Source organism: Desmodus rotundus, chromosome 7, assembly GCF_022682495.2.
Source record: "Desmodus rotundus isolate HL8 chromosome 7, HLdesRot8A.1, whole genome shotgun sequence".
NCBI lineage: Eukaryota > Metazoa > Chordata > Mammalia > Chiroptera > Phyllostomidae > Desmodus > Desmodus rotundus.
The window spans coordinates 94,413,465-94,548,659 of record NC_071393.1 but is presented as its reverse complement, the minus strand read 5'-3'; the positions used below and the strand labels follow the sequence as shown (position 1 = coordinate 94,548,659).

At 44.9% G+C, this 135,195-nt stretch overlaps 4 protein-coding genes and 1 pseudogene across 6 annotated transcripts; 4 read left to right on the top strand and 1 right to left on the bottom strand.

Annotated features, from left to right (window-relative positions):
- Positions 1–21,734: 21,734 nt before the first annotated feature.
- Positions 21,735–35,624, top strand: CILP (cartilage intermediate layer protein). Its single transcript, XM_024567742.4, has 9 exons — positions 21,735–22,323; positions 23,789–23,962; positions 25,865–25,957; positions 26,392–26,661; positions 27,824–28,003; positions 28,406–28,720; positions 29,723–29,831; positions 30,507–30,664; positions 32,518–35,624. The coding sequence occupies exons 2-9, from the start codon at positions 23,872–23,874 to the stop codon at positions 34,884–34,886; spliced, it is 3,585 nt and encodes a 1,194-aa protein (XP_024423510.2). The 5' UTR covers positions 21,735–22,323; positions 23,789–23,871; the 3' UTR covers positions 34,887–35,624.
- Positions 35,625–47,804: 12,180 nt separating this feature from the next.
- CLPX (caseinolytic mitochondrial matrix peptidase chaperone subunit X) lies at positions 47,805–80,365 on the top strand. The gene is made up of 14 exons (XM_024567520.3): positions 47,805–48,053; positions 54,967–55,127; positions 56,278–56,395; positions 62,351–62,505; positions 64,139–64,298; positions 65,709–65,750; positions 69,459–69,635; positions 69,994–70,158; positions 71,029–71,117; positions 72,099–72,263; positions 75,339–75,638; positions 77,284–77,376; positions 78,603–78,709; positions 79,911–80,365. Exons 1-14 carry the CDS (start codon positions 47,975–47,977, stop codon positions 79,999–80,001), a joined length of 1,902 nt encoding a protein of 633 aa, XP_024423288.2. The 5' UTR covers positions 47,805–47,974; the 3' UTR covers positions 80,002–80,365.
- A 5,716-nt stretch (positions 80,366–86,081) lies between these two features.
- Positions 86,082–98,906, top strand: PDCD7 (programmed cell death 7). The gene is made up of 5 exons (XM_053928798.1): positions 86,082–86,984; positions 89,998–90,136; positions 95,322–95,558; positions 95,790–95,877; positions 97,756–98,906. The coding sequence occupies exons 1-5, from the start codon at positions 86,127–86,129 to the stop codon at positions 97,877–97,879; spliced, it is 1,446 nt and encodes a 481-aa protein (XP_053784773.1). The 5' UTR covers positions 86,082–86,126; the 3' UTR covers positions 97,880–98,906.
- Positions 98,907–101,475: 2,569 nt separating this feature from the next.
- UBAP1L (ubiquitin associated protein 1 like) lies at positions 101,476–120,811 on the top strand. 3 transcript variants are annotated; one of them, XM_053929151.2, is made up of 7 exons: positions 101,505–101,529; positions 104,841–104,930; positions 106,069–106,352; positions 112,314–112,871; positions 115,029–115,235; positions 118,680–118,781; positions 119,691–120,811. In XM_053929151.2, exons 3-7 carry the CDS (start codon positions 106,233–106,235, stop codon positions 119,823–119,825), a joined length of 1,122 nt encoding a protein of 373 aa, XP_053785126.1. In that variant the 5' UTR covers positions 101,505–101,529; positions 104,841–104,930; positions 106,069–106,232; the 3' UTR covers positions 119,826–120,811. The 3 variants fall into 3 exon arrangements, with proteins under 3 accessions (XP_024423301.2, XP_045058095.2, XP_053785126.1); XM_024567533.4 differs by lacking the exon at positions 104,841–104,930 and having other exon boundaries at positions 101,476–101,529; positions 106,232–106,352; XM_045202160.3 differs by lacking the exon at positions 104,841–104,930 and having other exon boundaries at positions 101,489–101,529.
- On the bottom strand, positions 103,966–104,102 carry LOC112312157 (U2 spliceosomal RNA; annotated as a pseudogene).
- Positions 120,812–135,195: the final 14,384 nt, after the last annotated feature.

The following is a 135,195-nucleotide window of genomic DNA, read 5'->3' as shown; positions in this document are numbered from 1 at the left end:
GTATTTGCCCACGAGAAATAGCAGCATAAGTCCACACGAACACTTTTACGGAAATGTTTATACAGCTTTATATATAATAGCTATAAAATGACCATCATCAGGTGAATAGTTAAACAAATCGTGGTCCATCCATACAATGGAATAATACTCAACAATAAAACAAAATTAATCACTGATATAGTGATTAACATGGATGAATCTTAAAATTATTGATCCATATAAAAAGGAGTACATACAGCCTTGGCCAGGTGCCTCAGTTGCTTAGAGCATCGTCCCGATATGCCAAGGTTGTAGGTTCGATCTCCCATCAGGGCACATATGAGAAGCAACCAGCCCTGGCTGGTGTGGCTCAGTGGATTGAATGCCAACCTGCGAATCAAAGGGTCGCTGGTTCAATTCCCAGTCAGGGCACATGCCTGGGTTGCAGGCCAGGCCCCCAGTGGGGGGTGTATGAGAGGCAACCACACATTGATGTTTCTCTCTCTCTCTCAAAATAAATAAATAACATCTTTTAAAAAACCAAAAAAGAAGCAACCAATGAATAAGTATAACAACAAATCGATGTCTCGCTCTCGCAAAAAAAAATTAACAAAATTTTTAAAAGAGTACATGCTGTATTATTCCACTTATATAAAATTCTGAAAATGCAAACCAGTCTACAGTGACAGAAAGCAGATCAGTGGTTGCCTGGGGGTGGGAGGTTGGGAGGCAGGGTTGGATTGCAAAGAAGCACTAGGAAATGTTTTGGAGTGATAGATAGGTTCCTTATTTTTATTGTACTGGTGATTTCATGGGTGTACACACATGTCAAAACTTACTCATTATACACTTTAATATGTCAATTATATCTCAATAAAGTTGTTCGAAAACCTGAAGCCTGATCTAATTTTTCTAAACTCACTCTGGCAGCTGTGAGCAGCTGGGAGTCATCAGGAAGCTGGTCAGTCATCTGGGTGAGAGGCGCTGGTGGCAGTGGTGACAGTGGAAATGAAGTGGAGAGATTGAAGAAATACTTTAAGACCTAAACAACAAGACTTGCTAGCATTTGTGTGTTAGGCATGAGGGAAATGGGAAAATCTAGGATGGCTACATATTTCTGACTTGAGCTCTTGAGTGGCTAGGGATGCCTGGCCAGGAAGATTTGGGGGTGCGGGTGGGGGTGGGGGTAGAACCAGAGGCCTCTTTTCATCTACCTGTGATGGTGGCTGGGCTCACAGAAAGGGTCTGGAGGGAGACAAAATTTGGAGGGTGTTAGCAAATAAATGGCATTTTATAATCAAATGAATGGGTGAGGTCACATAAGGGGAGGGGATAGAAAAAGAAGAGGTCTGAGAACTCAGCCTGGGGTATTCCATCGCTGAGAGGTCCCCTGAAGTAGCCAGTAGAGCTCGTCGGGAAGGAACGACTGGAGAAGTGCCCAACTGTATTAATTTCCCAGGGCTGCTGTAACAAATTACCATGAATTCAGTGGCTTAAAACAGACAGAAGTTTACTCTTGCACAGTCTGGAGGCCAGAAGGTCAGAATCAGATCATTGGCCTGAAATCAAGGTGTCACTGGGGCCGCACTCTAGGGAACGGCGTGTTCCTTGACTGTTCCAGCTTCTGGCGGCTGTTGGCATTCCTTGACTTGCAGCCACATCACGTTTGTCACCGAGATCACATTACTTCCTCCTCTTCTGTCCTTATCAGATCTTCCTCTGTCTCACTCTTATAAGGACATTTGTCATAGGTTTGGGGTCCACCCAGATGATCCAGGATGATTTCCTCATCTTGAGATTCTTAATTACATTCACAAAGACCTTTCCCCCCCAAATAAAGTCACACTCACAGGTTTTGGGGATTAGGATGTAGGCATATGTTTTTGGGGGCCCACAGTTCAAGCCGCTACACCCAATGACTGATAGACTGAAGGAATGACTAACTGAATAATTCAAGATGGCAGGACTTCCTGTGCCTGGAAGGAGGGACTGAGGAGGTCAGATACAGGTTGCAGGAGCCTAGTCGGGAGGTAAAGGACCTGGGCTGCTGCTGGCCTGAGCATGTGAGTGGGAGAGTCTCATGGAGAGGGGGAGTGCTACAGACAGGAATCTCCCAGCCCTCACCGTCCTGACTCAGCACCTGGCAGAGGCCGTCTACACAGCTGCCAGAGTGATCCTTACAATGCAGATCTATCGATACCGCTCTCCAGTGAGTGACCCTTAAACAGCTTCCCACAGCTTTTAGGCCAAAGACGGATAGCCAGATATCCTCACCGAGCCTACAAACCTGGGGGCCAGGCCCCAGCCCACCGCTGCAGTCTCCTCTCACACCTGCTGTCTGCGTCCAGAAACACTGACTGCCTCTCGGGCCACCTTCCTTCTGCCCTGCGGCCATGGCCTGTCGTTCCCTTCTCCTGGGAGCCTCTCTTATTCAACCTGCTTCACAGAGTTAGCAACTGCTAATGCTTCAGCTCTCAAACCAGATGTCTCTTCCTGAGGGAGTTCTTCCTTGGGCCCCTGGTCCAGGTCATACAAATGTGTAATATACTTTCTCATGGCTCCCTTCCCTCATCTTCCATAGCGCTCTTTGTAATAGTGCTTTATTCATATTTATCTCTACCGTTGGGCCATAAGTGCCACAAGGGCAGGGTTTGTATGACTCACCACTCTGTCCCAAGTGCCTTGTTAAGTGCTTGGCACCCAGAAGGGGTATGTGGTGGTTTTGAAGCATGTCTGCAAAAACATGTCTTTCCATCAAGAGAGAGAGTTTAATTGATTTTCCTTTAAATATGGGCTGGTCTAATTACTTGCATCTAGTTAACAGAATGTGGCAGAAATGATGCTGTCTGGGCCATAAAAGCTAATATGGCGTCCTCTTGGCCTGCTCTCTTTTTGGATGCTCCCTTTCAGAACCCAGATGCCATGCTGTCAGGACGCCCAGGCCACATAGAGAGGCCACATGTAGGTGTTTTAGCCAAAAGCCCCACTGAAAACGTAGCCTACAGCCAGCATCGGCTGCCAGACGCGCACCGAGGAAAGCTTTGCGATGATTCCAGCCTCGGCTGCCACCTGACTGCAACCACATGGGAGACCCAGAGGGAGAATTACCTCGCTGAGCCCAGTCACTCCTAGAACTTTGGGAGATAAAAATAAAATTGTTATTATTATATAAGCCGCTAAGTTTTGGCGTGATTTGTTATGTAACAGGAGATAGCTAGAACAGAGTCCAGTAAATACTTACTGCATGAATTAACGCGGAGAGCGCTGCTTGAAGGATACTGCCTGAGCTTTCGCCCTGTGCAGGGTTTAGCTGGCAACTCTCAGTTTCTCCGTCCCCAAGAGGTCCTGGAGATCCTGGGAACTCAAAGGCCTGTATTCCCCATACCCAGCCAAGGGGAGATAGAGGCTCCCCTTGGCTCTGGGTAGAGGCCATGGTGAGGCCAGCAAAAGTTGGCTCTGGCAGGAACCTCAGAGAGCATTCGTGTCCTTGGAGGTTCTTAAACTCCCGTTTGGTTTCAGGGTAGCAAAACCGTACATTTTCTCTGTGTGGACGTGCCTGTTTGTGGGGAGAGGATCTCCAGGGTCTAATTTTTCAGATTTTTAAAAGGTCTGTGTCCCCAAAGTGGTAAGAACTACTGATCTAGCTTAACTCTCAATTTCTACGTTAAGAAACTGAGGACACCGTTTTCAGGTAACAAGGTGGACTGGGCACCCTAAAGAAGCCCCCTTCTGAAATCAGTTCTGGATAAAAGAAATTTTTAAAAAATGCACTGCTGTGCGGGCAAGAAAGTGAGGAATACTCAGGCCCCATCACTCGAGAATCCAGAGAGGAAAGTTGAGCAATGAAGTTGACTTTTGCCTGGAGCACACTTTTATTTTATTTTATTTAAGAGACTATATAGCCTGTCCAACAGATTATTCAATGTACAGTGTGATGCTACTAACTAGAAGCACAGTGTTGTCTAGCAGATATCTAGAACTTTTTTTATCTTGCACAATGGAAGCTTTATCATTTTTTTAACTCGGTAAACTTGAACTTGAAGATTTATGGTCCTGTTGGGGTGGGGTGATTTGAGAGAAAGCAGTGGTGTGCTAGTAATTGCCTCTCCAACAGAGCAATGCACCCTGTTTTTAGTGTTTGCTGATTTCCACGGCGTAAATACTCCACCGTGGCCAATTTTAAGCTATTAATGGTGTTAAGAACTGGTATGCAAAATTCCTGGATATTTGCTTCTTTTGAGCTGATAAGAGCGAGTTCCAGCACTATTGAGAGAAACCCACGGCCCCTTTAAGGTGGGAAGGCTAACAGAACCTTCCCTACATAAGACTGGGACTTCAGTTAATGGATGCTAACGGTAGGTATAAGCAACACCACCTTCCCAATAGACTGAGAAGAAAAACGTCTACCTTAATTTCCCTATTCTCAGGAGAAAATGAAACATCCCCTGCAAATATGTAATGAGAAGCCATACCTAAGTGGACTTGAAGCCCAAATTCTTACTACTTAAGTGGTCTAAAATATTGAAGTCAAACATAAAGAGTGCCCAGTCTGGTGATGCTGTGGCAAATCAGATACAAACCTTCCTGGGAAACCCCACCTTTACCCAAAGCCTGGAGAATTCCCGCAAAGTTCCAAGAAGTGAGTAGCTTGCAGTTGAAAATCACAGAACATTCCTGGGAACCACATGCAGTGGAAAAAAATCATCATGGACTTCAGATGTTGGAATTATCAGACACATCATTGAAAATAACTGTTTAAAATGCCCAAAATAGAGAAGCTTGAACATCTGAGCAGGGAACAAGAGACTGAAGAATGATCAAGTGTATGTGAACAAGAAAGAATAAGAATGTCCCTCTAGAAATTCAAAGAATCGTAACTAAATCTACAAATTCAATGGTTGTGTTTGATAGAAGATTAGACACAATTGACTACATCAGACAGAATAACACTGAAACTGGAAGACAGACCCGAAGAAATTCTCTGAAATATAAGATATATAAAAATATGGAAAAGGTGAAAGAATAATTAAAAGACGTGGAAGTGAGAGTGAGAAGGTCCAAGATGCACATGTCCTTCTGGAAAGGGTCCAGAAGGACAGAAGAGAGACTATGGGACAGACGGAATATCGGGGCTGGTGGCTGAGACTCACCCAGCTATCCACCGATCTAGATGTACATTCACGAATCTCAATAAATCCCCCCAAAATGAATTTAAAAACCTGCAAGCAGATACATCACGGTGGAAATGCAGGATACCAAAGACAGAGGCAGTATTAAGGACAGGCTGCTTTCAGAGTAGTGACAATTAGACTAAAACAGCTGATTTCTGAACAGCTGAAAGTCAGTGGAATTGTATCTTCAATGTGCTGAGAAAAATGACTCTCAACCAAGGATTCTAAAACCAGTGAAAGGATATTTTAATAATAAGAAAAAGTAATGACACACGGGATGAACAAAAACTGTACCCGCCGCAGGCAGAAAGAAAGTGACCCCAGGCAGGAGGGACGAGAGATGAGAAGCAACGTAAAGCAGACAAAGGGTGCGTGTGTGAGTCAACCAGGACAAGTGCTGTGAACAATGTCTCTCAAAGATACAGGGTAAAAATCAAACACGTGCAAGCAGTAATATATAAGGGAGGAGAGGGGAAATTAGAATTAGCTCTAAGGTCCTTGTTTTATTTACCAAAAAATTAAAGATATTGATTAAATTTAGACTTAGACAAATAAAATATGCATATTAAAATTTCTAGTGTAACCACTTAAAATAGCAAAAAAAAAAAAAGGCATAATTTGCAAACTCACAAGGGAGAAAAATCTGATAAGAAAAGTAATTGAGAAAGCAAGAAAGAATAGAAAGAGAAATCTAGAAAAGTGTGGGGAGAATACAAAATAAGAGGTGGAGATACATACACATGTATACGCATGTACACACAGTAACCGTTTTACAGGGATATGTTTACGGCCCATCTCCCCTCTATGGGGTAAGTTCATCGAGAGAGAGAGACTGTGCTTCATTCTTTTCTGAACACCCAGCACCTAGCTCAGGGCCCAATACGTATTAGAAACTAAAAATATTTGAGGGGTGATTGTGTGAATACAGGTAATCTGTGATAAAGGCAAGGAGGGTTTAAGGCAGATTTTTCTGGATTCAAAACCTATGCATTTTCGACCTTAGATATCAGGGGGTAGAGGCAGACTTGTTGAGACTGAGTTTTTTTCCTCAGCTCAGTAGTTCCCTGTCTCCTCTGGTCTTGCTGGGAATATAGGTGCTTCTGTGGAGGCCACAGCCTGGCCCAAGGGGCCGAGATCCTCCCTGTGCCCACACTGCATGTGCCCTCTTTTTGGTGTGCCCCCAGCTGGAAAAAAAGAACCTGGGCAGAGTGGTGTTCCCTGACGTGGGGCTGTGGCCTCTGTTCTTCCTGGATGCCCTCTGGTGGGGCCGACTCTGGAGCTCTGCTGTCCTCTCCTCCTTCCTGCCTTTGGAGGTGGGCCCCATACCACATTTCCTGTACCTCGCTCCCTCTGGCCAGGAGCCTGGGGCACAGCCCGTGAGTAAATCCCAGAAGAACTGTGTCTCCGGTGAGCTCCCGTTTCAGCCACAGCTCCCCTGAGGAAAACCAGCCACCTCCCGTGGCCAAAGTCTCCCACGGGGGCTCTAGTCCCCCAGCCCGCCCCCGTTCACTGCCCTGTTGAGGAAGCTCAGACCTGGTGGGCTCTGGCCTCCCCTGGGGGCCTGGACTTCGGTGGAAGCTCCCCAGGTAGGGGCTGGGCTGCCCCCCCTGGGGAGAACCTGTCCTCTCCTCTTTTGTCCAAGACCTGCTAACTCTGGGCAGTGGCCCTGGGGGTGGACACCATTGTCACTGGGAGGGACCATGTGCTCTTCACTCTCTTTCCCCAGGCGCCTGGCTCTCCAGCTGTTTTCTTCCTCTGGGCTGTGGAACCTCCTGCAGGTGCTCTCTCCTCAGGATGAAGAAAGCATATGCCACCCTTCCAACCAGGCCCCCAAACAGCCTCCCTCAGCCTGCACCGGGCAACTGGCTCTCTCCTCGGTTAATTCTCTGGTGACCGCTGCCCTTTCTGCCAACAGGGAGTGAGGGGGTGACGGGGACAGGGTGGCCTCGACCCCCAGTCCCACTCTCAGGGCTCAGGGCCTGTGTCTGGGCTGGGGAGACTGTCACTCAGCCACAAGGCTGGGTCCCTCTGGGTAGGCTCTGGCCTGCCCAGCAGAAGTGTCACCAGGGCAGGTTTGCTGGGTCCTGGCCTGGGACAGGGTGGCAGCTCAGAGGCATCTGTCTGTGGGAGGGCGGCTTGGAAATTCTCAAGTCACAGAGCTCACCTGCCTTTTCTAAGTGCTTTCCCTCCACCCCTGCCAGTGGGTTTCAGGCATCTGTGGGGTCATGTTTTCTGGAAAATGGGTGGTGTGCTGCCTTAGCTCATCAAACCAGCAGCTGGCACCTGTCAGAAGTCCCCCTTAGAAAGTGCCTTCCTACCAGAGCAAGTGGTTCTCAGCCATGGCTGTGAGTGAGAATCACTTGTGAGCTTTCAAAAACACCAGGTCCAGGCTGCAGCCTGCACCAATGAAGTCGGCACCTCTGGGGGCGCACACATAGGGGTGAGTCTCAAATCTCCCCAGGGGACCCCAAAGGACAGCATTCGAGCCTCACATGGACCTTGAAAGACAAGTGCTATCGCTATCCCCATTGTACAGGCAGGGACATTGGGGCTGAGAGAGGTAAAGACACTTGGCCAAGGTCAGAGGACAAGTGGAAGGGGTGGGACTGGAGTCCTAGATGGAGCGAGCAGGCAGCTCCTGCTTGCCCTGGGTCAAGGCTTTGATGGAACCACGAGACCTTGGGCTGGCTGGGGAGCTAGTGTCCTCTGGCCGTGAAGACATTTCTGCCACCTCTTTCCCTTCAGCACTGGGCTGGGGCTCTTCCAAGCCCAGAACACGTGAGTCACGCCCACTCACCCAGCTCCTGGTGCCTCTCACTGGAAAGGCGTGTCCTTTGGTCAGGAGAAGGATGCATTCTTGAGGTGAAATGTTGTATAACAGCCAGGAATGGAAAATATTAAAAGCCCATGGGCGCCAGGAAGGTTCGAGCCAGGGCCAGGAAGTTTAGAGAAGAGGAGTAAAGCTCCCCGCAGTGGGGGCCCGTAGGCTGTAGGATCAGCCAGGAGCCCACGCCTTTCACCCCAGGCTGCTTCCATGTTCAGGGTCAGAGCAAGCCTCGCCTGGGCCACAGGGAGGTCTCAAGGTTGTGACTCCAAGGGAAAAGCCCCATGGGTGTATTAGGTTTAGTTTACCCTGCATTCCAGAGGGGGTGGTGGGCATAGTGGGGTGGGGCCATTGGAGCCGGGACATCTTACTGGGAGTACCTGAGGCTAGGCCAGCCCAGACCACACACAGGTTCCAGATGGTCTGGGTGCTGGGTGCTGAGAGAGTGAGACATGGTCCCTGTCCTCTAGGAGTTTCCCTGGAGACATAGGGTGGGCAGGAAAACAGACAATGTCAGCAGAATGTGATAAACGCTCTTCAGAAGGAGTGCACAGGGCGCAGGTCTTATAGAAGCCATTAGAGGCACAATTAGCTCGGTCCAGGGCAACAAGGAAGGGATCCTGGAGGAGGTGGTCCCTGCTGAGTCTTGCTACAAATTGATATGTGCGAGGGGCCCAAAGCTGTCACATGGGTACAGCTTTGAGCACATTCTGGGTGCAGGCCCTTAGGAATGTATCTCTGTGTGTTTGGAAAAAAGACACAGAGACACAAGCACATGGACTCGTCCTCCCCATAGGGGCTCCTGCCATCTCTCCCTTTCCTACTGCCCATCACAAACACATTTAGGCACAAACTTGTAGTCACAACTACACACAAGCACACGTGCTGAGACAGTGTGCAAGACAGTGCTGAGTGTACCAGAAATCATCTTGGGGAGAGAGCTGTTCCTATAAGAGAAAGGTTTAATAGGAACTGGGAGTGGATGATAAGGCTCCTTCCTGGCGGCTGGGAATCTGCAGGGACAGGGTTTTGGAGGCTGGGGACACTGCTCTGCTGAACACAGGGGAAAGGGTCTGGAGGGAGGTGTAAGGAGCCACGGTGGAAGAGGAAGAGGAAGGAGCTTTAGAGGCCATCTAATCCTCTCATTTCACTGTGGAGGAAACTGAGGTCCAGAGCAGGAAGGTGAAATGCCTAAAGTTACATTGCACTTGGGGGTCAGAGCTAAGTGTGGGCATATGCACGTCACAACACACCAGATCAGGCTTGCACACTCCCACACAGCTGTTCACCCTACACACACACACAGAGGCACACACCGCCCCTCCACAGTTGCAGGTGCTGTCCAATGGGTTAGCGTCGTGGACACTCTGGGAGGTTCCGATCCCTCATTAAGCTGGAGCAGTAGGGTCAAGCCTGTCTGCCCATCCCGCCTCCACTCCAGCCCTCATGAATCATATGGCCCATAGCGGGAAATAGAGCATTTGGGACCCTGGAGTCATGCTGTCTATGGGTCTGCTTGGAGCATTCCCCGGAGGCTTCCTCCAGCAGATCAGGAGGTTCACCCCAGAACTGACTCAGAGCTGCCCCGGCGTCAGGGCTGGGCCTGCATCCTCAAGGGAGTATGTCTAGTGTCTCAGGGCAGAGCCAAAGGGCTCCCAGACCCAGAAGTGGGACTGCAGTCCCCTAGTTTCATCTTAGTGAGATGCCAGGGAGCCTACTGGAGCGTACAGAGGAGCCTACACGTGGAACGGAAGACCTGGGCTCCACCCTGGCTGTACCCCTCCCTCCATTAATGGACTTGGATAAGACCCTTCCCCTCCTTGAGATCTATGAATTATGTTGAGCCAGGTACACGGTCTTCACACTTCAGGAGCTCAAGTGAGGGAAGACACAGCATTTACAGGTAGAGCAAAGAGCTCTTCAACTCAGGCTGGAGCCAAGTGGTAAATGGGGAAGCTGGCACTGGGCAGTTCGGAAGGAAGATATACCATATTTTGCTGTGTATAATGTGTACTTTTTTTACCCAAATTTTTGAGGGAAAAATAAGGATGTGCATTGTACATGGGTAGTACTAACTCTATCTATACAAATGTTTTAATTCTTTATTTATACTTATGCATTAAAAGTGTAGCTCTAGAAAGCAATGATATCTGTATTTCAAAAATAAATGCTAAAATTCCTTTATACTACCAAAAACAAATATCTAAATACAAATAAATAATTGAATTTAAAAATTATGTTGGCAACCCTCATGGTACCACCGCACCCCAGGTCCCCTTCTAGCTCTGCCCACAGAGGACCCACAGCCCCTTACTTGGGGAAGCAAGACTACCATGGTGTTTGGCCAGGAGTGGCCATCAGTTGGCTCAAGCTGAGCATCTGACCTAAACCCAGTCCATTCATAGGCTGGCTGGTGACTGGTGAAGGGCTTCATGGGAAAGGCTCCACCCAAAAGGGGTAGAGGTGGGAACTAGCTGAACCAATCAGGATGGTTCCTGCTAGGATTTGAACTAAGAAAACACAGATGATAGACCTGTCAGGCACAAGAGGCAAAGGGAGCTCCTAGGTAGAGCAAAGGCAAACCACCAGGAGAAATACCAGGTGGCCTGTGAGAGAGGGACATGTCCAAGAGTTGCCCAGCCCCGGCTCCTGACTTGACTATCTTTACAACAACCCTTCTTTTTTTTCTCAGAATTGCCCGAGAGTTATCATATTTCTTCCCTGAAGTACATAACTGGTTAAAGAGCCCCCTTTGTCTCCCTGGTATCCCAGAGAGCCACCAACTCTCTCCACCATCCTGTACAAGAGGCCGCTGTGAGAAAATGAAAAGATCAGAGGACCAGAAATTAGGAGACCCGACCTGGGTTTGAGCCTGAATCAGGTTCCTAAGCTTCCCCCAAGAGCCAGGTCTTGGCAGAAGTCTCATACATCTTGCACAGTGTGCTTATCTTCACTGGTTAGGGTCAGGCTAAAATGAAAATCCACAGAAACTTTGGCAGGTGAAAGCAGCCAGAAATGTAAAGGCAGCTGATGTCTTCCCAGGGCATCTCCCTCTGTTTGATCAAGGCTGCTTAGCTGAGCATAGAGGAGCCTCTGGGGAGATGAGCGAGTCATAGGAGGGGCAGTTCTGGACCCAGGATTGTCTCCCAGCTGTCTTCTCCTGCTGCAGGTCTCAGCAGACTCAAGTCTGAGTCCTGGGGAGAGCAGAGGAGGTTTAAGCAAAAGCTGTGAGAGATATTTCATGGACAAGTCTGTGTCTTGTTTGGGCGTAAGCAGTCCTGCTTTGGGATCAGGTAAGAGAGACGTTCATTCCTGCTATGCTACTGACTTTAGTGCATCAAGAAAGCTCTCGGGTTCTTGTGCCAATGCCTCAAACAGCCAACAGTGTTAAAAAAAAAAAAAAAAAAAAGCAAAACCAAAAACAGGGGTGGTCAGCCTTTCTAAGCAACAGTCCTGGAGCAAGTGGGCGTCCACATGCAGGAGAAATGAAACTTGGCCCGCATGCCGCACTACCTGCAGAGAACTAAGTTAAACATGAACTATGGACCTAGAGGTAGAGCCTAAAACTGAACATATGCTAGAGAAAACATAGGGGAAAATCTTTGTGATTATGAATTAGGCAAACATTTCTTAGGTCCAACACCAAAAGCATAATCCATACAATAAAAACACTGTGAAATTCAACTCTATCAAAATTAAGAACTGCTCTTCAAAAGACACTGTTAAGAAAATGGAAAACAAGCTACAGACTGGGAAAAAATATTTTCAAAACACATATCTGGTAAAGAACTTGTCTCCAGAATATATAAAGTACACTCAAAGCTTAACAATAAGAGAACAACTCGCTTACAAAGTAGGCAAAATATTTGCATAGACATTTCAGCGAAGAAGGTAACCGCATGGCAAATACCATGGAAAGATGCTCAACATCACTGGTCACTATAGAAATGCAAATTAAAACCAAGCCACGGTCATACTACGCATCCATTAGAAGGGCTAAAAACAAACAAAAATCAAATATAAACCTTTGGCAGTATCAAGGTTTGATGAGAATGCTGAGCAACTGGAAATCTTAAACACTGCTGGTGGGAATAGAAATGGTACAATCACTCTGGAAACAGTTTGGCAGTTCCTTATAAAATTAACACACAAACCATTAACCCCAATCCTAGGTATTTACCCAAAATAAATTAAAAACATGTTTACACAAAAATCTGTGCACAAATATTTATTTTTTAAAAGATTTTATTGATTTATTTTTGGATAGGGGGAAGGGAAGGAGAAAGAGAGGGAGAGAAACATCAATGTGTGGTTGCCTCTCACTCACCCCTTACTGGGGACCTGACCCAAAACCCAGGCATGTGCCCTGACTGGGAATTGAACAGGTGACCCTTTGGTTTGCAGGCCAGTGCTCAATCCACTGAGCCACACCAGCCAGGGCTGTGCACAAATATTTATAGCTAAGATGTAATTGCTAAACAATTGGAGACAACCCGCATGTCCTTCAACTGGTGAATGGATAGGTAAACTGTGGTATAGCCACCCAAAGGAGTACTACTTGGCAATGAAAAAGGAACAAGCTGTTGACATATTCAACAACATGGATGAGTACATTAAGTGGAAGAAAGCAGAATTAAAAGGCTCATATCAGCCCTGGCTGGTATGGCTCAGTGGATTGAACGCCAGACTGCTAAGCAAAGAGTCACAGATTCGATTCCCAGTCAGGGCACATGCCTGGGTTGCAGACCAGGTCCCCAGCAGGGGGCGCATGAGAGGCAACCAAACATTGATGTTTCCCTCTCTTTCTCCCTCCCTTCCTCTCTCTCTAAAAATAAATAAATAAAAATTTTTAAAAGGCTCATATCAAAGAATTCCATTTATATATCATTCTTGTAAAGTCAAAACTACAGGGAAAGAAAACAGATCTGTGGTAGTGAGCAACTAGGAATAGAGAGAGTTGATAAAAAGGGAACTTCTGAGATGATGGAAATATTTTATATCTTGATTATGTGGTAGTTACATGATTGTTGACATTTGTCAAAAATCATTGAACTGTACACTCAAGAGGGTAAATTTTACAGTATGAAAATTATACTTCAATTTTTTTAAATGGGGGGTGGTGAAATTAAAATTTTTTCTTTTCTGTCGTTGCCTTCCTCGTCACCACCCAGCATCCTGTCACCAAAGTTATGTTTTCCTGGGGAAAATGCCCTGGTCCAGACTCTCTGAACATTGCTTTGCTTCTGGAACAAAAGGCCAACCCACTAAGAAGGGTGTCTGTGGGCCCACATATCTGTCTCCCTTTGTCCCACCTTGCCTGGTAAGCCTGCTCACTAAGGCCATTCTTCTTTTTTTAAATTATAGTTTATTAATTTTGCTATTACAATTGAACTGGTTTTTCCCCCTTTGCTTCACTCTACCTAGCACCCCCCACTCTCTCAGGCAATCCCTACACCATTGTTCATACCCATGGGTCATGAGTGTAAGTTCTTTGGCTACTCCATTTCCTATACCGTACTTTACATCCCCTTGGCTATTCTGTAACTACCTATTTGTACATCCTAATCCCCACACCTCTTCACCCGTTCTTCCCCACCCCCCACCCATCTGGCAACCATCGAAATGTTCTCTGTATCCGTGATTCTGTCTCTGTTCTTGTTTGCTTAGTTTGTTTTTTAGATTCAGTTGTTGATAGGTATGCATTTTTTGCCATTTTACTGTTCGTAGTTTTGATCTTCTTTTTCTTAAATAACTCCCTTTAACATTTCATATAATAATGGTTTGGTGATGATGAACTCCTTTAGTTTTTTTCTTGCCTGGGAAGCTCTTTATCTGCCCTTCGATTTTAAATGATAGTTTTGTTGAGGTACAGTAATCTTGGCTGTAGGTCCCTACTTTTCATGACTTCAAATATTTCTTGCCAGTCCCTTCTAGACTGCAAAGGTTTTTTTAGAGAAATCAGCTGACAGTCTTATGGGAACACCCCTGTAGATAACTGCTATTCTCTTGCTGCTCTTAAGAGTCTCTCTTTAGCCCTGGCTGGTGTGGTTTAGTAGATTGAGTGCTGGCCTGTGAACCAAAGGGTTACCAGTTCGATTCCCAATCAGGGCACATGCTTGGGTTGCAGGCAGGGTGCCCAGTAGGGGGCATGCAAGAGGCAACCACACATCACTCTTTCTCTCCCTCTCTTCCTCTCTTCCTTCCCCTTTCTCTAGAAATAAATAAATACAATCTTTAAAAAAAAGATTCTCTATTTATTTTAAACTTTGGCATTTTAATTATGATGTGTCTTGGAGTGGGCTTCTTTGCATCCATCTTGTTTGGGATTCTCTGCACTTCCTGGTCTTGGATGTCTATTTTCTTCACCAAATTAGGGAAGTTTTCTTTCACTATTTTTTCAGAGTGCTAATTTCTTGCTCTTTCTCTTCTCCTTCTGGCACTCCTATGATATGAATGTTGGACCTATTGAAGTTGTCCCAAAGTCTGCTTATACTATCCTCATTTTTTAAATTCTTTTTACTTCTTGTTCTGATCAGTTGTTTTTTCTTCCTTATGTTCCAAATAATTGATTTGATTCTCAGCTTCATCCACTCTACTGTTGTTTCCCTGTAAATTGTTTGTATTTTAATTAGTGTATTTTTCATTTCTGACTGGATCTTTTTTATGCTGCTGAGGTCCTCACTAAGTTCCTTGAGCTTCCTCATAATCAGTGTTTTGAACTCTGCTTCTGATAGATTGCTTATCTCCGTTTTGTTCAGTTCTTTTTCTGGAGTTTTGATCTGCTCTTTCATTTGGGCCATGTCTCTTTGTCTCCTCGTTTTGGCAGCCTCCCTGCTTTTGTTTCTATGTATAAGGTAGAGCTGCTTTGACTCTGTGTCTTGGTAGTGTGTCCTAATGTAGTAGGTGTCCTGTAGGATCAGTGGCACAGCCTCCCTTATCACCCAAGCTGTGCCTTTCCTGTGGGCTGAGTACACCCTCCTCTTGTAGTTGAGCCTTGGTTGCTGTTGGCAGATCAATGGGAGGGATTTACCCAGGCCAGTCAGCTACGAGGATTGGCTGTGACCACTTACCACCAACCTCTGCCCTCCATGTAGGATCAGCTGTGCAGGGGCAGGCTGGTGGTGCTCCAATGTGGTCTATAGCTGTCTACTGGGTGCACTGGCTGTGAGGTTTCCTGAGTCATGCAGGTCAAGGTCAGCACTACCTGTGTTTTTCCCTCGGCCACCCTGCCTGAGCTATAAAGCAATCTGAGATGGCTGCTACTTGTGCTGGGCTTGGAGATTCCCAGGCAAAGCTGAGGTGTGAATCTAAACTGGTTGCTGCTAGTGCCAGGCCTGGGGCTCACTGAAGCCAGCTGTTGCTTGTTTGAGAGGATTTAGGAGGTTGTGAAACAGTAACCAAGACCAGCCATTTGTATGGAAAAGCAGCTTTGATGGGCCCATAAATTGGGTGGGCTAGAGTCTAGCAGGATCTCCAGGGCAGGTCAAACTGTGTTAACCAGGTTGTTGGAGTCTCAGATATGGCACCAGCTTGCAGGCTCTGTGGGGGGAGGTTTTAGCAAAGGGACAATGGCCTCTGCTTGCCTTGATGCCTGACACTTTAGTGTCTCCCTGAATACCATTGGTGCCTTTTAAGCTGCTATTCTGGTCCTGGAACTCAGAGGGAGTGAGTCTGTGTGTGGGTTCTTTAAGAGGAACCGGTTGGGGCTCCAGAATTTTCTTCCATAGATTCAGTCATCACTGGTTTTTTGCAGCCAGAAGTTGTGGGGACTTATCTTCCCGGCATTGGAACCCTGAGCTGGGTGGCCTGGTGTGGGTCTGGGACTCCTCGCTCCCACGATACCCGTCCTGAATTTTCATCCAGCACATGTGGGTGTGGAACCAGCCTGTTCCTCATCTGCGCCCTTCCTACCAATCTGGATGGGTGTGGTTTCTTTAATTCCACTAGTTGTTAGACTTCCATTCAACTCAATTTCTGACAGTTCTGAGTGATGGTTGTTTTATATTTTAATTGTAATTTTGATATGGTTGTGTGAAGAGGCCAGCCATGTCTGTTTATGCCGCCATCTTGACCAGAAGTAGCCACTAAGGCCATTTTAACCTGCTTTTCCCCTTGTCTGCCCACTCCCCCTGGCCATGGGAGTCCCAAATCCTTTATGGCCCTGGTGCTGTGTGGATGAAAGATTCTGCCTCAAAAGAGGGAGGCTCCTGACACTCAGCTTTCCACACCTCTAGCCCCTGAGACAGCTGCATGTCCAGATACATACAGCCAGAGAGGACATCTATTTAGCATCTGTATCACCTCATCCCTGAGTAAGGCCACCCCTGTCATTGTCGAAAGCTCTTCTGGGCTCCCATAATCTTGGTCAGAGCTGAAGCCCTACCACACCCAGAGCCACCGGGGCCTCTCGGGGAGTCATGAAAAGAGGCCTTAAGTCACAGGAAGCAATCTGGGAGATGTGTGGGGGTCAGCTGGATGAACAACTGGGGCAAAATGTCGCATGGGTATGACTAGTTAGGGGAGGAAAGTGTGAACACTCTTGAGATGACACCCTCATAAGCGAGCACCCCTAATCCTAGACAAACTCATGAATGTGGATGTTTCAGAAGTACAGAGGGCACTGTGGGGACACTATGGTGTCCATATATAGCATATGAACTCACTGGTTCGTGCTGTCAACACTAAAATGTCAGTGGGCGTGAGCTAACTACTGGGTTGGCCAAAAAGTTAGTTTAGTTTTTTTCCATAAAATAAAAGACACATTTTTCATTTTCACCAATAACTTTATTGATTTGGTTATTTTGAGTATGTCGGCTATCTCCTGCTATTGACTTCTAGTCAATAGTGGGTAGAGGCCAGGGGTGCTGCTAAATGACTTCCAATGCATAAGGCAGCCCCACAGCAAAGAATTATTTGGCCAAAATGTCAATAGTGCCAAGAAACTTCACAAACCACTTTTGACACATTTGATCAGTCAGCACCTTCTCCATACACTGCATAAATATTTTTTTCCATTTCAGTTGCATTTTTACCTTTCTTGAAATAATAAAGCATAATAGGCCAAAAGTATTTGTGTTTTCTTCCATCTCCAATATTAAAATGGCTGCACAAATATTGACCAATTTTGATGTTTTTTTAAAATGCATGCCGATATGACAGCTGTCACAATCCAATATGACAACATTGTTTCAAATGAAGTTAAAGACAACTAAGCGCTACTAGAGCCATCATTTAGAAAAAACTAAATGAACTTTTTGGCCAACCCAATGTAAAGTGTGCGACAATAAGACAATGAGCACACCATGGCAAGCTGGGTGTACATCGTGGTGACAGAGAGGGAACCCCATAGTCAGTGGGAAGACACTGGGCCCTCTGGGGGCGCTGAGTGCGTTGTGATGAGCGTGGTAAACAGTAGAGACACTGCGTGTGCACTGAAGGTTGTAACTGTGACTGTGGCGACAGTGGGGTAGCCTCTCTTTAAGCTCAAGGAGCATTCTGCGATAACCCCAGTAAGCACGTTACATAAGGCAGAGGGCTCTACGGACGTATTTTGGGATATCCACCAGACCCATGGCCCATTCTCGGGGAATCTGCTTCCACCTCCAATCTGCACGGAGTAAGCACACCCAGGGTGCTGACCTGCAGGCTGCAGTATGCGCTGTGTGGCGTGCATGGTCCTGAAGGGTTCTTCCTTTGTCTTCCATTTTCTAAGCTGGAGTTGTTATTATGGTTCAGTTTGCTCAGCTCTTCTGGGGCATGTTGACGTAGGTACGAGGTGGGGAGAGTCATACATGGGTGGGTTTACGACAGAACAAAGCGAGGGTGAGCTCTGGGGCTGACAGCTATTAAAGTGGACTCTTGATATCAAGACTCAGCTCCTGATATCAAGGTCAGTAGTGAGACATTTCGGATTGACTCCTATTGGGAAAGGGGTGCTGTGTTTGGGGTTGTGTTTTTAGTGGGTACATGCCACTTTTTATGTCCCAGCATCCATTACTCCTAGTCCTGGTGACTGCACCGCAATTTCCCTTGGGGAAAACCAGTCCATGTGATCCCAGCGTGGCGGTCTGCCCCTGACTCCAGACCTGGACTGATCAGCACTCCACACCCGTGGCTATAGGGGCTGGGTCAGGGGTGAGCCTTTCCCAGGAACAAATGAGGGAGAGACGCTCTTTCCACTGGAGATTTAAGATGTGCTAGGAGGGAGCTTCTGGAAATAATATTGCAAGGGAACAGCCTCTGTTGCAGTCACTGTTGCTCTGTAACAAACTACCCCAAATTGTAGTGGCTTAAATGACAATCATTTTATTATACCCCATGAGTTCTGTAGGTCAGTGTACCATGTAGGGCTGGACAGGGCAATTCTGCTTTTTGTGACATCGATTGAGGCCACTCGATGGCACTCATCTGGTGGATGAGCCGGTCTGGTCTGGAGGGTCCAAGACTGTCACACTCTCATGTTTAGTGCCTTGGTGGTGCAGGCTGAAAGGCTGGACCCAGCGGGACCACACACCAGCCCACTGACACCAGTCCTCTCCGGTATGGTGGTCTCAGGGTGGTTAGACCTTCTTACATGCCAGCTGGCTTTCCCCAGGGCAAATGTCTCAAGAGAGCCGAATGGAAGCTGCATGACCTTTTCTGACCTAGTTTTAGAGGTCCACCTCCTTCTTGATTACAAACAAGTCATAGGGCAGCTCAGATTCAAGGGGAGGGAAATGAGATTCTACCTCTTTTTAAAAAGTTGCCCTGGCTGGTGTGGCTCAGTGGATTTAATGCCAGCCTGCAAACCAAAAGGTTGCCGGTTCGATTTCCAGTCAGGACACGCGCCTGGGTTGCGTGATGGCTAGGTCCCCAGTTGAGGGCGTGCAAGAGGCAACATCTCTCGCATATCGATATTTCTCTCCCTCTCTTTCTCCCTCCTTTCCCCTTTCTCTGAAAATAAATTTTAAAAATGTTTTAAAAAGTTGTTATAAGAGTTGATATGAACCAAACCGATGACATATGCCAGGGAGCAAATCTAAAATTCTCCCTAGATTCTACCTCTTGATGGTGGAAGAGTGCAGTCTCATTGCACAAGACCGTGTGCAGTGGAAGCTGTCACTGCAGCCGTCTTTGGAAAATACAGCCTGCTACAGCCTCCTTGAGAATGGAGCGATCTCAGAGAAAGCAGTTGAGAAATGGAAAGAGAACAGTCCTTATGACATCTGAACCTGGATCTGATTTTTTCCCTAGATTTCAGTTATGAGAACCAACAGATTCTTCCTCCGCTTCAGCCAATCTGAGTTGTGTTTTTGTCGTTTGCAACTGGAAGAGCTTTTCCTCTTAGTGCCCATACCAGTTATCTACTGCAGCACAACCAACCCTGCGAAAACTCAGCGGCTTACAACAATGATCCGGTTGGCTGTGCCATTCCTCTGCCGGTCTTACCTGGGCTCACTCATGCAAGTGCTGGAATGGACAGTTCAGGATGGCTCAGTCACATACCTGGCTGTTGGCTGGGGGCCTCGTTCTTCTCCGTGTGGTCTCTCGTGTTCCAGTAGGATAGACTGACTTCCTCCTTCCCTGTGTGATGGGCTCAGGCCAGTGTTCCAAGAGAGTAAAAAAGGTGGCCAGGTTTCTTGAAGCCTAAACTCCAGAAGTTGTATGGGGTCACTTCTCTCATACTCTTTTGTTCAAAACAAGTGACAAAACCAGCCCAGGTCAAAAGAGTGTGTAAATAGACTCCACCTCATAATGGGAGAGTTGCTGAGAACTTGTGACCGTATCTAACCCGCCACAGTAGGGCAGCTAGCTGGGGCATGTAGATGGGAACACCTGCAGAATCAGCGTGTGGGCAGGAAGCGGGGGGCGTGCCAGACAGACAGAGCCGGGCTCTCCTAGGCATGTTTTCACTGAGAATCATACAGGTGGAGGGTGATTTGCCTGGTGGCCCCTCTGTCAACATGAGACTGCTTGTTCCCAGGGTCAACTTGGAGTTGAAGACTTACTGTGTCTGGGGGGCTTCACCTCCGTGAGCCTCAGTGTTCCTGTGTAAAATGGGTGTGATCGCCCCTGCCGCGCAGTTCAGTTGTGAGGCTCAGCATGAGATAACCACCACGAAGGTGCTGAGCAAATCACAGAGCGCCGCGCACATGTAACCGAACACCATCCTCTGAGACCTGAGAGGGAATAAGCAAGGTGGGCTTGGGCGGTCAGAGAGGGTGGGAGGGAGGAGACTGAGTGGGGCTTTGAAAGATGGGAAGATTCACACTGCTGGGGAGGAGGGGCTGTATTTCAAATTAGGAAGCTGGGGAATAAAACTATAAAGGCACAGAGGTGGAACAGTGACAGACTGTACCTGGGACAAGGAGGAGAGTAACGCCAGAGGGGCATCTCTCCCACTACCCTGGACTCCAGGTCTCTGGGCTTCTCAGGTACTGGATCCAGCAGACCTTGATGGTCACTCAGAGCTTCAGTCAAGTGCCCCAGTCCCCAGGGATCATTGGTGGCCTGTCCCTAGCCAGGCCTGCAAAGCCTCCCCAGGCCTCAAGGGGGCGATGATGAGAGCATGGGAGAGGTGATCAGACAACATCTTAGAGACAGCATCTTTCTCTGGAGCCACCAGCATCAGGTCAGACCCCTCCCAGTGTTCCCAAGCTCCTTTCCCCTCAGGAGTGTGAGAACCCTTGGCCATATGCTTAGGTCACAGGTGGCCTGGCTACACTGGGCTCCAAGCCCCCTCCCAATCCCCTGGACAAGGGGGGGAGTGATTGATGGGTTTCCAATGTGTTCCAGGCAGAGGCTTGGAGCTGCTTCAGACTAGCCTGGACTGCAGAAGCCCCAGATAGCCATTTATGGCTGGGGTTGACCCATCCAGGTCAGGCGCTGAACTGTCTAGACCTGTGGCTACCTCCCAAGCCCTGTCTGTCTGTCGGTCTATCCTGGGGTTCTGGCTGAGGAAAGCAGCAGCCTGTCCCTCCAAGGAGTCCTTGGGTGAGGGGTTAGGGGTAGACTCAGATTTCCCCAATCTAGTTCTGCGCAGCGCACAGCTCAGGTCCACTTAGGGGCAGGAAAGGATCCTTGTGGCCTCCCAGTGCTCAGCCTAGAGCCTGCCCCAAACAGGAGCTCAGTGAGGGGGTATGGAAGGAGAGAGCGGACACTGGAGTGGGGGCAAGGCCACAGGGGCCAGGCCTCTATCTCCAGGCCCAGACATGAGGCAGGAAGCCCAGCCTAAGCTGGGTGAGCCTGGAACATGAGGCAGCCCCTGGCAGCTTGTGTATACCCCTCCCCATCTTCTGCCACCAGCAGGGACTCTCTCCTTGTGTGTGGCCCATGACCCAGCAGCATCAATAACACCTGGGTGCTTTTAGAAATGCAAAGTCTCAGGCCTCACCTCAGACCTACTGAATGAGAAACTTTGGGGGTGGGGCACAGCAATCTGTGTTTTAAGAAGCCTTCCAAGGCATTCTGACAAATGCTAAAATTGCAGAACCATTGCCTGAGACAACAGGCAAACTCATGCTGAGGGGGAGGCAGGTGAAGTCCTGAGGTACAGGCAGCTGCTCATGCCACCTTTGTGTAAGGTGGGCTGTTCACGTGCTGATGTGCACCCTTATCCAGAGTCAGACATGTGCTCCCAGACCAGCACAGGGTCTCCCAGAGTTCACATGCAGGGGATCTGGGGGTCTAATGCACACAGACAGGCAGGCACCCAGACGGAAGGGGATAGGGTCAGGGAAGAGCTGTTCTCACCAGGTGACATCCTGTGCCTGCAATTCCTTTGTTCCTTGTTCCTTCTGAGGATCTTTGAGTGCGACCTCAGAGGCCCAAGAAGCTGAGTGGTTGTCCAATTCCAACCCGGCACACCCAGCTGAAAGGTCAAGTGGCCTGTGTGTCTAAGAGAGTTTGAAGTATGTGATAAAACCAACAAAGTCCTTTCTCTGTGTGAGTGGGCCACAGCCAGGGGAATGTGGGGGATCAGCAAGCAAAGCCATGAAATCCTGCCCAGATGTACAATTCCCCTTGGCCCCTTCCCAGGGCTGCTCCCAGTGCCCACCCCAGCTCCCCACCCAGCGCTCTGCTCTGGCCTGTGGAGCCCCAGGCCACTGTCCACTTGGCCAGTGACCAGGCCCTGCGGCATCTCCCCCTAAGGATCTGGAAGTGAAATCCTAGCCTCTGAGAGCTGCCTGGGATGTGGGGAGGGGAGAGAGAGGCTGAGCTTCCTCATGCTCAGATCTGGTTTCCCGGCCGCTTCCCGTGGCGCACTGCCACAGCCTGAGCCACCAGCTGTGCTATATAAGGCCCAGAGGCTGGACTGCTGAAGAGACGAAGACTTGGACCCCCCAGCTGAGGAGTCCTGCTCAGGACACGGTGAGCCCCACTCCCCTTCTCCTCACCCCATCCCTGCACCCCACTGTCCGGCTCAGCTATTCCTGCCCTCCCCTGACCACCCCTCAGCTCCCCTAGAGAAGAACCCCTTTTCTACTTTGGAGGTCTCTCTCTTCCCCCATTGGCCCAAAGTCCTCTCCATTCCCTCTCTGAGGTCAGGGGCCCTCAAATGACCCCAGCCAGGATCTTTGTACCTCTGGGTGCCCTGCTTCTTTCCTGCGGCCAGCCGGTCTGCTTGGTCTGCGAGTTCTGAGGACTGTAGTAGGATGGGGAGCCTAACCAGCAGAGCATATGCTGAGGAAACTTCCGCGGGCTGCCAGATGGGAAATGGTTTTTCCATAAGGTGCCTCAGGCCACCTTGGCCTCCCAGACGGTTCCAGAGCAGCCTGAGACTGAATGCCACCCAGGCCCACGGAGCGCTCTGCTCCCCGCTCAGAGCCTGGAGCTTGGGGTAAGACATGTAAGAGCTGGAGACCTTGGGGACACCCGTGCCTCTGTTCCCTGGGTTGAGAAACAGCTGGTGATGGGAAGCAGGCTTAGAGCTAGATGGTCAAAAATATGAGATTGGTTTATTCTTCCCCTGGGTTAGCTAAGTACTTTCGAATCTTTTTTCCAGAAAGGAGAAATCTCCCCCCTTCCCACCATATCCTGGACTTTGGAGGTTGAAGGGAACCGCTTTTGAATCGCTAAGAACTGGTCAGATTCTGGGTTGACCAAAGCTCTGGGGAGAGAGAAGAATGAGCAGGAGCCCGGGCCACGCGCCGCGGGTCCCTGTCCTCATTGCCAGGCTGCTTTCCTCTTCCCATCCAGCAGGTAGTGGGGAGCCTGGAGCCTCACAGCGCACCCCCCTGTTTTCCTTCAGTGGGATCCTGGCTGTGTAACCCCTGCCAGACCCCACATAAGCAGGCCGGAAATGCGTTCCAGCTGTAGCCTGTGCACATCTGGGAATGTGTTCATGGAGGTAGCATGTCTGAAGCCTCTGTGCCCTCCAGCTTGCCTGCCCTGTGAGAGGCCACGGAAGCTGGGGTTGGGGCTTCACAGACTTAATATGTAGCCCCTTTGTGCAAGGTGTGAGCCCCACAAAAGGGTGGCAAAACATGCCCCCATACCCAGGCCTTGGAAGTGATTAATGAGTCACCCAGAGGTTATTGGGAGTGAGCCCAGGCCCCTCCTCCCTGGCAAGGAACTTACTCTCCTTTGTGCCCCATCTCGATGTGGGGCCCTAGCACCTGGGCCCAAGGTGTGAATCCAGGTCTGCCTCATCTGCACCCAGGTTCTGAACCTCTGCACCCTCCCAGCTGCCTGCCTTTGCAACTTCGTCAGGTGTCACCTTCTACAAGACTTCCTTCTGTCCACCCTTCCGCCTTGATAGGTCAAGATATCATTCTGCTGAAGCCATAAAAGGTGACCCAGAAATGTGGAGCCTGACAGGCTTATTTCTTTGCAGGTCATTGGATCTGAGAAGCTTCCTAGGGGACCACGTTCCAGGGACGACCTGCCTCTGTGAAGCACCCTTACCCACCTTCTGTCATGTTCCCCACAGGGCCTGGGGGGAAGATGGTGGGAACCAAGGCCTGGGTGTTCTTCTTCTTCCTGGTCCTGAAGGTCATCTCTGTGTTGGGTACAGGCTAAGTATCTGCTCTCTCCCAAATCCCCAACCTGACATAGTGAGACATGGTGAAGTCGTGTCTGCTTTGGGACTCAGCTACGCATATGCCTCAAGATCTGAGACTGGGTTATAGACGTATTCAAATTGTATGTCCTGCTTGTTTCCCCAAAGGCTTTGAGCTGGTTCCCAATGTTAAAACTCACAGGACAGAATCTTTTAAATGAGAAGAACGAGCTGTCACTTAGAGAGAGGAAAAAAGATAAGAGGGTTCCCACTCCTGTATGATAAATTTAGCTCTGAGCCTCCTGGCAGCCAAAGCAAAAGGAAATCGCAAGGGATCACTGAGTTCTCAAAAGCAGGTTTGGAGTTCAATCTGGTTTTAGTTTCATGAAAATTCTTTTGGCCTAAAGCTCAATTTCATTTAGACCCTGAAGCCAAATTTCACAGACACTAGAACCCCTTCTGGTCTCCTTGTCCTCTAACCCCATCTTCTGGTGACACAGTTCTCAAAGGAAGAGGTAGAATTTGCTTAATGGACTCTCTAAGGCTTCTAAGTAACAGAGCTCCCAGAACTACCCTGTATACTCTCTCCATCTCCCCTTTCTCTCCTGGTTTCTAACCACATACTCAAGTAAAGGAAAAGAAATTGCCAAACCCTTCTTTCAAAGCTGCACGCCCTGCAGGCTTTGCGACCACAGATGCAGGAACAAAGGCTGACCCGGTGTCTTGCCAAACCCTGTGTGCCCACTTCCTGCCTTGCTCTTTTCATCCCGACAGCTGCTGCCTGGGTGGAGGATTAAAATTTAACCATCGAGGGGAAATCAGAATCATTTGATTAAAAGAACTCCTATCACCCCAATTAAACAGGATGGAGAATTCTGATCTGGCTCCTCACATGGGAGTTCATTGCCTTTCAAAGCTTTTTCAGCCCTCTGCTCTCCTGACCCCTTCCCATTCTGGAGCTCCAACCCAGCATCAGGTGGGATGGGGCTGGGAGCTGCCTTGCACCCTTCCTCAGGCAGGCCCGCCGTCCTGGGGTCAGAAAATTGAGGACTACTACCCCAAGTAGGTCAAAAAAACCCTTTGGGGGGAGGGTGGACTCCCAAAGCCAAACTTTGCCAAGGGAAGGGAAGTGGACATCTATTGCCCAGGCAATGAGCTAATAGGAGTTGCTAACACTTATTCGGCAAGCACTATGGGCTAGGCTTTTTTCTAAGTGGATTTTATGAATGAGCTTATCTAATCCCCACAGTCCTCTGAGGCAGGAACTATTATTGCCTTCAATGTATGACGAGGGAACAGGGGTCAGATGAGTTAAGTATCTGTCCCAAGGTCACACAGTTAGGAAGCGGCAGAGTCTCTGGGTCTCATGCTCTCAAGCTTCGTATACTTTAGAGATGTTCACCTGGGTGACCTCCCGGACTCCTCATGCCAGCCTGGTCACCCTGTGAGGTGGGAATTAATGTCTCCCTCTTACAGGCGAGGAAAGCAAGGCTCCGTTCTGGGAGGACAGGCCCAGAGCCTGATGTAGGAGCTCCGGCCCACTGGCTGCTCCACATCATCTGAAGTTCCATTTCTAGAACAAGAGCAAAAAGGGAACAACCATTTGTTGAGCATATACTACATGCCAGCTCCCTTTCCACTCATTACCGCCCTGAATATGCCAAGGGCCCTATGATGTAGTGATTATTAATGCAGCCCTATTTTATGGGGAAACAGATTTGGAAGGATAAAGCTCTTACGAGGGTTCACAGGCAGTAAGTGGCAGAGTGGGGATTTGAACACATGTCCTGTGCTTATGCTCTATCCACCACATCACACTGCTTCCCTATGTCTTGAGAGGCTAGTAGCAGGACGCTGCTGGGCCCTGGTCACTAACATCTCTGGTCTCTCACTTCTCCTCCTGGCCCTCAGGGAGGCAGATGATGCTTACCCAGTCTGTGAGAAGAGTTCAACCTGGGAGGAGGACCCTCCACACCTTTGCCAAGCCTTTGAATCCCCTGGAGAGTGAGTTGTGGCTGGAACTGGGAGAGGTCACCAGGGGGGTGTTGACTGAGCTTGGGCACGATGTCAGGGTTGCATGCAAATCCACTTTTACGAAGCATTTGGGCTACATTTTTGTCCAGGCAGAGTGACCTAGTACTAGGACACTCCAGAATCATGAAGCTGCTTTATGTGTTTTGGGAATGCTATAGGACTTGCCGGGGCCAGAGCAAGAGCATAGGCTGGTGAGGAGGGAGGGGGGAGATGAGGATGGAGAGGATGCATGCAGAAGAGCAGGAGATTGGACACATGCTGGAGAGACAGATGAGACAGGCCCTGAGATCCATGGAGGGGCCTGGGTGGAAGCATGAATGATAGCACGGATGATGCCCAAGGGAGCTGGAGCTTACCTGGGGCTCCAGGGCCTGTCTCCGCCCCAACCTGGCTCTATCTCTCAGGTCCTGGTGAGTGGACAACGTGGTTCAACATTGACCACCCAGGTGGGCAGGGTGACTATGAGCGGCTGGATGCCATTCGCTTCTACTATGGGGACCGTGTGTGCCCTCGACCCCTGCACCTGGAGGCTCGGACCACTGACTGGATACCTGCAGGCAGCACTGGCCAGGTGGTCCATGGTAATCCCCGTGAGGGCTTCTGGTGCCACAACAAGGAGCAGCGGCCCGGCCAGAACTGCTCCAATTATACTGTGCGCTTCCTCTGCCCACCAGGTGAGCCTGAACAGTCCCCACCCCCCACATGCCTCTGGCCGTGGGAACTCTGGATACCACACATATGTGCGGTTTGGCTCCCTATTAACAACCCATTAGTGTTATGAGAGCTGTCATCTTCCCAACTGTGGTCTGTGTTTCTGGGTGCTCTTTCTTCAATCCATTTCACTGGGTGCATGTGGCACGGAGGTGAAGACCACAGACCCCGGAACTGTGCTGCTTGGTCCCAGCCCTGGGCCTGCCAGCTGAACTGCATTTCTTCGGCAGATCTTCTGAAGCTCTCTGAGCCTCAGGTTTCTCCCACGGAGAACAGGGGTAATGCCGGCCCATCTTCGTAGGGGTTCTTTATGAGGATTCAATAAGATAATGAATACAGAGGGCTTTCCCCAGGGGAATGTTCACTAAGTATTAGTTTCCATTGAGTTCCTGTGTGCCAGACCCTGTGCTAGGTAGGTATCTACATCATTCAGACCTTACGATTGACCTGTGAGGAATCTCTATCTTGACAAGTCACTCCAGGTTCAGAGAGGTTAGGTAACTTCTCACAGTTACACAGCAGCAAGTGGAGAGCTTTGGTTTGAACCCATGTCTGTGTTTGCAGAGTCCAAAAGTTTTTGCTCTTTACATCTTCCCTGCCACACTGGATAAGACAGAGCCGCTCACTGCTCTTGGGGTTCCGCCGGTGCACACAGCCTGACCCCGCAGGCCCAGGCAGCAGTGACAGTTGTCTGGAGAGTAGGGGCTGAGGCCCCCATTCTTGCACACAGGCCTCTTACCAGAGGCGAGGAGGGTAGACAGAAGGGGGCTTGATGTCTGAATCACTAACGTCCCAGGCCCTGATGGCCATTTCCACACTGGTGGAGAGGGAAGATGGTGCCAGCCCTGCACAGCCTGGGACAGCATATCAAAGTCCCAGTGCTTGGCCAAGGAGTCCCTCCACCTGGAGCCCATGTGGTGTCTTTGTGCAAATTAGAGACAACCTTCCCTCAAGACGCTTGCCTTCCATCTGTTGGAAAAATCATTGCAGTACATATACATGTTGGTGACATCTACAATGTAAACACAGGCCCTGCTGTCTGAGAAAAACCAGCCTCAGGGTCAGATTTCCTGACACAGCCGCCTCAGGAGGGAAGTCAGACTGTCTACTGATTCTGCTTTGCAGGATCCTTGCGCCGAGACACAGACCGCATCTGGAGCTCGTGGTCTCCCTGGAGCAAGTGCTCTGCTGCCTGTGGTCACACTGGGGTCCAGACCCGAACACGCACCTGCTTGGCAGACACAGTGTCACTGTGTGGTGAGGCCGCTGAGGAGGGCCGGCTCTGTGTGGAGGAGACCTGTATAGGTACGACTCCCGCTCCTGGCACTGGGCTCGGTGTGGGGCGGAGGCTGAAGCAGCCTAGAATAGGTTAGAGGGGCAGACTGAGATGGATTCATTCATTCATACAGTCACCGAGTATTAACTGGGCAGCTATTATGTGCTCTGAGGGAGGGATATAGAGGATAAGCTGGGAGCACAGAGCAGGGTCTATTATCATAGCTTAGGGGAATCAAAGAGGACTTCCTAGAGGAGATATCCTGAGCTAAGTCTTGAAGGATGGGCAGGAATTAGTCATGCTGGCTAACAAGAAAGGGTAGCAAAGGCCTACAGAGGAGGGGAAGCATATATGAGTCCACAGGCTGAAATGTGGCTGAAGGAGGGCCAGAATCCAGATTAGCCTTCCTGATGTGGCCCCGTCTTCCGCAGCCTGTGACCTGACCTGCCCCATGGGCCAGGTGAATGCTGACTGTGATGCCTGCATGTGCCAGGACTTCGTGCTGCATGGAGCTGTCTCCCTCCCTGGGGGTGCCCCAGCCGCAGGGGCCACTGTCTACCTGCTGACCAAGACGCTTAAGCCACTGACCCGGACGGACAGTAGTGGGAGATTCCGAGTTCCTGGCTTGTGCCCAGATGGCAAAACCACCCTGAAGATCACAAAGGCCAAGTTTGTTCCCATCAAGCTCACCATGCCCAAGACTAGCATGAAGTCAACCACCATCAACTCGGAGTTCACAAGGGCAGGTACTTAAGTTCTCTGGGATAGGGCTGGACTTTTACATAAAGGGATTACAGTGCTAAGAGCTGGTTTCCTGGTTTGCTCAGAGTAAAATTCAAAATCCTTACCGTGACCCACAAGGTCCTACATCATTTGCTCCCCCTTACTTCTCTTGCTCTCTTCTTCCATTATCCTCCCGTCTGCCCCTACTGAGTCACTCTACTCCAGCTACAATGTCCTCCTATCTGTTCCTCAGACACACATGCACACTGCTGCCTCAGGGCCTTTGCACTTGCTGAATACTCCCTCAAATGGGTTTTCCCTGGGCCACCTTATCTAAAATAGTCATTACATCCCTGACTGGCGTGACTCAGTTGGTTGGGCAACAGCCCACAAAGCGAAAGATCATCGGTTTGATTCCTGGTCAGGGTACATGCCTGGGTTGCAGGTTCGGTCCCCAGTCAGGGCATGTATAAGAGGCAACCGATAGATGTTTCTCTCCCTCTCTTCCTCCCTCCCTCCCTCTCTCTCTAAAAATAAATAAGTAAATAAAATCTTTTGAAAAAGATTTTTAAAAATAAAATAAAATAGTCATTACAATACAGCGTGAGGTTTGGAGGTCAGAAAGAGAGAGAGAGAGGATGCTAGGGGGAGGGGTGGTTTCAGAAATGGTACAGAATGGCCAGAAAATTCTGCTGGAGGCAGCAGAACAGGAATGTTGCACTATTTAGTCCAGCTTACTCTGTCCCAATGGCAGCGCTTGGGAATCCTGGCTGGCGCAAGATCCCCTTCCTTCTCCATTGCTTCACCTAGATGCTGTTTGACAGGCCATGGGAGCAGGTCGTAGGCTGAGGAGGTAGAAGAGGTGGACTTTATTCTGAATCAGCACCCTAATTAGGACCTTTAGAGAGGGGCAGGTGGGGTGTGGGGTGGGGTATATGTGAAATCATACAATTTAACTCTTGTGGCTCTGGAGAATCTGTCACAAAGGAAAAACCCAAAACACCGTTTCTCCTCTTCTGTCCCAGAGACTCCCTACATCGTGAAGAACCCCGTGACAAAAGCACGGAGAGCAGGGCAGAGCGTGGCCCTGTGCTGTAAGGCCACGGGGAAGCCCAGCCCAGACAAGTACTTCTGGTGAGCATCCTGCCAGCTACGCTGCCCGATTCTCCTCTAGGCAACCAGAGCTTTTTTGCATTCAGTCTGGTCCTATGAATCATAACACCAACCAACAGAATCAAGTGACAAGGAAGGCCCTAGTGCAGAGCCCAGAAGTTGGCACTTTTAAGTGGGGGCCAGCAGGGCCGAGGCCGCCAGGACAACCAGCAAGCCCTGCTGTGGTCCTCTCGAAACCAGGGCCCACAATGAACAGCTCTGGCCTCTGGGTCTTGACTTGCGTATCCTCAGAACACAGGACAAGAGTCCTCAGCCCTGCCTCCCTGACAAAGGCAAACAAGGGCAGAGTCTCCAGTGGCTGTGAGTCCTTTACCCTTCACCAACATTTTACAGCCATTGTCTCGTTTCACCCTCCCCACGATTCTGTGATGTCAGCTCGGAATCACTGCTCCCATTTTATTGAGCAGGAAGCCGAAGCTAAGTAAGGTGAGATGATTTGTCCCAGGATCCACAGCTGGTGAGTTGGATGGGGGCTGAGACTCAGTCAAGTCCCTTGACTCCCAGGCTAGTCAGTGCCCTTGCAAGAGCTACGTCAAAGGTGGTGTTGGCATCTGCAGGGACCCATCCAACACCCGTCTCTCTGGCTGACTGCCCCTGGCACGGCCCCCTCAGGCTGCACACCTCCGTCCCTTGCAGGTACCACAACAACACGCTGCTGGATTCCTCCCTCTACAAGTATGAGAGCAAGCTAACACTGAAGAACCTGCAGCGGGATCAGGCTGGAGAGTACTTCTGCAAAGCCCAGAGCGATGCTGGGGCCGCAAAATCTCAGGTCGCCAAGCTGATTGTCATAGGTAAGCCTGTCAGGGCCTGTGGGGAGCCCCTACTGAAGCACTGGGGAGCACTCCAGTGGGCATAACTGGGCAGTAAAAACCCCAGCGTGTCTGTGCTGTGTGCGGTGCTGTGTCCTCTGGGACACAAAGATGTCACAGCCCCCAATCCTACTCTCACGGAGCTGCCACCTCAGGAGAGGCGAAGAATTGCAAATTAGAGACAAGTAAAGGTAGACCAATGCAGCTAAAACAGGAGATAAGAGGCTGTGGACTCTGTAGGTGAGAGACAGGGACCCTCCAGGTAGGAGTGACCACAGGTGGCTGCTTCAGGGAGCCACCTGTGGTCATATTTCGGCTGGGGCTTAAATGGTGGTGCTTAGCTTTGGCTGCCCAGTGGGATCACCTGGTTGGTTTCAAAAAATACTGATGCCTGGATCTTACCCCCAGAGAGTTTGATTTTATTGGCTTGGGATGTGGTCTGAGTGCGCGCAGTTTCAAAGCTCCCGCAGGTGATTCTAATTTGCAGTCACAGTTGTAAACCCCTAGCCTTAAGGAGTGGTGGGAGACTGTGAGTATGGCGGTGAGAGAGTTCCAGGCCACGGGGCCAGCGTGAGCACAGGTCCACAAGCGGGCAACTGAGGGGCTATACGGGAAAGGGTGACCTGATCAGAGCTGGCTTCGAGAAGTGAGCTGGTGGGGGGAAGACTTGAGGCCAAAACCAATCAGGAACCTGTCCTTGGAAAGTGAGGGAGAAGGACAATAGCCTAGTAATTGGCCTAAACAAAACCAAACAAAAGGCAGAGAAAGAGAAAATTTATTGGAAGGATTCTGGAACATTTTAGAGACTCCAAGAAAGTTGAGCAACAGACCTCAAAACACGGGACGGTCGGGCCTTGGCAACAGCGGAGCCCCGTCAGCTGTGGTCCCAGCCCGTGACACCAATGCTCCCCATTTGTCCCAGTTATTTTTAATACTTTCCATTTTTAACACTTTAAATTTAAGAAATATTTTTCTATTCTGAAGTTGAATTTATAGATAATAAGTTAACTACATGCAATTGCCAAGTATGTAGGCACACAGCCCAAACTATACCATAAAGGAGAAATAAAAAGAAAATACTTTTAATACAAAATAGTATGTATTTCCAAATGTAAGGGCTCTGGCATAGTTGCACGAGAATGCTAACCAAGAGGGCAGACACGCGCACTTGAACTAGGTCACTGTGAACGTGACCGCTGCAGATACTGATGGATGCCGGGCTGTCATTTTGGTGGTTCACATTCCTCGGGTAAGGTTGGAGGTATGTGACTTTTTCTGAGACAAGGCACAATTCTTGGTATTTTTCCAAGCTAAACAAAGCACAATCTTCACTTGACTTTTATGGTAGTTGCATTTTTGAAAAATTTAATGTTATCGTAAAGCCATGTAAAAAAAATCTAGGCTGTGATCATTTTAACCAGATTTGCCACCTACATGAATGTCTGGTGGGATATGTGAACGTCACGCAGGACACAGAAAAATTCTTTATGCAGAAAAGTGCCAGGCTTTGCAGGTCTCAGGGCAGCAGTGCCCCTGCCCGCCATGTGCGGTAGCACTCCCGGTGCGGGCGGTAACTCCACACACACTCACAGGTTTCCAGGACGCCTTCAGTAAGAGCCGTTACTCTGGTGGTCTCAGCAACCAACCCTGTTTCTCCCTGGGTCCAAGGGGTTAGCGATGGCTGCTCCATCTTCCTCAGAGGAGTTTGGTGAGAACCAGGATCATGGATATGCAAATACCTGAAAACCATAACGCAGTGCACAGAGGTGAGGTTAAAGTGCCCTTTGTGTGGGAGGCGAACTGACATTTAGTAGCCACACCATTTCCCTCCACAGGCCCTGATGAAACTCCATGCAACCCGATCCCTGAGAGCTACCTCATCCGGTTGCCCCACGATTGCTTCCAGAATGACACCAACTCCTTCTATTATGATGTGGGCCGCTGCCCTGTCAAGACCTGTGCAGGGCAGCAGGATAATGGGATCAGGTGCCAGGATGCTGTGGAGAACTGCTGTGGCATCTCCAAAACAGAGGAGAGGGAGATCCAGTGCAGCGGGTACACGCTGCCCACCAAGGTGGCCAAGGAGTGTAACTGCCAGCGGTGTACAGAGACGCGGAGTATCGTGCGGGGCCGCGTCAGTGCTGCCGACAATGGGGAGCCCATGCGCTTTGGCCACGTGTACATGGGGAGCAACCGTGTGAGCATGACTGGCTACAAGGGCACTTTCACCCTCCACGTGCCCCAGGACACTGAGAGGCTGGTGCTCACGTTTGTGGACAGGCTGCAGAAGTTTGTCAACACCACCAAAGTGCTGCCCTTCAACAAGAAGGGGAGTGCGGTGTTCCATGAGATCAAATTGCTTCGGCGGAAAGAGCCCATCACCTTGGAGGCCATGGAGACCAACATTATCCCCCTGGGGGAGGTACAGGGTGAAGACCCTGTGGCTGAGCTGGAGATCCCATCCAAGAGTTTCTACAAGCAGAACGGGGAGCCCTATATGGGAAAAGTAAAGGCCAGTGTGACTTTCCTGGATCCCCGCGATATTTCCACAGCCACAGCTGCTCAGAGTGACCTGAACTTCATCGATGATGAAGGAGACACCTTCCCCCTTCGGACGTACGGCATGTTTTCGGTGGACTTCAGAAACGAGGCCACCTCCGAGCCACTTAATGTTGGCAAGGTGAAGGTTCACCTTGACTCGACCCAGGTCAAGATGCCAGAGCATGTGCCCACAATGAAACTCTGGTCACTCAACCCAGCCACAGGGCTGTGGGAAGAGGAAGGTGACTTCAAATTTGAAAACCAAAGGCGGAGAAAAAGGGAAGAGAGAACCTTTCTGGTTGGCAACATGGAGATCCGAGAGAGGAGGCTTTTTAACCTCGATGTCCCTGAAAGCAGGAGGTGCTTTATCAAGGTGAGGGCCTACCGGAGTGAGAGGTTCTTGCCCAGCGAGCAGATCCAGGGAGTCGTCATCTCTGTGATCAACCTGGAGCCCAGGACCGGCTTCTCATCCAACCCCAGGGCCTGGGGCCGCTTCGACAGTGTCCTCACAGGCCCCAACGGGGCCTGTCTGCCTGCCTTCTGCGATGACCGGTTCCCTGATGCCTACTCTGCCTATGTCTTGGCAAGCCTGTCAGGAGAAGAACTGGAAGCAGTGGCATCTTCTCCTAAATTCAACCCAAATGCAATTGGTGTCCCTCAGCCCTACCTCAACAAGCTCAAGTACCGTCGGACAGACCACGAGGACCCACGGGTTAAGAAGACAGCTTTCCAGATTAGCATGGCCAAGCCGAGGCCCAACTCAGCTGAGGAGAGCAATGGGCCCATCTATGCCTTTGAGAACCTCCAGGCATGTGAGGAGGCACCGCCCAGTGCAGCCCACTTCCGGTTCTACCAGATCGAGGGGGACCGGTATGACTACAACACTGTCCCCTTCAATGAGGATGACCCCATGAGCTGGACTGAAGACTACCTGGCATGGTGGCCCAAGCCAATGGAGTTCAGGGCCTGCTATATCAAGGTGAAGATCTTGGGGCCAGTGGAGGTGAATGTGCGGTCCCGCAACATGGGGGGCACCCACCGGCAGACTGTAGGGAAGCTGTATGGAATCAGGGATGTGAAAAGCACACGGGACAGGGATCAGTCCAATGTCTCATCTGCTTGTTTGGAGTTCAAATGCAGTGGGATGCTCTATGACCAGGAACGTGTGGACCGCACACTAGTGAAGATCATCCCCCAAGGTAGCTGCCATCGAGCCAGTGTCAACTCCATGCTGCATGAGTACCTGGTCAACCACCTGCCCCTGGCAGTCAACAATGACACCAGTGAATACACCATGCTGGCACCCCTGGATCCTCTGGGCCACAACTATGGCATCTACACTGTCACTGACCAGGACCCTCGTGTAGCCAAGGAGATCGCGCTCGGCCGGTGCTTTGATGGCACATCCGATGGCTCCTCCAGAGTCATGAAGAGCAATGTGGGAGTGGCCCTCACCTTTAACTGCATAGAGAGGCAGGTGGGCCGCCAGAGTGCCTTCCAGTACCTCCAAAGCACCCCAGTCCAGTCCCCTGGCCTCAGCACTGCCAGAGGAAGAGTGCCCTCCAGGAGGCAGCAGCGGGCAAGTAGGGGTGGCCAGCGCCGGCCTGGAGGGGTGGCCTCACTGAGGTTTCCTGGAGTTGCTCAGCAGCCTCTGAACAACTAAGTCTTTGTGGTACTTCTCTTCTCCCCCCACCTCTCGTGACAGCCGTTGTGAGACTGAGGCACAAGCTGCCACTCGGTTAATTTAAGCACATCTGTTCTGGTGCAGTTTGCTTGTTTTTGTTTCTTCATGTCTTTACTTACTGACTTCGTCCCGTGATATGATTGGCACATACCCCCAAATGGCAAAATAAAGCCCCTTGATCTTTTTTTTTAAAGAATCACGGAACACCAGAAATCGGCCATTGGCAAACTTTGTGACTTTGTTCTTCATTTAGTGCCGTCAGTGGCAATGCCCTTCCTTTTCTGTTTGCATGGTTTCGCCCACCTTTATGATAATGATAATCTGATGTTGAAGGTCAAATAACCAATATAAAGCGTACTTCCTGGTCTTGCTCCACAGCACGTAAGCAAGGTCTTCGTCTCAGTTCATACATGTAAGTATGTATGTTCATACATGTAAGTGGTGGTGAAATAAAGGAATAAACGCCCATATTTTTACTTGAAATGTAAATAAGTTATTTCTTTGCTGAATCTGGTACTCTAGTGCACATTTAATGTTAAGCTACTGAATACAGGGTAATTATAGTTCTCTACCACGTCTGGAAAGAACATCTTGTATCCACAAGTGCTCCAGGTTGCTCATTAGATTAGCATGCTTCCCTTTACATTTGTTTCTGTTCTTACTGGAAGCCCAGTGCAGCCCAGAGCAGATGTCAATAAATGCACATTTTGTACTTGATTTTGAGACCGCTGTCTGTCTTTTAACCATTGAAGTGAGCCAGCTGCTCAGGGAGACATGGGGGACTCTGGAAAACGATCACAGGGTGGCGTGAGCTGCTGCCTGCTGTAAGTGATGGGGCTGGGGAATTAGACACACACTCCACAGTCGAGTTTGTTCTCATGGATCATATTTTCCACTTGCAGAGAACAGCAGAGATTCCTGGAGTTGTGAGCATGTTCTGGGCTCCTGAGTAAAGCTAAACACATGTCCCAATTTTTCTTTCTTTCCTTTTTTCCAATACTGGGGAGCTTATACAATGGCTTGGCCCAAGGTCTGGTAAGCTAGCCAAGTGGTCCTTTGGCAACCCCCCACAGCCTGCTGCCTTCTCCAGCTGGCTGGCTGACCTCACTCAGAAATGATGGGTTTTTTTTTTCTCCCAACCTGTTCTAAGACACCCTGCTTCTCCAGACACCAGATCTCTATCATGTGCAACAGCCCCTGATAATCAGAGGCTGGTGGGTGGTGCCAGAGTGATCTTGGCGGCATCAACAGTCAAGCGGTGGGAGTGTGGGATTGAGAGAGCCGCACTGCCTGACCCTCTCCCAACCCCTCCAGGATCTGTCAGGAGCCAGGCCATGGGATTGGGAGAGGATATAATTTATAATCAGGACAAAAAGCTTTCCTTGATCCCTTGGCTGGCCTAGTGCAGCTCCTTTGGCCACCTCTGGCCTGCACCAGATTTGTGCTCTTGGCTCAGCATTGGCCCAGCTCCCAGGAGTTTGGTTCATAATTAATTATAAATTTCTCTGGCTGAGCACCCCTTCCCCATGACCTCCAGGAAAGTGAGCACACGTAGGGCTGGGGTCTAGTGGCCTTGTGATTGCTTCTTGACTCGCTTCCACCCTACACTTTCTGGGGAGCAGCTCTCACTGACTGCTTTGAGGTGGGGCTTGACTGCCCCTGCTGAGGGGTCATTGTTTGGCTATCTGCAGCCCAGATGCCTTACTGCTCCAGGAGCGAGTGTGTGTTGCTTCAGCCTGACCACTCCGGTTCCTTCCCACTCACCAAGTGGGGCGCTGGGAAAGGTGAGCTGGCTGGGCTCTCACCCCATGCCCTTCCCTTTCTGTTCTCCATTGAGGGTCTGAATAAATGGACTCCAAGCCGGTGGCAGCTGGTACCTGACTTTTTATTTCACTCATCAAACATTTATTGAGTGTTTATTCTATGCCAAGCCATGTGTGCAAGTAGACTGGACTTTATCAGTATATAGAATATACCATACATAGTGGCAACCACCATTTGGGGTGGTAGTCAGAGGAGGCTTCTTGGAGGAGGTGACATCTAATTTGTGGTTTGAATAATAGCTAGGAGCTGAAGGCATGGCTGTCAGGAGCAAGGAGCACAGGCAGAAACAGCTTGCAGGATGAGAGGGAATGGCAGGTACCTCCCTTTCAGACAAGGATACACTGTTGAGCTCATGACGTCTAATTTCTAAGCATCTTTCTTCCAGACAGATGGGCTTGCTACCTGTTAGCTGTGTGACTTTGGTCATGTCAGTTTCCCTGGACCTCATTTTCCTCACTTATAAATTAAGGAGTTGGTTGTACACCTAAAACTAATATAATGTTATATGTCAATTATATCTCGATAGATACATAGGTTTTTTTTTAATGAGGGAGTTGGTCTAGATTAGAATCTGAACCATCTCTCAAGTCCTTTCCATGGCTTTCAGTGGGGCTAAGAGCACAGTTCCAAGGATGCCTTTGCTTCACCAAACCACAGATGATTCACCGGGTGTTCCCTTCCCCTGTGGAGACTGCATGCTGGATGGACAAAACGTTCATTTCAGAAAAGCCCTGGGGTTTTGGTCTCAGCCTGCTGCATACTGGCTGACCACCCTGTTACTGAGAGTTAACTGTCTGAGGAAGGACACCAGAGGACAGGGAGGAAGGGCACGGGCAGAAAGATAGAAGAGCCACTCAGGCTGCTTCTGCTTCCAACCAAGGCAGCTTTCCAGGCAGAATGCTCTCTGTAGTTTGGAGAGCTCTAGCAAAGAAGATGATAGAGGAAAATGTCAGTGAGATGTCAGGACAAGAACAGTCTTGAAAGATTGAGAAAACAGACAAGCCAAGTTGGAGGCAGTGCAGGGATAGGTGGAGTTTCCAGCACAGGGATTGGCTGGAGCCAAGGAGTGGAGGTGGGACTGCACACTGGAAGGCTTTTGTTTACACCATGGTGCCAGCAGACTTCAGGAAAGACTTGAACCAGGAACTGCAAAGCCATTAGAATCCAGGCCATCACTCTCTCTGGTTCTGATTCTCTTATTCTCTCACACTCATCGGTTTTTGCTCTCTCTCAGTCTCTAACTCAGTCATGCTCCACCTGCTCTATTCCTCAGATTGACTCTCTGACTCGTTTCTCTTTCTAGGTCTCTCTCTCTCTCTGGTCAGTCTCTTCTCTCTGCACGAACCCTTAATTTTTCTTTGTGGATCAGCTTTCTCTACTCCCCTAGGTTCATAGAAGAGGTGGCTATTTCCTTAAACCAAGGAGCCCCGTCCTAAGACCAGATTCCCTGGAGAGACCATCTGATTGGCTCAGTTTGAACTGGGTCTCCACCTCTAGTCTGTTCTGCTGTGGCAATAGTCAAGGGTGGGGCATAACGGAATCCTAATAGCCATGGTTGCTGGGGAAGTGGGGCAGTTCTTAGAGAAAGGGAATCCTAGTGATTTGGGGAGACACCCCAAATGGTGACTACTTCAGGAGACAGTGAGCAGATCATTGTCCTTACTGGGAGTTTAGGGTTTTTCATTTCCAAACATCAGGGGATTTCAAATACATCAAATGAGACCTGTGGGGTACCTATTCTCGGAAATCTGAAGTCTCACTTCATGACTTAGTACTTGGTTTTTGTAGTTTCCTTGTAAGATTAAGAAAAAAAAAAAGTGTTCCCTAATCATTCGGTGCAGGTTTCTATATTAACCATTAACTCAAACTTGTTAATTATTCAGTTCAGTAAATAAGGAGTGTGTTGAAATTGTCCACTAGATGATAGATGCACTTGTCAATTTCTCCCTGTGATTCCTCAATTTGGCTTTATATATTTTGAGGTTAATGGATGCCTATTATGTATTGAATTTTCGTGCCTTCTTGTGAGTGGAATCTTGTTATACAGGCTGGGGCAAAAATAGGTTTACAATGGTTTGTATGGAAAATAATGCAATAATTAATAAATAATAAAAGAATATGGGGGGGAGCTCCAGCTGCAGGGCTCCCCCAGCTGCCACAGATGAAAACAAGACTACCAAGACATGATCTGCTTGGGGAGGAAAGGTAGCCAATCTTTCAAAGGAGAAGGGCCAGGAGCCTTTTCCTCAGTGGGCTTTTATTGGGTTTAATTTGCATAGGAATACAGGGCCTATAGGTAAAGCTCATCAGTCATTGTCAGGCAGTAATGACCAAACAATAGATAACATTCAAAGATCTCTGAAGGTTTATTTTGAGTCAGGGTCAGATAGCTAAAGGGCCATAAAACTTTGGGGAACAAACTCATTTAATGCTTGGACCCTTATCATTTAAATTGAGGGTATTAGCAAAGTAGGTTTCATGCATTCTTTCTTACGATTGCCCTGGGGAACCCACCCTTTCCAGCACAGGGCCGCACCCACCTCTGGCATTGTTTCAGGCACAGGGATTGTGTCTTAAGTCAGGGAAGGGAAGTAAGGCAGCCAAGAGATGAGGAGACTTCTTGCAGACAGAATGAGGACTCAGGCTATGTCAAAGCCAAGGGGTGAGGGTCCATCATCCCCTTTTTCTATAGCCCCCCAAGTCCTTCCCTGAGGGCCCCTTTGAGACCATGCCTGTCTTAGGTCGTCCTTCCTTTGAGGAATCTTACCCATCCTTGGCTAACCAGCTATCCACCCGGGGCCAAGCAGGGTGAGGTGAAAGGGGGCAGAGGTGGTGCCCCTACAAGGAAGATAAGCTTTGTCTCCTTAATGGTTTATGGTCCCAAGGTATTTTTACTCAGCCTTAGCCGTGGGGGGTTACAGCTTCTGAAACCAGGCAGGGCGGTTGCCAACAACAATAAACTGTTTTGCATACTCATAACTGTAAACCTACTTTTGCCCCACCCTGTATAATTATGTAATTTTTCCCATAATTTTTTTCTGTGTTAAAGCCTATTTTGTATAATAATATATTTCCCAACAGTCTTTTGGTTAGTATTTGCTCAGTACACCTTTGAAAATCTTTTTACCTTCAACTTTACGTCTTTGTTTTGTTAGTTTATTTTGTTCATTAGATTCCACATATAAGTGAAATCATGTAGTAACCCTGAAAAACTACCAAATAGTTTTCCACAGCAGCTGCCCCATTTTACATTCCCATCAGCACTGTATGAGGGTTCTAATTTCTCCATGTCCTTGCCAGAACTTGGCATTTCTGCTATTTTATTAAGATTTCATTTTTAGAAAGGGGGAAGGGAGGGAGAAGACAGGGAGAAAAACATCTTTGTGTGAGAGAAACAGTTGCCTCTTACACACCCCAACTGAGGACCAGCCTGCAACCCAGGCATGTACCCTGAATGGGAATCAAACCAGCAATCCTTTGGCTCGCAGGTGGCACTCAATCCACTGAGCCACACCAGACAGGGACATTTCTACTCTTTTCCATTACAGCTGTTGAGTGAATGTAAAGTGGTATCTCGTGGTTTTGATTTGCATTTCACTTATGGCTAATAATGTTGAGCATCTTTTCATATACTTATTCATATCATTTGCATATCTTTTTTGGAGAAATGTCTATTCAAATCCTTTTCCATTGTCTTAACTTAACACAGTCTGCTATAACACACAAAATTTTTTATTTTGATGAAGTCTAAATTATGTATTCATTTATTTTTGGCTGCTTATGCTTTTGGTATCTTACCTAAGGAAACATTGCCTGCATTATCTTCTAAGAGCTTTATAGTTTTAGCATTTACATTTAGACCTTTGGTGCATCTGAGTTAAATTATGTGCCTGAGAAAGAACAACAGTGACAAAAACCACCTGGTCATATTTGATAGCCTCTCATTGCTTGCTCATTTTCAAAACAATTCCTGGGTTAATTTTTGATTCTTTAAAACATTTCTATTATACATTTTCATTCTATGTAGTAATGTAAGAGTTTGCATGCTTGTTCTTGAAGAATTTTCTTCTCATGAGTCCAACAATGCAATAAAAACTGTATGTCATGCAAGAGGACCTAATACTGAGTTCTGCAGAGTATAGTGCAGTGGTTAAATGCATGACTCTAGAACAACTCCCTGAGTCTAAATATTTGCTCTTTTACTTATTGGCCATGCAATCTTGGGCAAGTTATTTACCTCTGTGCACTTTAGTTTCCTTGACTAAACTTGAGAGAATAATATGTACCTCGTGGGACTGCTATGAGGATCAGTTAAACATACATATGAACGCAGTATATGTTAGGTACTGGCATACAGTAACCTCTCTCTATATAACCTCGCAGTTATTACTGTGTACCATGCTGCTGGAAATGGAAAAGACTGAACATTCATGTAAATTTAATAAGGCAATGCTTCATTATTTGTAGTAGAAGAAACTGAGTTGTTCTACAGAAGTAGTTTTCCAGAAAATGCAATTTTATTCCCTATATTTAAGCTCTAAAACGTTTTAACTTTTATTTTGATCTGTTTCGGATAGAAATCTTTATCATGAAGTATCTAGTCTATCTTTTATAAAACACAAGTAACATAATTCAATTTTTCCTGGATGTATTAGGAATACCAATTATTATGGTGGTACAGTCAAATGGCAACCGGGGCTGAAGCAACATATAAACAATTTGACCAATCCCAAGGACTTTAGACACTCTTCTTGCTGAGTTCTTACATCCCTTTTCCTGTTTCCCCCTTTCATCGTCAGGCTCTCAGACAACTTTGGCTGTGGTTCTAGCATTTCTCTCATTTCTAATTTACTCACTTGTAGGGTGGGGATCTACATGACCAAAACAATGTTAAAAATGGGTAAATAGACTCCGTGAGATTCTGAAGGCCTGGGTATGAGCAACATGAACTTTGATGTGCCAACTTTGCAACATCCATTTTGGTGACTCAACCCTTTTCTCCTCACTTCCTAATTATTGCCTAATTTACAAAGGGGTACTACTTTACACACACAGCCCAGTGGGTGCACGTGTGAGAGTAAATATTGCTTGCTAGGAACAAATTATTACAGTTGTTACTGAAGTGAATATCACTTTTGTTATTTAATATTACAGCTAAGGCAAGCTAATTGCAAATTGAAAAAGACATAAACCAAGGTTCCATGTCCTCTCTCTTTCATCTCTTTTTCAGTTTTTCATTAGAAATCAAGGAAGGTCCTTACAATGCTAAGGTACAATGAGTAGGGTGAAGTTATCAACAAGCTGGCTAAGAATCACAACTAAAAATAAAAGTTTTATAGGCCTAAAAGGAAATCCAAAAATTACACATTTCACAGTAGAAAAAGCTCTTTATTATTTATGAAGCACTATGTACTATGGATCAAATAATTACTTATTCTTCACATTAACCCTAGGAGAACACCCAATTTATAGTTGAAAAAACAGGCTTATGAACTGATTTGCCAGAAGTCACGCAGCTGGTGAGTGACCCAGCTGGGATCCACACACCAGTCATGCTACCACTGCCCTTTAGAAACAAGCATTTCCTAGCCCTGACTTCAAGATTCGATACACGGAAGTTTCCAAATATTAGCTTCGAGAACACTTCCCCTCCCCACCCCTCCATTCACAGGGAAGCCACGGTGAGTTAATGCCATCTGCTGGCCATCTCCCTGATCATCAGGATGCAGAACTGTCCTCTGATTGAGGACAAGGGGGGTCTTGTGCTATCTGAAGTCACCACCAGCCCCCAAGGACAGGCCCAGGAGGATGATGAGTGTCCTGCAGTAGACCCCTTGGTCTCCCTACAATACCAAGGCTGAGCTGTGACTACCTGAGGGAGAAAGTGGTGGCAACTAGAAGAAACCTAAAAAAGAGACTTTTAGAAATACTCTACTACCAAAGTGGAAATTCATGTTATTCATTTCTGCAAATACACCTTAGCACCTCCTGATTCTAGTATTCTACTAGTAAAAAACAGATTCCTGAGCCCGCTCCAGACTATTTTATCAGAACCTTTAGTGGAGCGGCCTATGTATATGACAAGGTCTGCCTGGCAAAGTCCAGCCATTGTTAATAAAATGAGAATGGTTTGCATCACATCCATGTAGCCTGGCAGCCAAGGAGAGTGGACTGGAATGCGCATGTGTGAACAATGACATCACTGTACTAGCCAGCGAGGGTGGTAGATACCACTTTGAGTGAGCATGTGTACTGTGTGGCTGTCGCATTCAAAATGGTTGAGTGAGTAGAGCAACGAATCTGCATCAGATTTTGTGTTAAGTTTGGACATTCCTCCATGGGAACTACTTGGATGATTCAGAGGCTGCAGCTATGGGCACCTGGTGATTGGCAGCTTCAGCACAACACCCACTCACTCACCATGTCTACTGCAGTTTCTGACAAAACATCGAATCATCCAGGTGACTCAGCCCCCCTACAGCCCAGATTTGGTTCCATGTGACTTGACTTTTCCCAAACCTGAAATCACCTTTGAAAGGGAAGAGATTTCAGATTGTCAGAGAGGTTCAGGAATATATGATGGGGCAGTTGATGGCAATCGGGAGAACTGTGTGAGGTCCCAAGGTGCCTACTTTGAAGGGGACTGAGTTGTCATTGTTCTATGTACAGTGTTTCTTGTACATTGCATCTTCTTCAATAAATGTCTCTATTTTTCATATTACATGGCTGGATACCTTTTGGACGGACCTTGTTATTTTAACAAACTGAGGTCATTCTTAAGGAAGGATGGGGGGTGGGGAAGGGGGGGGGGTCACTGCCTTAGTGGAATGGCAGCTTTTTAGCCCTTGATGTGAGATATTTATGGGTAGGAAGATTCTACATATCCTTGAACATCCTACCAGCTTTTGGAGGAGGACATAGGGAAGTAATGAAAACAGTAGTGATTAGGGTATGAGCCCTGGTTCTGACATGACCTTGGAAAAGTCACTTAAACCCCATGTCTTGTTTTCTCAGCTGCAAAACTGGAATGCAGATAATACAAAACATTTGCTGTGAGAATCAGATGAGAATAGAGTAAAAGTACTCTATATAGTCCTATACAGTGTTGTATTATTTTGAGTCTCATACTATTTGTAGATATAAGCCCTTTTTTAGTCCTTATCTTTTAAAATGTAAGTGTGGAGTTCCTGTGTATGCAGAATCAATATCCGCTTATCTGAAGGATCAGTGTTCAGCGGTGAAAAAGAAATGCCTTTATTCAGAAGATAGTGATTCCCAACAGAACGATGGCTCTTTGGGAGGCTGTACCAGAATCTCTGGTGGGGAAGGTAAGATTTTTATGTTCATCAGAAAGAGTCTTAGGCTAAAAAGGAAAAGATTGAGAAACAGTTTTAAAATCAGGAGGCTTGGGCTTTATTTCTCTTTCTATTTCTGACTCATTATATGAACTTGGTCAAGTTCCTGCTTTTTTATATGCTGTTTCCTCATCCGAAAATCCAGTGCTAAACTGGATGACTCCCTGACTCTAACCTATAAAATATTTTTTTCTTAGCAACTCATAATGTTCACAGCCCCGAGAGATAGAATCAAGTATAGAAGGACAAAAAGACTTTTGCATAAAATGGAGACATGTAAAGTTATGCGTCTGCAGCTATGTTGTTCATGAAAGGTAAGTAACTCAGGACAAGGAGTCAGGTCCTGGAAACTATTTGAGCTGGAAAACTACAACTGACTTTCTTATTTTAAGCACCATTAACCTGTCAGAACAGAAATGAAAGTAGGTGTGATGTGAAAGTATTTTGTTTCAAAGAGCTGATAAGATGTGACTACAGGTATTTGCCATCACTTCTTTGACAGAGGAACCTGGCCTGAGGGTATCCGTGAAACACCAAGTGAGAGAGAAGGGTCCTGGGGTGCACCTGCCCAGAGGCCAAGCTCTGCTCCATCTCATTGCTACCTGGCTATGCCCTGGGGCCAGGACACTGTCCCAACGTGTGAATTTCAGGTCAGGAGATGTACACTGTAAAATGGAACATACTCCTTTACGTTTGAACCCTTTCCAATACAAATGTTACTTTCTTTGAACTTGACACCTGTCTGTGCTCCAATACCAAAGGTTAAGTCTTGGTACATCCCCATGGTGCAAGTTCCCCAATTTGAACACAACTATAAGACTTACATCAACAAAGAGCCTAGAGCAAAGTTGGTGGCCCAACCCATGCCTGCGGGGTGCTGAACCTCATAATCCAGATATTCTGACCCACGGAGCACAGTTTTGGGGTAATGCATTGAAATGACCAAAATCATGTTGCCTGTATGATGCAATCAACACCAGTCTGATGCCACAGCCCCACATGACCCTTGTTCACATTATTGAGAAAAAGTTAAATAGTTGTGTACAGCTTCCCTTGTTTTGTACTTTCTAGGGCAAAGTCTACACTATGCTAATCAGGAGTCTCTGGGGATTCCTTTTGGGTCACTCAGTCAGTTAGATGAACTATTGTATACATTTGTGGAATTTGTGTCTATTAACACACACTTCTTTGTCAATTATAATTTGTTCTTTACACGGAGGATTTTTCTGAAAATATCATCCCAGGCTTCTGCTAAACAAAAGTATTGTTGCAAAATAAGTACTTCATGAAGTACTTTTTAATTTCTACTGAATATTCAGTTCAAGTATGTAATAAAAATACCTGCTTTCAAAAAGCTCATAGTTCATTTGGGATACAGGCCAAACACTGAAAACATCAGCCCATAAATAAAGTGAAATGCTCAGTTGTCCTGGGAATAACATAAGGATACATTACATAACAATATAAGGATATTCCTATGTCATCATGCCAGTGGCATATACATATTTTTTTACTTACTGTCTTATATTTCCCCACTAGGATGGAAGCTTCATGAGGGCATTATATTTTGGCTCAATGTTATTTCCTCAGGGCCCAGCATATAACTGGGGCTCAATAAATAGTTTTTGACTGAATGAATGAGAAGTCAAGATTTTAGAATAGCCCTGGCCAGTAGTTGGTTGGAACATCAATCCATACTCTGAAAGATTGCGGGTTTCAACCCCAGTCAGGGCACATACCTAGGTTTCAGGTTCAATCGCCAGTTGGGGCACATATGGGATGCAACCAATTGATGTTTTTCTGTCTCTCTCTCTTCCTTCCTCTATCTCTAAAAGCAAGCATATCCTTGGGTGAGGATTAAAAAAAAAAGATCAGAATAGACAGAGAAGGGAAAGCTCCATGAGTGCCCCCAGATGAGCCTTGACTTCACCAAGCTTTTATTCAGCTTGCTTTATAGCAACCTATATATTTCAGCAAACAACTTCTTTATTTATATAATAAGAAGGAAATGTGCATATAATTGAAATCAAAGGTAGGGTGGGATGAATATTTACATTGGCTGTTAGGGTCCATGTCACCTGCTCAGGTCACTGCTGAAAGGAGAGGTTTGTCCTGGAATCAATGGTTTTGAAACATTGTTTTAAAGCAGAAGAACTCAATTTTCAAACAAAACCCCAATACCTGAAACATAAAAGAAGAGCTGCTGTTTAATTTTGGAGTGGCATGGAGGAGGGGACAGGGGAGGTCCACCCTCTTAGTCCCTTCACCCCCACCACAGAGCTACGGCTTCTGATAGATTCTAAGAACACAATTTGAAAACACTGTATTGAGAAAGCTTTAGAGCCTCTCATTTCTCAAAGTTCTATTAATGGAGGCAGCTGAGGAAGACATGGGCTCTGTTCTGGTGTCTGCCATTTTAAACTGAGGAAGTACCAGCAATCAGCTTTCCCAGGGAGAAAAAAAAAAAATACACACACCGCCTGCACCAAGGCCAATGCCCCTTCTCATCACCAGACCCATGGAATTAGAAGCCACATTTCTCTGATCCAAGACTGACAAAGGCTACCCTGGCTGGTTTAGCTCAGTGGATTGAGCATGGGCCCGCGAACCAAAAGGTCGCTGGTTCAATTCTCAGTCAGGGCACATGCCTGGGTTGCCAGCCAGGTCCCCAGTGAGGGGTGTACGAGAGGCACCCACACATTGATGTTTCTCTCCCTCTCTCCTTCCCTGCCCCCTCTCTAAAAATAAATACAATCTTAAAAACAAAAAAAGACTAATGATGACCTAGTCTTGACTCTAGCTTGCCTAACTCCCTCCCCCCTCCCCCCAGTGCAGAACTAGAAGCATCCAAGCTCACCTGGTCATTTCTCTGGTCTTCTTAATCAGAATTTTAAAACTCAATACTCAGTCTGGCACCAACTCAGATGGGAAAAGGTCCTGACTAATTTTTCACCATCCTCCACCTTGTACAGGAGCATCTGCTTTAGCTGTCCAGAGAGGAAGCAGTCATGCAGAGGACTCAATGGGTAACGGAAAAGTTAATGAAGGAACGATTTACCAGGGTGTGGTCAAGGTTTAGGGAACGGAAAAAGGATTGATTGTAAAGCAGCCAGGGACTAGCAACCGCTGCCAAGTTATCGCCACTGGCTTGAAAACACAGCTGTCATCCAACAGTTGTTGCTACGGGGACTAGGTAAAAATACCATTTCCATGTTACAACTGACGAAACTAAGGCAAATGAGGAGCACACGATGTGGAGTCCCGAAGGAATGCATTTAATTGCGTCTAGCGGAGCGGTTAAGCCGCCGGCTCCACTTTCATCTTGCCTGACACCAACCGAAAATGACCAGAACGTCTTTACTGCGACCGGTTGGGACTACAACTCTCGGCGGGGACCTCCCTGTGCTTATCTTACACTTTTCAACACTAGGAAAAGGAGCTTCCGGAAGAATTGCATCTCGGGACATGTAGTTCCCGCGTTGGGGCCAGCCACCGTAGTGCTCATTGGCCCCTAGGTCTCCGCCCCCTTCTCCTCTCCACTCGTCGGTGTCTCACGTACAAACACGCAGCAGGTGCCGACGCCCCCCTCCTCCTAGACCTAGGACGCATGCGCGCGCACGCTCCCCGCGCCCAGTAGGCGGGTGTTGAGGGCGGGGTTGGGGGTGGGGGAGAGGAGAGGAGGGGGAGTGGAGTGGTTAGTTAGAGTAATGAAACGGCACTGGGCCTCTAGGAACACGAAGGCCTGGCACTCAGGCGGGTGAACTCTGCCCTGGGCCTAGGGTTGGCGAGCGAGTCCGGACCCTGGGCAGCGCACCCTGCCAGTAGGAGTTGGGCCACTGAGACTCGGAGGACAGTAGGGGCAGAAGCCCCGGCCTAGGCCCCGCGGAGATGTCCGGGTGCGGCGCTTGTAGTTGCGGGGCTGTCGCTGCGCGGCTCATCACTTCTTCGCTCGCCTCCGCGCAGAGAGGTAACGAAGTAGTACCTCGCCTGAGCCTCGGGGCCAGGAGTGTGGCGGCCGGCGGTGGGGACCCCGGGGAGAGCCAGAGGCCTACCCCGCCACGAGTATGTGAGGGATGCGCGGCGCTTCGCCTGGCATCACCCCCCCCCCTTGCCCCTTGGACGGGGGCTCTGCCAAGTCCTGAAAAGCTGTTTCTCACTTTTGAAGTAAAACCCAGTGCTCCCCCGCCTGCGCACTTTTAGGGCTCCGGACTTTAGGGCCGGGATGTGGCCACTTCGCAGAAACTCTGAAAAAGCACAAAATGTTCCTCCTTTCGTTAAAAATGTCCCCGGGCCCTACTCAGATCTCCTCCAGAGACTGCCCTTCCTTTTCCGGAGCGCGAGCGGGTTCCCCTGGGGCCTGTGGGGAGCTCAGATAAGGGCTCCGGTGAGGGGCTGCCACTGTCGGGGCCTCGCGGGGCGCCGAGCCCAGTCCCGGACGCAGGCCGCGCGCGGCCGCCCGCGTTGCTGTCGTGCGGCCGCTGACGCCGGGACACAAACAGGTCTCAGAATACTTCCCGGCGCCCGGAAACCTTCCCGAGCCCGCAGCCCGCATCGAAGCAGGGAGATTGGGGAGATTCTCTTAGAAATTGTTTTAAGTACTGAGTTGTCGCAGGTGGTGTTTTTCCAACTTGAGAGTCCCAGATAGTTTCTTAAGGGTGGCGCTTGTTTACCTGTCCTTTCTGTTTGTCAGGAGCCGTGAAAATGGCACTCCAGCCAGGAGGTTCCGGAAAACAAACCATTTTTTCTCTTCCCCAAATCTGATTTTTAGGCTGCGAAGCTAGATCCAGTTATAACTGTCTTCTAGACAGATTCGTTTTATTTTGGTTTGTCAGTTTTGACTCTTGGATAAATAAAAAAGGCCCCTTTTCCTTAATTTTAGGTTAATTATGAATTTTTTATTGTTTAATGTACATTTTCCGACAGTTTGTTTCACGGAGGAATTAAATGAAAATGTGGGCAGAAACACTTTAAAAAAAATGATACATAAATGTAAAGGAGTGACTTTAGCCCCAAGACCTTGTTAACCTGGACAAGTAGATCTCCCGACGCCAGGAATTTGAGTTGCAGACACTTGAAAGTGACAGATGTTTAGTTGAGGGCCAACTGCGTGGCAGGTTCTGTTTTGGTGCTGGAGATAGAGTGGTGAACAAGTCGTCACCTTCAAGTTTAAATTTAGTAGAGTTGACAATAATATTGTTTCTGGGAGTGAATAAAGTATGTGTGCAAGATCATTATAAAATTTAATATTTTTACATGACAAACAGCAAAGTGGTTTTCACATTGTTTTAAGACTTTTCCCAAGATTTAATTACATAAAATGTTTATTTTCTATAATAGAAACTCTAAAAGTCTACAAAAATATAGAGCTATTTTTTTAAGGATATAAAAAACTCAGGAGGATTATTTTTATTTACGATTCCTGGAAAGAGGAAGAAAGGCAAAAGATAGAAAAATGAGAATTGAACTTTATCTAGTTTATTATTTTCATACACCGTAAAGAATTTCAACATTGTGGGGGAAGGGATGGCTGGAGGTGGAAGAGGGTGTGTGGGGGATAAATGGTGATGGAAAAAAATAATAAAAGTAATGAAAGAATTTACTAACAACATTAGTAAAAACAAAAGAAGATCAAAATAGTCTAACAAGAAATTGTAAAGTGAATTCAGAATAAAAGGGGATATTTCAGAGCTCCTCTGAAGTATAATGTTATACTTTATTTCCATTGGTCTGTCATATTAAACTTTAAAAATTTTGTATGTAGTTTGAAAAATTACTTGGTAAATTGTCATACTAGACTGGATCTATTTTCTTTTCCTGGTGGGCTATGTATTCCGAATTTAATGTGTTTTTCCTCATTAGCTTCTTTGAATATGAAACCTGTAGCAGAATAGAAATTAAAAAAGAAATTTTTGCCCAAGTTGCTGGTATTTTTCAATATTAATGTATATTTTAAAAATGTACTTTCTATATGTAACATTTGTTTTCTAAATATGTGTGTGCAGAAGTGCTTGATTCCAAATGACAGTATTTGGTCTGAATTGGGCTGTGTGAATTGAGGGATCAGGTGCTTTCTGTCTTTATCTTTCTTAAGGTGTCACCCCATGAGGATGTAGCAATGTGAAGTCGTCCCTAATCTTTATGAAAGTTACATGCTGTGCCTAGACTTTAATTTTAGTTCTCTCTTTCTCTGCAGTTAAATTCAGTACAATTTAAATAAGGCAAAGAGAAATAATAAAGCATCTTTATTGCAAACTATTTTTTTAATCAGCATTTCTCTTTTCTTGTCGTATTCATCTTCAGAGCAGCAGACTAGCCTTAGTGAAAACCCATAAAACATGTTCAAGCTTGAAGAAAGCTATCATAGGAGTGATGTTATTTTTCTTTATTAAGAAGTATTCCACATTCATGAAACAATAACCTGGGCATAAAATGAAATTTTGAGGCTAATAAAAGCAATAAGCATCTACTAAGTTGCTGGTTTTATTTTTGAGTTTTGAGTTTTTCCCCAATTTGTGTTAGAGGTTAGAGGCCAAGTGTTTAAGCGAGCATTTACCTTGATTTGCCATTTCATCGATTGTTACACACTCACATATTGTCACTGTAAATAATTTAACAGTTTTCATTAGTTCTTTCACTCTGTTTCTAAAATATAAATTAAAGATTGGTGTATCTTTTAAACTGAATCATTTGTATGTTTTTGGAGAATGCTTAATTCAAGATTGAATATAGGCAGTCAAATATATAAAAGTTGAGTAACTCTCCTAATTTTTAATAGCCTCCAAATAAGTGTACCTTATTCTAATGTTTCTTTTTAAAAACAGTTGCTCTTAAGGTCAGAAAGCTTTATCTGTAAGACAGAAGTTTTGTAAGCAGTTTAGCTTTTAACTGTCTCCTGTCATTGCTGCCAACTAGTCTTTCGAAATACACTTGAGAGAAATAATTCCCTTTTCAGCTTTTAGGGTTTTTTCATTTGGGGTTTTTAGGGTTTTTTTCATTGAAAGGAGTATAGGAATAGAATGCAGAGGTTCTGTGAACTTTATTTCACTAAACTTGATGTGAAATAGCAGTATTTCCTTCAATTCTGAACGTATAGAACAAACCACAGTAGTAGCAGTATTTATGAATTTGTCACCAGTCAAAATCACAAATGTTTTTATGTCACAGTACAGTTGCCTGTATCTCAAAATATTGTTTATACTTTTCATACCTTTGAAATCATGGTAGTTATTAAAAGAGCTGTTAGATCTTATTTAACTTTGTTAGTAAAAGAGAATATTTTAAAAATACTTTGATAACTAGTATAATTGGATTTCTTATGTATTTTATTCTTTACATTTAAAAACATTCTGACAAGGCAGCTTCACCAGACTGCCTAAGGGGTTCATGGCACAGAAAGTTAAAAATTCCTGATTAGTTTGCTGCAGTGATTTCGGTAAAGATTTACTGAGTGATGAGTGACTGGTTATTTAAATTGTTTAGTACAGTGGTTTAAAAAGTGTGGTCCCCAGACCAGCAGCATCAGCATCACCTGGGAACTTGTTAGAAATCAGATCTAAGAAATCGAAGACTCTAGGGGTGGGCCCAGCGATCTGTGCCTTAACAAGCCCTCTCCGTGATTCTGAGGCATGCTCAAGTTTGAGAGCCACAGGTTACTTATGGCATCTTGTTGGTATAGCCCATAGATTATAGAAAGTTAAAACAGCACTACAGTACCATACCATTAGGACCAGCAAAGAAGTTCTTAAATTTAGAAGTTTAAATGACACAAACATGTTTTTCAGGTAGTATTTTCTGTGGTGACTGTATGATTTGCATTCATATGTTAACTTGACAAGTTATTTAAGGGGAAGGACTTATTTTTCTTTCTGTTCAAATAGTCTTTAAAAGGATTATGTTTGTAATTTTTATTTCTCTTAAATTCCCGAAGATAACTTCCTTTCAGCTTATTTGCTAATGATATTAGATATTATAAATTGTTTACACTATTTAAAAAGATATATTTCATTGTAAATGGGAAATAATATACCGTTTGTGATAATACAGGGTTATTTTGTTCCAAACATCCAGGTTCAAATAGCCTCACATAATTTTGTTATAATTGTAGTTTTCTTTGTGAATACATTGTAATGGCCTAATTAAAAAGTTATACTTGTTATATAGATTATAATTTTATTTTGCTACCTTTCTTATGAACGTTTTCAAACACACACAAAATAGAACAATGAACCACCAGATAACTCACCCAGCCTCAATGTTCATACCTGTCTGCATTCATGATTTCGTCTGTCCCTCTCCCCCAATAATTTTTTTTGACTTGCTTTTTTATATTGTCATAGTCTTTAAATCATATTATGTTCTTGGAAAAACATTAATATTTAGCTTAAAATTTATGAACTATTGCCCTGGCTGGTGTGGCTCAGTGAATTGAGTGCCAGCCTGTGAACGAAGGGGTCACCAATTGGATTCCCAGTCAGGGCACATGCCTGGGTTGCAGGCCAGGTCCCCCGTTGGGAGCGTACGGGAGAAACCACACACTGATGTTTCTCTCCTCTTTCTTCCTCCCTTCCCCTCTCCCTAAAGAATAAAACATTTAAAAAAAAAAAACAATAAAAAATGTATGAACTACCATAACTGTCTAATGAGAGAATAATGGCTATTGTCATTTACTGCAAAAAATGGAAATGCTATGCTTGAGAAAATTTGAAATGTATTTTGAAAACGTTACTTAAAATCATAAAATGTAGTTATTTTCCCCCCTAAATATTCAGGCTTAATAGTGTTAAGCAAAATTTTACAGTTTATGGGTTAGGGACTGGGGTGTCCTAAATCTTAAACCTTTTTTGCTATTTTTTGTAAATTTATATAGAGATGAGACGATTTGGTTCTTATTCGTATCTTTTCTGAGAAGTTTGGTGGTTTCATTTTTGTACTTTGTGGAACAGGTGATGGCCTAGGGCAGCGATTTTCAATCTTTTCATCTCGGGGCACACACAAACTAAATTACTAAAATTCTGTGGCACACCAAAAAATGTTTTTTGCTGATCTGACAAAAAGTAAGTATAATTTTGATTGATTTATTAAAAAGAAAGTAATTACCTACCCTTTTTGCTCCAAAGTGACCTTTTAAAAAGTCAGATGCTTATTCTTGTATATAAGGATTTCTGGTACCAAGAGTTAATCAATCAGATGCAACCTTATTATGCAACATGACCAATAAGGTGCAATTATATGGCTTATATATTTATGGTTCAAGATGGCATTCATACCAGACTGCTATTGTGTTGGCTGTTGTCATTTTTTAAATTTGACAGTCTAAGGGAGAAGAGGTCAGTGCCCCTGACTAAATATTCAGATAACTGCTTTTTTTTCTTTTTTGGTGTTGCATGTTTTTAAAATTCTTTTGGCATACTGGTTGAAAATTGCTGACCTCGGGTAATAAATAACTAAAGAAACTAGTTGTTCTAATATTATACACTGTTGGAAAGTTGAAATTAATAAAACCAGTTATAATTAAGCCATTGTTTTTGACTTGTTTGAAGGAGATCAATTTAAACCAGTTTTTGCCTTTAGATGCAATACATACCTATGTGCATGCTCTCTTAAAAGTTTTAACAGGTGTAGAAATAAAAATTTAAAGCCTGAGTTGAGAATTTTGCAGGGAATAAAATGAAGGCAAAAACCAGTTTCTTAAATTATTTAAATATTAACATTAACACACACACCCCTTTTGTTGCTTACCTTATTACCTTACCTTATTGCTGTTAAGAAACAGCACTCTGGTAAACTGGTGGGAAACTTTTTTCCTGGTGATTCATTAATGTTCATTAGCTTATGCAAGGTTCTGAGTATCCTTTAGTATTGAAATCTATGGAATTTTGCTTTACCTAGAACCATTCAATTTTCTTGTGTAGAAAACACTTTTAAAGACTGGCTTGGTAAATGCCGCCTTACTGTATGCAGTATGGCTCTTTTGCCATTGACTATAATTTATTTTGGGGTTTATTTTGTATTTATAGAAGAAAAACCAGTGGTCAGCAAACAGTGACCCCATGTACTAAATCTAGTCATATCTATTGGCTTACATATTATTTACATTTACTTTCCTGTTGGAGGCAGAGTAGTTGGGACTGCGACTGCATGGCCCACCAAGCTGAAAATGTTTACTACTCTGGTCATTTACAGAAAAAGTTCACCAAATAATAACCTATATTCTTTAAAGGAATTTTAACTTTATATTAGAAGGTTAAAAATCTTTGAAAGCAGAATGGTGGATGGTGGTTACACAGTATTTACCGAATTATATTCTTTCTGTAGGATTGAAATCATTAAAACGTGTGTTAAAACATTTAACGTATGTTAAAATGTGTGTTTTAACGAACAGCACATTAACTTTTTAAAGAACATTTGATGTTTCTTTCTACTGTTGTGGATATTACCCCAGTATACCAAAGAGACAGATAAGGATTCATGTCAATTGCTTATTCTCATTGGTAGAAATAATATAAGAATATAGGACATAAAAAGTCTTTTCCCCCTACAAATGAGGCCGATATTGAATTACTTATCTCAAACTTTGAAAGAGTCACTCATTGTTACGACCTTGATGATCTTTCCTCACTTCCAAAGGACAGGTCTTGGAAGAAAAAAACACCATTATTGACCTGGAGTCTGTCCAAGGCCCAAATCTGACCCGTTTTTGAGCGGGCTTTGCCTCTGATGGTGTCACTATTTTCTTTACCAATTTGTGCTACTACTATGAGAATTACAGCTTTTTCAGTCTCTTTTATGCTCTTTTTTTAAGGAATTTTTGTTTCCAGGGGATTTATTGAAAGAATGTTAATATTTGATGTATGGACTAATACATTTTATCATATTTTCAGGTATTTCTTGTGGTCGTGTACATATACTCGTTTTAGGAAGGCTTGGGACCTTTGAAACTCAGATTCTACGAAGAGTTCCTTTTAGAACCTTTACAGAAACACCAGCATACTTAGCCTCAAAAGATGGGATAAGTAAAGATGGCTCTGGAGATGGAAATAAGGTATTTTATCTTTATTGGCATTTGTACACATACTTGAGTTCCCTCCTTTAAACAATTAAATGTAATAATAGTACTCAGTATCCCACTGGTTTATATATTTTCCATGGGAAATGTGAAATATGTGAAATCTGGAGAATTTTGTATAGTTTTATTTTGTGTTTCAGTTTGAACTATAAAATAGGTTTATAAGCATTACACTTAGTAAGCCGTAATTAAAATTTTTAATACCCCAGCCCTGGCCAGGTGGTTCATTTGTTTGGAGTGTCGTCCCGTATACCAGAGGATTGCCCTGGTCAGGGCACGCACCTAGGTTGCAGGTTCGATCCCCAGTTGGGGAGTGGATGGGAGGCAACTGATTGATATTTTTCTCTCACACTGATGTTTCTCTTTCTCTCTCTAAAATCAATAAATACACCCTTGGGCAAGGATTTAAAAAAAAAAACATAACATCCTGAAGTGGTAAAGAAGCTTAAATAACCCATGCAGTCAGTCTATAGGGTTGAATTTTAGGAATAGCCATCATTTCCTCCTTTCACACAACTTTTATAACTCATAATATACTTAGGGTAAACCCCACTAAATCCTCTACTTAAAAATCTTGGATATCTCTGCGACAATGCCGGGCTACTCTGTAGCTAGCAAGTAGATGATCGGTGGTTGTATTGGGTCAGTGAATTATTATCAGGTTTTTTTATTATGTGAATTTGACTGACGTTTGAGTTAATATGTGAGACAAATGCTTGGTGCCCTCATATTCAGACTTAATCCTAACAGTGACTTCCTGAAGTAGGTGATAACTTCATTTTAGAGATGAAAAAAGTTAGATTCAAGAAAGTTTAGAATTGCTACTTGCCATGATAATGACTCCCAATTCAGTTTTATTGAAATGTAGTTTTTTACTTACAGTAATTTTTTCCCCCTAGTTCTTACTGAGTCATTGAAAGAAAACTATTTATTATACATGCTGGCACGTACCTACATGTGCCACCAATAGTAGAGATATAAATTATATGAATAATTCCATTCCAGAAATTGTAAAAATTAGAAGATTAATTATAAACTATATTGTTTCTACTTAAATTTACATATGAAGTGGTTGCCTGAAAGTAATAATTGACACTCTGTTTTTTTCCTTCTCTATAAACATTAGAAATCAGTGAGTGAGGGAAGCAGTAAAAAATCGGGCTCTGGGAATTCTGGGAAAGGTGGAAACCAGCTGCGTTGTCCTAAATGTGGCGACTTGTGCACACACGTAGAGACCTTTGTGTGTAAGTATTACTTCTGTTGTTCTTTTTCTCTACTTGTCCTATAAATTGTTAACTGCATAGAAATATATAAATTATGTAAACCAGGATTATTTTCTTCCTGAACATACATGATTCTCTCTTATGTTCACCAGATACTAAAGTTCCCCAGGACTGGTAATATTTTGCACTGTGGTATAAGAGATAATTTAAGAAAACTACTTGCTTCTTTATTTTGCTTATGTGTGTTTATTTTAAATTTGGGTTTTATGAATTTTTTTAATTTTACCTTTTTATGGTCTTTTAGTTCAGTTTGTATAGTAATCTGTGAAAGAATTCAAATTTATTGAATGAAAGGCTTTGCTTATGATTTACAGAGTAATCGAAAAATAAGTTGTTGAAGGGGTAGCATTTAGTGAATTAAATAATACAGTTCTGGGGTGGGGAGAATCTGTAATTGATTGTCATTTGATTGAAAAGGAAACTGTATTAGGTTACCATGCAGATTTTTATAACAATCAAATGTAGAAAAATACAAGAGAGTAAAGTTCTATGTGATCCCAACAGAGTACCCTTTCCTTAATGTAAGAGAACCAAATATTTTTAGAAGCTAAAGCTATTAAGTTTACAGAAGTGCAGAACGGTAAAGAAAAAGTCTTTATTTTTAAGAAAAAAAGTACATTTTTTCATTTTTCTATTCTTGGCATAAATTTTCACTCTTTACAGTGGGACCAAAACCTCCTGAACCCCTTTCAGTGTTGTCCAGATCTCAAACTTCCTCTATTTCTGGGTAAAAAATTGGTGCACAAATGAGCTGTGCAGTTTGGTCACCCTTTTTTACTTCAAACTTTGCCAAAATTAAATAGTATAACAACAATATTTTCTCTATAATCTTTATTGGGGGGGGCTCCGCCCTCAGGCCCCCTGCCTCCTCACACCACAGATGAGAATAATTCCACCAAGACATGATCTGCTTGGGGAGGAAAGGTGGCTAATCTCTCAAAGGAGAAGGGCCAGGAGCCTTTTCCTCAGTGGGCTTTTATTGGGTTAATTTGCATAGGAATACAGAACACACACACACACACACACACACACAAAGCTCAATCATTGTCAGGCAATAGTGATTAAGCAATAGATAACATTCAGAGAACTGTGAGGGCTTATTTAGAGTCAGGGTCAGATAGCTAAAGGGCCATAAAACTTTGGGGAACAAACTCCATGCATGGACCCTTATCAGAAAATTGAGGGCATTCTTAGCAAAGCAGGTTTCACAGGATTTTATGTATTCTTTCTTAGGCCTGATTGCCCTAGGGAACCCGCCCTTTCAGGCTCAGGGCCATACCCACCTCCGGCATTGTTTCAGGCTTAAGTTAGGGAGGGGAAGTAAGGCAGCCAAGAGATGAGGAGACTTCTTGCTGACAGAATGAGGACTCAGGCTATGTCAAAGCTGAGGGACGAGGGTCCATCACCCCATTTTTCTGTTGCCCCCCAAGTCCTTCCCTGAGGGCCCCTTCAAGACCATGCCTGTCTTAGGTCGTCCCTCCTTTGAGGAATCTTACCCATCATTGGCTAACCAGTCATCACTTGGGGCTAGGCAGGGTGAAGTGAAAGGGGACAGAGGCAATGCCCCTGCCAGGGAGATAAGTTTTGTCTCCTAACTGACTTATGGTTCTGAGGTCTTTTTACTCAGCCTTAGCCATGAGGGGTTACAGTTTCTGAAACCAGGCAGGGCGGTTCCCAACAATTTATGATGCCAGCTCCTACATCTATGAAGTGTTTCGCATCCATGCCAGAACATGGAGCTACTCTTCCATAGCACCGAGAAGGAAGAACTATCTGAAAACCCTTGTCAGTTTCCACAAGGGTTTTCTCCACAGGTGGTACTGTATAATCGCAGGTGCTGTACAGGTCATAGACTGCTGCCCATGCAGACCCCTTGATTGAGGCAGTGGCATGCTCCAAGAGCCCAGCAAAGCCTCTTGCTGGGGCAGATGGCAGGTATCTTCAGGGCACAGCATGGCAGAGCAGAATGGGATTGGGGAGTGGGGGTGGGGGAGAGCAGAGGGAATGAGAGATCACAGGGTCAAATTTGTGAGTTTTCAAGCATGTGACCATTAAGCTGTAGGGAAACCAGGGATTATTTATTCTGTGTTTATTTTTTTAAAGATTTTATTTATTTGTATTTTTTAGAGAAAGGGGAAGGGAGGGAGGGAGAGAAACATTGATGTGCAAGATATACATCCATTGGTTGCTTCTCACGGGCTCACACTGGGGACCTGACCTGAAACTCAGGCATGTACCCCGACGGGGAATCGAACCAGCAACCCTTTGGTTTACAGGCCAGCACTCAATCCACTGAGCCACACCAGCCAGGGCTGACAGTTTTATTTTTATCAGGACAGAGAATATCCTCATTTTTATCAGCGAAGAAGCTGAAAATGAGCAAGTTTAAGTTACTTGTCTAAGGTCACACAGAGCAGTGAAGAATTGCTATTCAGAAGTCCCTATCCCATACATTTCTACCAACTAGAATTCATTAGGGGTAAACTAGGTTCTCTTGAGATAAAGTTTATTTTTCTTTTATGCAGTGTTTTCAAAACCTGCCAAGTCACTGCAGTGTTGTTTAACAGTGATTAAGTGAACACTGAGGGTGATTGTTAACCATAGATTCCCTCCTTTCCTAGAGATTGAGATTCTGTAGATGTTGGGTAGGATTCTAGAATATGCAAATATAACAGTGCGACCAAGTGTGGAAAACACTATACACTAATCAACTCAGTTGTGAGGTGGTGTGTTTCCTTTGGGAGTTCCAGTGGAGGAGGGGCTGTGGAAGGAAAGAGTAAAAGAAGAGTATGTACTTACACATAACTCAGGAGGCACACATCTGTGGAGTCAGACACTGCCAGGCTCAGAAAGTTCACAGATGTCCCTGTCCTCTGGATCTTTACTACTGAGGAGTAACAGGCCCCGCAGTGAGACTGGGCCCTCCTCCTCTGGTTTTGTTGCTGCATAATGAAAGTCTTTTCAGAATGCATCCCTTTTGAATGCAGTGGATTTTCTGTGTCTACTCACTGAAAATTAGGTCATCCTAGTTCTAAAGTGTTTTGTTTGATTTCAGGTTATTCATTTTTTTTGAATCGATATTTACTTAGTTATTAGTTCATAAACATCTTTTTATGTGCTTTTGGTCATTTATAGTTCTTTTGTGAATGACCTGTTTAGGTAATTGTCTACTTTTTTGTCATTTTTAATTATTTTTAATTACCTGAGGAATATGTGTATATATTCCCCTTTATGAAAAAGTAGAGCATTACAGATAGAACTAAAGATATATTTCTGTAGTATATCTTCATCAAACAAAACTTTTTAAAAGCATAAATGGTATTATTCATATTGTTCATGTTGTTGCAAATTGCTTTTTTCCTTCCATCTCATCATGTTGAGAGCTATGCATGTTAATGCATATAGGTCTAGTCCTTAACTGTTTTTTTTTAAACGTTCTTTAAATAGTGTACAGCAGGAGTCAGCAAACTTTTGCTATAAAAGGTCAAACGGTATATATTTTAGGGTTTGTGGGCCGTATGGTCTCTATTGTAGCTATTCTCATTTGTCACTGTAGTGCAAAAGCAGCCACAGACAGTGTGAGTGAGTGAGGATGGCTGTGTTTCAGTACAACTTTGTATATGGACATTGAATTTCATATAACTTTCATTGTCATTTTTTCCAAGATGTAAAAACTATTTTTAGTTCATGAACCTTGCTGTACAGTCAATCTTACAAGTATATTTGTAATAATTTTTATGTTTTCTTATAGTGGTATTACTCTTGCTTAATTTTGTTGAAATACTGTTTTTGTAGATACCATTATGAGTATATAGAAAATCATCAGAAATTGAAATAAGAATAATATCTAAGGAAGTTTTGATTATAATGACTAAGATATACTATTCTTTAGCCAATTAAAAAAATAACTTGTCAAACATGAATAGTCTCCCCATGTTAAGTTAGAGCCTTTAGTTTTATTTTTATCTATATAATAGTTTTTGAAGCCTTACTGCACTTACATGTCTCATAGGGCAGGAATTAAACTTTCCTGCAGTGGTTTGGAGATTTTATGTTAGACCCTGAAACTTGTTTAAAATCATGAAAAACATTCATTTAAACAAATCTCCTAGAAAAGCTTTTACTAAGGTATTCTTGTTGGCATACTATACAAGCTTGCTTATTGGGAGCAGTATTCTGTATATAAAGGAATATAGGATACTTGTAATAATCATTTAGAGAAAAGAGGCTTAAAAAAAATAAAGAGGGTTATTTGTCCCCTCTAACTTAACACAATTAGATTTTTGCTTTTAATTTTTAGGAGTAAAAATATGCATTGCAATGCTTTTGTTTTTTTAAATTTTTATTTTATTTTTTTAAGATTTTATTTATTTTTAGAGAGGGGAAAGGAAGGGAGAAAGAGAGGGAGAGAAACATCAAAGTGTGGTTGCCTCTCACATGCCCCCTCCTGGGGACCTGGCCTGTAACCCAGGCATGTGCCCTGACTGGGAATTGAACAGGAGACCCTTTGGTTCCCAGTCCAGCGCTCGATCCACTGAGCTAGCTACACCAGCCACGTCAATGCTTTTCTTTTTAATAGCATTTTGAGAAATAAATTTTATCTTTGAACTTGGGTATATGTTGAATACGTTTCAATGTAAAATTGTATTGCAAATATTCAAGTAGAATTTAGCAACCTTTCAACAGTAAGCAAAGAGTGATGTGGTTTGTTCGTATTTAATCTCTTTCCCTTTGACCTAATTTCCTTAGAAAAATATTTTGTTTGTGTGTTCTCGGGCCAGATTTTCTTGTCCTACAGCCTGAACTAAATCAGGCTTCTCTGCCCTTTAATCCTTGCCCTGTTTACCATCACTAACAATTGTAATCTGGTGCATCATAAAATAAAGGCATTGACTCTTTTCCATTGATGGGAAATGGTGACAATGTATTTGGGCTTGGGGTAATTGAAGGTACTTGGAATAGCTTGATATTTTCTTTAGGTAAGTAGTCCCTAGTTTATTTTTTAAAAGATTTTATTTATTTATTTTTAGAGAGAGGGGAAGGGAGGGAGAAAGAGAGGGAAAGAAACATCAATGTATGGTTGCCTCTAGTGCGCTCCCCACTGGGGACCTGACCTGGCCTGCAACTCAGGCATATGCCTTGACTGGGAATTGAATTGGCAACCCTTTGGCTTGCAGGCCAGTGCTCAATCCACTGAGCCATACCAGCTGGGCAAGAAATCATTATTACCCTCACTTTTAACTGCCCTTGTGTAGTTTTCAAAAGCTGTATGATTATCTTTAAGTAAATATGGCTATGTTGTTACTTTGTTAGTTTCTTGGTGGTTTTTAGGTCAAAGAAATAGAAATTAGTAGAAGTATTAAAGATGAAAGTAAGGAAGGTATGAAATAATTTTATCTTTTTACCAAGTTAAGGTTTTATGAAATGCTCATAAGTTTGAAAAGAATCTAAAGAATATACTATTTTATATTTTTAGGGATTAAAATAGATTTCTCTCTTTCAACTTCTGTGTATGCTTAAAATTGCTTGTAATAAAATGTTGGGAAAATAGATTAATGTACTTGTATTTAACCTTTTTACATATTTCAATAAACAGTTATGTAATATTCTTATCATGGTAGTTTTAAAAATTAACTTCAGTGCTTGGGAAGTTGAAAGACTTTCAATCTTTTCTCTTAATGAGTTACAACATGAAATGAAAGAACCCAGTGGAAGTGAAGAAAATATAGCTTGTTGAACTCATCTGTCTTTATCATCTGTCTTTGATGTACACTAGGCTGTTTGTTGCGGCTAGTGGAGTGAGCTACAGGCCTACTTTTTGTAAAGTACATAGTTTGCATTTGCAGTGAGTCTCTGAGGTGAAATACTATTTGAATTATTTATTTTTTCTTTGCTGACCTTTCTTTTCTTTTACAGCATCCACCCGTTTTGTGAAGTGTGAAAAATGTCATCATTTTTTTGTTGTACTATCTGAAGCTGACTCAAAGAAGAGCATAATTAAAGAACCTGAATCAGCAGCAGAAGCTGTGAAATTGGCATTCCAACAGAAACCACCTCCTCCCCCCAAGAAGGTATGAAGTCTTACAGGCGTTTTATCTAGAAAATATTTCACTGCTTTCCCTCTCTGCAGTTTATAATGGACCCTAATATTAGTATCTAAACATATATTGTAAGTAATTAATATGTACTATATGTGGCTAAATTGTTTTTGGTATTTGATACTTGGAATTTAGGTATAGAGTCCATTGCTTTTTTTTCCCCATGTAATGATTACTATATTCAGTAGCAATGAAAGGAGGCTGGATGATTGTTAAAATAGCATTACTACTAAATTAATCTAAAATGATAACCTTAAAATAGAGCAACTATGGATTTATTTTTGTTAGTTTGAGCACCTAAATAACATCAGCCTGCAATCCCTGCCCCTCCCCATTAATTTAGTTTACTTTATGGTAAAACAGCCTCAGGCTAACAATGTAAGTGAGTAAGTTTTTCAAGGCCAGGCTACCAGCACTCTCCTCTATAGTACTGTGGCCTTTGTGGTATGGGCTCTTTCCAGGAGTTTCAGACAGATGTGATTTGGCTGTATGAAACACAACAATTTACAAGCAGCCCCAATGGGTGGGTGCTTGGTGTGCACTCTCTGAGAACAGGGAGCTCCTGGGTGGTGCACCCTGAGTTCTGGCCATGTTTCACATGTTTGTACTCTTTGATTATTTCTCACCCTCTGCCTCAGTGTAGCTTCCTTCTGCTCTGCTTAGATACCTCTCTTCATCCAACTGTGCTGTGCAGATAATTCATGAGTGTAATTTGTGAGAAAGGAAGATTTTTTTTAAACCATAATAAAATGCATATGGTCAAGAACTAAAGAATTTGTAGTGTAAAAATAAATAATGTAATAGAAAATACAGCGATTAAGTCTTCAGCAATTTGTGTAGACTTTAGACATCCAAGTCAAAATTCTAGAAAATAATTAGGCAATTTAACTATTTTCCAGAGTTGGTGAATATCAACAGTTAATTTCTATTTACTGAAAGCTGAAGGAATTTACCCCAGGTTCCAAGCTGCTAGCAATATCCAAGTATTGAATGGAGCTTTAGTTTCTTCTAAGAATAAAGCTTTTATATTGCCATGTAGGTAAATAAGTACCTTTAAAGTTAATATCTGAGAAAAAAGCTAAATGTCTGCGATAATTAAAATACATAGATACTGGTAGTATAATGGCTTTTGATTATACAATGCCTATTTTTGAAAAGGGTAATTTTATAATACATTGTCTTTGTGAAGAATATTATTCATATGATTGACAAAGGTGTAGAAAGGATTAATTTTAGTGAATTACATTAATGATGATACCTTTAGACTCCCGTGGCATTTATAGGTATTCTAAGTGTTTTTAATGTTAACTTTTAAAAATTAGCATCAATGGCGTTGTTTATAGAATTGGAACTAGCACTAGTAGCACTAGAAGAGGACAGTGATACTTTGTTAGGCTAGAGAACCAAATACATTGTGTTTTTGTACATTTAGGGTTTGGGGCCTTGAATCATTGCTATATAATGTATCATGCCCTTGGCATTTTGTTTTTGGTGAGTCTTTGTTCACATTTAAAACTGGAACCAAATATGTTTAGTATATAACTTTTTAATGTATATGTTTTTATGATAGCTGATATTAAATTATTCATACCTAATTATTTTTCAGATTTATAACTACCTCGACAAGTATGTTGTTGGCCAGTCATTTGCTAAGAAGGTGCTTTCAGTTGCTGTGTACAATCATTATAAGAGAATATATAATAATATCCCAGCTAACCTGAGGCAGCAAGCAGAGGTTGAGAAGCAGACATCATTAACACCTAGAGGTTAGTGTTTTGATAATTGTCCAAAATTATTGGAGATTACTATGCCTAGAAGTAATCTTTATTGCAACTCCTTGCTTTTGCCTTAAAGTACTTTTAGCATAGTACAGCATTTTTCAAAGTGCAGGTCACGTCTCTTTAGTGAATTATGAAATGATTTTGGTAGGTTTCCAACAGCATTTTTTTAAAAAGTTAATAGATATGAATAGAAAATACCAGAGTACATTAACTGTAGTTAAGTATCATTTCGTAAAACTTGCTTTTAGTTGTATGTATATGGGTTCCGAGTCACAGAGGTAAAGGTATTTCTTACCAAGGGTCTCAGTGAAAAATGTTTGAGAGTCCCTGGGGTAGAGATTGAGACATCATCTTTAAATTAGAGACCTCTCCACAGCCAGCCCCCCATGGCCCTCTCAGTGCAGTGCTCTGCAGGACCCTGAGTGCTCTTGTGCGTTCAGGACCCAGAATTTCATCTGAGTCGTCTGTATGGACAGGTAATTCCTGCAGAACACGGATACCACTCTTTCCCTCTTTCCTTTGGGCCCCAGCTGCAGTGCTCAAGGTTAGGGGCAAATTTGTAAGTGATTCAAAGTATCAATATAATTGCTATTGATGTTAGATTCTAACGTACCAATACACTATGTAATCTCAACTTACTGTGGACAATAATGTGTGTTATATTAATAGAATGTATAAAAAAATCGAGTAGAGTAAAATGTAAATTTTTAAAGTTCTGTTGTTGCTGTTGGCCATGGAGCCGTGATTTCTTACTTAGGCCTATAGCTGTCATTCTACAACTTGAGGCAGTTCTGCTAAATACTTACATTTATAAAACTACTTTTGATTACTTTGAACAGCTACTAAATATATAACTGGCTCAATGAAGACACTTGTTCACTTGTTAAACTTACTGCAAAGTAGTTATGTAGCAGTATCAGTTACTCTATTTTTAGAAAGTATAAGTCATAATAACTAATGGAAGACTTGGAACCTTCATTTTAATAAGGTCCAAATAGCACTGCTTAGTCATAGAGCAAAATGATTTTTTTCTGATTTCTTCAGTCAACAAATTAATAATTAAGCTGTTCTAGTTCTAGAAAAACAAATGGTAATGTGGTTTATAGTATGAGGGGTTTAAACTCTTATTGAAGACTTAAATTATTACTATTCTTAAAATAGATACCACCTTTGTTTTGACAACTGTGAATATTAGCAACTGGATAGCCATCATTAATTAATTATATTTGGGTGTTTTTAATATGGAAAGGATGCAACATATGATTCTTTCATAATGTTTTGAAAAGCTAAAAAAGTTAATGAACACATTCTTTAAGTATATGAAGAGACAAGAACTGGGATACTCCTTGTTTGTTCCCCTAAACAAATATATAATATTTTCATCCTCTTTCATAGAGTTAGAAATAAGAAGACGGGAGGATGAGTACAGATTTACAAGTAAGTGACCTCTCCTCAGGTCCTTCTCCGTGATCATTCTTCCTTTTGAGATCTACCTCAGCAAAGTGTGTCAGCAGTAGTAAGGTGGACGTGTATTTGCTTGTGTATTACCAAGAAGGATGTTGTATATTATCTAAATGTGTTTATCATACATCGTATATGTAATTTTGGAACAGTTTTTCATAATTTGTGTAGTTCGTATATGTTAGGTTATTTCAGATATTTAATTTTACTTTTTCTGTTGTGGTATTTTGTAAAGCATAATGTAGAGAGATAAAAAGTATTATATATAGTTTTTCTCTTTAAACATAGACCTACGTATTAACAGGAGTTGTGTTTGTAAAAATTTATACCTTGCCATTTTATATCTTTTTTTCTTTTTGCCTTACAATTAGAGTTGGTCTGAATAATTATTAAGTGGTGGAAATTTTGAGGGAGACACACTGTCTTCCAGCAACTCTTTGCCAGAAACCACAATTTATTTTTTGGTGTATGTGAAGCTTAGTGTAACCTTGTAAATTATGAATAAGTTCCAGCTCAGTGTTTCCAGCCCGGGATTGCCCCTCTGAGCATCAGGTCTGACGGAGCGTGTGGAAGGGCCTGATGCATCCAGGGTAGTGTTCATTCTGGTGTCTTGTGCCCCTTCTTTTGGAGGTGGAATAATTGCTGCACAGAGGGTGAAGGCTACAGGAGCATCATAAAAAGAGTTATGTGGCCCTGTGTTTCAGTAATTAAAATAACAAGTACAAGTAAACAATAAACCAGTTTGATATTTTTCATTTATAATTTGATACTTTTATTTTGCCTTTGAACCAAACAGTATTATATATCTACTGTTTGAAGTGTACTCTCTCTCTATATATAGAAAGTGCCATGAGAACATAACCAGTTTACCAACTCTGGCATGAGATTTATTATATGTAATAAAATTGTATTATCTCTAGTTATTTTTAAATTGTATGAAAATAATAATTATACCATGCATGATAAAATTAAGAAACAAGTAAGTGCAGTAGAATTAGATTACATATAAGAATGTAAGATGTAAATACTATACTTTAACTGCTTGTATAATAAATATTTTCTAATCTAAAGATATAATCAAATATGCTGTCAGTATTATAGTCATAAATTTAGGCAGATCACTTGTGAAACTAGTAGTAAGGTCTACAATGAATATTTTGAAAAAATATGAGTTACATGTACTGATTTAATATAATTTAAAGGTTAACAAGTGATAGTATTTACAAACTTAGGTAAAAGCTATTTATAATTATATGTATTGATTGACTTAGAAATTAATACTTTGAAAGCTTAAATAGAATTTATTATTATATATAGTTTAGTCTGATTGTAAGTTAAGGCATTAGGCCACATATATAATCAAAATATTCTTGAAAGTTCTTTTGGAAATCACATGTCAGAGACCAACATACCACATAGTAAAACTGATGGCTGACAGTAGAAGTACCCCACGCCATAAAAATTTACGATCTGTATTTGGAATAAAGAGATAGGCAGTTGGGACTGGGACATTTCTCAGGTCGTATCCAGGAGCTTGTCCATTTCCTTGCACCAAAAGAATACCCACTAAAAAAAAAAAAGACTGATGTTGTTTTTTTTTTCTTTCATCATTGGAACATATGTTTTCTTAAGTGGAGCACCAGCTAAAATATTGGGTTGGCCAAGAAGTCCATATGTTTTTTTCTGTAAAATAAAAGACATATTTTTCATTTTCACTAATAACTTTATTGATTTGGATATTTTGAGTATGTTGGCTATTTCTCATGTGATGGAATGTTGATTGTTATCAATTAATGTCTCAATTTGATCACTATCAACTTCAACTGGTCTACCCGACTGTGGAGCATCATCCAGTGAAAAATCTCCAGCACGAAACTTAACAAACCACTTTTGACACGTTACATCAATCACAGCACCTCCTCTATACACTGCACAAATCCTTTCTTGCATTTCAGTTGCATTATTACCTCTCTTGAAATAATAAAGCATAATATGCCGAATACATGTATTTTCCTTCATCTTCAATATTAAAATGGCTACACAAAAAATCACCAGTTTCGATAAATTTTTCATAAAATGCACACTGATAGGACCGCTGTCACAATAGAGTCTAACAAAATTGTTTCAAATGAAGTTAGAGACAACCAAGAGGTACTAAAGTCATCTTACGGAAAAAACAAATGAACTTTTTGGCAAATCAATAGCTGGTTTGCATTTAAGGGCTACATTATAGAAATACTTAAACACTAACGAAATAACAATGCTAGTAGCGAATTCTTCTATGACACTTATAAAAGAATCTGCTAGACACTGTTGTGTTTTATATATATTAACTCACTTAATCTTCCCAACACCTGTAAGGCAGAGAAACTTTATTTTCACCCTCATTTTATAGATGACAAAACTGAAGCACAGAAATTTTAAGTAATTTGCCCAGGTCTATACAGCTGATGAGTTTCATGTAGCTAACCACTGCGCTAGCCTGCCTGTTCATAGCCCTGCTCATTGTAAAGAGTTGCTCATGCAGTGAGACAGGCAGAGACAGAGACTAAGAGAACAAGAGAGTTATCTCAAGTTTTCTGCGGCATATTTTAATGAAATGCAATGATGAACCTCATCTGTTTTGTACTATTTAAATTATTCCTTTTTTAACTTAAATCACTGAGTAAGTTAAATACATACATCATGTGACTGTAGTTACTGGTCTGGACAATTGAAAATACTGTTGGGATTCTTTCCTTCAGCCAAGGGAGAGTGAGAATAAAATTTTATTTTGTTTTTGTTCTAGGCATCTGCTGATAAACTGATAGTTCACCGGCAATATCAATCCCATCTAGTTAAGCATTGTATCTTTAATTAAGGGACTAAAAAGATCCAATGAAAATCCTATAAAATCAGATTCAGATAGCGCCAGGGGACAGTGAGTCTTACTATACTTGGTTTCTCTGGTAGACTCACAGAATCACTCGTAGATGGGGAAGAGACTGTGGAGGTCATAAGTCTCAGTATTTTCACTTTGTAGTAAGGAAGCAGGCCAAGTAAAGTTACATGACTTGACATGGTCCTATGACTACACAGCAGCAGAACTGAGGCTAGAACCAAGTTCTTTATTTCTCAGGTCAATGTTTTTGTCTTTCTCTATAGCCATGCTTCTTTTCATTTGTACTAAAAAATATATATACCTTTGTTTCTCTTTCAAAGTGCCTCCAAATCAATTGCATTTTGTTCTTATACCTTCCAGCCATGTGTTTGAATTGGATAGGACAGGAATTATTACCTTTTATAGATTAGGAAACAGCTTTACCTGACTTGCCCCAAATCATATAGCTGTTTAGAGACAAAACAAGGATAAAAACCAGAGCCTTCTGAGTCCTGCCATTATTCTTTTTTCCATTATACTGCCTTTCCTTAAGTGAAAAGGCATCCTTCATACAGGTTTACATAAATAGGGAGTGGAGGATAAATAGAATCTATTTCCTTTACTTGAGTTTTCCTGAAAAACTGTTTTCTGTAAATTTGTTACTAGATAATTGGAAATTTTCTTTCTTTTTAGGTAAGACAGATTGTCAAAATATTTGAATTTTTCTAAATAAGTGATTGGTTTTAGATATATGGTTTATTTAATGGGCATATTTTCAAGTAAAATATAACAACGCTCTAGTAATTCCTGTGGCACTTTTTCAGAATTGCTTCAGATTGCTGGGATCAGTCCACACGGTAATGCTTTAGGGGCATCAGTGCAGCAACAGGTAAACCAACAAATGCCTCAGGAAAAAAGAGGAGGTGAAGTCTTGGATTCTTCCCATGATGACATAAAACTCGAAAAGAGTAATATTTTGCTGCTTGGACCAACTGGGTCAGGTAAATAACTTCCTGAAGAAATTTACTACTCATTTAAAAAACAGAAGATAAATAGTTTTGTAACCTGTGTTTTGTGATTGGGAGATCCTGGATCTTGAGAAGAAAATCCAAGGCCAATTGTATGCATGCGTTATCAGGATTTCTGCATGGGCTTCAAGCTGGATTTGCGGCATTGATACTGCCCTTTAGGCCAATTTCTAACAGCAGGGATAATAAAAAATAATATACCATTAGATCTGAATAAAAGTGGAGAAATGATGTCACAGTGATTTTTAATTATATACTATTCAAATTTATTTTGCATTTTTGTAGAGAATTTGTGTGTCAACATATTTTTAGTTACTGTTTCTGTTTGTAGGTAAAACTCTGCTGGCACAAACTCTAGCTAAATGCCTTGATGTCCCTTTTGCAATCTGTGACTGTACGACTTTGACTCAGGCTGGATATGTAGGTGAAGATATTGAATCTGTGATTGCCAAACTGCTCCAAGATGCTAATTATAATGTAGAAAAGGCACAACAAGGTATGTTTTCAGCATAGCTTGCTTGTCTGTCCCTCAGTAGGCTACTGAGGAAGCAATCTAATATTAAGAGCTAATATTATTTTGAATCGAGGAGTCAAATTCTGTAATTATATAAAAGTAGCCATGTTAAACAATTTCTAGTATACTAAGGACCACTAAGTTTGCTTTGCCTTACTGTCACTAGATGATTACTTAGGTGAAAACTAAATTACTAATCTATTAGATCCTTGATACTGTCATTGTATTTGCTGTTCTGACTCTCCTCTGGACTCCTAATGCTGGGGTGGGGAGGAGAAGGGGGCAAGGACAAGAGCAAGGGCAGGAGAGTACAGAATGAATCTAGAAACAGATGAGCCTATTGACCTATGGGATGTCATAGATACTGCATTTCTCCTTTCCCCATCTATCAGCTGTCCTTACTTACATGAAGAGCTTGCACTTCTGTCCAAAATCCTTCAAGACATATTTTAAAACAGTATAGTTGGGAAAGAGACAAAGTTTTGCTAGTATCAGCACTGCATGTACCTCCTGTTTTGAACACTATACCTCTATAAGACTCCTAGCCTAGAATCAAGAACCAGAAAACATTAGTGGAGTAAATAACTAACTATTGTCAGACAGAATTGATTATCATACCCAAGTGATATTGTATAAAATAAATTATAAAACATATGCACAAAATGATGAATGGGAGAGTGTGCAGTGTTTTGGGTTTTTTTTTTTTTTTTTAATCACATTAAGCCATTGAATATGTTAAGTGTGAAAGATCAAATAACTTGGCTCTCTGGCTACCTAGTCTTTTAAAGCTGAGGTTATCTATCTTGTGTGTATCTTTTTCATATTATAAATAAATTCCTCCTTAAATTATAGGAATTGTCTTTCTGGATGAAGTAGATAAGATTGGCAGTGTGCCAGGCATTCATCAGTTACGGGATGTAGGTGGAGAAGGCGTTCAGCAAGTAAGCAGTTGAATATTTTGTTCAAGCCCACTAAAAGGAAGGGAATACATCAGCCTCCCAATATTGTACGTTTGGTTTCATATTTAATTAGATTCTGTTTGTTTATTTTTCCCATCCCCAAACTCCACATACCATTTTAAAGTAGTTCAGATCCTAAAAGAAAGCTAATTGGTGATTTTAAATACCAAATTACCTTTTTTAGGATATTAAAATTATTTTAAAGAACAGAAAAAAATGAAATTTAATTTTTGTTGGTTTTATTCCTCAAGGGCTTAGTTAAACCTTTCTAGAGGACTCTTACAGAAAGTTCTGGTTCTAACTAGACACAATGAACTATGTACATGTATCTTATTCTTTTCACTTAGTTAGAAAATGGGATAAAATAGTGTTTCATTCCTTGTAGAGTCATAATTAAGGTCCAAATGATACATTGTTCAACTGACCTTTTACTGGTAACTAATTATGACCTAAACTACAGGATAAGAAAAATTGCTTTCTTTTGTTGACAAGACATAGAGAAGTACAATCACAATAAGAAAATGTGCTGGATAATTTTAAAGACATCTCAAAATATAGATGTTCTCAAAGTTTAATACTAGGAGTGGAATAAAATTTTTATTTATATAAAAGACAAATCTTTAACTTTTTTTCAACTCTGAATGTCCCCACAATGGTTGGGAAATCTATTACCATCTCATGGAGTCATAATTCTATCTTTATGTTGGAATTATGTCTTAACCATCAAAACAACCTCTCAGTTGACTATTTCCTGAATACATGAGGAGTCCTATAACTATTCCACCTGACTTTATGAATTATTAATGTGATAGTATATGTTAGTTGTAGAAATATGGGAGTTTTCTTAAGTTATGCTCATTGACCACAACCACATATTATTTTCCCCATTAAATCCCATTATCTAAAGTATAATAAATAATACACTTAGAAGATGATGCTATAAATCATTCATTCTTTATTTAGGGCTTACTAAAACTACTAGAAGGCACAATAGTCAATGTTCCAGAAAAGAATTCCCGCAAGCTACGTGGAGAAACAGTACAAGTCGATACAACAAACATCCTGTTTGTTGCATCTGGTGCTTTCAATGGTTTAGACAGAATCATCAGCAGGAGGAAAAATGAAAAGGTAAGTTTTTCTGAGGGGTTACTGGGATAGAGAGCATTTGAAGTTACAGAGGATGGACACTCAATTTCTATTCTCATATCTGCTGGCTGCTAGTTGTGAATTTTTAAGAGTTAGGTTTTCTTAGAGCATACCAGGAACATAGTTCTAGTTTTTTTTTTTCTTTTTAATTTCAGAATAGTAAATTAGAATATTTCTAAATGTCACCTATATATGGGCATCTTTTAAGTATAACTTGATGATTTCAATTTTATGGTTCATTTAAGGAGTTATTTTATTATTTGAAGTAAGTGTTATAACAGTAAAATTTGTGTTCATTCCTCTTGCTCAGTTCGCTGAAGCCCAGTGAAGAGCTTCTCTCCCTTGCCCCTGCCCATAGATCACCGCTGACGTTCGCAAATGGAAGGAAGAAGTTTGGGAATTGGAGGGAGGGTTGTGAATCCCACATAGTTTTATAGATGTTTTGTAAGCATTCTTACAAATCTTGATTTTAACTGAAACATATTTCTTCATATCATCAAGGTATATGCCCAGAACCTATTTGTTGATTGATTATAGTAAAATATAATATCAACATAGAAGCCCAAAAGACCTGTACTTTTCATGTTTTTGTGTTTTACATAATGTCTAGCCACAAATGATCCCTTTTATATGACATAATAGTCTTCCTAAATGAATATATCAATAGATCAACTCTTTGCTGTATCACTTGCTTTAAGTCTCTCTCCCTGGCTTTGCATGCACTAGTTTCAGTACCAGTTTAGTAGTAGTAAAAATACAATGCCGCTAATGGGATGGTTGCCTGTAGTAAGTCCTCTGCATAGTCTAAATGAGAACACTCTTGGACATATACTGACAGAGCCCTGTGATGCTGTTACTCCTCAGTTCCAGGCCTTATTCGGCATGGGTGGGGTTATATTTCTATTTTTCATATTATTAGTTTGTCGGGCGAGGGTTGCTTTTGAAATTCTGAATAAATTAACCTAACAAAATAGAAAGAAATTATTTCTGTGTGTCAAAGAAAGAGCGAAAGACTTTATATTTGAAATTCTGGGACCATGTTCTGACATTTACTTATAATTAATAATTCCAACAAGAATTTGAAGCTAGAAGCATGTAGAAAAGAACAGTTGAATATAATGTGAGAGCCCTGGCTGGTGTGGCTTAGTGGACTGAGTGCTGGCCTGCGAACAAAGGGTCGTGGGTTCAATTCCCAGTCAGGGCACATGCCTGGATTGCGGGCCAGGTCCCCAGTTGGGGCCGTGCACATGACAGGCAACCACACACTGATGTTTCTTTCCCTCTTTTTCTCCCTCCCTCCTCTCTCTCTCTCTCTCTAAATAAATAAGTAAATAAATAAATAAATCTTTAAAAATAATGTGAGAAAAGAGATAGGAAACATATAGAAGGGAGGTTTAGGTCATATGTGATCTTCAGGAGAGACAAAGATTAAAAAAATAGTTTGTCACATAGATCTTTATGAAAAGGAGACAGGCATAAGAATCTTCAACAGTGATTTTATAGAGGATTAAACACATGCTGTTTTATCAACGTTCGTTGAAAGCCCTGGGTACAATAGTAAGCAATGTACTTGTATTCCAACCATATCAAAGTGCTTGTAGGCCTAAGTTTTATTCCTTTAGAATCATGGGTGTCCAACCTTTTGGCATCTCTGGGCCACACTGGAAGAAGAGTTGTCTTGGGCCACATATTAAATACATTGTGACATGTAATCACAAAAAATCTCATAATGTTTTAAGTAAATTTACAATTTTGTGTCGGGCCACATTCACAGCCATCCTGGGCCGAAAGCAGCCCATGGGCCGCAGGTTGGGCACCCCTGCTAGATCATGCCCTGCACTACCTCAGTCTAGTTGGCAAAGATACATGTTCCTCCTTTAAGACTCAGTCTGTTAAACGATTAGGAAATTCCTCTGTGAAGGCTTTCTTGATCGCCACCTACCCTCACTCCCCTGTACGTGCCCCTTTTCCTCCTTTCCACTGCCCCTGTTTCCCGGACAGTTGTCCTTTATTGCACCTGTGACACTGTAATACCTTCATGTGTTCTCACTCTAAACAAACCCTTGTAGGGTAGGGGCTGTGTTCAGATTTGTATCCCCAGGGTTTTATAGTAATGCTTAATGTTTGTATTTACATAATAAATATATATTTATTACTATATATGCATATATATAACATATGCTTAATAAATGCTTAAATTATTAAAAGGTATTTTGCTTTCCAGTATACTGATGGTCCATGTACACAGCTTAGGGAATCATGGGAATTGATTTTTAACTTAAGCTGTTTTCTCACATAGCATGTGCTTGTACTTTTGAGAAAAGCTATATGACATATCAAAATTAAGCTTTCTGATGATTGCCTAGAGTATAGTTGTTTTATATTGACTGAAGCAAGATCCATACACTTTAGATATCCAGCCTTTTGCAGCAGTTAGCATTCTTGTCTGATGTTATCCTTACATGTTCTTTATAAAATCTAATCTTAAATTACTCTGATTCATAGGTTCATCTGTGTAACCCTAAATCATAGTTAGCGGTAACTTAAGATACTTGTGGATAATTTCTTTGTAAGGCTGCTTGTTCCATAGGCAATAGTTCCATTTACACTATTACAAAATTAACTTTGGTTATGCAGTAATTACTGTCTCCATTTTCACAGTTCTTACACAGTTTGGAAACCACACTAATTCACAGGTCTCAGAAAAACCCTACAGCATCATTATCTGAGTTCTAAGGGACTTCTTTTTATAGTTTTTACTTATCTACTTTTACTAGAAATCTTTGAAATCTTTGAAAGTTGGTTGTTATATAGGGGTTAGGTTCTGAATTCTGAAGGCAGATAGACCTGAGTTCAAATCCTGCCTCTGCCAGTTACACATATGAGGGTTTGTCCAAGGTATTAGGTACTTAACCTCTCTAGGCCCATTTGCTTCACTGTAAAATGTGAATGGTAATAGGACTTTCTTACGTTACAAAGATCACATGAGATGTGCGTGCAGAGAACTTACAATGCAACTTCATCTGTTATTTATAACATCCATCTGTTCTTTGGCAGTATCTTGGATTTGGAACACCATCTAATTTGGGAAAAGGCAGAAGGGCTGCAGCTGCTGCAGACCTTGCCAATCTAAGTGGCGAATCAAATACTCACCAAGACATTGAAGAAAAAGATCGATTATTACGTCACGTAGAAGCCAGAGATCTCATTGAATTCGGCATGATTCCTGAGTTTGTGGGGCGGTTGCCTGTGGTAGTTCCTTTGCATAGCCTAGATGAGAAAACCCTTGTACGAATACTAACTGAGCCACGTAATGCTGTTATTCCCCAGTACCAGGCATTATTCAGCATGGATAAGGTTAGATTTTTATTTTTCATACTTTGTCAATTTATGGGATGGTTTTTTGTTTGTTTGTTTTTGCTGTTGAAGCTGCTTTAGATTAGCATAAGAAATTAAAAAAACAGTCCTGATAATCGGGAATACCAGACTATTCCCCACTAAATATGGATCTAGGAATTAGGGAACATACATTTTGTTATATTAGACATTTAAGAATTGGCTTTATTTTTTCTTAATTAAAATCTTCATTATAGCTTGAAGTCCAAAGATATGTATGTATTAGTCCAGTGGTCTACTCTCCACCCTTCAAGTCAGACACACAGGATTGTCCTTTCAGCCTTGATGCTTGAAATGCTTTTGTTATGATATACTGCATATACTTTTATATACTTTTTTCTATAAAGTTTTATTAACTCCCACATCAACTCTGCAGCCAAGCACCTGGAGGTCACTCAAGCCCCCACAGCCAATCAGATAGCAAATGTTTTGGGTTTTATGAACTTGGTATCTCTAAATACTAGTCTCCTCCTCTCTATTGCCATTGCCACTACCTCAGCTCAAGCTCTTTTATCATTCTTCACCATAACCCATGCATTTGGTTCCTAATTGGTCAGTCTCCTAGTCTCACATGTGTCTCTGACCATGACCACCATCATTATCTTCCACTTTACTTCCAGGTGGATCATTTTAAATTATTGAGCACAGTGCCCAACAAACAGATATTAAGTTCTTAATAAATATTTATTGAGTGAGTAAACACAAAGCTAGTTATTTTACTCCCCTCCTTAAAATCCTTCAGTGGTCCCCTGGTCGTATTTAGATGCCCCTGCTTTGGGGTCCCTTAGTGCGATGTGCACGTGCTGTGCCGTGAGTAGCAGTTCGCTTACTTGTCACCTCCCGGTAGACCAGGTTCCCTGAGGGCAAAGAGGATGTCCGCTTCATCATTCAGTCTCTAATGTATAAGTACATAGGGGTTCAGTGATTGCTGAGTGAAGTTCTAGAAAGTCCGTGTTAATCTAGAAAAATGTCTCTTCAAGGATTAAGGACAAACTTGTTATTCATAAACTGATACCTTCTTATAGATTATGATGGAAACAAGCGGTGCTTCTTGAGGCAAGGATTCTAAAAAACCATGAGAGATAAATACCTCACTTAAAATTTGCATTTTCTAAAGGTAGAAATTAATAACCAAAAGTTGTTTAATACTAATATTTTGTGAAATATGATATTCCAAAGTACTTTGATGTTCTTTTTGGTATTTTAAATTCTCAATAATTTGAACTGTATTTTGAAATGTGTGGTAATTTAGAGAGACTTGTCTAACATTTTACCTTTGTTCTATAGGATGAGGAAGTTAGTAACACTCTTTAAAATGTATGTTTTCTAGTAAGAAATTGATTGTCTAAAAGTGCTCTATTCTGAAAGGGGATAGATAGGGTCAGTCAGGATTCTGGCCCCATATTTCCAAGTATTAGTGAATCAGTGTACTTAACCTTCTGGTACTTTTTTAACTGTGAAGTCAGGGGATTGGTTCCTTTTTGTTCTAAAAGACCAGTAATGGTGTTAAGTAGTAATAGTTAATAGATCAAATGCTATATGATTATATTAGGAAAATATCATTAAGTATTATTTAAATTCTCATTTCTTTTAAATGTATTTTTAGTGTGAGCTAAATGTTACGGAGGATGCTTTGAAAGCTATAGCCAGATTGGCACTGGAACGAAAAACAGGTGCACGAGGACTTCGGTCCATAATGGTGAGTTGATGTTATTATTACAAAATCTAGATTACTTCTTCATCTGAGTTTTGGGAATATTAAGCCTTCATGTTTTTTCCTTGGAAATATGCAAAGAATTGACCAAGTGTCCTTGTGATTCTTTTTTTGTCACAGTAGATTATATTTTTCTTCCTAAAAAGAAACTTTAAAGTGTTTGCAACAAAGGACACACATAATATGATAGATGAAATAGAGAAAAACCAGGATCAAGGGAGAGAGAATTACCAAAAATTCTACACAGGCCTTTTGACTGAGCCCCACAGTGCTTTCTCAGACCCATTGAAATCGTCATTTTTGTTGTTTGTTGGCTTGAAATTAACTTGCAGATACCATGACACTGTACCCCTAAATTTTTTAGTATGGTATGAACTAACTATTTTTTATTTTGTAACAAGTCCTAGAAATCCAGCCTATTTTTAGCCACAGCCCACTCTCCCTTAGAGTTCTTTTCCCTTACCTGCAAGATCTGGCTGCACAGTGAGTTACTGTTTCTCTGCATGCTCCCAAAGCAAGATCATGTTCCTATTTTCTCTTAAGGATTTCACTGCTAAGTATTACTTCTCTCATCTCAATGGGACAGTTTGAGATTATACTCTCTAATGAAGGCCTACACTTCAGGTGCTACTGATTAAGGACAGATTTATATAAACATGCAAACTAGAAGAGTAGGTGATAGCATTGACACTTTTTAGGAAATCTGATGTATTCGACCAGTATTTTCCTTAAGATGGAATATAATCCAGCCCTACCTGTAGGTAAAACTAGTTTTCTTTAATAAGCGATTTTAGATCTATTGAAGCACTTGAGACAAATGCTTATTTGAAGTCATAGCAAAATTAAAGAGCCTGGTAGAGATGATTTAGGATTAAATCATTTCCAAAGTAAGGATTACCAGTTGACCTCTTGGGTCAGAGAATATGCCAGGAATGGTTTTGAAAAACATCGAAATCCAAAAGCAGGCAGAGAAGTACAAACAAGTGGCCTTCCCTTGTAGAATGACTTCTTTCTGAATTTAGTTAGAAACTGTTTTAATACGAAGGATATAAAAGCTTTTATGCTGACTTTTGCAACATTCAGTTTGTGGTACATAATAGGGATTCTGTAATATTTGTTGAATTGATGACTCGATCTGTAGCCTGTAGAATACAAGTATGTTGTATGTAACCTCAGTTTTCTATGTCATTCAGTACTTTTTATCTTTTTAGGAAAAGCTGTTATTGGAACCAATGTTTGAAGTCCCTAATTCTGATATTGTCTGTGTGGAGGTTGACAAAGAAGTAGTAGAAGGAAAAAAGGAACCAGGATACATCCGGTAAAGTGAATAGTCAAGCTGGAATGATGTAAAATTTAAGATCAGCTCTATAGTGCTAGTGGTTTGTCATAAAAATTGCATAGAAATCCTTATATTTATAAGGGAAGGAATAATCATAAACTTTCTGTAGAACAATGTTCTAATTTTGGTTTATAAATAGTTTGTGAGTCTTTTGAAAACTGAGCTTCAAAATTGGCCTCTACTTCTTCCCCTAATGAAGATTAAAAGAGACATACAAGTAGTCCAAATGAAAAGATTTAAATGAACATTACTGCTGATTCTATAATTTGTGAATGACTTGTTTTATGTCTTTCACGAGACCAAAACTTTGTGGACATAATTATTCTCTCATTTGTATCTTATCAGTTGACAAATTTGATACATCTTTCACTGTTGATCTATTCCTGGGTCAGCAAACTTCCTTTTAACGGGCTAGATAAGTATTTTAGAGCCGTACAGTCTGTATTGCAACCACTCGCACTACCCTCACGGCGTGATAGCAGCCGTAGACAATCTATAAATGAGTGTGTCCATCTTCCAGTGAATCTTTCTTTACAAAAACAGACGATGGGTCTGCAGGTATAGTTTACTGACCCAATCAATAAGTATTTATTATATGGTGCTTGACATTAATGTTACCTACACAGAAATTAGGCTTCTGTTTTAACTTTCACAAGATATGTCTTAGGTTTGCTTCCAAGATAATTTAGGAGGCAGTTGATTGATTTTGAACAACTTTTGTTATTCAGAGACAATCTTTAGTTATTAGTGACATTACTATCTAAAGGAATTGTGGTGGTTCGAGCATAATTTTGATTAGTCTGAGTCAAGTCAGATTTGGTTGGAAGCTGTTATCTACTTTACCATAGACATATGCTAAAAGTCAAGCATTTGAGTTGAAATAATAGATTTTAACTTTTTGCTGGAGAAATGGATTTTTTAAGCCTTAACAATTGAAGCCTTGTTGTCAGTTTATTTCAGTAACACATCTGTTAGGGAAAGTGTTAGGAAAATTATTTATAACCCTTGGTTGTGTGGTCTAAATCTTTCCCATATTTCACCACTAAGCAATCTTAATATTAAGAGTGCTCTTAATATTTTTTTGTGGCGTTTTTAGCAAGGTGGATTAATTTATTGAGTCTAGAAATCATGGGTACCCTTCATTTTTACTTAAAAAAACCCTGATGGCTTTTCATTTTAGGGCTCCAACAAAGGAATCCTCTGAAGAGGAGTATGATTCTGGAGTTGAAGAAGAAGGATGGCCTCGCCAAGCAGATGCTGCAAACAGCTAAACCGTCAGACCTTCGTCCTGTATATAAAGCTTTTCCTTCTCATGTTTGGGACCGTGACTGTCTCTGCAGTCTGACATTAAAAGCATTGGGTCTGTCTTGGACATCATACATGGTCAGACGTCTTTAGGATAAAAATCAGATCATGTGTATTATGTAACATCACATCGATTGGTACAGAGGACATTATGTGGACTTTATACAGTGTTCAGAGATAAAGTGTACATTATTTTGGTTCAGTTTTTTTAAAAAATATGCTTAAACAAAATTCTTAGGGGTTCTTTTAAGCAATGCAGATGTTGCAATAACTGTGGATTTTACAATAATGTTACTCTACAAATGGGAAAATAAATTCTTTAAAATTGAAGATTGAGATACCATTTTTTAGTTTAATCTTTCTTACCCATATTCATTTCCTGAAAATATCAGAATTTTATTCATTTTAAACATTGGAACAGGTAGTTTCCAAGTAAAAATTTTCATGGAAAAAGTACCCTGAAGAACCATATTTTAATAATTCCTTTAGCTTTATTCCAATATTCATAATCCATTATTATTATGAAGCACCTACCAAAGTGTTTCATAATAGTAATGGAAGCGAGGTAGTCTCAGTCTTACCCGCTAATGCATGACACTGATTTTCCAATTGGTACTATGAAAAAGGCCATTCTCTTGCCGACTTGTCTGATTTATTTGCGATCTTTAATGCATTTTAATGCCATGAGTGAGCAGATGGAATTGAAGTCTGCCTTAAATCTTCAGAAAAAGACAACATCTAATTCTGGAAGTAGCATGCAGCAGCATCATAGTAACAGCCATGTGCTGAACTAAATAAAATATCCTGATATTGTACATTTACCTAAAGTACTGAGTTAGTTTTTTGTTTCGTTTTGTTTTGTTTGTGCTGGATATTAGTCTAATTCTTTGGCTTCATAGAACATTAAAGAAAATTGTGCTTTGCTATCAGCATAAGTTAATGTGTTCACACTAAAATATAAATTATTAATCTTCATTATAGAGTGGGGCAAAAGGTTTACCGTTCCTATGGAAAATAATAAAGTAATTAATAAATAATAATACAAGAATAAACTCTTGTGTTTTGTGTACTCACAACTGTAAACCTACTTTTACCCCACCCTGTATAAAATTAAACAGTGGGGAAGATTTGGGGGACTTAAAAATGAAAATTATTTGTTTCCATGAATATTAAAATATTTGGGTACCTAAATATTTGGGTACCTTTTAAGCTTTTTCTTCTATAATATTGATACAATTTTCTATACTATTCATTCAGTTCAAATGTATTTGAAATTGTTTAAATCCAAATACACTGAGATATTTCTTTTTATTTTTTGGTTTCTAGACTCTTGGGTTCTCCTTTTACCCCCCTTCTTTGTGAGAGAACTTTAAAGCCATTAGCAAATTCTCAGTGCTGTTGATGAAGAGTTGGGCTTTCTGGGATGTAGTCAGAGATGTGCTGATGGCTGGGGCAGGACCAGGAGTTCACTTTTGCCAAGTGTTTAAGCCCGGTCGCTACAGTAGAACAGAAGAAACAGGTGTCCTTCTGAGTCTCCCTAGTAAAGGTTAAAGTTTTTTTCAGGAAGCCTTTCATATTATAACTGTTCATTATCTTTCTCTTATAGCACCATTAGCTACTAAATATATTAAGGGTAATCCTCCAGGAATGGACTGGGAGACATTTTAGTCACAACAACTTACTTTGGTTTGGAAGTTGTTAACAAAACGTAATTGATGTTTTTAAATCAAACTCAGTTGAGTATAACTACAATTTTTATCTTGAAACTTATGTTTTAGCATTTGAATAAACCAAAAGGACTAAATGCCGTGTGGTGGTGTGTCCATAATGCAGTGCCATTTTTAAAAGGACACAGATACTGTGAGCTGCTTTATTCTAATGTTTGGTTAATCCTTGGCACTTTTATATCCTGCTAATAAATTCTCCTGGTCGTAAAATCCATAGATAAAAAGTCCATTATTAAGGTTTATATTAAATATTTATTCAAAATCCTTATGTAAATATCCTGCATGGGCCCCACACTAGGGACACAGACCAAGCTTTTCAAGAAGCTTACGAGTCAAGTAGGGCAAGCAAACACAAGCATCGGTGCATTAGAGTAACGGAAGTGAGGTAAACAAGTGTGGTTGCACAAAAGGCGGTGGCCCAGATGGATCTAGAAGAGCAAGTAGGACTTTTCCAGAAAGGAATAGTGAAGATAACAGAAATTTGAAACAACTAGGGAGATTGAGGAGTTGAGAAATAGGCAAGTGTGACTTCCCCTTACTGCTCTGAGATGACCATTTAACATTCTCTCCCCTTCAACTGAAGACATTGCCTCATATTTTACTGAGAAACCATCAGAAGATTGAAGTGTCACCTTCCCATCATCAAATCTGTAAACCTACCTGCTTTAGCACCCAACCTTTTTTTCTCCTGCTAAACCTGAAGAATCCCTCTTACCAAAACTCATCGTCATTAAAGGGGATCCCATCATTTCTCATTTCTCAAGAACTTTATTTATTTTGTCTGTATCTCTACTACATTGTCTCCTTCTGAATCATTCCCAGCAGCATCTAGACACTGCCTAGTATTTCCTGTCCTACAGCAAACATCCCAAGTTTATTTTTCACTTGTTTGTCTTTCCTACTGCACACGGTGAAGACCATGCCTGTTTCGTTAACTGTAACAGCACCTACCAAAGTGCTTCATGTGTTTATTTGGTGCTCCATACATTTTAAAAGAAATAATAGAGTATCTTGTATACTAGGTTAACTTGTACTTTTATGCAGAAAGTAGTAGGGCATTAAAAGGGTTTTAAATAGAAAAGTTGGACACTACTAGGTGTGTTTTTGGATTGTTGGGAAGAGGAGGCTCTGAGGAAGAGGGAGGGAACCATGGTTCGAAGCCTGTTCCCGGACATTTCTTCAGCACTTACCCTTTATATCTCCTGCTTCATCACTCTTCTCCTGTTTTCAAGTCAGTTACAAGTGTACAAACAAAACACAACTCCCTTGAACTGGAGTCCCCTCCACAGTAAACTAAAAGTTGGCTTTGCTGTTTCTAATTCCTTTCCAGGCTTTGATTCAAAGTGATGAGAAGTTATTGGAAGGTTTTGCACAGAGAAATGACATAATTTGGCTTAGTTTTGAGACCATTCTGGTTGCAGTATAAGTGAATAGACTATAAAGAGGTAAGGATTGAATCAAGACGTTTGGGGCCACTAGTATCATCCGCCTCCTGATTGATGATGGATTGGACTAAGGTGATAGCAGTGGAAAGTGGAAGAGTGGGTAGGTAGCTATTTTTGAAAATATGATGAAAAGGTATCCCATGTTCTTCAATGGGGAAACAGTATTATAGAGATGTCTGTTATCCCTACATTAATTTATATATTTAATGTTCCAATAAAATACCAATAAGGTTTAAATTAAAATTCACAAATAGAGTCTAGAGTTCATATGGAAGAGTAGGCAGGAATTGTAAACAGCAAAATGGGAATGTGTACTCATATAGTGCTTACTCTGTGGTCGTCTAAAGCAACCACTTAGGTACATTCTGTTAACCCTTCTTACAGATGAAACTGAAGCCCAGTGGTTAAGTAGCTTTCCCAAGGTCACACGAGTAGTAACAGTCAGGATTTAAGTCCAGGTAGATTGGGTGAGAACCTCTCCGCTTAAGCAACACACTGAAAGAGGAATGAAGAGGTACTGCCTCTGCTGTTTAAAAAATGATATATAAAGCTTTACAAATTTGTGTGTACCAGTGTATGAATGAACAGAGACCAAAGGAAAAGTATGTAAAGTCTAGAAATAGATCCCAAATACACATAGGAATTCAATATTGGAAATGGTGGTATTTCAAATTAGGAAAAGAACATTCAGTAAACGGCAATGACAACTGAGTACCCATCTAGGAAATTCAGTTATAGCCATGCCTTACCCTAATAAATTTTAAGGTAGGCCTTTAAATGTTATATACAGTATTATGTAATTTGTAAGATACAAGTAAATATTATGTAGAGTATTACAGAGAGTTTCTGAGAAATACGAGGTCCCTTGGGAAATGGAGTCAGGCTCCACTTGGGTCTTGTCATGGTATAGAGCTGGACTGTTACCCAAGAGGGCATCCGTTACCTTTGCTTTAAAAAGTAAAGATCGAATTATATGATTCTAGAACAATTGGACATCCAAAGTGGGGCAGGGGAAGAACCTTGGCCTAAGTCTCATCCTTACACAAAAATTCACTCAAAAGGAATCACAGACCCAAATGTAAACCTATAAAACTTACAGGAAAAGTACAGGAGAAGAATTTAAAGATCTAGGACTAAGTGAAGAGTTCTTAACACCTGACCCCAAAAGCATGATCCATACAGGAAAAAAACTGGTAAGTTGGACTTCATCAAAATTAAGAACTTTTGCTCTGCATTAAGTCCTATTAAGAGGATGAAAAGTCAAGCTATAAACTGGGATAAAATATTTGCAAAGCATGTATTAAATAAAAGGCTAGTATCTAGAATATATATAAAGAACTCTAATCTCAACAGTAAAAAATTAGAAAATGGGCAAACGTGATCAGACATTTTAATGAAGATATGCAGATGGCAAATAAAAGATGTTCAACATAATTAGTCATTAAGGAAGTGAAAATTAAAACCACGACGAGAGCTCTACATACCTATCAGGATGTCTACAAAGAATAGTAACATCCCAGATTGCGAGAATGCAGAGAAACTGGATCACTCGTATCGCTGGTGGTAATGTAAACTAGTACAGCCTCTTTGGGAAAAAGTTTGGCAGTTTCTTTAAAAACTAAATATGCAACTGTCATATGACCAAGCAATTGCACTCATGGGCATTTATTCCAGAGAAATGAAGGTTTATGTTCACAGAAAAACCTGTATACACAATGTTCATAGCAGCTTTATTCGTGATAGCCCCCAAATGGAAACAACCACAAAGTGGGAACACCTTTCAACAAAATGATTGTGAACAAAGTGTGGCTTTTAATTTTACCCACTTTTTTTTTTTACACATCTTTATTGCAATAAAAAGGAATGCTATTAATACAACAACCTAGTTGAATCTCCACAGGATTATACTGAGTGGAAATCGGTAGTCCTGAAGGGTTATGATTCCATTTATATAAGATTTTTGAAAGGACAGGACATAAAAATGGAGAGCGGATTAGTGGTTGCCAGCGGTTAAAGAAGGGAAGTGGGTGTGGCTATAAAAGGGAAAATTAGGGATCCTGGAAGTGATGGAAATAAATATTCCGTATCTTCACTGTATCAGTGTCAACATCCTGGTTGTGATAATTTCACTACAATTTTGCAAGGTATTATTACCATTTGGAGAAACTGGGTAGAGAGTACTGTATTATTTCTTACAACTTCGTATGAATCTATAATGATCTCAGAGTTTAATTAAAAAAAAAAACAATCATTAGCATGGCTTACCCTTCCCCTCCTGCTTAAAACTCCTCAGTGCTTTCCCATTGTTCCTCAACATATGAGATCCTAGACACTATAATCTCTGACCACCTCCCAGGATCACTAGGCTCCCTTCAGGCTTTCTGCGCTCCCTCCGCGCTAGCGCTCGTTCTTCCACTTTCCCCACTAAACCTACTCGTATCTGCTAGGGCGCTTTCGCACATGCTGTCCCCATCTGGAAGGCGCTTCCCTCTCTTTTATTTAACTCCTACTTATTCAACTCCTCAGATGAAGCATAAATCAATAGGACAACCTTCCACAACTTCTCTGACAGTCAAATTCTTCTATAAGCTCTTCTCGCCCCGTGTTTTCCTCTTTGGTATTACTGTACTTACATTCACCGCAGCACTTTTACACTTGTTTGCATAACTACTCGATTAATGTGTTTTCTTTGCTAGACTGGTAGTTCCACGGGACAGGAACTGTATCTGTCAGTCTCCTCGTCTGCAAAGCAGGTGTCTCCACACTTAGAACGCATCATTAACAGGATTGAATCAACATCCACTCCTGCGCCGAGCGCGTTACACTGGCGTCGCGCGTTGTATACGTCACTTCCTCCCGGAAGACTCTGGATAAACCACTCAGGTTCCTGTCACTTCTCAGAATCCTTCGGTGGTAGCCATGGCTCTGCCGCCGTTCTTCGCCCCAGGTCGCCCCGGCCCACCACCTCCGCAGCCGCTGCCTCCCGCTCCCTTCGGCTGTCCTCCACCGCCGCTGCCCTCCCCCGCTTTCCCGCCGCCTCTTCCCCAGCGGCCCGGCCCCTTTCCGGGGGCCTCCGCTCCCTTCCTCCAGCCCCCGCTGGCTCTGCAGCCCCGGGCCCCTGGGGAAGCCTCCCGTGGCGGTGGCGGCGCCTTCTACCCGGTGCCTCCACCGCCGCTGCCTCCGCCGCCTCCCCAGTGCCGGCCCTTCCCGGGGATCGATGCCGGCGAGCGCCCGCGGCCGCCGCCTCCAGGCCCCGGGCCGCCCTGGAGCCCGCGCTGGCCTGATGCGCCGCCGCCCGACGTACTTGGAGACGCGTCCCTGCAGCGCTTGCGCGACCGGCAGTGGCTGGAGGCGGTATTCGGGACCCCTCGGCGGACCGGTTGTCCCGTGCCCCCGCGCGCACCCGGCGGGCCCAACCTGGGCGAAGTGCGTGCGCGGTTACGCGGGGCTCTGCGCCTGGTGCGGCGGCTGCGAGACCTGGGCCAAGCCCTGCGCGAGGCCGAGGCGGACGGCGCGGCCTGGGCGCTGCTGCACGCCCAAGCAGCTCCGCTGCGCGCGGAACTGTCTGAGCGACTGCAGTCGCTGACCCAGGCAGCCTATGTGGGCGAGGCACGGCGGAAGCTGGAGAGGGTCCGGCGCCGCCGGCTGCGGCTTCGCGAGAGGGCCAGGGAACGCGAGGCCGAGCGGGAGGCGGAGGCTACTCGAGCTGCGGAGCGCGAGCAGGAGATTGACCGCTGGAGAGTCAAGTGTGTGCAGGAGGTGGAGGAGAAGAAGCGGGTAAGAGCAGCGGTTGCGCATGGGAGTAAGGATAGTGGTGTTTGGAACGTGAAGGGTCATGAGGCTTTGCGCTGCCATTTCCCAGGGCGAAGCCTTTTTCCTCATTCGTAAAATTAAAAAATAGCTTGCCTTTCCGACCTCGTATCTCCGTAGCGATTACGTGTTAATGGTGTATAGTACACAACACAATGCTCGAGGTGCACTGCAAAGCCCTGTGAACAAAGTAGATTACTCAGTGGCATTGCAGGGATGACAGAACTGCGCCAACGTTGTGACATCCTGACACCAACATTCAAGACTAACAAGCCTATGGGACCCACGTGATTTTAAGAATACAAACTATAGAGCACGGGCCTTTTTCTCAAGGAACATGTACCCTAATTGGTTGATGGGTCAATAGTGATGATTTCCCCAGGATACCTGTGTTTACAAGTTCTAAATCACACATGCTGAGGTTCAACAATGGTATTTTTCAGCACTTATATATATATATATATATATATATATATATATATAGTAGGCACTGTGCTAAACGTTACATACACCAGATCTTGAAAACTTGTAACAACCCTGAGAGGTAGGTGGTATTGGGTTGGCCAAAAAATTCGTTTAGTTTTTTTCCGTGAAATAAAGAACACATACTTCATTTTCACTAATAACTTTATTGATTGGGATATTTTGAGTATGTCAACTATCTCCTGTGTGGTAGAACATTGACTGTTCTCAGTTAATTTCTTGAGTTGATCGCCAAAACTTCAACTGGTCTACCAATTGTGGAGCATCGACCACCAAGAAATACAGCGTGAAACTTCACAAACCACTTTTGACAGGTTCCATCAGTCACAGCACCTTCTCCATACACTGCACAGATCTTTTTTTTTTTTTTTTGGCATTTCAGTTGCCTTTTTACCTTTTTTGAAATAATAAAGCATAATATATTGAAAATGTAGCACATTTTCTTCCATCTTCAATATTAAAATGATGACACAAAAATTCACCAATTTTGATTTTTTTTTTAATGAACTCTAATATGACAGCTGTCACATGTATACAGTCTAACAACAGGGGTGTCAAACTCGTTTTCAGCTGGGGTCACATCAGCCTTGCAGTTGCCTTCAAAGGGCCGAATGTAATTTTAGGACTCTATAAATGTAACTACTCCTTAACAGTTAAGAGAGGGCTCGGCACTGCCGCCGGGTGGAAACAAGGTGCCATGCCGTATAAAACAAGGTGGAGGCCCGCAGGCCTTGTGTTTGCCGCCTGTGGTCTAACAAAACTGTTTCGAATGAAGTTAAAGACAACTAAGCACTACTAGAACCATTTTACAGAAAAAAACCAAACGAACATTTTGGCCAACCCAATATTATCCCAATTTTACAGACTAGGAAATTAAGGCATAGGGAGGTTAACCTGCCAACAATCACACAACTGGTTTGTGGCAGTTTCACTCCTGATTTGAGCCCGGGTCATGTGATTCCAAAGCCTGTTGACCTCAAACTCCTAAGTGGGGGGGCCAGGGTGAAACTGAAAATTGGTCGAATAGTTGTTTAAGACATTGTCATTACTTTTGACAAAGACAAAGTACCATCCTGCACTAGGCACTCTAGGCACTCGGCACCGTCCTCCACTCTCCACACCGTCCTCCACTCTCCCCTACCAGCTAGTGTTTCCTCCTCCTCCTGGTGCCTGTTACTGCCCTGGAGTATGATGTAACTCTCCCTCTGAAGTGTATGGATGGCCAGCTTTGTCTTCAAGCTCCAAAGAAACCAGTGCTTTTAAGAAGAATACTTGGAGGCAAGGCTTTAATCTAAGGGAGTTTGAGTCAGTTCAGACATTTAATAAGGGCCCCTTATGTACCAGGCCCAGTGCTGGGGGCTGGGGAGAGAGATAAATAGGACATAATGCTTGTCCTTGAGGGGCTTAGAGCCCCATGGGGGTCATGTCTGTATTGCATTCTGTGTTAAGATTTCAACGGCAGGTGCTATAACAGCCCAGAAAAGGAATATCTAATCCTTTGGGGAAGGTATCAGGGAAGGCTTAGATGATAAAGTGACAGTTGAACTTGAGTCTTGAAGGAAATGTCAACGCCAAGTGAGAGCAAGGGGTGCGGCGGAGGGAGTAGTGTACAGAGAACAGAGAAACAGCACGGTATAGCTGAAACGGTGGGATCACAGGCGCTGAGTTGCCCGATGGGAAAGAGCTTTAGGTGAAAGATCCTCCCCACCACCTATGGTGGGGGTGTTGGAGACAGAGTCCCTTGAGTGGTGGCTTGAGGAGCCAGAATTACTTAGTGTACATGCGAATCAACTTAAGAAAAGTAGGCTAGGGTCTTCAGATGTTTGAAAGGCTGTCATGTCGAAGAGGTCTGTGGCAGGGGAGTTTTTCAGGTCGTCACTGAGCAGTGTAGAGTGCTGGGCCCTTCCAACCCCATTCGTCATTTTCCCTGCTAGCCTCTGTCTTAGTGTCCATGTGTCTGCATTTGTGTGTGTGTGTGTCTGTCTGTCTGTCTGCATTTTTAACAAGAGCCTCAACTTAACAAGGTAAGTTGAATGCGGATGTTCCTTGGGCCAGACTTTGAGAGACTCTGAGGAAGAAACAAAGACCATCGCCTACTTGGAAGCTGCAGAGAGGGTAGTCCTTTGACCGGACCGGTAGAGGGGTGTTTTGTGCACGGCCCAGGAACTTGGGATGTAGATCCTATATAGTCCTTCTTTTTTTTTAAGACTTTATTTATTTATTTTTAGATAGAGGGGAAAGGAAGGAGAAGGAGAGGGAGAGAAACATCAGTGTGTGGTTGCCTCTCGCATGCCCCCTACTGGGGACCTGGGCCACCACCCAGGCATATACCCTAACTGGGAATGGAAACCCATGACCCTTTGTTTAGCAGGCCAGCATTCAATCCACTGAGCCACACCAGCCAGGCCAGTAGAGTCCTTTTTAACACTGGGACTACCTGATCCTCTAAAATGTCACTGCTAGGCAGCTGTTCTCATGTGCTCTCTATCTCCTCCAGGAGCAGGAACTTAAAGCTGCTGCTGATGGTGTCTTATCTGAAGTGAGGAAAAAACAAGCAGACACCAAAAGAATGGTGGACATTCTTCGGGCCTTGGAGAAATTGAGGAAACTCAGGAAAGAGGCTGCGGCAAGGAAAGGTAACCGTGGCTTTACATACCAGCTTGCATTTCTTCCTTTGTTCCCCTGTTCCTTCCCTTTCTTTACCATAGTGCTTGCCCTCCCCCCAAATTTTGAAGGAAAATGCGTAATACTTCATTATTGTCCCCCAGTAGGGTAACAGCATATCAGCAGTACTCAGAAGCTTTGAAGTAGGAAGCCTCAGAAGGTGTTTGGCTCTTGGCAGCCGAGGTTGGAAAGAGAGGCCGGTGTGGGAACCCGCTGCACCGGCTTCCCCTTGACTCACCACTCCCACCCCAGGCAGTCCTGGCCGCGCTTTTCCCAGTCAGGTTGCCAAGGCTGATCAGCGTTCCCCACGTGCCAAGGGAAAAGCTGTCCTGTCCTAGTCTTACTTGAGGCTTCAGAAGGTGTTGAAAACTTTGTATGTTCCTTCAGATACATTTCAAACCTGAAACATGGATATTTGAAGAGGTGTGAATGGTTGGACTGGGCAGGGCGTGAGTGCCCCGCAGACTGCATGGGCCCCCCCACCCCCTTTATCTGCATGTCACCTTTGGACTCAGGAAACCTCAGTGGACCCCTCTTGCCTCTAGAGTTCCCCAGTTGTGCCCTCCATTTGCCTGTGCCGATCCTCACCCTTGCTCATCTATTTGGCTGGAGGGCCCCCAGCCCCATCTTTGCTATTTTAAGCTCTCTCTATCCTTCAACACCAAATTTAGACACAGCATCCACCATCCTTTTCTGCTCTGGGCTGAGGTGACCTCCTGCTCCTTCCCACTTGAACCTAGTTCGTGCCACATGCTGCCTTATTTAGTAGGTTGTAAGCCATTGGCATTCACCAGGGATATGTGAGAGTACACAAACACCACACTATCAAATAAACTCCTCTGTGTGGTTTAAACTGTAAGTGAAAACTGTGATTCGCACCCTTAATAAAGTTGGGTTGGGTTTTGACCATTGTACATCTAGCCAGGTTCGTTCACTTCCTAAGTGATGGGCTTCTGCCTGCCAGCCTTTAGAGTGGCTGATTCGGATTCAGGCCTCAGAATCAGATGATGCTGTCGGGCACCCGTGCATCCTCTGCTGTGAATCGTCGAGTCTGCGTCTGCTGTGTCTGTGCGTGTCTCTTCCGTATGAGACTACACAACCTGAGGGTTGCTGCCTCGTGTTTCCCTGCTCCGTGAGGCGAGGGCCAGTGATATTTTGCCAAGTGAGTTCACCAGCATAATTTCTTACTATTAGTCTCCCTCTCTTTGGCCCAAAGTAAAGGAAATTTTAGGAGGAATTATGCTCTACAACAACAAGCAGGCTCTGTGGCGTTAGCTGACTTGGGTGTGAGAGTATTTGGTGACCAGCAACTGCCGCACTGTGTGCTTTAAAAGACAACAAGAAGCTTTCTAACTTCTCTTTTCAGAGTGTATGTACCTCCGGGTAAGTGCTGAGAGAATGAGGCTGGGTGTGTAAGTAGGGCCACATCACTAAGTATCTTATGGACCGGGCTAGACTTCTCCCCTGTGCTTAGAGCTGAGGGGAACCACTGCGAGGTTTTGAGCAGTGTGTGAGATGGTGACAAAGATCAGGGCCGGCGGAGCAGAGAAAGGTCGGGAACATCTCGCAAGAGAGGCGGGTAAGGCTGTTGTAGTGTGGGCAGGGATGGTGTGGGAGGGTGAGCTAAGGGCCAGGTGGTGAGTTGGAGAAAAGTAAACAGATTTAAGAGATATGAATAAAGTAGAGAGTGTGTGTGTACATATAAATAAGTAACTTGGGGAACTCCGCATGTGGGAGCTGAAGGGAAAAAAAATGACTTCCAATTCTAGCTTAATCTACTGAGTGAGTAGAATTGACCATTCTAATTGACCAGGAAAACAGGAGGAGAGTGGGCTTTGGGTTAACGAGTTCAGTTGGGGACCTCTTGAGTTTGAGGTGGCAATGGGACATCCTGGATAAGGGCTCATCAGCCTGTAAACAGACTGAAAGGAGGGTGTGCAGTGAGGAATGAGAGCCAAAAAGACAAAATCCAGGGGAATGTTAAAATCAAGATGAATAAAGAGGATGCCACAAAGAGATCGAGGGAGGTCAGAGAGAGGAGGAAAAGGTAGACCTGCTGCCTCCTTCTGCAAAGTGGCAAATGCTTGGAGAGATTGTGCAGTCTTGGCTTGTTTACTTAAACTGTGTGCCTTGGTTTCCTCACCTGTAGGAAGGGAACGGTGATGGTGCCTGCCCATGGCTGGCTGTGATGATTAGGTTAGGAAACATGAGTAAAGTACTTGAAACGGTCCTGGCACGTAGAAAATGCCGTATACGTGTTCCATCTCATTTTTATTATTGAGGGATAAACAGCAACATCCATGGGAATTAGCACCCAGCAGGTCAGTAGTGACCTGTGCCTAGGGGCTTTCCAGCAGGCTGGAAAGAGCCTGACTAGAGTGGATTAAAGAGGGAGTGGGGCAGTAGACAAGCAAACAGGGAGTTCGGCTTATGAAGGCTTGCCTGTGGACAAAGGAGGGGGCAAGGTCAGCACCCGGCAGTGTGTGTATGTGTGCGGGGTGGGAGAGGGAGGTATCTTAGGGTCTTGGGAAGGACTTGCATGTTTCAGTGCTGAGCCAAGGAGTGATCAGAGGGAGAAGGGTCAAAGAGGAGCAGAGGAATAGTTGATGGCTCAAGATCTTGCAGGAAGTGAGATTCGGATCCCAGGCGGAGGGATTAACTTAACTGGGGAAGGACCCATCTTCCACTGGAATGAAAATGAGGGAGACAAGGATGGGTAGTAATGTGGATGAGTGAAATCGGGGGCAGGAAGTTAAGAGATTTTCCAGCCTGGTGGCCTGTCTTCTGTGGGAAGTAGGTTAGATGGTTTGCTCTGAGAGTCAGTAGAGAAGCAGGGCTTTCAGAGAGCTTTGCACTGGCTGCTGTGAGGAATGAGTGACAGCCACACAGAGGCTTGCAGGGAGGTGCCTTGGTAGCTATACACTGGCGCCTGGTCACATGATCAGATGGCTTCTTCCAGAAGAACTCTGCAGCTGGCACGTGAGCATGGAGCACTGTGCTGCTGGTATGTTGCTTTGTGGGTGACCACAAGTTTTGGTGAGATAGAAAATTGTCAGAGAAGAGAATAATCGGGTTTCAGATTTCAGGGAGGGGGGAGTTTTTTCTGGTTATGCCAAGGTCCGGAGACTGGATGAGGCCCTAAGGTTTGGGTAGCAGGAGGGGAATAAAGGCGGCTGGTACCTAGGAGCTGCAGGAACTACAGGAGTAAGTGGTGGAGGTGGAGGAGATCTAGACCATGTCAGCACATGGAGTGAAGAGGAAGATTGAGCAAGGAGTGCCATTTCCAAGTGAATGTGTCAAGTTAACCAGGAGTGATCCATGGAAGGTGGAAGGAGGTATGGGTGGGGGGCGCAGGCCTGGCAGCCCGAGACGGGAGCAGGCCGCAGCTCCTCCTGTGGTCTGGAGCACTTCGGGGCTGATGGAGTATCTGCGTATTTCCAACAGACGGACAGATTTTACTAGTTGCAACAGAGACTATATGACCCACAAGCCTAAAATATTGACTATGTAGCCATTTACAGAAAAAGTTTGCTAATCCTTGTTTAGGTAAAGAAACTAAAACCATGAAATTATTACAGACAACATAGTGACAGCTTAAATTTCTCTGTGCATAAGAATTTTGTGTGTATTTTGTACTTGGAAAATAAGAGCCCAGCAACTTAGTAGAAGATGGAGTTGAGTTTTACATTTCCATCTCCAGTCGGGGATGAGTGAACAGGAACCTGGTCAAGCAGAGCAGGCATGAGAACAGGATCTGGAGAAATCTTAGCCTCGGGGGAGAGCGCATATCAGCCAAAATCGGAAATGTAGTGCCCAAACCCTGTTGAACATCATTTATTAAATAAATCAATATTTACCACTTTCTTTGTGTTAGGTACTGAGTAAATGTGTGACTTTTTAAAGAAACAGTTTAGTAGTATACTGAGGTCTCAGGTAGTCTTGAAAGTATTCGTGAAATTACATTATACAAATAATCCATACAAAGGAAAAAGGTAACATGCCCAAGGGTGTTCATTATAGCATTATATGATAACAGGACCTTTGGAACAGCCTCAGTGTGCAGGAGGAAGGAGCTTATTAAGTAAATTATGGTAGATACACTGATTTGGTGAAATAGGGTAGAGCCATTAAATAATTTTACAGAGGGGGAGAGAATGTAGGAACTGACCTGGCGATGTGGAAATGACACACACGGTATGTCAACTCCGTGAAGTTGCTCATCTGTGGGCAAAAAGGCTGAAGGATCAACGTGGGGGAATAAAAATGGTTGATCATGTCCGTGGGATTAGGATTCTTTTTCTTCCATGCGTCCGGCATTGTTAAACTGCTCCCATAATAAATACAGTTTCCTTTAAAGTCTTCAAGGATGAGCAGGACGGACCACACTTCCATCACTCGAGGGCAAACCACCGAGCAGCTTCAGCAGCTGTTCTATCACAGGGCTGTTACGGTGGTGAGCACACAACTGTGATCTGCTCGAGTATTCGTTTAAAATTTTCCTTATGAGATTTTATGAAAAATTTCATACGTGCACAAAAATAGCACACCTAAATAAAATACCCATCATCAATTATGCCATTATCCTATAGAATTAGTAATAATTCTTGGATATCACCCAGTAACTAGCCTGAAACGTTCCCAGTCGTGGCTCTAGCTGGCTATACGATAGCCCGACCTCACAGATGAATCAGGGTGACTAACCATCCCAGGTCTCCGAGGACACTGGGTTCTAAATGCTACCGGGCAGCCTGAAACAATCGGTCACCCTTCTCTCGGCAGCAGACCCTGAGGTCCTCGTGTTTGGTTAGGGTATTTCCTCCTCAGCAACCACGCACGCTCCCAGACCCTCACACTCAGAAGGGGAGTTGTTTATTAGCTGTGGGAGTAGGGAGCCCACTCTCCAACTGCAGGGTCAGAGCCGCTAGAAACACACAAAACCAAAGGTTACGTGGTACGCTCCGGAGAGAGGACTTAGAGAAAAGAGAAAGTCAGGGTAGGGTCCCATTGACTGGAGACTCGGGATCAGATTGACCCTTGAAGACTGGTTAGAATTTACAAATTCACACTATCAGCAGGACTTTGAGTCTGCCCCTTAGAACGCAGATTTGAGGGTAAGAAGAAGTTGTAACTGAAATGCTGTTTGGATCTTTTGCCCAGGGGTCTGTCCTCCAGCCTCAGCAGATGAGACTTTTGAGCATCATCTTCAGCGACTGCGAAAACTCATTAAAAAACGCTCTGAAGTGTACGAAGCCGAAGAGAGAGCCCTGAGAGTTATGTTGGAAGGAGAACAAGAGGAAGAGAGGAAAAGAGAACTAGAAAAGAAACAGAGGAAAGATAAAGAGAAAATTCTACAGCAGAAGCATGAAATTGAGTCCAAGTTATTTGGGGATCCAGGTAAGTTCCTCTGTCACCAGTGGAGAAAAGGAAAATACTAGATTGACTTTTTCCTCATGGGCGACCTCAACCTAAGCTAAGCGGTGGTAGGCAACAGTGACACCTGCAGGGTCTGAAATTCCAGACTAATCCTGGAAGTCATGGATAAAGATGGAACACATTTGATCATATTGTCATCAAAGGCCCAGTTATCTTGCAGGATGATGTGGTACTGTGCCTTTTCTTTTTCAGATGAGTTCCCACTCGCTCACCTCTTGCAGCCTTTCCGACAGTATTACCTCCAAGCTGAGCACTCCCTGCCGGCGCTCATCCAGATAAGGTTAGAGGGGCCTCTCCGTGACGCCTGTGTCTGGTTTTTTCAAGTTTCTTTCGGGTCTATATGAAGCTTCCAAGTTTCAGGGATGCCACAAACATCTTGCTTAGTCTTAGTTCATCCTTGAAAAGTATATAGATATCCCTATTTTAACAGGTGAAGAAACACACTCAGGTTGTGACCTGCCCTTTGGCATTCTTCCAGGCTGTGCTGTTGACTCAGAGCATTTCTTTTTCTCGTTCTCTTTTGCTGCTAAGTAGACCCTCCCTGTATACTTGCCTGTGGAGACTGTTTAAGAGCCACACTGCTGACCTGTGAGTTCTTACAGGTCAGAGACAGGAGAGCTGGGAACGAGAGTCTTATCTGCACGTGCAGTAACTGCGGAGCTAAACTGTGCACCTCTCTGGGTCTCACTTTCCTCACCTGTAAAATGAAAATGGTGGACTAGAAGGTGGCCTTCAAACTTTGGCAGTAATACTCTGTCCAGATGCAGCCTGTGGACAGATCAGTTCGTAGAATAGTTAGAACGAATGAATGGGTCCTCCGGCAGCTTATACCTGTCATTGATGGGAAGCACTGTGTTGTTTCTCGACCCCTCAAGGCGTCTACTTGGGGCTTCAGGGTCTTCAAATCCTCGTTTGAAAATCACTGACCTAAGTGATCTCTGAGGTTCCTTCCAAAGCTTTCACAATGCTCTTTTGCATACCAAGTTTGCGTTTTGGGAAAAGTGTATGTGTTTCTGGCTAACATACATGTTTTAGCTTGTAAACATAAGTACAGTCAATTCTTGCTGCTCACAGTAGCTGTATTCCACAAAGCACAAACACTGAAGTAGAGGACACTGAGCTGCTGCTCTCAACGGAAATGCAGGGCTAGGTTTGGTGAGCCTCTGGCCACAACATTTTCATCAGCTGATGAATACATAACGTTGTTTTAGGTATATTTTTAAAAAGATTATTTATGTATTTTTAGAGAGAGGGGAAGGGAGGCAGAAAGAGGGAGAGAAACATTGATGTGAGAGAGAAACATCCGTCAGTTGCCTCTCACACGCCCCCAACTGGGGACCTGGCCTGCAACCCAGGCATGTGCCCTGACTGGGAGTCAAACCAGCAACCTTATGGTTCACAGGCCGGCGCTCAGTCCACTGAGCCACAGCAACCAGGGCCGTGTGTGTATTTTTAAAGACACCTCATTTAACATTTCTTGCTGATGGACTGACATGAAACTCATGGCTAACAGCATAACTTATGCCTGAATGTAGCTTATCTAACATCCTTATATTCTCCATAAGGCGTATCACAGCCTTCTCAAGCCAGCTAGCACTTCAATACTGTACTTGGGGGGCATTTTAAATAGCAAAATTACCAATAAAAAGCAGGAAAATGCAAAAAAAAAAAATCCCCACAGGGCACTAAATAGACTCCAGACAGGACACTTGTCTACAATGTGAGAGCTAAAACAAGACAGCAGAGAGTCACTTTGTCTGGCCTCAGCAGGATGTGCCTGTCGGTGACCCAGGTTTTTCACTGCTCTGTGCCTATTGGCAAGTGACCACAAAGCTCCACAAGTCATGATTTTGGGGTTACAACTAAATTTGAGTGAATAGGCAGATTTATGAACATGGAATCTGCAAATAATTAGGATTGACTGTGTATTAATTATTTGGTTATCTATAAGATTGTAAGTTCTTTGGAGTTTTTTCCTTTTATATGCATATTTAAGAATTACAGTCTTTTGCATAATTCCTAGTAATCTAGTTCTTTTTGTGGACTAGTACGTCAGTCATTCATTGAAAAGGTAAGTCCCGAAATAGAATACTTAGTTGTGGAACATCTTGCTTGGACTAACAGAAATAAATAGTTGTTCTACAATGTTCTTATTAAGGCATGACTGGGATCAGTACCTGGTGCCCTCCGATCATCCTAAAGGCAGCTCCGTTCCCCAAGGATGGGTCCTCCCCCCGCTCCCCAGCAACGACATCTGGGCCACCGCCGTAAAGCTGCAGTAGTAAGGACGCTGCAAGAGTGTGGACCAGGCAACGCTCTTTCCAGCTCTAAGTATTAGTGATGCTGCCATCTTCTTGTGCTATAGACTGAACATCAACCTGTGACTCCGCATGGTGTGGCCCTACCCAGAAGTTACATTTTCCTTCTGTGCTCTGTCCTGGCCAGTGGTGCTTCTTGAATCGGGAGATTAATATGGTCCTTTAGGAAAGGACCTAGGTAAACTGGGGCTGTGACCACATGCCTTGGTTCACTGAATTTGCCTCTGTTTTGAGGGGCTTGGTCCAGAGTGACTTGTTAGTTCACTAAACTTCCTTGAGTGGTGATGGGTGAGTACACACCATACACTCAACACAGGTATGCACGGGGTAGTGTGGCAGCCCCTCCCCCAGTACTGAGTGTGAAGGCATGCTCGATGCAAACCTCCTTACCCTTCCTATCCAAATAGCCCTCTGACTTCCAGAAAGTAGGGTCAAAATGCTTTATTTTCGGTTTTGCGGATCCAACTTTCAGTGCACCTCGAGAGGCTGCAGGCTGCAGGCTGGGCTGGCAGAGAAGCTGGCGGCTGAGTCAGGTAGTCCCATGGAGAAGTAGGAACCCCAGCACAGCACCCAAATTTGCATGGTGTCTCAGTGGATGATGGCTGCCTTTCCCCCGTGTTGGAAGGATCCTAATGAAAGGAACTGCTTTTTAAGTTCCTAGAGGTCTAGTTCAAAATTCCCAAGGATAGAAATGTATTTCCCAATGGGGGTGAGACCTTGACCTCATGCACTCAGTAGGAGCTGGTATAGCTACAGACTTTTCTTAGGAACTCAAGCTCCAAAAATGTCCATGTATTCAATAGTTAAAGCTAAGGGAAAAGCAAATAAAAATAATGCAGTTTATTTTTTTGTGTTCATTAATAAATGCTCTTGTGCCTGGAGTTGATCAATGATATAACATGTCAGTTCTTTGTTTTGTTTTATTTTGCCTTTTGTCACTTACTGTTATTTATATTTACAAAAAGCTAAATAAAGTCATTTTTAGTTTTTAGTTTAAGCCTTTGCCCCCAGTTTGTTAACTTCCAAATCACTACACACACTTTCATGTTGATGAAACACATTTTTCACTCCAAAATTCAAAATTTGTCACATAGACCTTTTGCCACAGTGGCGTCTCCAACACCAAACTTTGTGGAATCCAACTCTGGATAGACAGGAAAGGACACCATCAACTTTGGAAATGATGTCGTGTAGTTGGAAGCTGTTGGGTGCAAGACACTGTCACCTTTGTCCCTTTCTGTTGCTTAATTTGCCCTGTGCATGTATGTAGTGTGCGTGACATGGTTAAGGGGGTGTGAGAGCCAGCTCTCCTCCCAAGTGTGTGTCTAAGCCCATAAACCTGGAAATCGGATGTGATTAGCCTCACCTAACCTTTCGTTGTAACTCTCCCCCATTTGCTCTCTGGCGAGGTGCGGGAAAAGTAGAAATAAAAGAGAACTTAACTTGTGTGTTTGGCGTCCAGACAGCCTTGCCAGGGAGTGTGAAGCAGAGTCTCAGGAAAACTCAGGCAGCACAACCCAAGGAGGAAGCATCTAACACCATTCTCCCTTTCCTCTGGCAGCTTTTGCAAAGTTTTAATAAAGTGAGTGTTGTTTTTGTCTGGTTTTTGTTTTTTAAGTTTTCTTGGTTTGTTGCCTTGTTTAGTGGTGTCGGCAGCAACCACTGCTACTTCGTGGGTTTAGAAAGACAGACGTGGTGGTGTCTAACAATTATACGTCTGAGAATATGGACAGCGCCCATCTAATCTTATCCCTCAGTCTTTTAAAATAAGTGGGGAATGTCAAACATCAAAAGTAAAGAGAATAATACAATTTTTTCCATGCACCCATCATCACGCTTAAAATGATGGTCAACTCACGGGCAGTCTTGTGTCATCTGTATCCCTAGCACTCACTCTAGATTATTTTGAAGCAAATGGCAGACATCATATTACTTCATAGTTTTCCAACATATAGCTCTAAATGGTATTTTAAAATTTTAACCACAGTGCCCTGTCACACCTAACAAAATTAATCAACTCCTTAGTAACATCCAAATTCCAGTCGGTGTTCGGATTTTCTTAGGTCATAAACGTGAGTTTTATACTTCGTTCAAATCAAGACCTAGATGCAGTGTCTGCATTGCTGGTTGATGTGTCTGTCAAGTTTCTGATAACCTACAGGTCCTGCTTACTCCTGGGCTCTCCGCACTCTCTCTCCCGTGTAATGTATTACTTGAAAAAATCAGGACTGAAGACTTCCCAGTCGGGATCTTGCTAATTGCATGCATGTGACAGCGTGTTCCTCTTTTCCGTATTTCTTACAATTTAGTGGTTAGACAGAGCTATACTCTCTGATATGGGAGCCGTGTGTGGCTATTGTGCACCTGAAATGGAAAGTTTGAATTGAAATTCAGTTTGAATCGAGATGTACGATTACATCTGTGGCTCCCATTTCTGTTGGACAGTGCTGATCTCGAGACTTGATCACATTTAGGTTGGAATTTTCGGCTGAGACTATTTCACAGACCTGGTGTGTGCTCCAGGAGGACTGATGTCTGGTTGCCTCTTTGTGACCTTAGCAGCCATTGACAGTCAAGGTCTAGATGTGTTCATCTGCAAAATAGTGATGGTTTAGCTCTGCCACTCTTTCTTCATTAGCTGGAATACTTCTAAAAAAAAATGTGCTTTCATCAACTGTTTTTTTACCCTGGGGTACCATTTCTATTACAAAAGCAAGAGATAAATATGTAATTTCCTTGATTTCCTAATTTTCAGAATAATGGTTTCACATTTAAAGGTGAGCTGTGAACTTTGTGTTTAAGTATTAGAATGAACTCAGATCTAAACATTTGTCTTTCAGCCCATTTTATTGTTTTATTGATTGTGTCCCCTTTAGCAGGGGGAGCCTCTTAACTCAGCGCCTGCGTTCCCAGTCAGTCCCACTATTCTCCATATGTATTTTTCACACTTCCTGTCCCCAGCCTGGAAGCTGTCATTTCCCCAATGACCCCAGGTCCCTCTTCAGCGGAGAAGGTGTGCATAGGCCACAGTCTGCGTGGTAGGGGTGCCCGTCACTGTTGCTGATCATTGCTAATCAGTCCTTTTGTTGTTAGAACTAAGAGCTACAGTTCCGTTGAGCCTCCAGCCCTTCTCTAAATTGTGTTTTTTACATCCACACATAAATGTTCTATATATTAAACATAAATTAACAAAAATAGAGAAACTCACTCAAAGGCCAACCAGAAATGTGTTGCTTCAACATGTCCTATGTGCAAGAATATTGTTTATCTGATGTCCCAGTGGAGGAGACCCTGGATTTGTGAGAAACTTTAACAAAAGCGTTTCTTTTTAAGAAACTAAGTAAATACAGGGAAGAATGTAGAATGAAATCAAGAGATAAATTGTACATTAAATGCTGAGAATTTTCATCCCAAGTGGCTGAGTTTATGGCGTCAAAACACTTTGCTATTAGCCAAGCAACTTAATCACTCCAAAACCATTCATGTTTCTGTGTCCACGTGACTTCTGTGCAAAGATGTGTCAAGAAGCTTAGCTGGGATTATACCATCTGTTGGAGCAATCCAGGCACTTCTGCGAGTTTTGTCTACAGGGAAGCTATCCTGGGAATTACAAGGTAAGTACAAACTATGTCTTGTTCCATTCAAATAAGTATGATATATAATATGTAGCAGGAGCATGAATGCTATGAAGTATTAGCAGTGATATATATATATCTTAAGGACTAGAGATTCCACGAAGCATTTCCAACTTAATCTTTTTATAAATACTGATAACCAGTGAACTCTGTAATTAACTGTTTACTTTTGGGTAGCTCCTGACCTGCACACCTGGCTATCCATGAAGAATTTGTTTCTGATGTAGGTTCCATTCGCCTTTTGGAATAACCTGGGCTCCCTACAGTCTGAAGCGAAGGTCGAAGTCTGAGGCAGTTGATGCTAAAGTGCATAATTGTGCAGAGCGGGAGACACGTCTCAACTTTAACTTTCTCGTGCTTGACGGAATTTAGGCACCTGGATTTGAACCGGGTACTTGGGAAATGCTTTTTATTTACCATTTGCGAGGTACTATGTTAAGAGCTGGAGGCAGAGAGAGGAGCCAACAGGATTCCTGCTTCCTGTAGTTAGGGTGTAGAGCGGAGAATCCTAATAATCATGCAGGTAATCAGAGTCCGTTATAATCGTGGTAAGTGCCGAAAGAAAAAGGGCTTAGATACAAATTTATATTTTTCACTGTTCAAATATTTATTAAGTGGCTATTGAGGCTCAAATAATTTGCTAAATGTAAGGGCTACCGCCACAAGCAAAATACCAAATACACCCTAATAGATTTTGAGAGAGAGATAATCCAATAATCATTAAAAATGTGCTGAGTGCTTTGAAGGGCAGATAAGGTTCTATAAGGTTCATTAGGCCTTCCCCCCCCCCCAAAATGAGTGTTCCATAATGCATTTAGGTGAAATAGTGGAAATATATCATATAGTAGGGGTAAGAATTGTCATGATTCAATTTACCTGTATATATGTTAGGTCACAAAGTCAAATGTATTTCATCCTGTGGTTCACAGTAAAAAAAAAGTCTAGAAAGCCACTGTACTAAGTGGACCTATATGTTTATTGATTTGAGGGCAGGGCAGGCAACATCAGTTGGTTGCTTACCATTCGTGCCCTGAGCGGGGATCAAACCCACAACTTTTTGGTGTATGGGAGGATGCACTAACCAACGGAGCCACCCGCCCGGGGCAGGGACCACTGTTTTGAAGAAACGATGTTTCAGCTGAGCTCTGAAGAGTTAACAACTATTAACCGTGGGGAAGAGACAAGGAGGAACATAGCAAGTATCTGGAACAGCATATGCAAGGGCACTGTGGTAGGCCAAGAGATCGAAGCATTGAAGGTCAACATGGCTAGAGCACAGTGGGTGAGAGGGGAAGGGCCGTCACTGCAGGCTTGGGAAGCCCTTGTCAGGAGTTCGCTTTTGCTTCTGAGAGCAGCTGGGAACCATGGGAGGCTTTTAAGCAGAGGAATGGCTTAGTTTGCTGCTTTGAAATGATCACATTTGCCCCAGTGTGTGGAACAGAATTATAGAAACAGGGCGTGAGAGGGTACGTGGACACCGGCTGGACAAGTGAGGATAGATAATGGCGGCTTGCATTCCTGTGATGGCAGCGGAGGTAACATGAAATGGCTGGACTCCAGAGACTGAAGAGAAAAACCTTGGCAGGGATTTGAGGTGGGTGGGAGTGAAGGAGAGGAAAGTATTGGGGTGAGTCCCAAGCTTGTGCACCTTAGACATTCCTCGAGATGAGGAGTCCTAGGGGATGAGGAGCAGTTCAGGGGAGGGGAAAATGAGGAATTCATTTGGGATATGTTGTGTTTGAAGCACCCTTGAGACATCTAGGAGGAGATGTGTTGTAGGTGGTTGTGTTTAAGAGTTTGATCTCAGAAGAGAACTGGAGAATTTTGTGTGTAAGTCATTGGCACATAGACTATCGAAGAGTCTCAGTAAAACTGCGGTCCTTCCCCATCGCTCAAAATTCTAATGATAGCCCAACGTGTGATTGATAAATCCAAGAGTGCCAAAATTTGCTAACTTTCTTGTATTCCCTACAACCCCCTGTTCCTCAATGTCCCCTGTAAGAACCGGTGATGGGCAGATCACTTACTGATTGCACTGGGACCTGTCTGATCCTGTAGCATAGAGAGACACTCCGATGTGCCAGGAAGCAGTCCTTTGAGTCTTACAGACAATAAGACACTGACAAGAGTGAGCTTACAGAGGAGATGAGGGAATTAAGGGATTTGCCCGTGTGGCCTCATTTGACCTCTCTACACTCAGATTACCTAGGATGCTCGCACATGGGCATGGGGATGACCGCGGTGACCCCTCGCAGCAGGACTCTGCACCCTCCTGGTAGGGACGACAGACTGTATTAAGCCAGAGGTGCTCCCTAGTAAACCCCAGTTGTTTGCGAAACGCCCGGCTGCAGTCAGGACTCTACAGGGGATTAAAACGTGTATCACAGGCAGCCATGAGCTTGAATTTGTGTGCATGAGTGTTCTTTTGTTTTTTAGGCAACAGAATCTTTATTTAATGTTGTTTAAAATTATTAAAAATCAAATCCCTGCCCTCGTGACTATTAAACTGAAACATACTACACTTGATCTTAGCCAAAAGGCCCAGAAGCTGTGTGTGAATGAGCCTCGCACTCTTGGATTCCAGTGTTAGTAGACACTGTTGACCAACGCTGACCGACTTCCTCGGCAGCGGCGCACAGAGTTCCAGGTGTTCCCCCGTTCTCAGCGCTCGATTCCGTCAGGCTTTCTAAACTTGGACTGTGTGAGTGAGTGTGTGTCCGTGTGTCGTGGTATCTCATTGTTTCAGTTTGCATTTCCCCGATGGCTAGTGTGGTTAAACCACTTGCCCGGTTATTGGCCATGTGGATAGTCTCTTTCATGAAGTGCCTATGAAAATTTCTTGCCTATTTTTGCATTGGGTCTTTTTCTCATTGATTTGTTTACATTGAATATGAGTCCTTTGTCAGATTCCTGTGCTGCAGATCTCTTCTCCCGCTCTGTGATGTTTCACTCTCCTTTTAATGGTGTCTCCTGATGAAGAGATTCTTCACTTTAACCCGATTTACCAGTGTTTTCCTTTATTGTTAGTCTTTATGTAATCTGTTTAAAAAGTGTTTGCCTATTATAAAGTCATGAACATATTCTCCAATTTCATCTTTAAGCTTTACCTCTTTACCTTTTATACTGAGATCTACAGTCTACGTAGAATTGATTTTTGTATATGACGTGAGGTAGGAGGCCAAGATTTTATGTTCTAGGTGGATATCCAACTGACCCGGAACAATTTACTGGAAAGACCTTCATTTTCCTAGTGCTCCGAAGGGTCATAAGTCAAGGGTCTGTATGTGCAGGTCTGTCCCTGGGCATCCTTCTCTGGTCACTCGGTCCCTTCAGAATTCCTCCTGTCAGGGCCACGCTGTCTCACTGCTGGTACCTTTCAAGTAAGTCCTGACATCGGAAAGTGTAAGTCTTCCCACTGTGGTGCTTCTTCTTAAAGATTGTCTTGGCTTTTCTTAGCCCTTTACATTGCATTTGCATTGTAGAATTAGTTTGCCAATTTACACCCAAAATGGTGGAATTTTGATATGTGGGATCTGTAAATCAATTCAGGAAGAGTTGATACCTTTATAAGAGTGAGTCTTACCATCCATGGTCATGCTATATTCCTCCACTTAACCTAATCTTTTCTAATTTTCTGTCTTATACATCTTATGCTATATTGAGTCCTAGGTAGTTGATGCTAATATAAATGGTACCTTTTAAAAATTTCAATCTCTAAAAAATTTTTAAAAGATAACATTTGCATGGTTTGTTATTTGTGTATAGATACATAATGGATTCTTGTGTATTGCCCGTGTATCCAATAACCTTCCCAAATTAACTCATTCTAAGAGTTTTATTCCTACAGGATTTTTTTATTTTCTACATATAATTAGGTCATCTATGAAAAACGATGGCTTTATTTCTTTTTTTCCAATCCTTATACTTTTATTTCCCCTCTCTTCTTGCACAGGCTAACCCCTCCAGTGCGACGCTGCCCAGAAGGAATGGTGGGGACGTCCTCCCCTCATCATTCCCAATCCTGGGGCTATCTTTCAGTTTTTCACGTTACGTGGGATGTTTGCTTCAGATATTTTAGAGATATTTTTATTAGGTTAAGAAAATTCCTAAGTTGCTAAAAGAGTTTGTTGTTTCTTAAAATCATGAATAGGTATTAATTTTGTCAAGCACTTTTTCTGCATCTGTGGAGAGAGATGATTATATATTTTTTTAATTTTTATTCTATTGATGTTTGTCTTTATTCCCACTGACTGATTTTGGAATGTTAAGCCAACCTCTCATTCCTGTAATAAACTCAACTTGGCAGTAGTTTTCTATCCATAATTATTTTTGTTCGTTTTCATTTATGATTTTTTTCATTTATGTTCATGAGAGATGGCCTCTAATTTTCTTGTCAAGTTTGGTATCAAGGTGATGTCACATGAGTTAGGAAGTATTCCTTCCTTCCTCTTTTGGAAGAGTTTTTGTAATTTGATATTTCTTCCTCAATTGCTTAAGTGAAAAACTCTTTTTTAACAGCACTGGCCACTTCACCTTTTCCCTCTTGGCTGTGGGGACCCGGCTAAGTCACAGAGCACTGAGGCCACCTGAGGGGCCTGAGCCTGGTCCTCGGGACTAGGCTCTCTGCCTGCCACTGGGCAGCCTGCCTCAGCCTGCTCACCATCTCCACACTCCTCCACAGAATGAATGCCCTCGATGGTGTCCCTTTCAAGGTGTCCAAGGGCTTTGTGATAAGCACAGAGCTTCTGCCTGGACCAGAACTCAGTGTTCCAGCCTGCAGGGAGCTTCTGCTGGGTTCTATGGTAAGTGTATCTCTCTGCCTGTCTGTCTATCTCCTAGTTCCTGGGTCTGTGGGTCTGACACTGAGCCTCATGGGACCTTGATCCTTGATTTTAAAGGGCAGCCTGCTCCAGTATATTCCATAGAGTTTGGAAATAACCCAAGAGGAAAGGTGTTTCCTGAGGAAGGCTGGTGATGGGGATTATTTAGTGGGTCTTGTTTTAGCCTTAGAATAACTGGAAGGTCACCTGTGTAAAGTGAATGAGGGTCATTGTGCAGATGTTCCAGTCCCTCTCTTCTCTGTCAGCCTGCTGTTATGTCTAAAATTCCACCTTAGCTCTGGCTGCTGTGGCTCAGTGGATTGAGCGCGGGCTGTGAACCAAAGGGTCACCAGTTCAGGATTCCCAGTCAGGGCACATGCCTGGGTTGCGGGCCAGGCCCCCAGTAGGGGCACATGATAGGCAACCTCACACTGATGTTTCTCTCCCTCTCTTTCTCCCGCCCTTTCCCTCTGTTAGTAAAGAAATAGAATCTTAAAATAAAATAAAATAAAATATAATAATAAAATAAAATTCCACCACTAGGCCGGGCCTGGCCAATGTGGTTCAGTTGGGTCGAGCATCATCCCATAGACCGAAAGGTCACAGGTCTGAATTCCAGTCAGGACACATACCCAGGCTGTATGTTCAGTCCCGGTCAGGGCACATATAAGAAGGCAACCATTCGATGTCTCTTACATCTCTCTCTCTCTCTCTCTCTCTCTCTCTCTCTTTCTCTTTCTCTCCCCCAACTCTGCCGCTCTTCCTCACTCTCTAAAAGCAATGAAAACATGTCCCCAGGTGAGGATAAAATAATACTAATAATAAATAAAATCCCACCATTAGAACGACCCCTTTGGGTTAAGACACTAGATCTAGAATCCTCTGTTAAAATGCAGAGTTGCCCGGGACACATTAGAAAGGATTACTATTCCCCACGTCTGTCCTGGAGGCACCTTGGAGCGCCCCATGACTCACACCCTGGGCTGTGCTCCCAGTGTATGTGGTCACATCACATACGGCCTTAGGATAAACATGATTATTTAACTTCCAGGAGAATCAAGTTTACTTGAATATTTACAGGGGAGCCTATTGCATTTAGATTGTAACACAGATGTATCATTGGGTAGAATGCAAAAGTCACATGAATTCTTTAAAAATGAAAGAATAAGACTGCAAAGAACTGTGGAGCTGGCATTGGGCCTCTTGGGACCGAGTCCTCAGGCTCCTGCGTGCTCACTCTCCACTGACTGCTGGGCGCTTTGTGGAGAAGTTTGGGGATCCAGATCAGCTCTCACTCATTTTGAACACGAGGAACCTGCAGCCCAGAAAAGGGAAATGTTTGTCCAAGTTAGTGGCTAGACTAAAACCCAGGCTCTGACTGCAGATCATTTATTTGTATTAGCTAAGATCAGGGTTGGAACAGGAGAGACACCAGACAGGTGATGCTTGAAGGCCAAAAAAAAAAAAAAAAGGTTTCAGGAAGTCAGGAGCAGAGAGCACAGTCCGGGAAGGAGAGGCCTGGGCAGGGTCAGGTAGAGGGGCTTGAGTGGCCGGTGGCACCGGAGCAGGAGATGCGCTGCAATTTGGCTTCATCTGCAGACTCTGGACCTGCCCCCAGGCTCCTCAGGCCAGGTTTCCAGAGTTGGCATAAGCTTTGAAAAGCCCAGAGCGCCCTCTGTGGGGCGAGAGCCCTTGCTCTTCAGCCCCTGCTGTGGGCGCTCTCTCTGGCAGTACAGCCTGGTATTGGTGGGAAGAGGAATGTGATTTACTGAGCTCCAGGAGGAGTGGATTATCACAGACTTTCCCTCCCTGCTGAGCTCAAGCCAAGCTGGGAAGAGGCTAGTCTAGTAGCAGAAATGGGCACCCTTCTGCCAAGTCCATGTCTAGTGTCCTAGCCAAATTCTGACCTGGCTTTGCCTCCTGCTCTCAGGGTGGGCACCTGCAAGTCCTTGAGCCGCTTGCCCTTCCTGAGCCTCCATCTCTTTTCCTGTTGAGCCAAACTAACAAATAGAGAAACATGAGACTCCAAGTATGATTTCCAGCTTCGAGTTCACTGGGTTATATTCCCAGTGTTAAGAACTCGAAATACATTTCCCCATAACAGCGATGTTATACATGGTGGTTAGATTACCAGATGAACCTATAGTGGCCTAAAGGGAAAAATAATAACAGCTACCATGTATTGAGCACCTGCTCGGCACCAGGCCCATGCCAAGAACTCTTTACATGTTCAGTCTTCTCTCTCATTTTTATGACCCTTTTAGCAGCTAGCTGTTCCTGCCCCATGGCACAGGGGATCAAAGCTCCTATCTGAGTGGTCCACAGGGTCTTGGGGCCTGTGAGTGACGTGGCCAGGGTTCCAACAGGCATCCGTCAGACCCCTAAGCCTCTGCCCACCCCCACTTCACCCTGCTCTTTCCTAAGGAGCCTTTCCTTCCATACTTAGAGCCTCTTTAGATGTGTGTGTGTGTGTGTGTGTATAATATGTACATATTTTATATATATATACACATATATAAATTTATATGTATGTATAAAGTGTAATAGAGCAGGGGTTGACAAATATTTTCTATAAAGGGCCAGAAGTAAAAATTGGAGGGAAAGAGCAGGCTTACTTGCCAGAGTTTTTATAGACCTTAGGGAAAGGAGAGGGTGGTCAAGGCTGTTTCAGTAACACTTTATTTACACAAACAAGGTGGGAGGTCAATTTGGCCCCCAGGCAGTTTGCCTTCCCTCCATCGGCCCTGCCCCCCAGCTCCGCCCCTTCACTGATGGCCTCTGTTATTTATTCTTTATATATTCTTCTAGAGGTTCTTATGTGTGTTTAGGCAACCAAATATAGCTATTTCCTCCTTTTTTATACCAAAGGTAACATTTCATAGAAACTGTTCTTGATTTTTTCACTTATAAAAATCTTCCATATCTGTACATAGAAAGCGTCTTCAGTTTTGTCTTTCACTGAAACATTGCATTATATGGATGTATGGATTATTATATGGATTACATATAGTCCATATGGATTAGAATGGATCATAATGGATCACATTTTGTCAGCTGGGTCCCTCTTAATGTACACTTAGATTCTTCCAAGGCTTTGCCGTTATAAACAGTACTGCAGGAAATGAGGATATGCAAATGTCCTTTTGAATTTGCTTACATAAACTACCAGACTGCTCTGGCTCTGCGTGGGGTCACCCTGATTTACACCCCAGCCAGCACGCTGTGAGCACCAGTACCTCCCACACTCCCCAACACACGGTCATCGGACATCGGGTCTGGGCCAAGGGCTAGGCGAATGGTGTGTCAGCATAGTTTCCTTTTGCTTTCTCTCATTATGAGTGAGGTTGAGCAGCTTCTTCTGTGTTTAAGAGCCATTTGTAGTTCCTTTTCTGTGGACTGTCCATATTATTTTTTGTCCATTTTTTTCTGTTTGGCTGTTGGCCTTCAAGATTAGTAAAGTTAGCCTTTGTGTGTGGTGTGAGTGCTGTTTCCACCCCACCCCCACCCCCCTCCCCGGTTTGTCATCTGTCTTTGACCTTGCTCGTGAGGCGTATTTGCCCTGCGGATTTTGGGCATGTGCCTGTGTGCGTGTTCATGGCTTACGGATTTTGATCCGGAGTAAGAAAGGCTGTCCCCATTTGAGGTTGTAAAGGGTGTCTGTCCTGTTTTCTCCGGGTACTTTTATGGTTTAATATCACACATTTGAATCTTTGATCCTTTTGGAATTTATCCTTGTGTATATAATGTGAGAATGGATCCAACTTTATTTTCCTCCAGATAGCTAACACCCTTTATTGACTGGTTCCTCTTTTTCTCGTTGCTTGAAATGCCATCTTTATTATTTACTAAATCCCCATAGATATTGAGGTCTATTTCTGGACTTTTATTCTCTACCTTTAATCTATCTTTGCCAGTATCATAGCTTTAATTATTGATGTTTTATAATATAATAAAACAGCTTGTAGGGCCAGTTCTCTTTATCTTTTCATCTCCAGAGTTATTCTGGCTATTCTTATTTGTTTGTTTTTCATATGAACTTTAGAATCATCTTGCTTAGTTCCATAAATTGTGTTGGTATTCTTATTGGGTCTTTGTATCATTTTATCCCCTAAGTCCCGCTGGCTTAGTCTCCTTCTCTACAACTCCGCCTCATCAGTTCTGAAGTTGTCGTTTTCCTCTTCTGTTTCTCACGACTCTCCCGGTTTTCTCCAGTCTCTTTCTCTAGCACGTGATCTGCACACACCTACAAATGTCCACTCTGTGCCAGGCCTGCCTGCCCTGGGCCCTGAGGGCACAGAGCAGAAAAAGACACAGTCCTTGACCTCAGTCAGGGAGCCAGTCTGGACCAGCTAAAGGACGCTCCTCTCCCCAACCTAGGGTCAGGTCAAAGGTGGGAGGGAGGTGGCAGTGTCCGTGATCCGTGTCTGTTTTTGTCTGTCTTTCTGCCTCCCCTTTCCCTCACACACACCACTTCCTCCTGCCTCTCTCTTCCTTAACTGGCCATCACAGAGCATTGAAATTGCCTTTAAATTTTTAAAAATATTTTAATGGCATTTTATATTCTTGGTTCTTAATTTTAAAGATAGGCAATGGGAATATTTTATTTTTGCGTCACTTTTAAACTCTCAAGCTAGATTATTTATGAGGGCTCCAGACCGCTTTTTTAGGTGGCCTGCTATGTAGTGGATAAAGCCCCGTAGTCAGATGGACAGAGAAATCCCAGCGTAGCCCCTCACCTCCACTCTGACCTCCGGCAAATTAAATTTTCTGAGCCTCATTTTCATAATCTGGAAATAGGAATACCGGTAAAACCTACTAAGTAGGGTTCAACAAAGATTAGCGAATTTTACATGTCCTGGGTCCGAAAGTAACCTCAGATGGCAGCCAGGAGGATGGAGAAGGGTATTATTCCAGAGGTTCCCAACCCCCAGAGCCGAGGACCAGCGCTGGTCTGTAGCCTGTTTAGAACCCCAGCAAGCCCTGGCTGGAGTAGCTCAGTGGGTTGAGCGCGGGCTGCAAATCAGAGGATTGTCGGTTCGATTCCCAGTCAGGGCGCATGCCTGCAGGTCCCCAGTGGGGGCATGAGAGACAACCACACATTGATATTTCTCTCTCTTTCTCCCCCCCTTCCCTTTCCCCTCTCTCTAAAAATGAATAAATCTTTAAAACCCGAGTGCCTGAGGTCCGCCTCCTGTCTCCCCTCTACCACCTCCCGCCCCCCAGGGTGAGGGAGCAGCGAGTAAGGGAAGCTGACCTCTGCCTCCTGCCCCCACCCCCACCCCGCCAGCTCCGCCTCCTGTTACTCGCTTCCACCCTTCTGCATCCTGCCAATGGGGGACCGTTGTATTACTCCACAGGGAAGTTGAAGTTCATGTGCTGTTTACTGACAACTGCACTTTTTAAAAAAAAGTTTTTAGAGAGAGGGGAAGGGAGGGAGAGAGGGAGAGGGAGAGAAACATCATGTGCGGTTGCCTCTCGCACGCCCCCTACCGGGGACCTGGTCTGCAACCCAGGTATGGGCTCTTCCTGGGGATGGAACCCAGGACCCTTCTGTTCGTAGGCCGGCACTTAATCTACCGCGCCACACCGCTGGGCTGGTGAGACCCAATTTTATTGGAGAAAGCTTTTAAGCTGCTACTGTTCAATTATATACTAAATGGCAAAGGGACTTAGATATTAGATTTCACTACATTTCATCCTATTAACCTATTCTTCACTTTGTCCTTCCTGCAGAGGTTACTGTTACATTGTTACTGATACCCGTCTACTCCAGTGTTAGCTAAAACAGGGGTGGGCTGTGATGGCTGCCTGGGGCTCAGAATTGGAAGCTGTGCAGGTCTGGCAAGCCTTTGGCTGAACAGGAGCCTCGGAGACCAGAGGGTATGAGTGTGCCCTCGAGCACTGGCTTGCCTGGCCGATCCTCACGTAGCCTTCTCTCGGCAGCACGATTTCAGCCTGGAGAGGAGGACTGTGTTCTGGGTGGAGGCTGTCGTCAGGGGACCCTGCCAGCTCCAGTGCGATGCCCCCGGGACAGCTTCAGCCCCTCCTGCCTGGTACTTGCTGGTTAGCCCAGAATGCCGGCCGGTGCCTGCGCCAGCTGCAGCCCAAGGCCCTGAGGCTGGACCCCAGGAGCAACCGGAGGAGAAGGAAGAAGAAGAGGAAGAACCCTCCCCTGCCAGGGAGGGAAAGCCGGGTCCTTGCCGCCCCCAGGCCAGCGCTCCTGCGAGCCCCAGCTCAGGCCATCACTGTTACTCGCTGGATGTGCTGCGCGGCGTGAGGTTGGAGTTGGCAGGTGCCCGGCGGAAACTCTCGGAGGGCAGAATAGCCTCCCGTCCCCGTGCCCTCCTGCAGCGCATCCGCCACCGGGCGCTGAGCCTCTGCCCCAGCTCCGAGCCTCCCCAGGGCCCTGTGCCCCCACTCCCCAGTGCACCCGCGCCACCTCCGCGGCCATCCACGGCCGGTGCCATGCCTCCGCTGCGGAACCACAAACCCACAGTCGCGGTAAGGAACTTGCCCGCTCTGCCAGGTCTGCAGATCAGTAGCGAAACCCCCATTGTCTGGGGCCCCAGCCTGGTCCACGGTCTCGGTCCCCTCCTGTCTGTGCTCTTCCTCCTTACCTTACCTGCTGCTCTCACCAGGCCCTGTACACCATGCTGTTCTTCCTGCGGCCCTTTGCCTAGAATATTCCCTGCTCAGAGGTCCCCCATTCCCTCTGTTTCCCATTGTGCCTGCTTTGCCTCTGTTAGGGCGCATGTCACTTAATTGTGATTATCCCGTACCTGTGTGTCTCTCTCTCCCACTGGAATATGAGTTCTTTTAGGGCAAGGGGTGGATTGCATTCATTTTTGTTTCCAGAGCACCCAACAGCAGACTTGGCCGATAGGGGGTGCTCAATGAATGTCTATTGCATTAATGAACTTGACTGAAATCCAGGGCTTGCCAGGGGAGGAGGCTTGCTGTAACTGGGTGAGCTGGAGTCTCAGTCCAGGAATAGTCGCTGTCCCTTAATTCCTGCCAGACCCTGGGTTGGAAGAGACAAGGTCAAAACCAGTGGGTGAGGAGAGTTTCCCAAGGAGGCCTGGGGACCAGGCAGCACTGTACAGGGGAGTGATCATGTGCTGAGAGGTGCGGGTTCTTACTGGCTGGGAAGGCTTCAGGACAGGTCTGTACCCGTAAGAATGGGGCACAGAAGTGAACTTACCATGAAATCAATGAAGCTTTAGCCTCAGGCCCCCGGCTTTGCTCCTTCCAAAGCTTTGTGCCTAATTTTATATTTATAATTGTGTCTGTTTGTTTTCTTTAAGAGGTACAAATTGTGCAAGCATAAAATTCCACACAACTGCGATCCAGATCAGATGGGGTGGGTCAGGACTAGGAGCAGAAGGTAGGGACAGGGCACAGCTTTCTGCCCCCCAGCAGCCCAATGGCCAAACCAGTAGGTGCAGGGCCAACGGGAAATTAAATCCAAAAGAGACCCGAGGTCTGGATTTTCCGCTCCTGGTGTGTGACCTTACGCACGTTACTGAAGCGCGCTGAGCCATCCCTTTTCTACCTTGTAAAGGGGGCCAGCAACTCTGCCCACAGTTGCTTGGTGCAAACGTAGAGACAAGGCTCTGTGAACTGGACCAGCAGTGCCCACATCAGGGACCAGGTGCAGATGCCAGGTGGCTCTTCCCTGATCCACATTCAGTTTAACCCTAGCAGCAGCTCTGTGTGTGTGTGTGTGTGTGTGTGTGTGTGTGTGTGTGTGTGTGTGTGTTGGGGGGAGGGTTGGGGACAGAGGTTCTGCAGAGAAGGAAATTGAGGCAGAGAGCAGCTAAGAATTTTTTTAAGGTCACAGAGTAGACTCAGATCCTAAGATTTGTATGTTTTCCATTCTGGGGGTAAAGAGCAGATCCAAGGGTGAAGCTGCGGCAGAGAAACCCTGAGCGGGTGGGGATGGGTGGGGCAGGAGGGGACAGGTGGTATGTTCAGTGCTGTCAGATTGGTGCTTCTTCATAGGGGAAGGCTGAGGGGTGATGCCATCCAGACCAACTGAAATGCCCTTAAGCCACCAATCTTAGCTCAGGGTTTGTATGGGTCTCCCCAGCACCGTAGCTGTGGCCAGCCTCTGCCCTGCTCTGTGCCCCGCTGGGCCTCAGCCCAGCCAAATTCAAGAATGAGGGTCTGGCTGGGAAGATCCTCCTAATGGGTGAGGTAAAGAAGCCTGGATTCAATTCTGAGCAGGGTTCAGGTCCCAAATATAAGTGGCTTACCAGGTCATTCACTTCTCTGAACCTTGATTTCAATACCTGTAAAGTGGGATAACAGGAAGGATCTATTCTATTTTTTATACAGGGTTGTCCTAAGCTACAAATGAAACAATTACCACGCACTGGCAGTTTCTATGAGCCAGGTCTTTTGCTAATTACTTTCCTCACATTGTCTTATGGCTTTGTAACAACCCTTGAGGTATCTAGTATGTTTGCCTCCATTTTACACGTGAGTAAACTGAGTAAACAATAGGGATCTGGGGTTTGAACCCAGGTCTGCAGGACTCCAAGCTCTTCACAGCATTAGCCCCTGGACTCTGTATAGAAAGTAGCATGCAAAGGCACCTTTAAAACTGTGCTGCCAGGCCAGGTGGTAACTGACGCATCTAGCTTGTCTGTATTTCAGTCCCTCAGCCCATACACCTGCCTGCCACCTCTTGGGCTGGAGCCCCAGCCTCTCATCGCCCACAGATTGCATCCTGATTCCGCTGACCTGCTGAATGCCCTCAGCCAGGAGGAGCAAGACCTCATCGGGCCAGTGGTGGCCCTGGGATATCCCCTGCATAGGGCCATTGTGGCTCTGCAGAAGACGGGGCGTCAGAGCCTAAGCCAGGTGAGGGATTGTCCAGAGCTGGGGGCTGTGGAGCTGGAAGCCGGTGGGTGGCCATGTGGTTTTATCTTCACCTTGAAGAAGTTTTGTTTCCTTCTCTTAGAGGCAGAATCTCAGCCTCTTGCTCGGGAGTTGTGAGCAAGTTTCTAGATCCTAATGCTACTATCTCCATAGGCGTTTATCAGGAACCCCCATGCCCACTGGGGGAGAGTTGATGGTCTACTCCTCTCCTGGTCTCCGCCCCAGATCCAGGGGCTGGAGCTTTGGGCGGCCGAGAAGCTCCCTAGAGCTGCCCAGTAGAACTTTCTGCAATGAGAGAGATTTTTTGTACCTGTTGTCAAACACAGTATCCACTAGCCATATGTGGTTACTTGAAATACAGCTAGTGTGACTGAGAATTTTAGTTAATTGTGATTAATTAAAATAGTCACATGTGGCTACTGGATACTATATTGGATGGTGCAGCTCTAATCACTTCCCTCAACAAACGGTTTGCCCACACCCATCTCTTTTCATCCGCCCACCCACCCACCCATCTAGGCAACAGTACTTATCAGGCGCTTCCCGGGCATTTAGGTGCAGCTAGGAGGCATGCGAAACCGGGGTACATAAAACCTAGTGCTGTGTGGTGGAATCCCCAGGAAGCAGACTTGGGCGGAGTGTGCTGTGCAGCACAGTTATTAAGGAGGCTGTTGGGGTCAGCCCCTGGAGAAGAGAGTGGACAGAAGCAGGAGTGAGTAAACGGAGACACTGAGCTTTGTAGCCTCGACAACAGCATCAGCCAAGCCTACAGTTATGGAGCGTATATGGACCTTCAGAGTCACCCGAAGCGGGACTGAGGTGGTCAGATGCTTACATCCCTGAATCAATCAGTCATTAGTTGTGTTAATATTTAGTAAACACCTTCTCTGCGCCAGTTCCTCAATCTGAGAGTATGCAATTAGGCCTCCTCAATTCTGCATGGTTGCTGACACTGTCCCCACTTTGCAGATGAAGAAACTGAGGCTGGTCTACCTCTGAATCTTTGTCGCACAGCGCTGTTCTCTCATTTTCTGTGTGAGAGCCTTCCAGGGCCACACCCCACACTAATCTGAGATTTAAGAGTGGATCTCAGGTTGCCCCCACCTTCAGCTGCCACTGAAAGCCAGGACTGTGGCTAAGAAGCTAGCCAGAGGACTGTGAGGTACCAGGTGCACAGAGGGGGCTCTGACGTGCCCTGCCCCCAGTCTCTAGGTCCTGTGACAAGGCTAAGGTCTCATCACTGTGGAGCTCTGAAGATGACTAGGAGCCGGCACAGGCACTGGTCTCCCTGTGGGTGGGCTGGGAGAACCCCACCGCCTCAGGAACATGCTGTTTCCAGACTGACTGACCACCTGCCTGGCCCGGTCTCTGGGCGGCCCTCTGCGCTGGTGGGCAGGCAGAGGCGAGGCCCTGAGGGGTGGGCCAGAAGGTCTATTGGATGGCTTCATCTACCCTCCCCCACCAAGTTCATATTTCCCTCTAGTCTGTAAAGTTCCACTGTTAACTAAGCAACTCCTTTGGGTTCAGCTTCCTTCTCCCCTTGAAAGATATATACTGCAGTAAATCCTTTATGCCAGAGACAGTCCACAGGGGAGCGCTCCAGAGGATCTTCACTGAGAAGAGCCGGAGAGAACGGAGGAGACACAGACTATAAGCTCTGTGCATCACAGCTTCCCTCCTTTCACAAGGGCCCAAGTGAGAGACAGGCGTGGGCGGCACCTGCGAAGCCCATAGACCAGGCCCAGACTTGCTGCGAGGCTCTAGGCACAGGAGGGCCCCTCTTCGAGCCTCTCCCTATTCACAGAATGGAGGGAGGAGAATATGTGCTTATAATCAATGACTTCTGGGGCCCCGTCCTGGGGTCTGAGGCAGGCCTGGTGGCATTCACAGTCCCACAGGCCCCCAAACTGACCAAGCAGCTGAATCTTTACCAATGCAATCAGCACCGAGGCCACAAACCATTGCTGTGGATGAGCTAAGAGGTGAAGGGAGCACCCCCTTCTGCCTTTAACCCTGCTCCTACTTTCACCTTCAGAAATCCTGTCCACTTGCAAGGTAGCTCAAGCCCCTCCTCTGGCAGCTGGCCCTGGGATGGACAAGGCACTTGCGAGATGTCAGGTGATCTAGGCTCCAGTCCTGGGCTCCTGGGCGAGCTGCGGGGCGTTGCCTGGACCTTTGTCCTCAGGTGCACAAGGAAGGCACGGCTGGGTGGTTTTCCAAATGTGCTCAGAGCAAGGTCTAGGTGTCCTGGGGCAGATGCTTGGAGAGTTCAGGGGCTAAAAGCATTAGCCTGTATTATCTGTGCTTTCTGCCCAGCTCTGAAGGTCTGCAGGAACCCAGCCTGCTTCCTCTCCACTAGAACCCATAATTTTTAAGGTCTGGTGCCTTCATTTGGCACCGACTCCCTACAGAGCCTGCTCTGATTTGCCTGGCCCTCGTGATGTCCTGTATCTGGTTTATCTTCCCCACTGAGCTGTGAGCTCTTTGAAGGTAGTTCTTAGTTCATTTTATAAACACAGCATATATTTATTGAGCTCCTTCTGCCTGCCCTCTGGGGTGCTGGGAAGCAGTGGTGAATAAGACTGATACAGCCCTTCCCTCATGGAGCAAAGTCAGTGGATGAGAAAGATGAGGAACACAGTAGGGCAGTTACACAGTTGTACGTGCTGTGGGAGCGCCAAGCATGGCACTGTGGAAATGGGGCACAGCGGGTCCCGGTTGAGAGGAGTGAGGCTGGCCTTGGGGAGGGGGCTGGGTGTAGAGGCCTGGGTGCTGGGAGAAGAGCTAAGGCCAGGGCAGGGGCAGGAGCAGGCAGGCCTCTGAGCTCTGGTTGGGAGACAGCGCTTCATCCTGAGGGCAAAAACAGCCCCTGTTGACTAAGTAGGAAGTGAGCTGAACAAGGGTCCAGCCCTGTGAGATCCTCTCTGCCCCCTCCCCTTTCCAGCACTGAGGCAGGACTGTTGTGTGGTGGGGGATTAAGAAGTCCTGGGTGGCAGAGATGTAGGTGGCTAGGGGTGGGGTGGGGACACCCAGGTGTGGGTGGCACCTTCACACAGGTAGATGCTCCCCGGGGAGGTGAGCAGGCTGGGGTGGGTAGCAGGTGAGATGCCTGTGTTGCAGGCCTGTCCTGTACCCCACTCGGGTTCTGGGAACACCTTAGCTCACCCTGGCCATCCTGTGCCTGGGTGCCAGCCCTCGGTTTGGGATAGCTGGTCAGGACTTGCTGTCCGCCTGTCTCTAGAGGAGGCCTCTGTTTCTCTTCTAGTGGCTGCTGGGGTTTCTGGGCCCATGTCGTGTGTGGTGGGGCATCTAGAGAGCTGGTCTGAGCTCAAGCCTCAGAGAGGTCCTCGGGTGATTCCTGCACTCCGTCTGCTGCCCCCACCACTCCTCTCATCGCCCCTCCCTCTTTGCCCCTTTCTGACGCAGTTTCTCAGCTACCTCAGCGCCTGCGACCGGCTGCTGCGACAGGGCCACGACGAGGGCCTGGTGGAGGAGGCCATGGAGATGTTCCAGTTCTCTGAGAGCCAGGTCAGCCTGGCCACCTGCCAGGGCCCCTGGGGAGGGGAGGGGGTGCACACACAAGCCTGGTGTGCAGGGGCGCACCGTGCCAGACCCACCTGGGGACCGTAAGGAGACAGCCTTCTTGCTCAGCCCTGGGAAGAAAGAGACAGCCCAGGGAGATGAAGCATAGGAGGTAGGGGACAAGCTGGGGAGGCAAGGCTTCTGTACTATTTAATGGAGTCAACACACAGGTGTTCCTGAATGCCCACTCTTTGTTAGACACCTGGGTAGGAGCCACAGGCAGCACAGAGATACTTGAACTTTCTGTTAAGGGGTCTGGTGCCTACCTGGAATCTGGAGCACATGCAGCTGTGGCCCAGGAGTCATTCTGAGTGACAGTGACTATGACCTGTCCACACTTAGCAGCTGGTTCCGGCTCCCAAGCAGCTCCTCCCAGAGGCCCAGGGAGGGATGGGTGCTGGGGACATAGTACAGAGGGGGAGGGAGGGAGGAGAAACGGGGAAGTTTAAAGCACTGGGGCCAGAGGAGGGAGGAAATGGAGGCTGTACTCTGTGAAACACTGGCAGAGTTTGGGGCCTGAACAGAGACCCTCACTGTGCATCCTCTGGGCACCAGGATTTGACCTTCTTTTCCTTCCTGCCCCAGCACCCAAGTACAGGCAGTCAGGAGTGAGCCGGAGTCAGGGAGCAAAGCCAGGACCAAGCCGGGGGCCAGGCTGGGGGGGCCTCCTTCCTCGGCACAGAAGAGAGGTCCAAGCCCATGTCACTTCAGAGGTACAGGGGAAATGCAGGTGTTGCCCAGGATCAGGCCACAGCTCTCTGTAGATACAGAGAGGCAGATACAGAGGACTCCGGGGAGGGGGCTCCCCAGCATGGAGACCAATCCTCAGTGGCCTCTCTGCCTCCCCTTCCTCAGGCCGGGGAGTTCCTGCGCCTCTGGAAACAGTTCAGCGACATGGGCTTCCAGCAGGATCGGATCAAGGAGGTGCTGCTGGTCCATGGCAACCACCGTGAGCAAGCCCTGGAGGAGCTGGTGGCCTTCGCCCAGTGAGCACTGGGGCACTTGACAATGCCAGGGCATCCCAGACCTGTGCTAAACCCAGCAATCTATTCTAACTATAGATGACCTAAGAGTAACAAAGCGATGCGTGTTCATTACAAAATGCAAACAATGCCAAGGGTGGGAGTAAATGCTATAGAGGAGACAACACTTGGCACCTTAGGGTTTCAGCTAGACCAATTAACGAGAGAAAACCAGCTTACTGACACATGCAGCACCTGTCACGTGGAGGAACCTCAGTGAAAAGTAGCTCAAAGCGTCAGTTTAGAACTCTGGCTTATGTAGCATCAACAAAGAATAAACTTGTAGAGAGATAACAGGACACAGGAAATCGGTTTTAGGTTTCCAAGGATGGCAAATTCTTGGAAGGCAAACACATGGGAGGGGACTAATGGAGTAAGGGTCGTTCGCAGATTCATCCCCCTGGCGCATCTCTGGGAGGACAAGATTCTATCTCAAGGAAAGGAGGGTTTACAGCCTGCCTTTAGACAGAAAAGGGTAGGGAGAACTTTTTCTGCATTTGCTGCTTCTTCATTGCCTTCAGCTCAAAATAATTTTCATGTCAAAGAGGCATATTTTGGTGTGAGATTTTGGTCTCTTTCAATACCACAAGAATCAGCTAAAACAGTTGAAAGCCGTTGCCTGTGGGGAGGGGCGGATGGGAGGGTGTGGACAAGGAGCCGTGATTTCTCATACTAGCCTTGTAAAACCACCTTTAGTCAACTCTTTAAACTGTGTGCATTAGTAACTTTGCTTTTGAGAAAATTAAAACAAAAAGGAAATGATGGGCAATTCTTTTGGGTTCTCTGGGCTCCTGGTCTTGTTGTGGAACGAACATCTAACTGTGGGTCCGAAGATCTAATTCCTAATTTTGGGTCTGCTGATGACTGACTCTGTTTCCCCAGGAAGAGTAGAGTTCCACGTGGCCGCTGTTCCCAAGAATCCCCTGGGGAGGGTGTTAAACAGTCGCAGGCCCCACTTGTGGGTAATCTGACTCAGAAAGTTCAGCTTGGTAGCGCCTAGGGATCTGTTTTATTTTTATAAGAAGCTCTCTGGGGATTCTTTTTTTTTAATCTTTAAAAAAAATTAGCTCTTTGTTGTTGTTGATTGCCTTCCCTCATTTCTCCCACCTGCCACCTCCTAGCCCCACCTCTGGCGACTGCTACTCTGTTACCTGTATCTATGAGTTTGGTTTTTTATTTTTAGATTCCACATATGAAATCATACAGTATTTATCTTTCTCTGACTAGAATTTCATTTAGCATAATGCCCTTGAGGTCCATCCACGTTGTTACAAATGGCAAGATTTCATTCTTTTTTTTATAGCTGAATAATAGTTACATATAACTATTATATATATGACACACATATGTCATTATTTCTTATTTATTTATTTACTCCTCACCCGAGGATATTATTGATTTTAGAGAGAGGGTAAGTGAGGGAGAAAGAGGGAGAGAAACATCGACTGGTTGCCTTTTGGAACTGGGGACCAAACCCACAACCCAGACATATGTCCTGACCAGCAATCCGACCCAAGACCTTTCAGACTGTGGGACGACACCCAACACACTGAGCCACACTAGCCAGAGCCACAACTTCTTTATCCATTCATCTATTGATCTACTGATAGACACTCCGGTTATTTTCATATCTTGGCTATTGGAAATAATACTGCAGTGAATATCGGGGTGTATATATCTTACTGAGTTTGTGTTTTTCTGGATAAATCCCAGATTTGAGATTGCTGGATTGTATAGTTTTTCTATTTTTAATTTTTTGAGGAACCTCCATACTATTTTCCATAGTGTCTGCACCAATGTGCACTCCCACCGACAGTGCGCACGGGCTCCCTTTTCTCCACATGTCTGCCAGCACTTACTTCTTGTCTTTTTGACCACAGCCACTCCAACAAGTGTGAGGTGATACCTCGCTGTGGTTGTGATTGCATTTCCCTGATTAGTGATGTTGAGCACCTTTTCGTGTATCTTTTGGGCATCTGTATGTTCTGTGGCAAAATGTTTATATAGATCTTCTGCCTATTTTTTAATCCAATTTCTTTTGCTATTGAGTTGCGTTCTTTATATATTTTGAATATTAATCCTTTATCGGATATGTGATTTGCAAATATTTTCTCCCATTCATTGCGTGGCTTTTTGTGTTGTTGATGGTTCCCTTTGCTGTGTGAAGCTTTCTAGTCTGATGTCGTCCCACTTGTTTATCTTTGTTTTTGTTGCTTTTGCTTTTGGAGCCATATGTAAAATGCTGCCAAGACCTATATCAAGGAGCTTCCTACCTATGTTTTACTCTAGAAATTTTATGGCTTCAGGCCTTCCATGTAAGTCTTTGATCCATGTTTGAGTTAGTTTTTGTGTATGAGTAAGACAGTGGTAGTTTCGTTCCTTTGCATGTGGCTGTCCAGTTTCCCGGCACCGGTTTTGAAGAGACTGTGCTTTTGCCGTCACACGCATTCTTGTCTCCTTTGACATGACTTAATCAGCTATATATATGTGGGTTGGTTTCTGGGCTGTCTATTCTGTTCCATGGGCCTATGTGTCTATTTTTATGTCAATATCTCTCCGGATGCTTACACACTGTAATGGGCCCGTGGCTAGTGTGTGTGACCTCAGGGCCAGCCGATCTGGGCTGCCTTCTGCTCTGACAGTCTGCGGTCCTATGTCATTCTGTCCTCATTTGGGGAGTGAGCTGGTTGGGAGCAGAGTTGCCTTCAATCACCCAGGCCTACCCCCTGGAGGCCCCAGGGACTGAGGGAACCAGTTTCTGGAGCTGCCCGTGACTCAGACAAGCAGAGATCAGAAGCCAAGACACTGGTGTCCCTGCCCTTCCCAGTTGGCCCTGTGCAAAGGCCTGCAGCAATTTCCGCAGAGTGAAAACTTCTCAGTCCCTCCACCCAGCAAACAGGGCTGGACCTGGAGCAGAGGCCTGTAAAAAACAAATAAAATCTTCCACATCTGTCATGGCTTCAACCCAGACACCTTGTCTGAGCATGGAGGGGGTTTCGGCAGGCCCACACAGGCCTAAACAGCAAGTGTGGGACTAGAACCCAGGCCTCCCGAGGCCCATCCAACTTCTGGGTGCCTTCCACTAAGCCTCGATGCCTGCCAACTTGAAATCACATAAAAAATATTCTTTGGCCTTAAAACTTGAATCACTTGCGGCAATAAAAAACTATTTTGAGAAAATCAGCAAAATGTCCTGAAGTTGATCAAAAATAAAAGTGCACTTGGAAAAGACCTTAAAATTAGGTCAGTATCTAAGATGAAACATTAAATCCAAAGCCATTTATGTTTTGACTAAGGCAATCTGGCCTCGGCCTGCCACTTTATTAAGTCCCCTTGACTAGTGGGGGCAGTTGGCGGCCCTTCATGCCTGTCACGTGTCCCAATGCCCCTGACCCAATGCCTCTCCTTTCATCCTCCTCCTGCCTGCCCCAAACCTCCGCATCCCTAGAAAACTATTGTTTGATTAAAAAATGAGACATCAAGACATCCTTGTTAGCCCCCGATTGGTGTGGCTCAGTGGGCTGGGTGTCCTCCCGCAAACAGAAAGGTCGCTGGTTTGATTCCGGGTCGGGACCAGGTTCTCAGTGGGGGTGAACAAGAGGCAGCCAATCCACATTTCTTTCTCACATCAATGTTTCTCTCCCTCTCCTCCCCTCTCTATAAAAATAAATAAATAAAACTTAAAAAAAAAAAAGACATCACTGTTAGTTTAAAATATTTTTAGGAGGTAGAGTAGTGTGGTAGTTAAATGTATGGACTCTGAGGTCTCACCTGGGCTGAAACTACAGTCCTATCATGAACTTGCTGTGGGACCTTTGAAAGTCACATGACCTCTCTCCATAAAATATGGACATTGAATCTTCCCACCTGGGATGATTACACAGGACAGTGCTTGCCCAGGCTGGTGTGGCTCAGGGGATTGAGTTCCGGCCTGCACACGGAAAGTATAATGCACGGGGGGCACAGTCCCTAGTGGCTACTTATTTATATAGATTTATGCCCTGCCTTCTTCTATAATCGGTACTGCCTTTTCTCTGATTGTGCTCCTCCTCGTCATGGTTGGCCAATCTCCAGTATTTGCAATCAAACTCAGAAAACCTGGCAGACCCCCGCCCCATCTCTGGTCAGAGGGTTAAGAAGGTGGTTGGAACAGAGGTTCTGAAGTGCCATCTGGGAGAAAGACAGCCTCTACAGCTAATACTAAGGGTCAGGTGGCTGCATTAGTGGCTCCTTGAAATAGCAGATGACACACTCAGCCCCCTGAAGGCAGGATCTAGACAAGGTGACCCTTGGAGAGAAGGCAAGGAGGATGGCAGGTCCTGGGCGCCAGGCGGTGTGCCAAGGTTTGGCCCAAGAATGCAGAACGCAGCGAGTTCTGCCTTGACTCTTGTGCTCACTTCTGTCACCTTATGTGCTGTCCCCTCTTCTGTGTCCCCACTACGTTCTGCCCTCAGAGGTCCAGTGCCAGCAGGTTGAAGAAGGCCTCTGGACTCTGATGGGATTATGTTGGGCCCACCTGGATAATCCAGGATAATTGCCCAGTACAAAATCTTTAATTTAATCACATCTGCAAAGTCCCTTTTACCATGTAAGGTAACATAAGGACGTGAACATCTTTGGGGGACCATTCTTCAGCTTACCACAGAGGGGCAATGCCTGACCCAAAATAATATATGACTAATGGTGGAATTTCAGGCAGCAGTCATCTAGGAGAGTTTTGTTGTGTTTTGTTATACAAGAGACGTTTCTATTTTGGGGCAGAATGACAGAGGAGGAGGCCTTACCCAGAGGTCAGGGTCTCAGGCAAGGCTGGACCCTCCCCAGGCTCAGGCTGACACAGCTGCCTCTGATCCTGTCTCACCTCTGCTATGAGCCTTGGGGCTCTTGCTGCAACTTGGGTCAACCTCCTGCAGCTGACAACTTTCTCCTGGAACCGGAAGTAGGGCCGCTGAGGGGCTGCCAGAGCCTCCTCTCAGCCCCAACCCTTCCACTCTGGGGAGGGTGGAGGGGGTGTCTCCTCCGGTCACAGTTGACCTCCCAGGATCAGGCAGAGAAATCAGAAGCTTCCTCTTCCCAGACCCTCCTCCCCACTCAGCCCCCTTCCTTCCACCCTTCCTCCCACCCTTCCTCCCAGCCCCTCTGCCCAGCCTGACAGCTAGCTGCCCTGTCCTTCTGTCTTATCTGGTGTTTAGAGAATTCCTTTGTCAGCCCCTGCCTGGAACACTATTTGCCATTTAAGAAGATTTAGGGACATATGGACAAAACCAAGGAGAAGGGTGGAAGTTGGGGAGGGAGGTGGGCTTGGCTGGGGTGGGGTAGAAGGGTGGGGAGAAAATGCAGACAACTGTAATTGAACAACAATAAAATAATTTTTTTTAAAAAGAAGAAGATTTAGGGAGAGGACAATGTTTAACTCACCAATGGTGGCCCCTAGGTGATAGGGTTTCAGGCCTGGTAAAAGCTGGCGAAGGGAAGGGGTGGCCCTCTCAACTCTCCCTCTCATCCAGACCACCCATGCTGCCTCTAGGTAAGACCCTGCCAAGGCGATTCGCGTCTTTGGGGAGCTCTGGAAAGCTTTCTTTCCTGAGGGTTGGGAAAGGCTTCAAGAGCCCTTCCCTCAGCCCAGGGGCCTCCTGGGGTTCACCTCTTCTCACCCTCAGACCCTAAGGGCCAGAGTCTGCTCCCAGTATTTGGGGTCAGAGGAATACTTCCACAAGCAGGACTCCCCCAGAAACTAGCTAACTCTCTCCTCTCATCGCTGTCTCCATCTCTCTCCCCTCCCCTCCCTCACACACACTCTGTCCTCAAGGGGAGTCAAACCCCTGCCACAAACATTACCTGGAGTGGTGTTGGAGTGTGCGCACCTTCATGCTGGGGACAAGGGGGATCCTGAATGGGGCAAGAACTGACCGCTCAGCTCTACTCAAAGGCAAGGCCCACTCAACCCCAAACCCTTTGTCAAGCCTCCACCATGCACTCAGCCCTGCCCTGGTGCCTCTGAGAAGACACGGCCCCTGTGCCACAGCCCAGCTGATGAGCCAAAACTACCACTGAAGAACCTTCACTTACTAATTCTTCCACCCAGCAAACCTTGATTGCCTATCAGCTGGCTGCCAGGCCCAGCGGGGTCCAGGAGTGAGGGAATGTGGGGAGAAGAAGGAGAAACGGACTGTCCTGGGGTGGAGGGTTCCCAATGCTAGCTGGATGGTGTGGGTTAGCGTGGCAGCTGGCTGAGAGCGGTCAGTGCCTGGTGATGATGGCAGTGAAGGAGGACAGGCAGGCTTTGGCCCAACAAGGGCCTGTGGAGGTGGCACTTTGCCAACTTCCCCTGCGGAACTGGGTCCTAGCCAGCACCCCTGCTGGCTCCACTCCCAGGCCAGCGGTGGGACACCCATCCCCACCCCAGCATCTCCCTCTGCTGGCGGGTGGCCCTGCCTCCTACCCACTTTCCTCCTGAACCTGTCCTTATAAGGCCACCCACTCAGGGGACGTGTGTTCTCTGTCCTCTGGGAAGTTGCCCATACAACGTCATCTGCTGTTCTACTGCTCAAAATTTTTAACCTATGATTTTTTTTTTCTGTCATTAAGAAAATATTTTCAGGCTTAGCAGAGACATGAACTGGGCACCAGGTAAAAATGGAAGGATGGAAGCTGGGAGCTGGGGAGCCAGGGTCCCAGATTCTGAGTCACAGATTCTGAATAGCCTCAGCAGCTGAATAATTTGGTGAACCTCAGCAGGCCCTATGCTGGGCACGGGAAGGGATGGAGGTGGGGAGGCCCTCAAGGACTCCACCATGGGGACAGACAGCTCATAAGCCATAAATTCCGGTGCAGTGAAGGTGGCTTCCGGGCAGACGAAAGACCTCACCCTGCAGGAGCTTGAGCCAAGCTGACAGATCAGCCTCAGGCTGGCATGAGGCATCTTCTCGGAGGGGCCACAGCTGAGCCAGGCCTTGCAGGGTGGGCAGGAGTTCTTTACGTGGAGAAGTAGAGGAAGGAAATTCCAGGCTGCAGTCACTCAGACATGTGACAACATGGGACAAGGGGTGGGAGAACATGGGGAGCTCCTCAGTGTGCCTGGAGGGTGGGGACTGGACCTTGAGGAGTTTGGACTTGACGCTGCCGCCAGGGAGCGATGGAGTGAACGCAGCGCAGCCAACAGGGGTGATGGAAGGGAGATCATGGTGGTCACTGCTGTTTCCTGGCCACCCACTTAGGGACTATTTCTCCTCATTTAAAAAAAATATATATTTTATTGATTATGCTATTAGTTATCCCAATTTTCCTCCTTTGCCCCCCTCCACCCAGTAACCCCCTTCCCTCCAAAAGTGCACCCCTTAGTTCATGTCCATATGTCACACATGTAAGTGCTTTGGCTTCTCCATTTCTTATACTGTTCTTAACATCCCCCTGCCTGTTTTGTGCCTACCAGTTATGCTTCTTATTCCCTGCACCTTTTCCCCCACTCCTCCCCCCCCACCCCTGCCCCCCATCTGCTGGTAACTCTCCACATCATCTCCATATCTATGATTCTGTTCCTGTTCTTGCTGTTTGCTTAGTTTGGTTTTTTTTTTAGATTCAGTTGTAGATAGTTGTGAATTTGTTTCCATTTTAATGCTCATAGTTTTGATCTTCTTTTTCTTAAATAAGTCCCTTTAACATTTCACGTAATAATGGCTTGGTGATGATGAACTCCTTTAGCTTTACCTTGTCTGGGAAGCACTTTATCTGCCCTTCCATTCTAAATCATAGCTTTTCTGGATAAAGTAATCTAGGCTGTGGGTCCTTGCTTTTCATCACTTTGAATACTTTTTACCAGTCCCTTCTTGCCTGCAAAATTTCTTTTGGGAAATCAGCTGACAGTTTTATGGGAATTCCTTTGTAGGTAACTCCCTGCTTTTCTCCTGCTGCTTTTAAGATTCTCTCTTTATCTTTAACCTTTGGCATTTTAATTATGATGTGTCTTTGGTGTGGCCCTCTTTGGGTCCAACTTGTTTGGGACTCTCAGTGCTTCCTAGACTTGTATGTCTATTTCCTTCATCAAATTAGGGAAGTTTTCTTTCATTATTTTTTCCAGTAAGTTTTCAATTTCTTGCTCTTCCTCTTCTCCTTCTGGCACCCCTATGATTTTGATGTTGGTGTGTTTGGAGATGTCCCAGAGGCTCCTTATACTGTCCTTTTTTAAAATTCTTTTTTCTTCTTGCTGTTCTGGTTGAATGCTATGTTCCAAGTTGTTTATTTGAATCCTGGTTTCCTCCCTTCCACTGTTGTTTCCCTGTAGATTTTTCTTTATTTCACTTAGTGTAACCTTCATTTCTTCCTGGGTCTTTTTTACACTGTTTCCACATTAGGTGAGTTCTCTGAGCATCCTGATCACCAGTGTTTTGAACTCTGCATCTGATAGGTTGCTTATCTCCATTTCATTTAGTTTTTTTTTTTTTTTCCTGGGGTTTTGTTCTGTTCTTTCATTTGGGCCATATTTCTTTGTCCCCTCAGTTTGGCAGCCTCCTTGTCTTTGTTTCTGTGTATTAGGTAGAGCTGCTTTGACTCCCTGTACCAGTAGTGTGGCCTATTGTAGAAAAGTTACCTGTAAATTGTGTGGGGCAGAGCCTTAGGTAATGGCCAGGGCAGGGTAACCCTTTTCACTGCTTTGTGGCTCTGTGTGCAGGGGAGGGCTCAGAGTAGACAATGCTGCTGCCTGGCTTCTGGAGGTTTGCCTGGCATTCGCCCTGTTTCCAGTCACTTCATTTATTCCCCATATGTGACTGGTACTCTTCCAGCTGCTGCCTGGGTGCTGAATCCCAGATGGGGTGGGTTTGTGTACATTCTAAGTCTGTGTGGGCCCTTTAAGTGGAGTCTCCTGAAAATCTAGCAGGTTTTTCCACCACCCCAAGCCCCATAACCAGAAGTTATAACCAGAAGTTATGGGGATTTCTCTCTCCGGCACTGGTACCCTGGGCTGTGTGGTCTGACCTGGGGCAGGGATCACTTTCTCCCAAGGTGTCCCTCCCAATTTTTATCCATCACACGTGAATGTGGAACTGCCTGTTCTGCTGCCATTGCCATCACGTCTGCGCCACACCGAATCTCCACCCCTTCTACCAGTCTGGACAAATGTGGCTACTTTAAATCCTTGGTTGTCAGACTCCCATACAGTTTGACTTTGTGACGGTCCTGGGTGTTGTTTTGAGGTCCAGTTGTAATCTTTCTGTGGTTGCGCCAGAAGGCAAAGCGTGTCTACCTACGCCTCCATCTTGACCAGAAGTCCCTCCTTATTCTTAAGTGATACTTGGTGAACTTGGAGGCATTACCTATCCTGCCACTGTGGGCCATCTTAGTGTGCTGCCAGTCACAGTGCCCTACCTTCCCCTGGCCAGAGGGTGGGCACGGTCACTTACACAGGGCCAGGCTGACTCTGATGTGTAACCCTGAGGGGCTACCCCACCTTCATTCCGTTGTGAAGCCCTGGGGGCAGGGACTGAACCAGGTTGATCTCCCCCACCCCACCCGCACCCCAACTTTTGGTTAGAGGAGCTGCTCTGAAGTGTTTGGTGAATGAAGAGGAACAAAGAGAGGGAGGAAGGGAAACCCAGGAAAGCAAGCCCTCTGAGGAGTGGCCCTTGCTGAAAGGTTTCCAAAGACGTTTCACAGAACTGCCAAGAGGAAGAGGACTCACCAGAAAGTGTTACAGTAAGCTCTGGGCACTTGGTCTGACACTATCAGTGAGGCAATTTCAGGGGACAAAGGCAGCGATCTCCATTCCTTAGTGCCCAGCCCCTCAGAGCCTGGAGGGACCACACTGCTGGGACTGGAGTGAACAAGATCCCGGTGGCTGCAGGGAGAGTCCCGGTATTCATCAGCACAAATCCCCTAGTGCCCCACAGAAGGGATGGAAGTCCAGGTTTGTCCTTGGCCCCCGTAATATGCTTCTTTGGGGAGCACAGGGCCCCTTTGCGATGGCAGCGGGGCTGGGCAAAGACCAGTGTGGGGGACTGTCCCTGAGCATGCCAGCAGCAGTGACCATGATGTCTGCGGTGGGCCAGGCAGAGCTCTGGGAAGCAGGGTGGGTGTTGTTGGCCAGGGAAGCCACGACCTCTGTCTCTGTGATGAGGAGCTTTGCTCTGTCTACCTCACCCCTGGTGTGGGGGGTGGGGTAGGAGGTACAGAGGAATGAGGTCAAGAAGGTGACTTAGTGGCAATCCAGAGCTATTTTCAGGGTTCAAGGTTTCACTGCTTCTGAAGCTAAGGGAAACATTTGAGCTCCCCAGGGGTGCAGGGCCTTCAGTGACAGGGGCTGGGGCCCAAGGACCATAAGGACGATACCTTCTCAGTATCTGGTGACAGGACTCACATGCCTGCCCTCCCACCTACCTGTCCTATGTCCCTAGGACAGGGCAGGGTCAAGGAGTTATATCCTGGAGACAATGCCTACCAGGAGGAATAGTGGGAGATGTTTTTAAGGCTGAAAGTCCTGTCTTTGGGGCTCCCAATCACGCAGTCACTGACTGCCTTCTCCATCTGAAGCCAGACTGCTACAGCCATGATAAGCCACTGGCGTCGCCCGAGGACAGAGGGCTTTCTGGTTTATTGACACTTGCTGTGGGCTGGGCACCATCCTAAGCTCTTTCTGGGTACTGTCTCACTCACTGCAACAGCCTCACGGACAGATGCCACCTGAGGCTTGGAGAGGTTAACAGCTATGCAAGGTCACACGGTGAGGAGTGCTACAGCTGGGTTAGAACCTAGGAAGTCTGAGCTAGAAGCTAGAGCATCTCAGCTCCCCTCACTATGGGCCTGCACACAGTTCCCTCACCTGACCACACAGCAAATGTGTGCACCAGATAGGGGCTGTTGTCTTCAATGACAGATGCAAAGTCGGGCACAGATGCAAAGAGAGGTAGGGCAGCCAGCACCAAATCACCCAGCAAATGGGTGGCAGGGCTGGGCCTGGTGTGTGGGTACCCAGGGCTCCTCCTGTGTATCCTGCAGGACCCCTGGTCAAACCTGGTCAAGGCCAGACCAGAGAACCAGGCCCTGCCTGGAGGCGCGGCCTGCAGCACTACCTGGTCCCACACTGGGCAGCAGAAGCTGTGTTCCCTGGGTCGCTCGCATCTGGTTCCATTTCCATTCCTAGCCACTCCTCCCAGAGCCTCGAAAGGTCACTTTCTTCCCCTCAAACTCAAGAGGCTTGGGAGGCAAAGCCCTAGTTTCCGGTCACAGAGGCACCACCCCTTCTGGTAAGACACACCCGTGCTTCTCATCACTATGTAATCAAGCCATTCTTGGCTGTGCCCAAACCAAACCACTCAGTGATCAATGCCCGGAGAGACAAGAGCAAGAGGGGACAGGGCACGGGTCTTGGCAGGAAAGAGCTAGCACACTCAAATGGGGTCACTGGAGGAAGCTGAGGAAAGAAGCTATCCACAAAGGGTGGAAGGCTACCATAGGGCTAGTGCCAGGCTGGTGACAGCGGGGGCTCCCGCCTCTCCTATACCCGGGAGGGGCACCACCACCTGGAGACTGAGAGGGTGGTGCAGAAAGGACACCTAACAGGGCCTGAGGCTCTGGTGTGTGGAGGAAGAAAGATCAGTGCAAGGCAGCCCTGCAGGCAGAGATCCGGGAATGAGTGAGACCTCCCACTCCTCCCACGCACCTTCTGCTAGAGTCCCCCATTGGGAGCCAGAGTCAAGAGAGCTCATTGATACAGCCCAAAAGGGCAGCCTCCTGGGCTGTGGAGCGTGAGAAGGGTACAGTGAGTCTGGAGGATCAGACAGGAGCTGTGCAGCACAGGGCAGGGTGAGGGGCTTGGAATTGGTATCTGTCTTCCGTAGTCACCACCTCAAACACTTGCTGTGGCTCCCCACTTCCTGCCAAGTAAGGCCCAAGTTCTGAGCCTAGCATTGAAGGCTCTTCACACTCAAGCTCCAACCTGCCTCCCTCCTGGGGGAGCTACAGGTGCTTCACACAACCTATCTGCACAACAACTCTGCCTACGGTAGGTAAATCCCGTCGTCATCAACAGAAACTGAATTTTACACAGAAACGGAATTTGCCCCAGATGGCACAGCGGGCAAGTGATGGAGCTGGCAAATAAACCCAGACCCCTGCCACCAATGCTGATGCTGACCCGTTCTGCCATCCTGCCTCCTCACTGAGTGGTAAGTGCGTGGACAGCAGAACCAGGTGCAGCTCATTTGAGCCGTGCCTGCTTCACAGAAACGGCCTCAATAGAGGGGTGAGGGGGAGAAGTAAAAAGGAGGGGAGGAGAAAGGAATGAGGAAGATGAGCATAACATATGCTGGCCTCTGGGTTCTCATTTTACTCTCGTAAGTGTCAGAGCCAGGGTTTGACTGAAAGCCCTGCCAACTGCCTGGCAGGCAGCTAGCCTCTGCAGAGTGGTGCCTGCAAGACCCTCCGTCCCTTGTTGCCGCCCCAACCCAACGCTGCGTCCCTCTCAGAGCACCTGAAATTCCCTCTGCTAATCACGGTGTGGAGTTAGGCACAGCGATAGAAGGCCCCTGTTAGAATGAAGATGTTACTGGAAAGAGAAACATATGGGGCCAATGGCATCAGGCTATCTTAGAGTTGTTGAAGTGTGTGTGTGTGTGTGTGTGTGTGTGTGTGTGTGTGAGAGAGAGAGAGAGAGAGAGAGAGGGAGAGAGGGAGAGAGAGAGAGATTGAGTGAGTTAGTTGAAGGGCCCAGGAGCCCAAATACCACCGTTAGAGGTTTGGGGGCACCTCCCTCAAGGGTGTCCGGGAAGGCAGCACAACAGATGCAGCATGGTGTGGGTTTGGTTCGGGGTGGTCCACTGCATTGCTGTGTCTCCAGGAGAGTTACTTGCCCCACTTTGACTTCCCTTTGTTCCCTGTAGAAAAGAGGGGTTGGATGAGATACTTACATCCTGTTCCAAGACCCTGTGGCCAAAAGGCCCGTTACCTTTTGTTAGCTGCTGAGACACCAGAGAGGAGCTGCCCCTGTTCGTACATCCCCACTCCAGCTAGGGCAGAATCGTGAGGGCTGCAGAGGACACTGTTGGGATGAGTCCTGGGAGACCCCCTCCACCGGGGCCCCATATCCCGTGCCCATGACTGGCATGCTCCAAGGTGGCCTGACTGCCCACAGCTGTGTCTCCCACTAGCACAGTTAATTTGCCGCTGCCGTTCCTGGGAAGTGACAGCAATTTGAAGCAAAGCAATTAAGATGAAAAAGAGGCCCAGCTGCTTGGGGCCAAAGGAAAATAAACAGACCGGCCCTGTGTGTATTCCACCGCCAAGAGGAGCAATTCTTCACAGACTGATTACCACTTCCACTTCCAGTCTCTGCCTCTCCACTGAAGGCAGAGAAGTGACCTCAGCTGCTGCTGTCGTCAGATCTCGTTCTTCCCAAAGTGTTCGGTGGAATCAGTGGACTCGACAGCTCATCACCTCCTGCTGAAGGTCTCCCCTAATCACCTGGCCCACAAACCCCTGCAGAAATGATACCCTCTACTCTGAAATCTAACAGCCTCTATGAGTTTTTCCTTTGATTGACCGATCAATTCACTCATTCTTCCGACATCCACTGAGCACCATTCATTCATTCATTCACCCAATATTTATTGAGCCCCTTCTGTGTTCTAGTCACTGGGACCTGGCTGACCCAGCAATGAACAAACATGGAGGTCAGTTTTAGTAGGAGGAACAGACACCGAACAAGTAAAAGTATAGCACAGTAGACACTTCTAGATGCTATGGAGGAAAGCGAAGCAATAAAGGGGAGGTAGAAAAGGAAGAGGTATATTTTAAAGATTTTATTTATTCATTTATTTTTTGAGAGAGGGGAAGGAAAGGAGAAAGAGGAGAGAAACATCAATTGGTTGCTTCCCGCATGCCCCCCTACTGGGGACCAGCCCAGGCATGTGTCCTGACCAGGAATTGAACCAGTGACCTTTTGCTTTCCAGGACAACACTCAACCAACTGAGCCACTCTGGCCAGGGTGGAAGAGGTATATTTTAAGTAGGGTAGTCAGGAAAGGCCTCAGAATGAAAGTGACATCTGAGCAAAGGCCTGCAGGAAGTGGGAAATGAGACAGGCAGCTAAGTGAGACAGGCGTGCCCAGCAGAGGGACACCGAGTCAAGGCCCTGAGGTGGGAGTGTGCCCCGCATGTCTGGATTGCAGTGAGGCTGTGGGAAAGTGGTAAAAGGAGTCAGAGAAAATGGGGCAGAGGATCCTGAAAGGACTTTGGTGAGATGAGGAGCCACCTAAGGGTCTGAGTGGAGGAGCAACAGGTCCGGCTGGCACTTCATTCTGGCTGCCACGTGAGCAGACGTGAAGGGAGGCAAGTAGGGAAGCAGGCCCTGGTTGAAAATGTGAGAAGGTCTGGCATCCCCTTCCACCTCTGTCAGGCAGGTTATATAAGCAGAACAAGCAAATTTCCAGGGAGAGGAAAGCGTGGACATCCAGACACTAAACTCTCAGGTACAAGGAGACTGTATGGACAACTGGAGAGACCCCCAGGGGGTTGGGTTGCAGGGCTGTCGTGGAGGTTCGGGAAAGTGCTGCTTGCTGTGGTAAGCTGTGTGTGTGTGTGTGTGTGTGTGTAGACCTCTCTAGGACAGAGTTCTCATAGGGGGCCTCTGGGCTGGGACAGAGAGATTTCCTTACCTGCAAAGTAGGCACGGTTACTATCTCTGGCAAGCATGGTGGGTTGTGGGAGGAACAATGGAGTCTAACCTTTGAGGCGAGAGAAGAAGGTGAGCTGGATTATGAAAACTTCCCCCACACTTCATGAGAGGGAGGGAGGGCCTTAACCAGTCACTAACACCCTCAGAAAGTGGGCCCTTAGTCTCCTAGCTAGATCCTGAGGCAAAAGAACCCAGGGGAGTGAATTTTCCTAGCAGGAGGAGGAAAAGGATTGGATCCAGGCGAGTGGATGAACCCTACGAAGAGAACATGCAGAGAGAAGGGTTACAGAGAGGAATATTGGAGACAGGCAGGAAAACCCTGTCCATCTTGCTTGGAATGTCAGCCAAGTGAGGAGACAGCAAGAGAAAATAAAACATGTGGCCCTGGGTTCAAAGCTGGGTTCTGCTACTTCCTAGTTGTGCCTCTTCCAATCTCATCACCTTTGGGTGTTTGGATTTTATTTTATTTTATTTTAAGAGGGGACTGGGAGAGTTACTGAGCTGCCTATCATTAAAATTCTTACAAAGCTTAGATTAGTCAACCACGGGAAAGCTGTGAACATTGTGTTATTGTTATGCACAAAAAATGTATCAGAAAGGGCTGTTCTGGCTCAAGTAATGGCCAAACCTCAGGGGCCAGCAGGCCCCATCGGGACTGGTCCACGCAGCCAGC

Excerpts from the sequence above, each read along its gene's own strand:
- CILP (XM_024567742.4), top strand. The coding sequence starts at position 23,872 with ATGTTCCCCACAGGGCCTGGGGGGAAGATGGTGGGAACCAAGGCCTGG. Across the intron at positions 26,662-27,823 it reads GCGCTTCCTCTGCCCACCAG|GATCCTTGCGCCGAGACACA; the intron begins GTGAGCCTGAAC and ends TCTGCTTTGCAG. Across the intron at positions 30,665-32,517 it reads CGCCAAGCTGATTGTCATAG|GCCCTGATGAAACTCCATGC; the intron begins GTAAGCCTGTCA and ends TTCCCTCCACAG.
- CLPX (XM_024567520.3), top strand. The coding sequence starts at position 47,975 with ATGTCCGGGTGCGGCGCTTGTAGTTGCGGGGCTGTCGCTGCGCGGCTC. Across the intron at positions 55,128-56,277 it reads GCTCTGGAGATGGAAATAAG|AAATCAGTGAGTGAGGGAAG; the intron begins GTATTTTATCTT and ends TATAAACATTAG. Across the intron at positions 71,118-72,098 it reads GTGGAGAAGGCGTTCAGCAA|GGCTTACTAAAACTACTAGA; the intron begins GTAAGCAGTTGA and ends TTCTTTATTTAG.
- PDCD7 (XM_053928798.1), top strand. The coding sequence starts at position 86,127 with ATGGCTCTGCCGCCGTTCTTCGCCCCAGGTCGCCCCGGCCCACCACCT. Across the intron at positions 90,137-95,321 it reads AGAGGCTGCGGCAAGGAAAG|GGGTCTGTCCTCCAGCCTCA; the intron begins GTAACCGTGGCT and ends TCTTTTGCCCAG. Across the intron at positions 95,559-95,789 it reads CAAGTTATTTGGGGATCCAG|ATGAGTTCCCACTCGCTCAC; the intron begins GTAAGTTCCTCT and ends TTTCTTTTTCAG.
- UBAP1L (XM_024567533.4), top strand. The coding sequence starts at position 106,233 with ATGAATGCCCTCGATGGTGTCCCTTTCAAGGTGTCCAAGGGCTTTGTG. Across the intron at positions 106,353-112,313 it reads AGCTTCTGCTGGGTTCTATG|CACGATTTCAGCCTGGAGAG; the intron begins GTAAGTGTATCT and ends TTCTCTCGGCAG. Across the intron at positions 115,236-118,679 it reads GGCGTCAGAGCCTAAGCCAG|TTTCTCAGCTACCTCAGCGC; the intron begins GTGAGGGATTGT and ends TTTCTGACGCAG.